Consider the following 123,542-nt stretch of genomic DNA (forward strand, 5'->3'; position numbering starts at 1 on the left):
CAATACACAAACTTTTGTTCATGCATAAAGGTATTCAAAACATTGTATAAAGTTGCCTGAATGCTCTGTGTATAAGATGTATATGAAACACAAATGAATTTCATGTTTAGACTTGAGTGTTATCTCCAAGATACCTATTATGTATGTATATGCTAATGCAAGCATTCCAAAATCTAAAAAATCTGAAATCCAAAACCCCTTCTGTTCCCAAGTTTTTTGAATGAAGGATACTCAACCTGTAGCTATAAAGCCCATTCTTTAAATGCAGTACCAAGAAGTGGAATGAGTTCACTTCAATTTTGTTTGTAGAGACTAATTAAATTGCCAACATAGACTTGAAATCACCATAAAGATTTGTACAGGGTAAATGTTCTTTTCTCTTAGCCCCTACCCCCATTGTTTCTACAGGCTGCAAAACTAATTTCCCTCCCATCTTTGCTAGAGATACTCAGGAATCTTTTCTTGTTTCTCTATGATTCAGTCTCAATATAGCTCCAGTATTGTCCCTATGCAGGCCCCCATTCCAAACCTGAATCTCCAAAAAAACCTCTGCAATCTGTTTGAATATGTCTTCTACACTTCTTCCCAACCCCAAATTTCTGATCTTCCCCTTAGAAGGCAGCTCTGAATATATTTATACCTCTGATCAGAGAAAGTGCTAAAATTATTCAGGACTTGTGGTTTCAGGGTTGCTTGGATGTGCTTGTTATCTAGAATCAATGACACTTTAAAAATGTGTTTGGTAGCACAGTGCTTCCACCATATTGTTTATATTTAAGTATCTCCTGCTAAGATGCAGGATAATTGCCATTGACAAGCGCATGATGACAGGATAATATAATATGAGAGGCAACAGGCAAAATGAATTCTAGTGGTAGAGCTATAAGATAGATCTCAAAGGTAACAGAAGCAAAAGAGGGTGAACAATACTATCCTGGCAATAAATGGAACAGGAGGTACTCAATACAGAGTATGTAACATTTCGGACTATATTGACCACTGGATTGATTTCATATGCTCCTCAACCTGATTTCAAATATCTTCTTCAAGGCACCAGTTCCGATCTCTGCAAGAGTGATCCACCCATTCTCCTAGATCACACTAGAATAGGGAGTAAGTGGAGAGAGACAGGTCTATAGAAGCATTGGTGGTTTTGGTTCCTATGCCCTCAATGGCCTGAGCAATTGCTATCTCCCTCAGTCAGAAAAAAATAACTATATTTGGGCTGATGTCCAGAAACAAAGAGACATTTCACTTTGTACTGTGCCAAAAGCAGTAAGAAGCTGTCATAGATGGCATATTAGATTGCTCCATATCATCCAACTGTCTCTATTAGGCAGGGACAGTCCACTTCGTCAGCCCCTTTTTATATGCCCGTTTTTCTCTCCTTCACCCACACTGTTCCTTTGTTCTTAGCTTAGCTCAATGGCTGCAAACCGAATGCAAAAGTAATTTGCACTCAGTTAACTCTGCAGGAAGAGAAGATTGAAGAGTCAAAATTTTGCCTTCCCCAGTAGACTCAAGCAAAATCAAACTGGCACATCTTCTCCAAGCTTGTGTTCTTCCTCATTAACAGAGTTTGTTATCTTTACCGCATGCTGATGTTGCTTGGCCATGGTGGGTGTCCCAGTTTTCATCTGTGTAATGTTGGATAGGATGTCACTGTAATTGGCTAATATTAGGAGAAATCTTCATGACTGTTCCATGAAATAAACCATCTGTGTGATGTTTAAAATTATAACTGGGAAATTTGAAGGAATGCAGTACCCACTGCACCTCAAAACTGGAAAGAATATATATATATATGCAAGTTGTCATGCCAAATTTCAGAGAAAAACTCCAAGTAAGGAGATTGCTAAAGGTAATGAAAAAAGATGGGAGAAAGCCAGTCCTAATTCAACAAGATATTTCAGTTGACCACTTTCTATTGCCATCCCAGAGGCACTGCTCAGTTTCAAGTTAAAAAAATTACTAGATTCCAAGTGACTTTCTAGAAATAAAAGGAAGGTTTATCATCAAGACCTCATAGCTGGTACTTCAAAATATGAAAGAATTATTTTTGCCCAAGTGGCAGTAGTAAGTTTCAAGTCAAACTGCCAGTTGACAGGGTTCTTAGAAGCAAAAAGAGTGCTTTCCATAGCTAGAATTTAAAAGGTGGAGGCTTTCTGAGGCAATACTGCTGAACTTATTAAGGCAGGAAAACAAGAGAGGGCTGAGGAAAGGTATTGCTGCTGAAATGTTTGAGACAGGCCCCTACGTTGGCAGTCTTTAGAAAGAACTTGAAGACCTGGCTGTTCCGATGTGCCTTTCCAGAATAGGAATCCTCCAATAACAAGTCCCAGAAGCACTTTACTAGAAATTAAGATTGCTGGCACGCTGCACTTACCCCATAATCCTTACGTATCACCTGTCACATCAGCACTTTTAATCTGTACCCATTACTCAGGCCCGGCCCAGTTTTATTGTGTCCTGTCCTGTTGTATTGTTTATTGCTTGTTGTTTAATATTACTTTAACTGTTTTTAATTTGCTTTAGATTGTGTATAGTTATGTTGTGTTTTGAGGCCTTGGCCTTTGTAAGCCGCATCGAGTCCTTCGGGAGATGCTTGCGGGGTACAAATAAAGATAATAATAATAATAATAATAATAATAATAATAATAATAACCCTCTTAAGCTGGTGAGGGCAGCAAAAAGCACCAAAAAGAGCAGAAGAAAACAGGAAGGAGCTCTCCACAGCATTGCTGCTAAGGCTCCTGATGCCAAAAAAAGAGGGGGGGAAAACCCAAAGGGGTCTCTCCATAGTAGTGGCTGGTAGTGCTATCAGCTCAATAATGAAGAACCTCTGGCTCATTTCTCAATAACGAGAAAATCTTAAACCCCACAAACACAGAGAAAGCTAATCACTGTGTATTCTTCATTCTGTTATCAAGTACCTGGAGCAGATTATATGTTGCAGAGATACAGAAACCATCATTCTATTAAATGCTAGCATAGGGAATGTAACATTGTGTAGGAAAGTTTTTTTAAAAAGATCATTACAGTTTTATCTGCTCTATGTGCAGTTGAATACTGCATTTTTAGCGTAACTTTGAAATGATATTTGTAACATTTTTGTAAGCAACTATTACTTTACTTTTTTTGTGATATGTAAGGAAAATAATTCTGTTGTATTAACATTAACAGAACTACAAAACCAAGACCACCACAAGTGAGATTATCCACCAGACAGGATGAGAAAGTGCAGGCTGCATCATCTGATTATCACCCAGTTTCTATAAGAATCTGCTCAAATAAGAAGTGTGTTTTAGCAGTAATAAAACAGATCAAGGCAATAATGACATGAACACAAGGAAGGTAAAAATAGTAAAATTTAATACATGTGCTATATTTTTAAGTTAATAGAATAAAAATTACCACAAGATGTAGGAAATAAAGAATAATGCTACTTGGTGAGGAGAAGGATAATTGAAAACCTTTTCACTGCTCCTTCTGTTAGAACCTAATGTCTAAAATAGCTTCTATACAGTGAATGCCTCTTAACACAGAGGTTGAAAGCCCTGTATGGTGTATCTTAGTGTTTTCCCAACTAAGTCTGAATCATCTAGATTTTTAGTTGAGAATTCTAACAGGAACAGTTGACCTAGGCATTCACTAGATTGCTCCAGTTGGAATTTACTATTCAAAAAGCCCACAAACTCTGAACATTTTGAGGATGAGTTAATATTTGTACACAATGTTCACAGGCATCTAGTCCTTGACAAAATATGAAAATTAGCACATTAAGTCTCAGCTTTTCCAAAGAAAATCTAATATGTGCTCTGCCTAAGAAGTGGGGTTACCAAGAGGAGGGCAGGAAAATCTGATGCGGCATTAAGTTGAATAGCAGCATAAGTAAGTCACAGTAAAACTGACTTTTCTCATACTCAACTCTAAATATTTGCAGCAGCTTGAGTGCTTATCATGCTGTTATAAAATTGTGCCAAGTATTGTAAGATCTTTCATAGTTTTGTGAAACTGCTAGGCCCATTCCTTTGTATGTGTATACAGTTCCAACAATTCTTGGTTCAGATTCTTAGCTATCACATAGTGCATAACATAGTTTAGAATGATAATCATAAGTCTGGGAGACTGTAACATAAATACATTGAGTTAAAGGCAGATCCACATTGAGACATATTGTGGGCTTTTTATTTCAGGGGACTGTACTATAATTAGATCCTGACCTGAAAATACAATAGACATGTAACAGAGCCTGTTAAATATATAGGATTCTTCCCCTCCCATTCATTTTTAAGACAAAGACAATACAGCATGATTAAAAGTTAAATAAATAAATGCTAGTTTAAAAACACATGTATATTTTTCTCTGTGCAATTTCGTACCCATATGAAAAAATATTACTGATCTCTGAAGATCTGCATGGTTCACTCTTCCAAAAACCTGAAAAAAATAATACTGACAACAAAAATAAAAGAAAAAAGATTTGCTAACAAATTCAGTGCTTTGAGGCTATTAAAAACAATATTTAAACTTTTAGTTTTCTTGCAGTGCAGCAGTGACCCAAAATGGAAACGCCACTGATGACAATGAAACTATATAATAAATATTAGTTTCTAAATTGCTTAATGATCTTTAGCATAAATGGAATGTGTTAATGACACTTTGCAAGATACAGTTGGAAGGCAGGTTCGGAGAATGTCAAGAGCTCACTGCACCATTTTCTATGGTAAAGAAAATTTGCAGCTTTAAAATAAGCTGCACAATACTCATTATCTAACTCTTTCACATGAAAGTGTGTAGAAGCAAATCAGCAAATAAATTCTAAAAGTAATTTATAATTAACATTTCTTTTCTTTTTATACATTGGATGTACAGCTTCAATTCATATTTTTGCACTCTATTTGAAGCTATTTTACCCCCAGATGTTGTGTCGAATGACGTGAATGTTTGGATGCAATACATTATAAGAATTTTTGCATACTAATAATAGTATGTTTCTTGTTGCTTTTTTTAACACAGTGCTTGTAAATCAGATGCCAATTCCTTTAACAAGGGATGCCTCCAGTGTGATGTTGAATTCCTGCAAAGTCTGAAGCACACGGATCAAAGAATTCACTAGAGTATGATCCTTTATTAGTGCTGTGTCCTCATACATCTGAGCCGTGATGGGGCAGTCTGCAAGCAAGGCAATCCAATGATGCAAAAGGTGGTCTCTGCAAGAGAAATTTTAGAATTCCAAAACAATATATTAAATAGATTTCCTCCTTTGTAGATAAACACACAAAGTTTTAGCATTCTTAAAACCTAGTGGCCTCTTGCATATTAGCTACAGGCCCTGGTCTCAGAGACTTAGAGATAAGCAGCAAGCAGATGCTCACATACACCCCATTCACACACGTGTCCTTTCCATATTCTCCCTCATCTGCTTCTCTCTGGCCTTTGCCCCATGATGCCGATTTGAAAAAGGGCCTTCTGATTCCCAGATGATCAGTACCCAAGCAAGCCTTCTGATTAGGTCACTGTTTCTAAGAATGCTCCTCTAGATGGGGGCTTTTGCCAGCAGCCTTCTCCTTTAGGAATCAGAAAAGGTTCCAGAGAACAAAACCCCTTTCATAATAATTATACAACTTGGAAAGAAACAAAAGGACCAAAACTGACTGAGCTGCAGCCCCCCAAAACATTCCTTGAAACTGTGACCCTATCTAGAGCACTTTCCTGTCACTGTAATTGGTCATGTTATCACGAATTGCATAAAATACCTGGCTCCAAGGCACACCAACATCTGAAACTTGCCATCTTTCCCAATGTTTCTTGAAGTGTTATTGATGGCTGTGACAAAGCGGCAAAAAATCCTGGCTCTTTTCTGCCAGTTTTCTTCTGGGACCAGTTCACTCTGATCTAGAGCTTCATAATAGCCTTGTGCTTTTTCTGAAGAAAGACAAGTGACATTAGACATAATGATCAAGTCAGTATACATTTTACAATGTCCTCATATATGGGTATCTGGTTAGTTATGTTGGCATTATAAAGTTAATTTAAAACACTTTGCTTTGGTTCAAATAATCTTAAATTCATAGAGTTGGAAGAGATCACAAGAACCATATGGTCCAAAGTCTTTACATTCATATTTAATTAATGAAATAGTTAACAAAAAATGTAAAATGTTGATAAATTACTCATGAAGTGCTACCATTTCTGAAAGTGGTATTATAAAAACTGAAATCCAACATTGTGCTTTTAAAAAGAAAAGGCATTTACTCATCAAATAGTTTGAATATACATATGGATAGAACTGCATTACTCTTTGGTTATTTTTATTATCATTATTGTTAACATCCTGCTTTCTCTCTCTTAAAAGAGGTGCAAGGCAGCTTAAAGTTCTCTATACTCAAAGTTATCTATACTCACCTAGAAAGTCCCAAATAAAGACATTTTTGAAGAGCCGAGGAGATTTAAATCCATGTTGAAACACCTGTTCAAGAGCTGAAACAAGGCCACCTTCTCCACAAAGCAAAAGTGTCAGGCTGCCTCTCTGCCATTGGAATATAGAACACATTTTAAAGAAATTATTATGGCTAAAGTCTGTTCATTTTCCATAAAAACAGACAAAACTACATACAGTAAAAATGATATAAACTTTGCAGTATCTTGCACTGACACAGTTCATCAATTGCATACATCAGAAAGAAGCTCAAGAAGAAGACTCAATAGCAATGTGGCAATAGGTGTGCATCCTGCTCTTTTTTATTTTCATACTGGACTAGTTTCATCTTCTTTGCCTTTAAAGAATTCCAGAAACTCAAACTGCAACAACCAGACTTCCATCTGGTATTAAATTATTCCAGTGTATAACGAATTACTATTTTAACTTCACTAGGTATATGTGTTATGCACGCACTTCTGACATGCAGGAAAAGCACAATCAAAGCACCTCCTGAGCGGTGGGAGAGAAATAGGGTTTTGAAAGCAATGAGGGGGGGGGGGGGAGAGATGAGAGTTTGGGCTGCAAGGAAAAGAGCCTGGGCAGTTAGGGAGGCAGGAGAGAAAATGCTTGTGCCCTGCAAGGATGTTGCTGCTGCTGCTGTTGTTTTGACAGCTCCAAACTATAATTTTCCTGCATTTCTCAGGAGGAGAAAAGAGGAGGAGGCGGGAAGCAGCATGCTGCTGTGGCACTCCTCACTGTCACTTGTGGAGCCCCAGCGGCTCGGCAGAGTACCTGCCCAGGACTTAAAATCTGCTGTTGAGTCTCTTCTGTATCTAATACAATCTCTGCAAATGAACATAAAGTGTTTGAAGTGGTGGTACCACAGCTCCAGAATACTTAAAGCAGAAATTTATTGTTGTTGTGTATCTTCAAGTTGTTTCTGACTTACAGTGACTCTAACACAACTCTATTATGGGTATTTCTTGCCAGAAATCTTTCAGGGTTTTGCTGTTTCTCTGAGGTTGCGGAACCTGTCCAAAGTCACCCAGTGGGTTTCCATGGCCAATCAGGGATTGAAACCCTGGTCTTACAGTGTCCTAGTCGAACACTGAAATCAGTACACCGCACTGACTCTCTAGAAATTGATTAGCCTTCTCTTTATTGCTTTTAAGGCAGGAACTGGAAGCATGTTTATTATAGAATGTGTTCATGTATGGTCTTAGTGATGGCAATTTTGAATGTTTTTTTATAGTGAATGGTTTTGAGGATATACTTCTCTTGATTGTTTTCAGTGACAATATTTTCTAGTAGGCTTCCCAAATGCTCTATGAGCAAGAGCAAATTTACTAAAATCACAAATCATCACATCAACTATTACCACTTGGGGGCAGTGGAGAGAGAAAAAGAAGCTCCAAATTATCTGAGAGAACACCTGATGTTGATTCATGCAACTAGTATATTATTTTAACAAACTAAATTTGAAGACAAGGGTTAGAAAAATTTGAATGCACTGCAAAAGTTTCCACCATGCTCACATGCAAATTCCCTGAACTTATTCCTTTCTCTTGGGTATAATGTTGCCTGTGAACTTTATCACATTCAGTGTCAAATGTGAAATAAACCCACTTATGAGTTTCTGATTGATTAAAATTGGCACAAAAATAACATCAGCAGCAAGATTTTTCATTTGGCCAATTGCAATTAATCTCCAATCATCAAGTCAATTTGTCCTATCTGTGTCACCTATTGTTCTGAGCCACCAGTGTCACCAATTGTATCTATGGGTTTTCATAAGGTAGCCTGAATATAAGGAAAGTATTATCAAGCTCTATTAGTATTATTTAAATTATCAACAAAAACATATCATCAAGATTGGGAACCACACAACACTCCATTATCAATATCCATTATCACTAAGAGTGGCAATTCTCACCTCTTTCTCTGGCTTGTGGAAGTGTTTGACAATTCCATTTACTGCTTCACCAATCGATTCTTGTATCTGACCTGTGTTTAACTCTATGCAAAAAGAAAAACAATTTTATTATCCATTATTATACAAATAAATTAAGTTACACTTTTAAATCAAGACTGGAAAAAAGAGAGGTTGATACTGTGAATGACACCATGTTACAAAATGTAACAATTTTTCTGATCCTGGTTTGAAAGTGTTATTTCCTGTTTAATTGTACAGTACTTACTTTGAAAGTAGTAGTTATACTCCAGAAACCTCATTTTTATGGCTGCCACAGACTATATTGAATTGGTTGAGACTCTATGAGATATTCATTGAAAAACTATAGCAAAATGTGCTGCAGGATGTCACACAAAAACATTTTTTTGGAGTTTTTATGATAGAATCACTTAGGAAATGACATTTATAACCTGGGGACAAAAATATGTTTCATAATGTAATCATTCTAGGAAAGCTAAAGGCGGAATCTAGGATCATTGCATTAATCCCTTGTGTCAGCGAATCAAGGCTAGAGTCCTAAATTCTAAACTTGTATTAGTTGCTCCTTTCTCTCTCTCCTATGGTTTTGTTATACAGTCATACAAGGTTAAAGCTATTCAGATGCAGATTTTAAACATTAGAAATGGTCAGACCTTCTATTTCTTTTGCTGTGGTTTTGTTTAAATATAGCCACGGGTAAAGATGGACTGTTTCTTCAGCTTTTTTAGAATGATCATTCATGGTAATAATCAACCTCTCTTTCTCAGGAAGCCAGGTCCCTTAAGGGTGGGAGTAGTGACTCAAGTCTTGACCGATGTTTGTAAATCAGACTGTCCAAAGACTGTCTGGCTTGACTTAAATTTATCAATTTCATAATGCCTTTTGAACATTGATGGCTCTTTCCAGCCAGCTATTTTGCATACGTATCCAAAGAAAATGTTATCCTGTAGCTGTTGAAGTCACCTTTGATCTAGTCAAATGTGCCCACATATAAAAAGAAACAAATAATGTTCCTACACACCTAAATGCTTTTATTCTGTCAATATAGATTTTCACAGACCTTCTGACAGCTAATAGATGCCATCTTTTTCTAATGCATGTATCAAGTTTGGACAAAATGTGAGTAACTTTTCTGAAATCTGATACAGATTTTGAGTTGCAGAACAAATGACACCCTCTGTTCTAAATTGCCTGGCCTTTTTTTACTTCTTTTATTTGATACATCCCAACAATCAACAACATTTTGCCATACAGGACTTATTTCAATACACATTATTCCAAAAATAAATATTCCTTAAATGACATTCTATACATTTCTTAGTTATGTATCACCCAACAAACCCCCCTCCTCCCATTCCCCCCACCCCCCTGGAACAGCAATTCTAAATCATGTCATTGCATCAATTTAACCGTGTGGGAAGCCTGGTTCATAATGCTGTATCTGTCGTCTCCGTCTATTTTGTCAATTAACACAGACCATTTCCTAAACCAGTCTTGTTCTATTTGTCTATTTATATACTTGTTTTTCCTTTGATTGATAAAATCATTAATTATATATTCTGATAGGTCCACCAGGTTTCCAAATCCCATTTTGTATCATCTCTCCATCCCCGGGCTATCATGGCCTGTATTGCGGCTGTCATATATTTTAGGATTTCTGTCCAATTATTGTTATCTTCCTTTACCTTTATGGTGAGGGACATGAACCTGGCTTTGTCCCACATTAATTCTTTCCCTATTATGTCTTCCATGGCCGTCCTTATATTACCATAATAGTTCTGAATGTTGATACAATCCCACCACATGTGGGAGAATGAACCGATCCCCCCACAGTTGTGCCAACATTTGTTTGAGACATTTCCCATAATGTGTGCTAATTGGGTGGAGGTTCTATACCATTTGGAGATTATTTTACTTTGGGTTTCTTTGATCCTCAAATGTTTAATTTTATGAATATTTTCAATCCAAGACCCAATTAATTTCTCATTGAAGCTTTCCTCTTGTTTCCAAATTTCTATAAGGGTTGTTTTTGTTTTGTAAGTTAAGGTGTTAATTCCTCACATAGTAGCCCAATAATCCCTTTGTCTATTTCTACTTTCCTTTTAATTATGCTGTAAAGTGGGGTTTCTGCTACTTCTCTTCTTTTCACAGCCTGAGCTTTACTGGACAGGCCTAACTATGCTATCCAGTTTCCTTGACCGCATTTGTCTTTTATCTTATCACACTTTATTATTTCCCCATTGGGTTCCATGAGGTCCCCTATCCTTTTGATTCCATTTTCCTTAAGTGCCCTAATTAAATTCCTGAATGTATTGTCCTTATTTTCCAAGGTTTCTCATGGGAAAGGGTCGATTTTGTTTATTTGTAATTTATTTTGCCACTTTTTCCAAATTAACAACGTTGATAAACAGGGGCCGCCTTTTAAGTTTTTTAAGTCTTTTCTGTCTATTCTCTCTCCCATATACGTTCCCCAATACTATTTGCACCTTTGGATCTATTTGCACAAATTAATTCTTTTATTATTCTTTTAAATACTGAAAAATCCTGAACTTGACTAGTCACAAAAGATGGCACTGGCACTGGCACTGGCACTGATCCCCTTGCCTGAGCCTGAGCCTGAGGAAACCTTGTACTCAAAGATCCATAAACTTCTCCTGTGTTCTGGCCATGGGGCCTGGATTTCAAAAGCTTATTTTTTTTCTTCTGAAGAGTTCAGTGTTTCAGTAGTATCTGCCTGATTGCCTAGCAAAATACCTGTGTGCTTGAAACTGCAGCGCTTTCTGAATGGCTTGAAGTTCTCCTCACTCCAGTCCCTGCCTTTTGCATAGAATCCTCTAACCCAGTGGTTCTCAACCTGGCAAACTGCCTGGGATTTCTGGAAGTTGTAGGCCAAAACACCTGGGGACCCACAGGTTGAGAACCACTGCCCTAACCTGAAGTGAAGCCCTAGAGACCTAACCAAGCTTAATTTTGAGTTTCTTTTCTCCCTCTGAGATGATTCAGTAAGCCTTTTGCCTTACCTTTTTTTTTGCTTTTATTCTTTCTAACTGTCTTAGATAATAATGATTTAGATTTTTAAAACTACCACTTTTGAATCAGAGAGAACCTTCTTCCTCATATCGCTCTCACTAGATGCCATAAAAATCTTTAAAATTGATTCTGCAGCCTGTTCAGAGCTATGCATCTCAACACACAATGGAATCTCAGTAGCACTTTTACTTAACACTTTCATGATCTGAAGCCTATGTGCTTGCATGTATTTGAGCGCTTTGAATGGCAGTAGTGTTATTATTTACACTTCCATGCTCTGAAACTTGTGTGTTGTATTCCAGCAGTTTTACTGACATCTTCTTCATTCATCCTTTTGTTTTTCATACAGCATAGAGCTCTTTTTCATTCTCAACAACTTCAGTAATTTTATCTTTCTTTTTAACCAAGTCTCCTGATACTGCAATGATTATTAACTATCTATCTGTGCTCTAAAATGGTAGAATAAATTCTGTAATGAGACAAAAAGAGAGAGAGAAAATAATTTTCAATCAACTGGCAAGACAGGAGAGGAAAAGCGGAATGAGGGGAGAGAAAAAAAAGCTATCGATAAAACAGTTTGAAAAATTGATCTCCTGCTTTCATCAGCTGGAATGAAGGATTAACTCAATTGTTGTGGATTGTTCTTTTAAGCTCCTTGAAAATGTTTCACATTACTTTTTCTATGGCATTCTAGTTTAGTAAAAAATACATTGCTGCAGCTTGCTTACATCTATGTATGTATATTAGTGACCCAAAACGGCTCTCTCTCCAATCACCACCTGCATAAACTCACATAATGGGGGAAGGAAGGGATGAAAAATACGATATTAAAGCGTGCACATGTGGAAGAAATTGATCTTTATCAGTCTTATCCCAGTCTGTTTGCATCAATTTGTTCTTGCTCCATGAAGAATAGATGTAAGCCAAGCACACTGACCAGGCAGAGTTTTACTAGGAGGTTTCTGCTCTGGACAAGGCACCTCTTTTTCTGGCAGTTGAAAAGGAGGAAGTCCTCACTGGTGAACGTGAGACAGTGCCTTGTTTTCTCCCACTCATCGTTAACAGTATTTTAGCCCATCGTTTCCAGAGATATTAGGGCAATATACAATAGGCAAACTAAAGTATATCACAATATGATGCAATAAAAGTATATAACATCACAATAAAAACAATGAGCACAAAAACTGCCTTTTAAAAGGGAATGAGTGAGATCTACAAGAAAATATTAGTGTGGAGAATTCCTGCTTAGGGCCTAAATCCACTACCTGGTGGCAATGCACTGTGAGGAAAGTTATTTCAGACAAGGATGTTCAATTTATTTCAGGTTGCATAAATGAGCCCCAGAATTCCTACCATAGACTTTTCTGAACTAGTTTATTTCATCAGTAAAGACATTTACTAGTGAAAAGCAATTACAATTTGCCTAGCTTACTTGGTTTGTTGTTTGGTGATATTGTAACAAATCTTCTGATCATACTTGGGGACTGTTGCAAAGGAGGTGTTCTGCACTGCCTTTCATCCACTTCTGTATGTGATGTCAGCAGTTCTCCCACCAGGATCCTCTCTAAACTGCCATCATCCATCCCCTTCCCAAGCCACCTACCACATGGAAACCTGAGGATATAAAAAATCCAAAACACTGCACATTATTTATTTCCAGAATAATGCCTTAAAATAGATTACAATATGGTTGTTATTGTATGTGGCTTTAGTTATGTATTCAAAAATTTCAATTAAAATTGCTCAGGGCAGTTTATAACATGACTTTGGAGGTGTCTATGGACAACACCATCTTTTCAGCTTAGAAATGGAGATGAGCACCACCCCCAGAGTCAGACACGACTGGACTTAATGTCAGGGGAAAACCTTTACCTTTTTAGAACATATTAAAAGCTAGCATGGATATGTCTTCACACCCTTTTCTAAAAACAGCAGCAATGAGAACTGATTGCAGCTCTGTATAATAACTCCCTCCCTTTCTCTCCACACACACACACAAACATATATGGCAAGTTCCATTTAAACACATTTCTTAACCTTGCTCAAGTGGGCCAGAGTAAAAAAGAAATTATATTAATGGTTACAAAAGAAGTGATTCTGTAACTAACTCTGATCTCCAAGAAGCTACATAGACTTCCTACCAGAAATAGACAACAAGGTTACAAATCGCAGTGACCACGAGGGGAAACGGAGAAGTTCCAAGGAATTTACAGTAGTTTCAAACGTCAATTTTAAACCAATCATATTTTAACTTATTTTCAGTTTCCCATAATACATTCTTATTATGGTTGACATACATAAGAAGGTATAGTAAATCATGCTCTGAAAAAGTGTCTATTGCTTATAGGTAACATTTATGCCTAAATGTTTTGTATAATATTATTACCTCTTAATCTGGAGCAAATGGACAAGAAAAAGAGAAATTAAATCAATACTGATTTGAGCAGATTAGCCAAAAATGCTGAAAATAAACACTGATGTCCCTATATACAACTTTTAAAACATCTTTTATCATTCAGAACAACTGGATTGTTTAAAAAGAAGTAGGAAATTAATTCTGTCACTTCCTTTATAGTATTTAAAACAAGGCTTGCTATGGGATTCAAAAGTTTAGATAGGTAAATACAATCTGAAATTATGCTTACTTGTAAGTGTGACCTGTGACTTCATTTCTAACCATAACATATTCCACTAGCCATTTGGCATATAATCCAGAATTATCATGTCCTATTTGTACAGTGGTAAGCTTTCCCAGGTTCTGACACTGAAAATTAGAAAAGAAATCTACTAAATATAAACAGAAAAAATCAAAGAGGATAGAATATGACAAAATGTATAGCACACTTAAATATAAACTCAAAAGTCATAAAGCAGATGCAATTGCTACATTTTTTAAAAAAAATGTTTTTAAACATTTTCTTGGTAATAAAACTTTCAAAAAATATAGAGAGGGGTATCTTAGTTTAGTGATTATAACTGTCTATGCTGATTTATTCCCCCCCCCCAAAAAAACCCCCCAGAAATATGATATTTATATTACTGCATACTCATGCATATTCTAGAGTTTTCTGTTTATGATGTTCAAGCTCTTAAGGCATACCTCAAAAGTCATCTCCAATGTATTTCTTGGAACCTGCAGGACTCCTGTTTCACCAAGCTCTCCTGAAATGCATATCCAAGGATTGGCAGTGAACATTGAGCCACCGAGTTTTTTGCTAGGAGCGATCAATATATGATACGGGATTACTGTAAAAAATGAGAAATAACCTAGTTGATGTAAGTTTCAAAAATACATTAAAATACTCTTATAATGCTGGTTTGTCAAGGAAAGAGAAGGCTGTTTATCCTCAGTCAAACCATTGGTCCATCTAACCTAATGCTGTATTTCTGTGTGGCATCAGTTCTCTGGGGTTTCTGTCAGGATTCTTTTTTTTTTCTTGTAGCTGCACCTCTCATGTATTTTCTACAGATCTCCAGCCCAAATATTAATGACTTAATCCCACTTAGTTTTCAAACTCTCTCATGGTACCCTTAGGATAAGATACTCATGCAGGTAAGAATTGATAATTTTCTAGTTTCGCTCTGCATATCACCAAATTGTTGGGCAGTTGATGCCTGAATCCAGACTTATGTGCATGGCAATAATCAATAAAAGCTGTGGTCTACATTGCTCTAAAATATGTGTTGTGTCATTTTCAAGCAGAGTGGAGCTCACCTTTAGCACACACTGATATTTTAGATGAAACTAGAAATTACCAGGTTCAGCCACATAGATAAATGTCCCACAGTAAAAAGGTAAGGTACACATAAATCTATGAACAACCATGCCCTTGCAGAATGTTGGAAATGTGTTTCTGATTTGGCCCCTTCTCTTTCCATAACATAGCTGATTATCAAACAGCAAGTGTGCTATATCTAAAGCATGATTGCTTTCTTGTGATATAATGCTAGAAGAACTTAGATTCTACAATATCTGACTTTACTGCTAATTTTTCTTCTCTCAATATACACATGTCTCCAAATATCTGCCAACTAAGGATAGTATTTTGTGGGAAATTGAATTCAGTCCAGAAAAACCTGAAGCAAAAAACCCTCCCTTTTATTATTTTTGAGTAGTGAAAAGTTATACTTACAGATTGTTGTAAAAACATTAGTAAAACAAAAGTAATCAACTGCATTGAAGGAGAGCAGATGATAAAGAAACTGTTCTTTCTCATCATCACACCGAAGGAAAGCATAGCGCTTGTAGAGTTTTCTGACAAAAAGAACAAAAACAAATGCTATGAGCCTATAAAATTATTCAAACAAAGGGTTTCTGGCATATACACTGACACAATCAATATATTTAAGATCATTTGAGGGGGTGCTGTGGTTTTTAACTTTGAATATGTTTTAATGGTTTTTAACTGGGAATTTTTAATACTGTTTATATTTAATCCTGTTTTCATGTTTGCCTAATGGTATATTTTAAATTATATGCTATTGCTATTATATTAAGCTGCTTTGAGTCTCCTTTAGAGAAATAAAGCGGGGAATAATAATAATAATAATAATAATAATAAATTACTGTTCTGAAATCTAATTTCCATACTCCTTCACTTTTTCATGTAAGCTTGCATCCTTTAAAATGTCCACTCTAGTAATGAGTACCGTATATTCTGGTGCATAAGACTACTTTTTAACACAAGAAAATCTTCTCAAAAGACAGGGGTCATCTTATACACAGGGTAGTCTTGTTAGATTGTGTTGTCTAGGGACCCAGTTTTAAAAGCTGCTGTAATGGGATGTTGAAACCCATCAGCTTAAAAATTGTCATATTTTCTTTTAGTATACATAATTTGCTCCACTGATTTGCCACCAATACAGCTTAGCTTCTGGCAGTAATGTGTATCAGTTTTAGCATCAAATAAAATTTTGTGGAGACCCAAAATACAGCCAGTTTCAGCAAAAAAAAAAAAAACCCATCAGATAACGCACATACACATTCTGAGGAATGATGTCTAGTTAGCACATGCAGCTCAGTAGTTGTGTGAGGTAGACATTACCAAGTTTAAATACATAAGGCTTGGGAGGGTTGAAATTATCCTTTAGTTTGCAATCTAATTTGTGCTAGCCATAATATATGAATATAGCTGGACTTCCAAATGTACACGTTTCTGAATGTTATGAATAGGTTTAGTTGTTCATGTGCATTACAATGAAAATGAGGAATACAAATTTTATGGGAAGGGTCCAAAAACACAATAGGAGAACATGTATATTTGTAAACAAATGCATGCACTAATAAAAATGTGTACAAAATGTAGGAGTTTATTTATTTATTTAAAACTTTTATATCCCGGTCTTCTCTACCTCTGCAGAGGGACTCAGACCAGCTAACAGCAAAGATTCAATGCTAACACTGAAAATCTAAAACATAATACACAACATTAAGTTACCAATTACATAAATTACATAAAATTACATAAAAGCCGTTCACCAGGAGTTCTTACATACTTTAAAAAATAATTATATTTCTGCACAGGGGGCAAGAAATAAATTTAAGCGTAGAAATCCAACAACAAAATAATAATAAAATTGATAGGACCTCCAATACTCCATAGAGGGCATTTAGGAGCAAAAAACCCCTAGGGGCTCTGAGGTAATACTTTGTACACCCAGATCTATAGAATTTCTGAATATTACAATTCTGTTTTTAAAGGAACAAAAGAAGTTCCACTTGCATTCTACAATACTGAATTTCACTGAAAATTAACTTCACTCACTTTGTTAGTTCATGATCAGACAGAAGGTGTTTTAAGTGCCTAGAAAGTAATTTCTTCTCCATGGAGAGCCGAACCCAAGCTCTAGCCTTACCAACATCTGTTTTGATTTCACTAATATTCTGGATATGTCTGGAAAAAGGAATAAAAACAGATTATACTGTGACCATTCTACCTTTCCTTGGCTACCTGTACTATTGTTAAAGAAGATGATAAGGAGCAAAAGAAAGAAAAATATTCTTAAAATCAATCTAAGAGTATAACACATTCTACTATCTTGTTTGGACATACTTCTATTAAATAAGCTATTGTACAATACTAAGAATAAAAATCTATAAATAATAATGTTATGGTGCAGCTATGCATATTTTTGTTCATAAATCTAAACTGTACACAGTGTCATATAGGTTTATATGAAATTACATGTGGGTAAGAAGCATTAAACCCCAAGCATCATATGTTGGCCTAGTTCATCCTTTGAACTGGATTTATCCTTGTTTCTGCAAAATGAGATGGCTGCAATGGCACATTTTTAATAATGTTTCAAAAATCTCATCACATAGGTAGTTTTTTGTTTTGTTTTTAATCAGTACTAAATTTATTTACTAGGAATTAAATCTCATGAACACGCGGGTTGTGCTTTTGAAAGAATATGTTCAGGATTTTATTACAAACATCAACTCAGGAGAAAGATATTAAAAGCTTTTCAAAGCTTATAGGAATTATTTTAAAATCTAGGAATCCTAAAATGTAGTGAAGTATTCATAGAAATCTTAAGGGTTTTATCAAATATAACCTCATGTCCTGGATGAGAGATACTCTTAAGGGGGACATTGCTGGGCTGGTATCTGATTTCCTTCGTTCTGTATCTAGAAGAATTCCTACAATAAAGACAACACAAAATTGTATTACTTCTTACCAATGTAAATGCTTTAATTTTTAGCAACATTTTAACAACATGTTCAGTCACCCAACTAAAATTGAGGTATAACTTCTAATACATTAGTATCTCCTATCTTACTTTTTCTGATGTATGCAAACTTTATTCTAGCATTATTTCAAATGATATCCAGATCAACTTTAAGTATAACCCCCCCCCCCCCCCCCAAATGACTGGACTTCACACTTTTAGGTAAAGTCAAATATCACTATCAGGAACAACAAGCTAATCAAGATAAACTCTGTGCATGCTTTTAACAAGAAGATTCCATTAACAGATAGTACAGAACAAAAGAGATTAGTAATCAGAAGTACTGAAGCTGAAACAAAGTACACATAAGAGTAACTGAAATATATAATTTCAGAATCCTGATTCATTTTGAGAAATAGAGTTCTCCTTTAGAAAAATAATACCCTGTTGTTGCTGTGTCTCTTCATTTTTTTTTCAAATTATAGTGACTTGGAGATTAACCTATTATTAGATTTTCTTGGTAAGATTAGTCCAGAGGTAGATTTACTTTTACTTTTCTCTGAGGCTGAAGAAGTGTAACTTGCTCAGGGTTAAGCAGTTAGGTTTCCAAGGCCAAGTGGGGTTTCCAACCCTGATCTCTAGAGTTGTAGCCCAACGTTCAAACTACTACACCACAATGACATTATTATATTACTAATAGTTATAAATATTTTATTTACTATCAGTGTTTCAAGTAAAAAATTGTTTACTTTGACCGAGGTACCGATTATTAAATGTTTAAAGTAAATATTTAAGCTTTTTTCCCCCAAGTTCTTTAATTGGCAGAATTTTATTGCGTCCTTATTACAATATTTTAGAAAAAAACGTATCATAGAATCATAGAATCAAAGAGTTGAAAGAGACCTCATGGGCCATCCAGTCCAACCCCCTGCCAAGAAGCAGGAATATTGCATTCAAATCACCCCTGACAGATGGCCATCCAGCCTCTGTTTAAAAGCTTCCAAAGAAGGAGCCTCCACCACACTCCGGGGGAGAGAGTTCCACTGCTGAATGTCTCTCACAGTCAGGAAGTTCTTCCTTATGTTCAGATGGAATCTCCTCTCTTGTAGTTTGAAGCCATTGTTCCGCGTCCTAGTCTGCAAGGAAGCAGAAAACAAGCTTGCTCCCTCCTCCCTGTGGCTTCCTCTCACATATTTATACATGGCTATCATATCTCCTCTCAGCCTTCTCTTATTCAGGCTAAACATGCCCAGCTCCTTAAGCCGCTCCTCATAGAGCTTGTTTTCCAGACCCTTGATCATTTTAGTCGCCCTCCTCTGGACACATTCCAGCTTATCAATATCTCTCTTGAATTGTGGTGCCCAGAATTGGATACAATATTCCAGGTGTGGTCTAACCAAAGCAGAATAGAGGGGTAGCATTACTTCCCTAGATCTAGACACTATGCTCCTATTGATGCAGGCCAAAATATAGGCAGACAAAGGGCTATATTTTTTTTAAATGTTTGGAGAAACTGAACCAACACAAGCAAAGAATTCATTAAATTTCAGACTGCATTTTTACGAGCAACATCTTATCTGGAATCTGCTACAATAATAGCCAATATATGTGGGTGCAAAGCAATGAACGTGTGTTACAGAGACTGTTAGGTAGGCAAATATATTTATCTTTCTTCTTCTCAAATGACAAAGCTACTTATAAACTTTATAGAAGCCATGTATACCTGAGGTGCTGAAGCTTCCGGATGTAGGCTTCCGCTGTCTGTTTTCTTGGTAATGTAACAAATGTGACCACAAAGCAGATTTCCCCTAAGATGAAAAGGAAAGATTACCTGTCAAATGCAATACACATTTCTATTTGCAGCATTATATCTTTTTTAGTTTCATTTCTAAATCATATTAAAAATAATAATTAGATATATCTCAGTCAACATAAAACAATTTAGTCATAAAATATTAAAAGAAAAGTAGCTATTTTGAATAAAATCCAACTAATAAAATATATTTGGAAACATAGCTAAATTCTCATGCATATATTCAAAGAAATTACAATGCACTCTCATCTGACTTCCAATGTTCTGGAATTATGTTACCAGCATTCCAAAACAACCAAGTACAGCCTCATGGCTTCCAGCTTGAAGGAATTAACTTTCTGTCAACATGTTTAGGAATAAATATGCTAAGAGTTTCAGAGAGGGCACTAGGTTGAGAAAAGCTGATTTTAAGCTACTTTATGTAATAGAATCAGTTCTTAATATTTTCCACTAGCTACAGAGATGTCTGATACAATTTTGCCACTGTCTAACTCCACTAAAGAGTTTCTAAATCCCTAGTCAGCATATATGTTTGGACCTTTTGAAAACTATCCATTGATGGTTAAGAACTTTTAAAATGTTGGGGGGGGGGGTATCATATACTACTGCAGGGCACCACAGCAAGAATCAATGTTACCTCTGATCAGGTGATATAAGTGTAACATCAACTTCTTGCTCATAAAATAGTTTGCTACTCAAACAAAATACGAATCACAGAGATCACGAAAAAATAGGGCGGGCTCCTTATTCCTAAAAACAAATTGCTTAGATGTAACTGTGAACTCATTCATATAGGTCTTGTGCCTATGCACAAGAAATCTGGGACTAAATATTTTTTGTGGGAACTCTGTCCCTATACCTCCTCAGTACATGCTCTTGTGTGCCAAACCTATTCTTTCCCAGCTTCTATTTCCTCCATAACAAGGGAAGAAGAAAAAAGGTGAAAGTGTGTTTAATGTGAATTCATAGAAGGCTACTCTATGAATCACATTTTATAGGTAAGCAATCTGTTATTCCTCAAGATGTAACTCATACATATGGTGATTAGCTAGTTGTCTTCCTAGAAAAGGGTGACATCAGCTCTAGATCAAAGAAAAGGACGTCTTTCAAGTAAAGCATCAGTTCTGACTCAAGTTTCCATTTTAGTGAGTTGTGGAGAGAACGCGTAGTTGTCCTGCACTGATTTGATAATGATGAATCATGTAACTGTTAACTGGAGCAAGTTGTTAACTGGAACGAGTTACAGGGAGCAGATGACACCTCTTCTGAAGCAGCTCCACTGGCTGTCGGTAAGTTTCCGGGCCCAATTTAAAGTGCAGGTTACTAAACGGTTCAGGTCCTGCTTATCTTTGTGACACATCTCTCTTTATGAACCGATGTGAGCACTAAAATCTGCCGGGGAGGCCTTTCCCTCGCTTCCACCTCCATCAAAAACGCAGTTGTTGGGGACAAGAGAGAGGGCCTTCTCGGTGGTGGTCCCTCAGCTCTGGAACTCTCTCCCCAGGGGGATTAGAATAGCCCCCACCCTGTCCATCTTCCGGAAAGACTTGAAGACTTGGTTGTTCCAATGTGCCTTTGAATAATGGTTTAGCTATTGATTAAGTCTGCCTAGCCCTAATCTTTTTGGTTGGATTCCAGTACTTTATTCCAAGCCCCGGCCCTACAGTTTGTGTTTGCAGAAACCCTTATCCTGTCCTATTAGTTTCAAATCTGAACATGCCCACTTCTCTCGGCTAGTGGTTGTTTGATGTTTCGTTTATGTTTTATGATGTCTTACATTTTATTGGTTTTTCTGTTCTAATAAATTTTACTGTATAAGTTTTTAATTGTGTTCTTTGCAACATTGTTTATATTGGGCTTGGTCCTTATGTGAGCCACCCTGAGTCCCTTTGGTGAGATGGAGGCGGGATACAAGAATAAAGTTGTTGTTATTATTATTACTGTTATATCGGTAGACTGATAGAATAAGGTAGTACAGTTTATATAGAAAGCCAGGGCTCTTTGAACATCCAAAGTATAGTAACACAAATTCTCAATAACAAACAGCAATCTTGAACAAAGTTAAGGAGAACTATATCTTGTAATAGGTGAAACTATGGCCCCTTCTACAATGCCCTATATCCCAGGATCTGACCCCAGATTATCTGTTTTAAACTGGATTATATGAGTTTCCACTGCTAGATAATATGGTGTAAGAAGATAATTTAGGATCAGATCTTGGGATATATGAGCAGTGTAGAACAAAGAATGGACAATTCACTTAGGTCTGTTCTAATGCTTACCACAGACGACAATGCCATAAGAAAAATCCTGCAAAGATCCAGCCAGCATATTGTGCCTTCACCTTGTGTATGCGGGCGTGGTGAGCTTATAGAAGATTTCCCAAGATTTGTGAAACATGCTCGCCAGGCTATTGTTTTTGTTTGTTTATTTATTTTATGCCCCACCTTGCTTACAGAATAAACTCCATGTCACAGTACACACAACATAATATTCAAGGTCTTGCAAAGAATTATTGCAGTACAGTATGAACTATACTGCAATGAAGATCAAAAGGTGTCAGATCATGTGAGCTATGGAAAAGGTGGGCACTGAAACCCGACAAGCTGTCTATGAACCATGAAGCTAATAAAAACGAATACCATCAAGACTGATACCAGTACAATACTCCAGCAGAAGAACAGTGGTTTTTTTCCTATGTATACTATCTTGTATCAGGTTTGGAGAAGAGTATGACTCCTTGCACTGAGGATTTCTGGATGAAGTTTCTGCTGAGTCTTAGAGAAGGATTACAATGCCATACCATTACTTTCTAGCCATGTGATCAGCAATTTGCAGGATACTCTCCCAAGAATGGAAACAAAACTGTCAGCTTTTGTTTCATAGACCCTACTTCATACAATTCCTGAAAATTATACAATTATATTAAAGGAAAATCAGCATTCAGAATGGACGTTGGTGTGTGTGATCTTTTCCATCCAGGTATACTTGTTGAAAAGGGCAGGGATCTGACAAAACAGTAGGGGAAAAAGATATTATGAAAGGACAATCAATGAAGCAGAAACCAAGAGGAAAAAGAACAAGCGCTATTCAGCACGTGGCTTTATATCATATTGTCAGCAGAGAAATTTTTATGTTCTTGTGACAACTAAAAGGAATCGAGAAGACCAGCTATAGTGGGCGTGAGCCAGACACTGGGATGATGAGGAGTTTCCATCAAAAATCTACTTGGCTCTACAAGATTCTGCATTAGATTCAGAACAGGTTAAGATAGCATCACTCTTGCAAAAACTTTGTCCTTCCTCTAGAATGTTCTGATCAACGTTTTGCAGGGTTTTTTTAATCATGTCAGGAGCAACTTGAGAAACTGTAAGTCGCTTCTGGTGTGAGAGAACTGGCCAACTCCAAGGACATTGCCCAGGTGATGGCCGAATGTTTTACCATCCTCTGGGAGGCTTCTCTCATGTCCCCACATGAGAAGCTGGAGCTGACAACAACAGCTCACCCCATTCCCCAGATTCAAACTGCCAACCTTTCAGTCAGCAGTCCTGCTGACACAAAGGTTTAACCCACTGCGCCACCAAAGACTGCTGTTTTGCACAGGTGAATAAAAAGGCAGAAAACAAATGGTCACCAATAGGATTAAAGTTACATATAGGAAATTTGTCCTTCCCTGAACAATAGTAGTAATAATTTAAAAGCTGACCTGGTATAGTTCACAAACTAAGTGCTCTTCTAACAAAAACTTATCTGGGGTTCATTTGTAATGTCCAGTGGACAAAAAAGAACTGAGGGGGAAAAGTGACAGCAATGTCTGTTGAAGGAGAGGCTGCAATGAAACTTTGAATGGCTCTAGAACATTCTGAATAAGACTTCTCATAGGTACAAAATTCAAGTATGGGAGTCATAGTGATCAAAAAGAAAAACATATCAAAAACTAAGTAAATCTATTTGCTATTTAAAAGGACCCCTGCTCTATTAAGATAATAGTAAACAAAATATCAATACTAGAGGCCTCTTTTATCAAGTGTTCCAGGGGAAACAGCTGTTTAAATCATAATGGGGCAATTGTAAGAAATTTGGTGAAAGCATTCTGTTTTATGCAGACAAATCTAATCTAAATGATGTGAGAAAACCATGAGTAATTTGAATACAAGTCTGTTGTAGAAAGACTAAGGATAGGTATAATCTAGAACATAACTGATTTTCTATATGGATGCCACCAATGATTAGAAAAATTACAGCATGACCTCTATCTGTGGGCGATATATTCCTGGACTTTGCATGGATACATGAAACTGTGGGAAATAGAAAACCACAGAATGGGTGAGAGGGGTTCTTTCTCCTCTTGCTTACCTGCCTGCCTACTCTCCTTTGTGGTGGAGATTGGCAAGTGCTCTGTGTTTCATTCTACATCCTCACCAGTTGCAGGACAAGAAGAAAGGAGTCTGCCACTTGCTACCATCGGCACCCCCCTCGCCCTCACTTTGCACAGCATTGACCCAGCCAGCTATGTCTGCCTCAGCCATGCCTAACTTACCGCTACCTCCACTTTAGGCTTTTTAGCCAAAGAAAGAGACAAAAATGTATTCATCAGCTGAGAGAGATGCAAGGGGCCTAGCTGCACAAAGTCAGTCAGCCAGCTAGACAATTGGTGGTCCCAATGTAAAGAGTGCAGCAACCAAGCAGCCAGCTAGCGAGCCTTTCTTCCCTATATCCTAACCTGGGAGTAGCGATTGAGAGGCTCCCTGTGAGTCCCAATCCATTCTTGGCAATTGTGGGACAAAGAGGAAGCCAGCCAGCAAGTGGAAACAAAGGAAGCAGCAAATGAGTGGGTATAGGGGATACATTTTATAATTTTCTGTCTTTTAATCATCATCATCATCATCATTATCATCTCTATTTATACCCTGCCCCCTCTTCCCAAAGGGACTCAGGGTAGCTTACAACGATCAACAGATACAAAAATAATAAGTAATAACAATAGAAAAGGAACAATAACAAAGTATTACTACATAGAAGTAAAACATATTAATAAAAACATTAATAATTAATTTGTAAGCCTTCATAGATCCCAGTCTGGAGAAAGGGCATGATAGAAATGAAGTGATGTATTTATATACACTGGAGTATATAAATTAACATAACAGCTTAAGGATTCAAACCAACTGAATTATAAAGGAGAAAGTTTGATATTTACTTGTCCATAAGCCTCAAAAAAACCCTCACTCACCAGTACTTAAGAACATAAAGTTCTTTTAGTATTAAGTGCAATGGAAACAATTGAAGAAGATGATCCACCAGCAGAGTCGAAGATAGATAGTTTACTATCAACTATACATTACACATCTCACAGCATAATAGACAGCTTACAGCGTATTACTATCTTATACAGTGCTCTTACCTAGTAGTGATGGTTGTCAATCTGGATGGCTTTTAAAGAGGACTAGATGATTACATGAAGGATGGAACCAGCAATTGCTACTAGGCAGCCATCTTCATGCCTCTACGTATCAGCTGCTTGGAGCGTGATGAAAATTTTGAAAATTTCTAAGCAGCAGTTGGATGGGCATAATTCAGAATGCCTTTGTTGTGGATTACTGCACAAGATGACCTTTTCAATCTCTTGATAATCCCAAGAGTCAGATTTCTTAATCATTCTAAGACTCAGATTTAAACCACTAATATCCCAAAGTCTTAAAGCATTGTAGGAAACCAGCTTTATACAGAGTGAAAAAATGACAAAATACTTCATGAATGCTAAAGAATGACTCTGAGTAGGCCTTTCTGCTTTAATTTTTTTTTCTCTAGGAAAAAAGTTAAACTAGCTGCTTCAAGTTCCTCTCCTCACTTCTTTTATTTCATGAGATAAGTCATCCACCCAGCTAAATGAAATAACTACATTTCAGTCACTGAGAGAAAGAACCTAACCCTAATCATAACACCTGTTGTGCTTTGGATTTTGTGAGGCTAAATATAGGGTTCATCTAGTAGTTTTATAAGGCTTTTAGTCATCTCTACCCAAACTACAAGTCCCATAATTCCACAGCATTAAGCAGTTAATGCAGTTAAAAAGTAGTGTCAAACTGCATTAATTCTACAGTGTTGACGCACTTGTAGATATCACAGCATATATATTTTATAATAACATCTGTATACTGGATAATATATACACTGGCTCCAGTGCTGGGACAGATCATGTTAGAACACAAACATCTAAGTGTGTGGACAAATTAAAATCACATTATGTGGATTTTTTTCTAAACAATTGACATATTAAGTAATTATTCATATCTTTAAACTACAGACTGATATATGAACAAAGCCAAGGGAGAAGACTAATAACATGCCAACAAAGAGATAATAATAAATAAAAATTCCCTCGGAACTGACAGATAAAAACTATCATACTTATCCATGATTTCAATGAATGATCACTGATAAATATGAAGGTGAAATCACAAATGCAAAAAAGTAGTTTCAGCTTAAGGGTCTACGAAAGTCTAGCAGAGGAGGAAGAGTGGAAAGCTGGATGGTGCTGGAAAGCTGTCTTCATACTGATTTATGAAGAAGCATAATCTTCTACTGAAGATTACTTTAAAAGGATTACTCTACCTTAGGCTTCTGTGACTGAACCTAAGGGTGATTTTAGACAGGGAAAGAAAGAACTTTTTATATCTTTATTTAAAAAGACATCACTTCCTCCTTCTGATTCCTAAATACTCTACCACAACAGACCGTGCAGCACTGTTTGCCAACATCTTCAATCAATCCAAAGAATTAACCTTATGTAGGGTTGGCCGCTTGCTGGTCTGAAAGGCCCAAATCTGAGTTGTAGCAGAGTATATGGATGCTCTATCTTCTAGGATGAAAGTAGTACAGCTTCTATCCTATGTAGCATATAAGAGGGAAGGTAAGAATCAGAAAACATATACCTTCACATACAGAAACTTGATACATTCTAAAGCACTTCTACTTAAGTGATCAGCAAAAAAAATCAGGAAATAATTTCACAAGATATTTATGTCACAGTAACGATTTTCAGATACCAAAATTCATTTTTGTTGGGTTTTTTTGAATTCATACATGAGGTTAATGGAGGGAATATGTATTTTTCTCTAAAAGATATTACAGCATTCATATATATTAAATAAACCCAAAGCTGTTTTCTAATTAAAGTTCACAGTAAACATAAAAGTGTAATAAAAACAGTTAGAATTTCCTGGGTTTGGTGTCCAAGTAGAATTCTAGTCCTTGACTCTCTACTATTTTTTGTTCTCATAAACATCTCCCTTCAGTTCCCTAATGACCCTCTAGTGTAGAACAAAACCGAGATTGTACATAGAAATTAATGGGGAATCTGAAAAGTCACTTTCACACATGGTAAACTTCATTGAGTAGCTCTATATAAAATAAACTCATTTATATTCTCATTTGTATTTAACATCCCAAATCCCATTCAACAGATGTGAGCTCAAATCTTACAATTTACAATAATGATACCGAAAAGTATGGATTTTGAAAGATCAATTTATATTTGTAGCATTATAAAGCAACAATATACAGTAATTTCTTACCTGCTTCACCTGCAGACCATGACTCCATATCCTTTCTAAGAGATCACAAAGGCTTGCTATCAATGTATTTTCTTCTACACCGGTAATATTCACTTCCCCATGACCAAGTTCCACTGCTTCACGGCCCATTTTTTCCACTAACATCCTCTTTGTCTTCCGAGAAAGAAAGATGACAAAATGTCTGTTACTTTTGGACAGGTGACTCCACAAAGATACTTGATGGTTATTATATTATAATATTAATTACTTTGAAAACATCATTCCTACAGTGTAGTTTGGTGGTGGCAGTTTTATCTTGCATGGAAAACTTTCCTCAACAGGGACTGAGGAACTAGTTAGGAATGAGGGAAAGATGGATGGAGCGAAAAAGAGGGTAATTCTAGAGGAAAATCCATTTCAGATTGCAGGAAAACTGTGGCTTGAGTGGAGACCAGCTTCCCAGCAGGAGAATGTCCTAAACACACAGCCAAAGTAACACTGGGATGGCCTAAAACTAAGAACCTAAACATCTTAGAACAGTGGTTCTCAAGCTGTGGGTCACCAGGTGTTTTGGCCTACAACTTCCAGAAATCCCAGCCAGTTTACCAGCTGTTAGGATTTTGGGAGTTAAAGGCCAAAACATCTGTGGACCCACAGCTTGAGTACCACCGTCTTAGAATGACCCAGACCTCAATCCAATTAAGAATCTATGGCAAGACCTAAAAGTTCCTGTTCAGCCATGGTCCTCATCAAATTTGCAGCTAGAGTAATTTTGTCAAGAATGGGCAAAGATCAAATTAGCCAGATGTGTAAAGTGATAGAAACTTACCAAAAAAGACTGAAAGTTTAATTACAATTTAAGATTGTTTCTAACAAGTACTGATCCACATGAGTGAATACTATCCGACCAATCTTATAAAAGCATTAAAGGCATAAAACACCAGTAACTTCTTATTAGCTCATTTTCCAAAGAAATTGTCAAGCCGTTCCATGTTCATTCTTTCCTGGGTTCCATATTCATTTATTAATGTGTTTTCAAAGGCTTGTTCAAAAAGCCAGGTTTTTAAATTTTTTCAGAATGTTAGTAGGGAGGGGTCCGATCTAATATCCCTAGAGAGGGAGTTCCATAGCCGAGAAGAAGGCCCTGTCTCTCGCCGGAATTGTTTAGGGCTTTATAGGTTAAAGCCAGCACTTTGAATTGTGCCCAGTAGCAAACTGGCAGCCAGTGGACCTGGCGCAATAGAGGAGTTGTGCACTCCCTGAGCACTGCTCCCATTAGCAACCTGGCTGCCACCCGCTGGACCATTTGAAGCTTCCGAGCAGTCTTCAAAGGCAACCCCACGTAGAGCATGTTGTAGCAGTCTATACAGGATGTAACCAGAGCATGGACTACCATGGCCAAGTCAAACTTCCCAAGGTACAGGCGTAACTGGCGCACAAGCTTAAACTGTGCAAATGCTCCCCTGGTAACCACCGAGACCTGGGGTCATCCTATACAAGAGACATTGCTCCCTCCATTCTTATATAAGAAAGTATCACAGCTCCACAGACAACTAAGATAAAGCATCTGTCTTATTCAACTTCTTTAAATAATATTATCCACTGAACCTGGGCCAAATGGGGAAACAATGGCAAGATACCTTATTTCGACATTCCTTCAGCAAACCTTCAACAAACTTCCAGTTGGTCTGAGCGATTACTGAAGGTGAGAGATTTGACAATTTGGGCTGACGGATACTGCTGCCCAGATTCCGAGCTTCTTGAATATACTTCTATAGAGAGATGGGAAAACGCAAATGTATGCAAAGACACAACTTTCAGCATGCATGCACTATTTGTACATTTTGGGTTCCTAAAGAGAAATTTCAATTTATACAATAATAGTGTATAAAATTTGGTTTTCTTTTCTTTTACATGAATTCAAAGTAAGCTTTAAATAACAAAACTGTATTATACAACAAAAATATAGAATTTTATTGTGTGAATATTAAAACAATCTTTCTATAACATAATCACTGCACTAATTACGTAATCCAATATATTTGGAGCTGCACATTAATTAGATGTTTTGGAATTTATATTAAATAAAATACTGGACTGAATATAAAGTTCTGTCAGATCCTACCAGAAAGAAATCCTCCTTAGATGCCAAAATATGTATACTAAATCATATATGATTTTCAGCCCTTAGCTATAGACCATCCTTTCAAGTATCCGTAAATAGAAAGACAATGTTTTTCTCAGTGTGTGTCTTTCTGTCTGTCTAAGCTATAACTCTAACACCATGGACCCTAAATTCCTAAAACTCAGTATTCCCACTAAGTTATATGAACCTAGAATTTAAATGCATTTGTTACTTTTAATATGTCTGTATCATTCCCACTTACAAGATGGCAGACCTCCACAACTGGGGGCAAAGATCTCTAGTCAACATATTTTAAAGAGAGGGCAATCCCTCCACTTGTTGTGGTACATGGTGTAGGTACACCACAACTTTAGGGAACTGCAAAAAAAGTAAAATTGCAAAACACAAGAGGCAACCCTAAGAGATGCAGTAATCATGCTTTATTCAGATGGGATGACAGTATCAAACTCAGACAGCTATATAATTTTGCTTGAAGTCTTTGGTTATTAAACAATAGACTATTTCAACCTATGCAAAACCAGGTATTTCTATTAGTGTTCTATGTAAATAAACTACACACACACATATACATATAAGGTATATATGCATCTATGTGCATATACAAACACAACATACCAGATAACGCTCTGAAACAGATTTAACAGAGTGCCTGAAAGGCCATTCATGCTGGTCCAAGACTAAACATAATTGTAACTGAAGCTCTGTCAAAGGGAAATCCCATTGCTGGCAATACAGGAGACATAGCAAAACAAAAGAAAAAATAAACCAAAAAACAAACAGCTCACATTAGTTGAAAGCATGGTAGGCAAGCATGAAATCATAAAACACACATGCAATAACAGGTCAAATGTCATTAAGACGATTTTTGACTTTCAAGGGACAAAAAGAATAGAGAAAGACTAAAAATTAGAACAACATAAATTTAATTAGAGAAAGGAATACAATTCATGCATCAACAAAAAAGCTTTTTAAGGGACTTCAAGCTAGGAAAGTAAAGATTTGTGTGTAATTTGCATATCTGAGGCTCCTTGGAATTTGTCAAAATCACTAGGATTATTTTCTCAATAATTGATAAACAGACAGTGACAGCAAAAAGTAACTGAGAGCTAATTTACAGAACAGGTTTGCACATCTGTATTCTGATATTTCCACCACTCAACTTATAAGGGAAATATCCTCCCAAAATTTAGAAGCTTCCCATGTATAGCAAATAAGAAACGCACACCTCTTCAAGAAAAGTTTCCACAAAACCAGGACCATGAGTGAAGTATACACTAGAGAAATTTCACTATACTCGACAGAGCTCTTCATTTCAGTAAGAACTGGAACTTCATTTTTGTTTGTTTTAGTGGGTGATTAACAATTAGATTAGTGTGGCCTAAATCAAATTGTTAAATTCAACTAAAGCAGATCTATTGAATAAACAGAACTTAAATACTTGTCAGCTTATCAATTTCCCCTTGATTTAATTTGTTTACCGTTTGTGAATTGTATTTAGGCCACAGAAATTAAAAATCAACATCCTTACAGAATAGTTGTTACCTCTCTCTGATCATTGTCAAGACGAAGATGCTCTGTGTGCTGTTTCTGTCTATCTTTCCGCCTCCATTGTGCAGGTGCATTTCGTTTGGTCCATCTAGAAAATAAAATGTCCTTAAATAAATACTAGATCAAAAACTGGCAGGAAAGTATACATTTTTATCCCAGATAGTAAATGGAACAAATGTAGAATGTAAAAAATGGAGCAACATACAGTTTTAAAAAACCATATACTAGGTCATAATATGTTCAGCATTATTTTTGCCAGAATATCTGAAAACTATGGTGATAGATGATTCTTTGTGGAAATAGACATGAGAGTAGTTATAAGGTAAAAGTAGTACTTAAATGTCTCATTTCTTCTTTAAAAACATGTGTAGTTTGAAGTTTCAATATTTAGCTCTGGTACTGATAACAGATTGCCTATAATGTTTGACACAGCTGGCAAAACTGATGCTATGTGATATTTAAAGCAGGTAAGAGTTAATACTGTGCTCTAAACTTTTCTTCAGACAAAGCAACAATCTCTCATAGCTACAGCTAACAAAATATCAAATCTAAATGGTTTTAAAATTTTCTGGTTTTGTGAGTCTTGGGATCTTCCAAAAACAGTATAAAGGCAATCCCTGTATTACAGACATTCAACTTACAAATGACTCATAGTTAAGAATGGGGTGACAAAAGGAAGTGAAAGAAATATATTGCTAGAAAGAAAAAATCACTCCTAAAAGAGTTATTATGGGGAAAATGTGTCTCTACTGAAGCTTTATCACCAATACTTGTTTCCACAAGTCCAATTATCACAGGGACAGAAAGTGAGGGGAAATCTACTGAACAGGGGCACAGAAAGCAAAACAAACACCTTACTTAGGCGATCCCTCATTGGATGAGTAAGACAGTCTTCCATGATCAGTATTCTTGTGGATCCGTAGGTGGCTGTGGAGCCCTATTCTTGACCTGCATCTTCTCCTGCAATGAGGGCATTGATTTCCAGGTGGAAGGCGGTCTTGGTCGAGGTTGGCTTGACGCACCTTCCTCCTGGCACGTTTCTCTCTTTCACCCTCCATTCATGCCTCTTCAAATTCTGCAGCACTGCTGGTCACAGCTGACCTCCAGCTGGAGCGCTCAAGGGCCAGGGCTTCCCAGTTCTCAGTGTCTATGCCAGAGATTTTAAGGTTGGCTTTGAGCCCATCTTTAAATCTCTTTTCCTGTCCACCAACATTCCGTTTTCCATTCTTGAGTTCATTCTTGGTTTGATATCCAATAGTTTCTTCACAGGCTTGGATGATGGAGGTCTTCAGTTTGTTCCAATGTTCCTCAACATTTTCGGGGTATTCTGTGGGTAGATGGTCCTTGAGTGCTGTTTGGAGAAGGGCTCATCTGGAGGGCTCCTGAAGGGCTTGGGTGTTCATTTTGCGCCTTGTCTTTCTTCCTTGGAGTCTGTGCTTGGGGCGATCTTGATCCATCGTGGATCAGATTAGCCTGTAGTCTGTCCAGCAGTCGTCAGCACCTGTCATTGCTCTTGTGAGGTGCACGTCACAGCAGTCTCTGGCACGTGTGATTACGTAGTCTAAGAGGTGCCAATGCTTTGACCGGGTGTGCTTCCATGATGTCTTGAGCTTGTTTTTCTGGCGGAAGAGCGTGTTGGTGATGACAAGGTTGTGTTCCGCACATTTGATGAGAAGCAGGATGCCATTCGAGTTGCTGTTTCCAACCCCGTCTTTTCCTTTGGTCCCTGGCCACAGGTCGAAGTCTCACCCGACTCTTCCGTTAAAGTCCCCCAGGAGGATGATTTTGTCCTCCTTAGGTATCTCCGATAGAACGGTGTCAAGCTGACAATAAAATGTTTCCTTGATGTCTTCATCAGCATCTAGTGTTGGTACATAGGCACTTATGATGGTTGCTTGTTGGTTTTTGGCAAGATCAATTCGGAGGGTTGAGAGTCGTTCGTTGATGCCAGTGGGTGCTTCGGTCAGATGTTTCACCAGATCATTTCTGATAGCAAAGCCAACTCTGTGCATTCTTTGGTCTTCTTCGGGCAGTCCCTTCCAGAAGAAGGTGTAGCCTCCCTTTTCTTCCTTCAGCTGTCACTTTCCAGCTTTCCGGGTCTCCTGAAGTGCTGAAATGTCGATGTTAAAGCGTCCCGGCTCCCTTGCAATGATGGTAGTTCTGCGTTCGGGGCGTTCACTGTCAGTGTTGTCCATCAGTGTCCGTACGTTCCATGTACCGAAGTTCATTTTTCTTTTTTGGCCCCAGGGTGGTGACCCCACTGGACACGGCAGTCCAGTCAGGGGCACAGAAAGCAAAACAAACAGCACAGGGGTGTTAATTCTTCTGACCAAAGATAGATAGTTAGATAGATATTTGGCTGGATTCACACTTCAAAATGTACCTTTACGACTTACATACAAATTCAACTTAAGAAACCTACAGAACCTATCTTGTTTGCAGCTTGGGGACTGCCTGTATGTACTTAGAGCTGGAAGAGACCAAAAGGACCATCCAGTGCAACTCCCTGCCATACTTACTTATTGCTTGTTGGCCCTGTAGAAAGTACATCAGACTGAAGCTTGGGGAAAAATCCAGGTTCATATTTTCCTTGTCCAATCTTCATATCTAGCAAGTGAGGATGGATCGCAGTATGATCTATTTTTGCCAGCCTTAACTCAATGGCTTTCTCTGAAGAAAAGCAAAACCATTACATACATATATATCTTTAAAACATTTTTTCCTGAAAATATAGCCGCTTTTCAAGTTTAAAATTAAACAGAACCAATAGTAAATCTGAGCCAATGACCAGAGATTATGATTACAAATATGTATCCTACTTGCATTTCCAGCGGATTAGGAGGAAGGAAGAATCCCTTGAAATATTTCACAGTATTAGTATGCTGGCATGCATTAATCCAGCACCATACTTCTCAATGATAGCAAATTATTTGTCTTACATAGTGATGTTAATTATTACCTGTTTCAAAACATTGTATTTCTCAAAATTCTATTTTGTGTTTTTGTAACTGAGCACTCACACACTATTAATGGTAGACAAATCATAGCCCCTTTAAAGATAATTTTGACAGCCCTTACCAGCTTCGTCAATGGTAGTGCATTTTTGATACATGGATGTGCGCAGAGTTGGTGTTCGAACATTTAACAATCTAATTTTATCCACTCTGGAATCAAACACTCTCAGAACAGGGTCTTTATCATCATCATCATGACACATAATCTTGTTGTCAATAAAAGAAGCAAACATCTGTGTCTCCAAAAATCTTGAGAGGAAAGGCAAATAAGGTTCAGGCTGATCAGACAAGAATGACGCCTAATAAATGGAAAGAAAATGTATTTATATCTTCCAATGCCGAATATTTTCTAAAACAGATAGTTTTCAATTTTGATGCAAAATTTCAACTAGGGTGTTCTATACAGTTGCATGTTTTAAATGTACTTATTTTATTGTTTAATTTTAATATCTACTGCATATTGAAAGAGAGGCATACTGTCCTAGTGAAAAATATTTTTTACCAGATAATTATAAGTTGCTTACCTGTAACTGTAGTTTCCTGAGTAGTCACCTGTGAATTCGTACATTTGGTATCCCTGCGCTTGCGCAATACAACTTTACGGAACCTTCTAGAAAGTCAGAACACTTTAAGCCCTCAGCTAGGCCCGCCCCCCCCCCTCCCGAGTATATATAGCCTGAGGGCGGGACTAGCCGGCAGTTCTCTTAGCCGCAAAAAGCAGCTACCGGCGTGGCATGATACTCGAGGGGAGGAAGGGCGGGTATGTACGAATTCACAGGTGACTACTCAGGAAACTACAGTTACAGGTAAGCAACTTATAATTTCCTGTCGTAGTCACTGTGAATCGTACATTTGGTAGATTAGCGAGTAGAATCTCGGCTGGCGGGATCATGCCACCACCGAAGACAATACTGCTCTACCAAATTCCAAGTCATTCTGAGAGGCTGCGTCCACCTTATAGTGCGACACAAACGTCAAAGGGGACGACCAAACAGCAGCCTTACAAATGGCATCTAAGGACACTCCCTTAAGGAAGGCAGTGGATGTTGCAACCGCCCTAGTGGAGTGCCCCCTGATTTGTGACGGCAAATCCTTGTCTGCCAGGCGATAACACAAGCGAATGACCGAAACTATCCAAGATGAAAACCTCTGAGAGGACAACGGAAGACCCAAAGTATCCTGACGATACTTTATGAATAACCTGGGAGTTTTCCTTAAAGGAGCCGTTCTTTCAACATAAAATGCGAGAGCTCTCCGAACATCAAGTAGATGTAGAGAGCGTTCCACGGGTGTAACTGGATTCTGAAAGAAACTTGGGAGTACCAGTTCCTGAGATATGTGAAATCGAGTAGACACTTTAGGGAGAAAAGCCACATCGGTACGCAACACCACCCTGTCCCTATGAAACTTAAGGTAGGGGGGGTCTACTCGTAAAGCACATCGCTCGCTAGAAAGTCTAGCCGATGTAATGGCCACCAGAAAGGCCGTCTTCCACGATAGAAAAGAAAGGTCGACCCTGGCTAACGGCTCGAAGGGGGGTTTCGAAAGGCAAGACAACACCAGCTCTAAACTCCATGACGGAGTAACAGGGGCCACCGAGGGCCTGATATTAGCAAAACCCCTTAAAAAGTCTTGACCAACGGGTCCATAAAACATGACGGCAACCCCGATTTCCTTCTGAACCAGGAAATAGCCGCCAAATAACATTTCAACGAGGAATGGGACATCCCCGAGTCGGCCAGAGATGCCAAAAAATCCAAAATAACAGGAACTGGAACAGTAACAGGATCAAGTCCTCTAGCGCGAGCAAATGCAGTAAATCTTGTCCATTTATAAACATAGGAGCGCTTCGTCGAAGCCCTATGTGCAGCGTCCAGAATTGCCCGCACGGGGGAAGATAAGGTCCCAAACGAAACTAAAGGGTTGGGAGAATCCTCCACGCTGTGAGCTTCAGTTTGGATACGTCGGGATACAGAACTAGAGCGTTCTGCGACGTTAGGAGGTCCGACCTGTCTGGAAATCGAAAAAACACTCCCCTCGCCATTTGGTACACCGGGGAGAACCATGGTTGGCGGGGCCACCACGGGGATATCAAAATGCACCGTGCGCCCTCCCTCTGGATTTTGGCCACCACTCGTAGAAGGAGGGGAAATGGAGGGAAGGCGTAGACTGGTCGAGTCGACCAGTCCAGAAGGAACGCATCTCCTAGGCATCCCGTCTCGACCGAGGCCTGCATCCGAGCGCAGTACAGGGCGCACTTCGAGTTGGCCGGGGACGCGAAGAGATCCACCTCCGGAGTGCCCCACGCCTGAAAAAGCCTCCGGGTTTCCCACGGGTGAAGAGCCCATTCGTGGTGGGTTAATGGACTTCTGCTGAGCGAGTCGGCCAATAGGTTCTGCTCCCCTGGCAGATGTGTCGCCAGAAGATGAATACCCCGGTCCAGACACCAGTTCCAAATTTGAATGGTCAGTTTCAAAAGGGGGAGGGAGTGGGTGCCCCCCTGTTTGTTGAGATAGTACATCACCGTGGTGTTGTCGGTGAGGATTTGTACTATCTGCCCCCTTATGACTCTCTCGAACGAGAGCAACGCTCTTTCTACTGCGAGTAGCTCCAAGATGTTTATGTGAAGATCGCTTTCTCTTCCCACCCAAACGGCTTGAGCGATGAGACCTTGGGAGTGTGCGCCCCATCCCGTGAGGGAAGAGTCTGTAGTAATCACTCGGGTCGGACGAGGCGGATGGAAAGGCAGACCCGCACACACCCACAGAGCATCCTGCCAACAACACAGGGATTGACGAACTGTGGCAGGTAGCGTGAGCTGTACAGATGGTTTGTCCGTAAGTGGGTTGAATGTTGAGACAAACCATGATTGCAGGGGGTGCATGCGGAGTCTGGCATACGGGGTCACGGCTGTGGTGGAGGCCATGTGACCCAACAGGATCTGGATCTGCCTGGCCGACACGGAGTGAGCCGTCATGGCTTGCAACACTAACTCCCTCAGTTTGGCAAACCGGTCTGGTGGGAGGAAGGCTCTCTGGGCGACCGAGTCCAGCATAGCCCCGATGAAATTGATCCGCTGGGAGGGGAGCAGCGATGACTTGTCGAGGTTGACCACGAGGCCGAGAGACTGTAAAAGGGACAGAACAAAGGAAATTTGAGTTTCGAGCTGGTCTCGTGACCTCGAGACAATAAGCCAATCGTCAATATACGGGTACACTGTCACGCCCCTTGTGCGTAGATACGCGGCCACCACCGACATACATTTTGTAAACACTCTGGGGGCTGTGGACAGTCCAAAAGGGAGGACATTGAAACAAAAGGCCCTGTTCCCTACCATGAAGGCTAGGAACCTGCGGTGATGATGCGCGATTGACAAATGAAAATACGCATCTTTTAAGTCGATGGTGGCGAACCATACACCCTCCGACAGTAAAGGTAAGATAGAAGCAAGAGTGACCATTCTAAACTTTTTCGGACGAATATGTTTATTTAGGTGTCTGAGGTCAAGGATGGGTCGCAGCCCACCTCCGCGTTTGGCAACCAGGAAGTAACGGGAAAAGAAACAATATGGGAACACTGAAGGATCCAGGGGAGAAACAGCCCCTTTGTCCAATAACAGTTGAATCTCATCCAATAATGGAGCCGATGGCAGTGTACGCCTGACTAGGCCCACCCTGGGTAAGTCACAGAACTCAATTTCATAACCCTGAGAAACAATAGACAATACCCAGACATCAGTGGTAATGCTAGACCAAGCTTGACGGAATGGGAATAACCTGTCTTCAAACAAGGGAGTGCCTGTAGGTGAAAGGATCGGAACAACAGGGGCCGAAACAACAGAACTAGGCGAAGGCACCTCGGGCGTCCCTTGAGCAATTTCGGGTACAGGTGCGTCAAAGGCGCTTCTTGGGCCCTTGCTGAGTCTTGGATTTGTTACCAAAGGACTGGTTACGGGACCTCTGGAAGTAGGGGCCCCGACGCCCGCCCTGGAACCTGGAGGAGTTAGTATTTCTAGCCCTGAAGGAGCTCCCATAGGAGTTACCATAGTTTCTACGGAACCCCGAGGATGGTGAATTCCACTTTTGTCGGTGTTGGGGGTAGGGTTGCCAGACATATCCGAATTTGCCTGCTGCCTGCCTAACGTCTTGCTTCTGTTTCATTCTATCATCCGTTTGAGGATTGAAAAGGCCATCCTCGTGGAAGGGAAGGTCCTCCGCGAGGGCCTTCCCTTCCTCCGACAGGTTAGAAGCACGCAGCCACGCATGTCTCCTCAGTGAAGTTGCGATGGAGTACAGATTGCCTGCGGCCTCGGCCATGTGTTTAGCCGAGTCTTTCTGCATTTTAGACAATATCAGTGCCTCCGTCTGCAACGCTTTCGGAAAGCGTTGTCGGTCGGCAGGCAGTAATTCAATGTATTCCAACATCTTTCCCCACTTGCATAAGTAATATAGTGGGCCATTCGGGTAAACAGCCCTGCTGAGAGATGGGCTTTTCGTCCCAGAGCATCGATCTTTTTGCCCTCCCTGTCAGGGGGGGCGGTAAGTGAATTTTTAGGTCTTTTGGTCTTCGCTACCTCGGCCACCACGGTGTTTGGCTTAGGAGGGGCTGTCACCCATTTGGCCGATGACACATCGATTTTATATAATAGGTCCAAACGCCGGGGGATGGCGGGGACCAAGGAGGGGGACATATCAAACACTCTAGCTAACTTCAGAAGGTAGGGGAGGACCGGGAGAGGTGACGCGGGGGCTACAACCTGTTCCTCTGACGGGAACATCGGGTCCTCCACATGCTCGGGGGGTTTGGGAGCGGGGATGTTCAAAGCCTTTATCATTCTATCAATGAGTGCCGCAAACTTATTGAAATCAGCAGGGTGAATAAATGAGGCATTTTCCCCCTCCCCAACATGAGCATCATCCAATTGTTCATAGTCAGAGTCAGAGCTAGCCAATTCAGCGGCCCTTTGTTCAGAGCCTTCAGGCAGGGGTGTCCTAGATAGTCCCATGGGGGTGGAATCACCTTGAAAGTTGGCTTGTGAAACAGCCAAAGCGGTGACATTGTCCCCTGGTAGTCTGTCCTGGGTGTAGGTAGGCAACGCCGACACCGGTAAAGATGAGGTTGGCACAGATGACACAGCACACACGTTAGAGTCATTCGAGGTTGATGCAAAGGATGCTCCGCAGGGAGGGGCTCTCCCCGGAGCCTGTTGAATGGAGGTGGAAGGTTGGGCAGCTGCGACCGACAGGCAAGCAGCTGGAGGTGGTAAGGCCCCCGTTGTCGCTGGAACTGTGAATGAAGGCATCGGCAGGGGAGGCGCGGGGGGTGCTGGGGCCTGCACAAACACCATTTGGCCCGAGGGACCCATCTGCCAGAACCCGGGGCAGGGAGGAGGGACCATAGAAGGGCGATGCCACCGCGAGGATCTGGAGGCCCGGGATCGCCTGCTCCTCCTCGAATAGGCTGAGGAGCAGGAAGAAGACGATGAGGAGGAGGTCGACGAGGAGCGCGAGCGCCTCGAAGCCGACCGATGCCGACGGCGACGCAACCTCCCACTCCTCCTAGATGGAGACCTAGACCTCCTCGGTCTGGCGCTACGGCGGTGTTCCTGGCGGCGCGGCCAACTTTGATCGGGAGGCGCCGGTACCGGCTCAGCAGAGGCTTCGTCTCCTGCGGGCTCGCCCCCTCCAGGAGCATCTATGGCACTTGGTTGAGCACGATCGGGACCAACCTCGGCTGCTTCGCCCGGTGTCGGAGGAGGCGGAGTTGTAAATATCCCCTCCAACAGGGAAGCCGGCAGAAGAGGCAGCGGCCCTGAGGCCATAGCGACAGCCCCCGCCGGATCAGGCGGCATCGGGGACGCTCGAGCCCGGCTAAGGGGCGGGGGCGAGACGACCGGCATCGCTGCGGTGGGAGGAGTCTGGCCCGCCTGCGCCATAGTGGGCGCATGCGTGGGTAGAGGCGTCGACGTCGATGGGGCCGCAAAAGTACACTCGGCCGCCTGTAGAGGGAGCACGGCCCCAGGAGGGCCTTCCGGCGTCGGCGCCAACGTAGTTGGCCGGCGAGCATCCAGCACTCTTCCCGCTCTTTCTAAAGGAGGTCTTTCCTGAGCGGGGGCATGGCGGCCATCTTGAGCCTCCTTAGGCTTGGGCCTCTTGGCCTTCTTCTTGGCCGGGCCGGCCGAGGAAGCCAGGAAAGGTAGGTCCGAACGCTCGGTCGGTTGGGCGGGGGCGGCGGGAGGCATGAGAGCCCTTTCATAGAGAGCCGCCCGAAGCCTGGACACCCTGTTCTTCCTCGTTTGAGGAGTAAAAGAGAGGCATATGGCGCAAGATTGCGTCAGATGGGCCTCTCCCAGGCAAGTAAGGCAAAGGGTGTGCCCATCGGTGTCCGGCAGGATGTTAGGGCATTTGGTACACTTCTTGAAGGAAGTGGTCGCCATAGCTCAATGTCGATTCCGGTCCGCGTCAGTAACGTTAGAGATCAGTCCAATTCAGATCTAACTAGAGGGTTTGGCAAAAGGATCGTCGAAAAGCAGTCCAGTGTCAAATTAGAGGGCTTGTCAGAAGAGTCGTCGAAGAACAGTCCAAGTCAAAAGGATCAATCTAGCAGTGACAGAAGGTTCTCAAAGCTGCTTCACATGCGAGCGGATTAAGAGAACTGCCGGCTAGTCCCGCCCTCAGGCTATATATACTCGGGAGGGGGGGGCGGGCCTAGCTGAGGGCTTAAAGTGTTCTGACTTTCTAGAAGGTTCCGTAAAGTTGTATTGCGCAAGCGCAGGGATACCAAATGTACGATTCACAGTGACTACGACAGGAAAATCTTCATATCAATTAAACAAAGAAAAGTAAAGGAAATTGCTATAGTAGGCTAATTTACTACATTATATTTAGGATAAGCTTAGACATGAAATCTTTGTAAACATATTTGCAAGGAAAGGACAAGCAGCATGCAACACATCAAGCTGCGTAGTACAGTCTTTATGCCAAGAAATTATTTAAATATAGCAATGTAACCAATTCCAAGATTCCTATAATTGGGTCGTTGTAGGTTTTTCGGCCTGTATGGCCATGTACTAGAAGCATTCTCTTCTGAAGTTTTGCTTGCATCTATGGCAGGCATCCTCAGAGATTATTAGGACCTCACAACCTCCAAGGGTGCCTGCCATTGATGCAGGTGAAAGGTCAGGAGAGAATGCTTCTAGAACATGGCCACACAGCCCAAAAAACCTACAAGAACCCAGTGATTTCGGCTATGAAAGCCTTCGACAATACATTCCTATAATTTTTGGGATGCTGATGATGTGGAAAGAAAACAATCCACAAAGACGGAGGACATGTAAACATTTACAATAACATGGTTATATGAGGGTATGAAGGCCCATGGGAGAAAAAAATCCAAAATATCTTAAGTACACCAAGTAGGGAAAGACAGAGCTTGATAGTGCTCTTCAGGGTATCTATTTTTATCCAAACACCAACAATATCTCTAACATAAAATACAGTGCTAGTATTAGACCTATGACCTGTAATCAAGGCTAGACTTTGCATGCAGTTTTTATAACGTAGATAGTTACTAATATTCCTGAAAATGCTTTGCATGTTTCCATTATTTGATCACAATTAATGAATAAACCACCAGGACTCTACCGTTGTTTTTATTTATTCTAGAATATAAAAGAATGTTGAATTGCAACACACTTTTCAACTAGCAGATATTGGTACTACCCATGTTCTAAAGTCAAATCAGGACAACAGAAGAGTGATGATGGGTGAGAGGAAATAATTTATACACCCATCACTTGGACCACAGACCTGATGGAAATTTCCCTTTCCTAAAGCCATTTACTGCACTGGGGAAACTGCTTTGGGGGTAAACAGCACCTATTCCACCAGAATAAAAAGCAGATTCATGATTATTTACATTGTGGCCATGGTTCCAATCCTAATTAGGGATTGTTATGCAACAGACTACACAGAGATATATAAAATATATAAACTACCACCATACATTTTATGTGCTTTCTGGTTTGGTCCTTTGAAGGCATCAGAACCAGGAAGCACCATACAAGAAATTATTCCTACATATAACAAGGAACCTCTAGGAGGATATAGGTAATACTTTTAATATTTAGTACACTAAGTTTTGTTTCGGCCCATTGGTTTTACAATTGCTGATTCACATCATTTGTGAAATATTCCAAGGTTTACACTATACTGTATTTTTCTGAAAACCTACCACATTGTTCATAATAACCTTTAACAGTTTAGGGCTATGCTGCAAATCAACAGTCTTTCTATGCTTAGTAGAACCTTTATGTTCCTAATTCTACAAATCATGATCTGGAAGACCTGAAATATACACGACCTTTCACACAAGCTCTTCTCCTTCCCTTCATGCATAAAGATTGAATTTCAATGTTTATGGTTAACACTTTGACACTCACTTTATCAAAGTTCTGCATCTGCTCTCTATTGGTAAACCACGACTCTTTGTCTTGGCTGGGCTGAATAACAAATACTTCATAATCTGCAAACATCTGTGTGAAGCGATTAGCAAAAACTTCTCGTATTTGAATATTGAGCTGGTACACTTTGAACTCTTCTTCATCACATTGTACTTTGATATTCTTTTTGACACCTATCTCCTCTCGAACTTCAACCTATGAAAGAAAGATACTCACATAAAAATCTGTCATTTTATTTATGAGAGCTCAAGGCTATCAAAGATTTTGGCCAATTTAATGACAAACATTTGAAAAAGACCAGCATCTGGTATTTCTGAGGTATAGAGTAGACTCTTTAACTAGTATTTACAAACAAGCGAAGTATGTAATGCCCATTCTAAGAAAAGTTTAAAAACATTTGTGCTAAATCAAAGTTTTAGTTTGAAAAGACCCAATACATGAATGGAACTGGTTAATTCCAACACTTATCTACGTCCCACTGATCCAATAGGTCTGCTTCCCGATACTAATAATTGGATTCATTTTTTTCTATGCAAATTTGTTTTTAACACACTAAAAAGAACCTATTGCTTGTATTTATCAAAAGGATATCAGCTGCATAGTACTGGGGGCTGAAAACATCCTTGTCTTATTATTAAATAATCCATTTAATTGGTAAAACCAATAAAGTTTAGGAAGACCAGATATTTATAAACAAATAGTGTTTGTTCTGTATATTTTAGAATAACATAATTCATGGCGATGCAATATTGGACATATTGGGTTTTTTTGTTGTGGCTTCATTCGCAACTATTGAAAGAAAAAAGAAGAGATAAATGTGCTTGCAAGCATAAAAATAGGTTTACTTCTATTGTACCCAGTATCCAATCAGGTTTGGTTCTGTGGATACCAATTTTTAATATATTTTCAAGCCATGAATGGTTGAATCCATGGATGTTTAACCCACAGAAAAGAGGGTTGACTGTACTCTGTACTAAGTTTCAAAAATAAAACTTTAAAGAACTGATAAATTAATATATGGAACATTTGTATCAATCCAAAAACCAGAGAAAGCAAGACTAACTATCCACATAAAAGCATATTGATATTGTACTGGATGCATTAATGATACAAACTCTATATTATCTCTGTATCAAGCAAATTTTTACCTAAATTGCACAGATTTAGTAGCCAGCACCTATAGAAAATGAGATCATAACGTCATATAAGTGACAGGTTTAAGCCAGAATCCCCAAACAATTCCATCTCAGTTACACACTGTTCAGTTAAGCATTATGGTAACTTGCCTTTTCTAGACTCACTCCTGTCCTTTTCACAAGTGCTTGAAGTCTTGCAATGGTTTCATTTTCTTTCAATAATTCATAAGAATTTAAAGTTGTTCCTCCTATATTCCCATTCCTCTTATCAGAGACTATGTCACATGTCCTGAGGTTCTTCATTTTGGAGGCAATTTCACTGCAATGTAAGTTTCCCTCAGGTGAAATCCCAAAACCCATAAGGACCTCAGAGACCTCCTGGATGAATTCAAGTTTATTTGGAAACTGTGGCAAATCTTCTGGTAACTCAACATAGTGGTTGTCTATATCCACAAAGCACAAATTTGCCTGTAGAGAAACAAGCCAAGAAATAAATAAAAACAATAATGAACAAAAACAGGATTTCTGGACACACTACATGTTTAATATGATGGTAGTGTTTTATTTTTCACAGTTTTATTTTGAACAGACAATTTACGTGCAATAATAATTATATGGCAATTTATAATAAAATTGAAAAACATGGTTACTGGTAAGCAACCCTTCCTGCTTTTTTGTGGCCTCTGTGAAAATTACATTTGTAGTAGATTTAGTAAGCTAGTAACCTTGGATGGCAGGAGTCATGCCACCGAGGATATAAGGATCGCTCTGCAGAAGGCTGCATCACTTTTGGAAATAGTGTCCAGTTCATAATGTGTAGCAAACATAAGTGGGGAAGACCAAATGGCTGACCGAAACACATCTCTTCCAGGAGAATGCCCCTCAAGAAGGTAGTAGATGTGGCGACAGCTCTTGTGGAAGGGCCATAGACTGGCAAGGTAAGCCAGATGTATGGCCAACACAATCCACGAAAATAGCTTTTGGGAAGAGACTGGAAGGCCCTTAGCATCCTTTCAGTATTTCCTTATGCCCACTGTTGTCTGGATATGGAATGCTAGAGCTCTGCATATCAAGGTGTAATGATCTCTCCAGTGGGGTTGTTGGCTTCTGAGAGGGGGCTGGCAAGACTATGTCCTTCGACATGTGAAATACAGATGCCATCTTAGGAAGAAAAGCAATGTCTGTGTGCAGGACAACCTTACCATTGTGGAAACGGAGGTACAGATCATCCACTTGGAGAGTGCATAATTCACTAGCCATGTGGGCTGATGTGATTGCTATTAGGAAGGCTATTTTTCAGGATACATAACACATATCAGTGGTTGCAAAGGGCTCAAAAGGAGACCTAATCAGTCCTGAAAGAACCAGGATGAAACTAGTGGTGCAACCTGCAGTCTAAGATTCTTGTATCCCTGGAGAAAAAGCTTCACCAAAGGCTCAGCAAAACAAGAGGAGAATCCGTCTTTTTTCCTATAAAGGAGATAGCAGCAAAGTAGCATTTGAATGATGACAGCAAAAGGTTGGCCACTGAAAATGGAACAAGAAAATCAAAAAGAAGATGCAGTAAATGGGTCAGAGACTAAGATGCCTTGTGCTTCTCTCTCGCTTTGCAAGTTTTGGGGGGAGGGCAGAACTTCCCTCCCCCAAACACAGGAGGCACATATCCTGCCCTCCTCCCTCCTGCAACTTCCCCCCGCAAGAAGAACAAAATTTAACCAAGGGAGTAGCCAAGGGAAAACAGTCAAACAGTCTGCGTCAAGACAAGGAGGGAAGGGGGAAAGCCATAGCCAGTCCAATTCAACATGACAAAAGAAAACAAATTTAACTATGAGAACGAACCCCACAGAGCAATCTCACAGTTTGAAGTCACAAGATAAGTTGTCGAGATATCCCAAGCTGCTGCAATGTCACAGCGGATCACAAGAACTGAGGCCACAGCACCTCCCACTGGCTATATGCCTCCTGGGGAGGGTGGACAGGGCTGCAGCCAGAAGACTTTCAACTGTCTAAAAGTTTCCAAAACTCACTGTGCAGACACATGAAGTTCCACGAGTGGGATTTTTACAGATACCACAAAGAAGAAACTATTCACTTCTGGAAAAATTCTACAAAATGTTTTATCAATTCTATACAACACCTGTCAAAATAGCTAAAATGCAGCCAAAATTGAAAAATATTTGTTGGAAATGCAAACAAACAACAGGATCATTTTTCCATATGTGGTGGTCCTGCAAGAAGGCAAAAAACTTTTGGATTGAGATCCATAAAACTATTGAAAAAGTACTAAAGTTTAAATACCCATGAACCCAGAGGCATTCTTACTAGGAATAACAAACAGATCACTTTTGAAGGCACATGACAAACTGTTCACCCTGATGCCAACTGCTGAGAGAATCGTTTATGTGCAGGCTTGGAAACTGGAGGAAACACCAAAGTGGAGGAATGGATCGTAAAAGTGGCAGAGGTGGCTGAAATGGATATTCCATTTATTTATTGAATTCTTTACCTGCTCTTTATCAAAAATCCCAGGGTGGCCTACAAAAAGCATTATAACAAGTTACATAACATAAATATATTACACAATAGTAATACATTTAAAACAGATTTTAAAGATTTTAAAACAGGGGTCCTCAAACTAAGGCCCAGGGGCCAGATACGGCCCGCCAAGGTTGTTTATCTGGCCCTCGCTCAGGGTCAGCCTAAGTCTGAAACGGCTTGAAAGCACACAACAACAACAACAACAACAACAATCCTATCTCATCAGCCAAAAGAGGCCCACACTTTCTATTGAAATACTAATGTTTATATTTGTTAAAATTGTTCTTCATTTTAATTATTGTATTGTTTTTTGTGCTACAAATAAGATATAGGCAGTGTGCGTAGGAATTCATTCATGCTTTTTGCAAATTATAATCCGGCCCTCCAACAGTTTGAGGGACTGTGACTTGGCTCTCTGTTTAAAAAGTTTGAGGACCCCTGTTTTAAAACATATAAAACTATGTACACACCTTTGGAATGAGTGAATGAGACTAAAAGCCTTCAATGAACACTTATGTTTTAACTTATCTCCAGAAGGACATGAGAATTCGTGCCAACCATGCCTTCAGAGCGAGGGCCTTCTACAATTGGTACTGAGCCAAGAAGCCCCTCTCATGTCCCTACTGATCTCATTGGTGGGACTTGGTGTAGCCTCCCCACCCCAAGAGATATTAATCCTCAGACATGACCACAGTTTTATCTCAATTCTCAAGCAAAAAAACCTCTTATACAATTAAATCAGTAAGATTGTTACAGTTTGTTTCAAACGGGAATTCAAAAGACAGAAAGAACAAAGTTAAAATGAGAAAGGTGAATGAGCAAAGGAGTAAAGGAATACAGGGTGGTTGTATACAATATCCTTCTTCTTTGTTCCCAGAAACAGGAAGTAGAAAATATGAATATAGAAAATTATTCCCTTCCTGCTGGGTTACTTTTTAAATGAAGTACAAGCTACAAATTCTTGATTACTTTGATGATTATTCATGACCCACTTTTAACAAACAATAAAATAATAATTTAAAATTGTTAAGTCATCAGAGAGATATTTGCTCACTACTGTTTAATGTAAAAAATGACGACATCTTGTTCACATAGTGTGGCTACAAACTATTATATAAATTAGAATTTCCTGGGTATGCTCTGTTCCATTTTTGCAAATACACTTCAATGTTCCTACTGATATAATATTGTAGAATTTGGAAAGTTACTTTTTAAAAGTAACCCTGTTACAAAAACAAAGCCATGTTGGATCCAGGAAAATCCTTCCATGGACAGAAGACCTTCTTTCATTAGCATGTTTTCATTCCAAATGAAGCTCACAAGGGCTTTAACAGTGAGGAAAGTGGTGCTAGGAGCTGAAAAGGGAGACAGGATGGGAGAAAAATACCTTCCCTCATCTCAGCTCTGCTTGGGAGTTCCATTTTTTAATGCTCACTCTGTAGAATAAAATACTAGATCCAAGCAGAATCTTAACTGGTTGACATAAACTGCACTTGACATTTGGCAAAAAGAATTAGAGAATTTATAGAATGAGTTTCTAGCCCTTACAATTTAATAGACTAAGAATAGTACAAACAGCATTTTTGTAAATGATTTTACTCCTTTACCAAAAACTGTTGGACACAAGTGGGAAATAAGCGTAGAATTGGTAAGGTTAAGAAAACAGGAGATATCGAATCGAGAGAAAATATAAGTGTTTGTTCTATTCATTCTTGTGGGATTGTTATAGAGATATGTATCATTCTATTTGTGTTTACAATAATAACAATTTTAAAAATCCCAAATAACATACAGAATTTTAAAAATACTTCTTAATATAACAAGAATATTTTCTATAACAGAGAGTGCTTCATTCAGAAGTTTTTAATGCTACTAATCTAGAAGAATTGTCCAGCTATTACACTTTGCTATTACAGAGAACAGAAAGAAGCCATGGTGCAAAACCTCTGTGAATAAGACAGAGTATCCTAATTTAAACTTCTCTGTAAGTTTTTTTTACAATAGTGAAATACTATACTAACCTCTTGAGGGAGCTCTAACTTAGACCTGTCATCTAGTCCATTGGAGTGCAAACCCATCAAATAAGGGACAGGAGCATCTAGAAAATGCAGAAGAGAGGCTGGAAGGATGGGAACATACACATGCTGCCACTGGAATGGAAACATCAGTGCTGTGATTGTCTCAGCCACAGTCATCAATCTCTGGTAATCTGAAAGAAAAACAAGAAATCATTTCTCATAGAGTTAGAGAGCCTCCACAATAATGTAATCAATAGAAACAGTATTAATAAAAAATAGGAAACTAACCAAAACATAACACCAGGGGTGGGGAACCTTTGACCCTCCACATGTTGATAAACTACTATTCCCATCATGCCATATTATAGGCCACACTGTCTAATGTTACATTGTGCAATACAGACTCTAAAAAGAACAGCTGTCGAGAATGTATCTCTGGAGACTAAAAACAAAACATTTCTACAAAATGGCATGCATAGAACAAAGGGTTTTATTTTAAGACTACAACTGACTGAAGATTAAGGAGATGTGTGAAGTATACATCAATCTTTCATTCTCCCTAATGCCCCACAGTATTGCAAGTGAAGGGAAGAGGTGAAGCAAGCCTCTATTCAGTATTCAAAAAACTAAATTGTGCCAATTGATTTTATTAAACACCCCCATATTATACTGAACCATTCCGCTAGAGAACAGTCAATTTACTTAGTCTTTTTTCCTGTACTGTAGCAGTACTTTTAGAATCTACTTACAACACAGCAGTTAAAATCGCAAGTCTTTACTTCTCACAAAATATTAATATGGGTTAGCTGACTCAGAAAGACCATAAATTCCCAAGCCTTAAGATATTTATTCCTTATGAGGGAAGGAATTAGTACAAGAACAAGCTAGATCCCAACTTTGTTTTGATGAGATACTTTAAAACAATATATAGAAAGAGGCTAGTCTTTTCTGCTCAACTGACAATTGAAATAAATCTTTTAGGCATATAAACACACATTATTATTTTAATCTGAATATTTTGGGGAAAGAAAATTTAATATATAAAGTGAAAAACATGTACAAGGATGCTTTTCTATGAATGTGTGAACCATCAACTACATTTTCAACATGCCACATTGTTTTGGCAACCTGATACATAAAAACAATTTTATTTATTTATTTATTTATTTATTTGACTTGTATACCGCCACTCCCAATTTGGCTCGGAGCGGTTTACAGCAGTAGATTAAAACAATACAACCAACTTTAAAATACAACAAAAACGCGAAACAGACATAGTCCCGAGTTATTCACCCATCAAAAGCTTGTCGGAAAAGAAAGGTTTTACAGGCTTTCTGAAAAGCAAGTAGCTCTCGGATGGTTCGGGTTTCAACTGGCAAGGCATTCCATAAATAAGGGGCCACAATCGAGAAGGCTCTCTGCCTAGTAGAGGACAGATGATAAGTCCGGATGTTGGGGACTTCAAGCAAATTTTGGTCCTCGGACCAAAGTAATCTCTGGGGTTGGTAGGGGCATAAGCAGGTCCTCAGGTATGCCGGCCCCAGACCATATAAGGCCTTAAAGGTTAGTACCAGCACCTTGAAAGTAATCCGGTACTCAATCGGAAGCCAGTGCAGCTGTTGTAGAATTGGGATGATATGACACCTCGCCGGCACCCCGGCGAGAAGACAAGCCGCTGCATTTTGCACCAGCTTCAGTTTCCGGATCACTGACAAAGGAAGGCCAATGTAGAGGGTGTTACAGTAGTCAAGCCTCAAGATGACCGTCGCCTGGATCTCCGTAGCCAGGTCGTTCCTAGATAGGAAGGGAGCCAGTCGCCTAGCCTGACGTAGGTGGAAAAACGCAGATCTGCTCACAGCAGAGACCTGGGCCTCCATTGTGAGCAGAGGGTCCAATAAGACACCAAGGCTTTTTACAGAAGATGACCGACGTAGTGTCTTGCCATCCAGGGTAGGCAGCTGGACCTCCCTCCCACCTCGACGGCCCAGCCAAAGGATCTCCGTCTTCGCTGGATTCACCCTCAACCTTCTGGCGTGCAACCATCCAGTAACGGCCTCAAGGCACTGATGGAAATTTTCGGGTACAGAGATCGGCCGGTCCTCCATCCTCAGAATGAGCTGAGTGTCATCAGCGTACTGGTGGCACTCAAGCCCAAAGCTCCGCACCAGTCGGGCAAGCGGTCGCATATAGATGTTAAATAATAGAGGGGAGAGAATAGCTAAATATGGATTGTTGTGGAATGTTTCATGTATATGTAACCTCAATTCCAAATCCAAGCTAGTACTCATCTTAGAAAGAGCATTATTATTACTAATGCAATAAGAAATATGTATAGTAGAGTGGAAGTAGGACAGTTGCAATGCAGCAGACACAATGCAAGAGATAGGTAAAAGCCATACAATGTATAATAATGATATCCTCAAGTAAAAGGTAAGCTTATAACGTAGGTCAATACATATGGAACACATTCCTCCTGTTACAAATATGTGTCTGAAAGAATAAATGCACAAATCAGTATGGGGCAAATGAAAAGATATTCTGTTGCTCATGCAGCCTACCAACACTACTCCAAGTGTCTTGGGTTCTTGGCCTCAACAGGCTACACCTGGCATAGGACCTTCAGAGAGTTTATGGTTTAAGGACCTAAAGCCACAAGGCAAACAGGTGTGGGAGAACTAACGTCTTTGGTCAAGTAGGGGTCCAGGTTGAAAAACAAGGTAGGGCTGGGCCTTGATGAAGAGGTGGCCCTTGAGTAACAAGCCCTGTTAAGGTCAGTCCCAGGGGTGATACTGGGCTAGTGGAAATAAGTAATGAGTGACTGCTGTACTAATTCATTTTTCATTCCCTTGAATCTGGCTCCTTGGAAACAAGGCGGATTGTTTGTCCAAGTCCTGACCGACCTACCTGACTCTGCTCCCCTTGTCTCAGGTATAACTGCGGGGTCTTACCTTGGTCACAGAGAGAAGGAAATTGGATATGGAGAATATTTTGGAGAATGGAAATATGAGATTGATTTCCGGGTTATACAAATATATTCTAGAGTATAATCTAGAAGATAAGTGAATAAAAACTGTAATGATCACCTGGGCTAGAAATTTAGGGGAAAATATAGATCTGAATACTTGGGAATACTTATGGAAAAAGGGATTCAAAATTTTAAAGCAGGGTGCATTAAAGAAAACATGTTCAAAATGTTCTATAGTTACATAGTGCCTGAATTAATGGCTAAAATTGACAAAACCCAAAGAAGAGAATCCTGGAAATTTAAAGTGCAGAAAAGCACCTTTTTCCATGCCTGTTTGACATGCAAGTAAGTCAAAAATTTCTGGGTGATGAAAGAAACCAATAAAATTATTGCTAAAAAGATCAAGAAAAACCCAGAAAGATGCCTACTGGGTTTGTTTCAAGAGAAAATCAGTATAGAATTTTGCCAATATAGTTTCATGGCTGCGAGAATTACAATAGTAAAGTCATGGGAGGGATGAAATAAACTACTTATTAAAGATTAGAAAATAAAATTAGTCGAATATACCCAAGTGGCCAAGCTCGCCAAAGGTTTAAGGGGAAGGAACAATGATGAGCTTATTAAAAAAACGGAGTCTTGCCTTTGGGTATTTAAAAAAGAAGACAAAAATAGATTTTGAAATAGTCGCATGAGGAATTTATTAATGGAATGATAAGGATAAAGTTTTATTAGATACTAGTTCCAAAGGGTGTGGTGTCTGAAGTCATGGGTGGGGGTTCACGGGTTCTTTTTTTAGTATAAAGTTTTTAATGTGTTAAATGAAGAAAAACAAAAAGTGTATAGTTTTTCAAATTTCATCTATCAAAATACACACATTATGGATTGGGAAAACTTTTTGTTTTTCTTCATTTAACACAATAAATTTTTTATACCAAAAAAAGAACCAGAGAAGAGCCAATGGGTTCCTCTTAGCCATGGCCTGGCTGCTGGTTTCCCAACCGTCTCCATGGAGAGACATCCCTGCCAGCAGCTGGAATTGTCTTAGGACTTGTCTACACTGGCAGAAAAAAATGAACCCTTTTCATAGTCACTTGCAGTGGGCTTTTTTTATTTCTGAAGACTTAAATACAGCCCCACCGTTTCTCTGAAAATCCACTGGGGGGCACAGAGTCAGTTCTCCAAGGGGGTATTGCTATTGGGGGGGGGGGATTTAGCACTGGAAAGAACTGACTGGTGGGAGGTGCACAAGCCATTTTATCCTATGGGAAAGCAGGTGCATGGCTCCTTACACTTAAAGCAGAAACATATATATTTACATGCAGGACTGGGAGTGGGAGGTGATGTGACTATGGCCAAAAATAATGCAAAAGACTGGAGACTGGAGATCTAGACCACTCCCTTACACCCAAATTATGTCAATCTCTTGGCAATGTGTGGTGTTGACAGGATGACTGTGGGGCCACTAAGGAAAAAATTGATGTGAAACAAGTTTTTTGGTCAGTGTTGACATGTTCTAAGATGAACCAGCTACTTTTTCCTTTGCAGAGGCCCTGTCACACTCTCTCCGCTTCCCCCAAGCCTTCATTCACCTGTCCCTGAGGCTTTTAACTTCCCTTGGCTCCCTCCTGGGCAGCTGTGCTTGAAAGCTGAGGTGTTCCAGGCAACCAGCCACTCTCCAGCCCTGCTGCAGGCATCTCTCTCCTTTAATGAGGCCACAGCATCCATGGGGTCTGCTCTACTCCACTGTGCTTTCAAAATTGCCTGCTGATTTATGGTGACTTCATCAATTTCACAGGCAAGAAATCCTCAAAAGTTGCTTGCCATTGCCTTCCTCTGAATTACAATCTACAGCACCTAGTATTATTTGGCAGTTCCACATCCAAATACAAACCAGCCTCACCCAGGTTAGTTTCCAGGATCGGACAATTTCTGTTGCTATTGAGGACTCCATTGTATTTACATTGCATATTCATAAATAGGATTTTGATATTGATAGGTATAAAGAAATAACAGGTAACACACAGTCCATCCTTATCTTGATAACCAAAACACCTAGTTTTTTAAAAGCAGTTATATCTTGGTATTTTGTCTGGGAGTATCTGTTTCTGCCTATGAGGGAACCGGTTGTTTTCCTAGAAAGCAAGGACATGGTTATTTCAGAAGGCTAGGTGCTGTGGGTGTTAATCAAGGAAGGATAGATAAGTATTTCTAGCAACAGCGACTGAACTTTTGCCTCAGCATGCAGCAAGGTATGCACTGAATAAATCGGTAGCTCCAAGCCTTTGCATTTCTATCACACTGCACTGGAAATATGCATGAGTCTCTTCCCTCCCCATATGAGAGAAGGTTTCTAATATTCACTTTGTAACATATGCAACAGTTCTGAGTCAAGATGAAATCTCAGCTTCATAAGGTAGTGTTGGAAAGAGGCCTATAACCCATCCCGAGAAAAGTATAGAAGCAGGGTCTGGCCATAGAATCATAGAATTGGAAGATACCACAAAGGCCATCCAGTCCAACCCCCTGCCATGCAGGAAAATATCATCAAAGATTCCCAACAGATGGCCATCCAGTCTCTGCTTAAAAAACCTCCAGAAAATGAGACTACCATGCTCCGAGGCAACATATTCCATTGCCAAACAGTTCTTATCATCAGAGGATTCTTCCTAATGTTTAGGTGGAATCTCTTTTCTTACTATTTGAATCAATTGCTCCATGCCCAAGTATCCAGAGCAGCAGAAAACAAACCCACCCCTCCTCAATGTGACATTCTTTTAATTATTTAAACATGGTTATCATGTTCCTTATCACCATTATTTTCCCCAGGCTAAACATACGCACTCTCTAAGCCACTATTCATAGGGCTTGGCTTCCAAACCTTTATTCATTGGTTGCCCTTCTCTGGTCTTTAGCCCTCTCTAACTTAGCCAAGGCTAAACCAAATCACCCTCAGACATGCCTTTCAACATACCTAATTAGGTGCTTTTAGCTCACTTTTATTCCATTAGCTAGGACACCTTCAAGAGATATTTAAATATTTCTTTTTCTTATGGAATCATGCAAATGTACCAGTGACAACTTAATCTTTATTTTGACACTGACCATCATTCCTAAAAACCTGTATTATACTCACGCTGTGAATAAAGCAGTATCTGAAATTCCAGGAGGGCACAGGTAAAGAGTTGGATCATATTCTCTACTCCAAGTAGCTCAAAGACTTCTTTAACTGGAAAGTCAAATAATGGCAGTTCGTTGGTGCTTGGCCTCTGGCATATAATTGGCCCATAAACTCCTGAAAATTTTAGAGATCTCCCTGCTGGAGGAAGAGGAACTTCATAGAGTATGTTGTAAATAAAGCTTTCCAAAGGTAACGGTGGTGGTTGAGGTGATGTTACAGCTTGGTGGAGTTGCTCAAGAGCTTTCCTACATGCCTTCATAAAAGACATTGGAGTTATCAGACAAATGCACTTGGAAACATAGAGGGTGTCTCTACTAATGTCATACGAATTAAATCGCTGTAGTTTTGATACGGAGGATCCATTACAGTCTTCTATAGTGCTACAGTTGTCTTTATGATTTGTAGGAGGAGTATGAAGAATATCATATTCCGCGTTGTGCATGTGATACAATGTCTGCATTGCACTACAGATTTGTTTGCTGGTAACTTCCTCATAAAATGTCAACGAAAATCCAAAAGTCCGAGACCCATCTTCACGAGTAATGATGAACGAATGAAACTGAGGTTCTCTGGCATCTGCTTGTGTCTTGAAAGATAGACCCTTAGGCATACATAACTGAGAGTGGGGGAATAAAAGAAAAGGTATCACATTAATAATTTCTCACTCTTAGTTACTAGGACTTGGAACCTAACTTCTTTCCATTAGCAAAACCAAGTTGGCAGTCATAAAAAATTGTCATTCCTGTCTTCTTCATTTGATAGTATTATGTATCTCCCAAAATCTGTTACTGGCAGTTAGGGTGCATTTCAGAAAATGATAAGAGGAAATGAGATTGAGTTGTTAATCATTCACTCTTGTGAATGGCAAAACAATTTAGGATCTAAGACACTGTGCCTTGTTTTTATATATGCCATGAGAACAATTTTTAAAGTTTTAAACTGTTTACATTTTTGATAAACCAAAAGAATAAAAAACCACCCAAGTTAGTAAAATTACTTATAAAATGATCAAGAATATGAAAAGCAAATGTACAATTGTATATTATCTGTTTAAAAGAGTTGATTCTGTATATGATTTATAAATGGATTTTACTTAACATGATAAATTGAACTTGGCATTTTTGATAACCTATGTTGTTAACTAAAAGCACTGGGTTTGATATATTTTATAGCATCACTCTTTTGAAGGAATGTGTGCTTTCTAATGCCAAGATAAACTAATCTAATGTCAAATTTATACAGTATTTTATGTTGCACAAAATTAAGCAAAATTTCTTAACAGATGTACAGAAAGCTCCCAGAATATAAAACAATAAGAAGCAAAGAACATATGGCCAACACAAAAAATACGACACGCTGACATATCAATAGATGTGGGGTAATAGTATACTTAGTATCCCTGGTATGGTCTCCATTACTATTTTCCATACATCCTTTACATAATAAAGTTGGCAGTCTTTGGAAAATAATAATTGAGATGATGCTGTAACAAAATTAAAAGGCAACTTTGTAACAAAAATAACTACTACTAGTATTGCTATTGTGTGATTGCACTTGTCTGTATTTTCTATGTTGCACTATTGAGTTCTTTTGTGAGCCACCTCACAAAAGGTGGGGTGGGGTATAAATAATGGTGGGGTATAAATAATAATAATAATAATAATAATAATTATTATTATTATTATTATTACTACTACTACTACTACTATCCTCTTAGGTTCAAATTAATTATAAACTGAGATGCTGACAAATCATAAGGCTGAATTCTACATTACTGTTACCAATTATTAACCTATCCATCATGTAGTCTTTAATGCTAATTTTCCCAGTCAAATACATCCCAGGATTAGAATTCTGCTGAAGATAAAAAAACAAGTGGGAAAAAAGAACATAAGGAAAATATGAAGCGAACTAGAAATTGTGGTTTTCCACTACTTATCCACATGCCCCTTCTGTTTTTCAAACCGCCATCATCTATGTTTAAACTGATAAATTTGCTACCAAAACATGTAGACTAAATTGTACAAACTTCACATCAAAGCAATTCACTTCTAGGTCAATAGGTTGAGATATATTTCAACTTATAACAAACTGACAGATAGACACATTACCCTTATTACAAATACATACACTTGGAGGGAGACAGCTGGGCATGAAAGGTATAGAGGCTTTCTCCAATGTTAAGAGATTGGGAAATATTATACCAATGTGATAATATGAGTATCTTTAAGAAACCCACATCTTGTCTTTCTGGGATTTCTCTATATATGAACATGTGCCCTTCCCTCTCATCTATGGTTTAGCCTCAGTCAGCCATGTTCAAGACCGAGTTGTAGATTGAATAACACAGTGTTTTCTATTATGACTTTTTTGCCCAATTCCAGGAAACTGGGGGGGAGGGGGGACTCATGCAAGTTAGTTGACATAAATATGATTGCCTCCTGGAGCAGCATCTAAGCAATGGTGCAAGTGAATTAGTGAACATTAGAAACATAACGAACTACCAACCATTCCCACTGCATCTTGATCAAAAGGATTCCATTCAACATTTTCAGGATAATGAGCAAGAACTTTGGACTTGAATGTGCGTTTCAATGGAGTTTGTTCAAAATTTTCACCTGAAAATGAAAAACAAAAAGTTAATCTCAGTATTTGCATCCTAAGAGTATGGGCAGAGATACCAGAAGCACATGAAGAAGTAATATGATTAACGTCAATTATTTCCTTTGAGAGAAACAGGAAATATAAAATAGTGATTAGCAAAAGAGAATAAGTAGAATGAGTTAGAGCACAGGTAAAACCTCTGCATACAATTATCCATCTGTGACTTTCCATAAATAAGCACAATCAAGCTCAATTGTTTTAGAAACTTCATTTATTTAAACAATGGCTGTGACACATGCATGTTTACTTGTTCACCAAAGCAAACCTCATTTTAAAAGTAATCTAAGAAATGCCCAAACAGATAAAAGATGCAGAGGTTAAGCTAAAAGTTTAAATGCAACAAATAAAGTGAATGGCTTTCTTTAATAGGTAAGCCTGGAATCCATCATCAATAAAACTGCTGTGAAGGAAAATCTAGAAGGCACAGAATGGTTGAAGGACAGAAACACTAGAAAAGAAATGTTAATGTGAATAATTTTTTTTATTATTATTTTCCTCTTCCTTTCGTTTTACCTTCTGCTGTACTTGAAATGAAACGGCCACCACCATCTCGGGCTTTAGAGGCCTGTATATACTGGCATAATGCTATATAACAAATAAAAAGAACATGGCATTATAATTTAATACGGTAAATTCTTTTAATAGCAAACTCTGTTTCTAAACAATGTTTTCAAACATAAATTCTACAAAACCAGTGCCTGAATGGCTGCAGTGTTAATTAATGAACCTGAAGCATGCACAATGCTGTATTCCTATACAGTGCAATCATACACCCTTACTTTGAAGTATATACAGCATTTCTATCTCAGACAGCAGTCACTTTTTAACACAAAATAACTGTCTGCCTTAAATGAGTAGTCTAATTGAATAAAGACAATTTACATACATATTGATTTACCAAACAATTATTGTTTTATCATTGTTCTAGTTGGTATTCACAACTAGAGTTAGATTTCCACATTTAATTATTTGTTCTGAAATCATCTGAATACCATGTGCACAGAACAGTGAGGATACTGCTACATAAATTCTAGGTGTAACTTTTATGCAGTATTCAAGTAACTATCCACTGATGTTCCCGAACAGCAACTGCTCACTTGTGTTCTAAAACATAATTTAATATGGATCCTTGAATAAAAACAACTTCTTTTGACATTTGTCATTCTCAATCTCCCCTTTTTAACTCTTCTAATAGAAAACGTTACTGAATAACTCTTCCAGTCTTTGGAATGCCCATGAGAAAGAGTCCTCCCTCGCTGCACCCAACTCCTTATCCTCACCTACATTACCACTGCTCATGTATTTGTCTATCATTCTTCTCGGTGTTAGCTTGCTGTGTGAGAAGGCAGGTGAACAAGCAGTAAAAACAAGAAATAGAATCAGTAATGTCCTAAGAGTAATGTATACCTAAGTAGGTGCTTGACAATGCCTCTGGCCCTGCTTGCCTTGAATACTTAACAAATCAAAATATTCTGTTTAATTAAAATTCAAATACTAAACTTTTTGGAAGCTGGTTTGCTATGCTACACCACACATTTTTCATACAGCCAGTAGCTATGCCATTTGGCAAACCTTACCTACAATACACTATGGAGACAACCACTCTCTTTGCTTTCAGTATTGGGTAAATTAACAAAAGTATACAGGAATACCTACAATAACAAAGAACCTACTTTTTATTACCCTAAAAAACTTTCTCTTCTTGTTTTCTGTCTAGTTCGATGGTTTTTAGAAGCATTAGCATTAGGAAGATGGTAAAGGAGAGCTTCAGAGACACAGACTTTGATGTCAGATTACAGCAATCGGTCAGCAAGTGCCCTTCTTTTGTATGGTTCAGGAATAACATTCCTTTCGTGTTATTTCTGCTGGTGGTATTAAATTTTCTGTTAAAGAAGTAACACCCAGAAACACACCTACTTCACGAACTGAGGTATTCCTGTGCTGACATTGAAAACGATGGGTTTCATGTTGGAAGATCTGGAAATATACCCATGGAGTATTTAATATAGTTGAATGCCCAAGAATGATGTCTCAACAGGATTTTATAGCAGTAGCCTTCCCACTTTGCTTAGTAAGTATATAAATGCTTTCTAAATAAATAATTTCTCCTACAAAATTAAACTTTGTCACCTTCATCAGATAAATGGGAAAATAAGTAGGCAGTGGATGACAGCTGCTACAACAATAAAGCAAAATTACATAAAGCAACATACTTCAAACAAACACAAAGCTTTATCAACACCTGCAAAATACGTTAATGGGGGAAGTTGTTTCAATACTTCATTTATTCTGCCAATACATCATAATTATGCAACAGAAGATGCTGATTTGGGGATTGTTTCGGTGTTCTCTTCTATTTTAATTCAAACACGTTACAGATTACACTTCTATATTCATTCAAAATGCTCACAGAATCATCAGAGCATAAACTGATTTTGACAAAATATTCTGTCATACTAGCTTTCCTTTTAAGATTTTTATAATTTCTTCTTGACAAAGTTTCCAAGCTTCACTTTGAGTTAGGGTATACAAATATGATCTGGAACAAAATGTTAGCAGTATAGAATGTTATCACACAGTGCAGCTATCAGCTTTTCTCCAAGATACTCTCTATCCTCTCTTATTCCTCTTTAAATCACCTGGAATGCTACCAAATTGGATACTGATGATGCAAGCAGTCTGTCTTATTAATAAGAACGTGCAGTGTATCTATACTTTTTCTACTTATAAAACCATCTGTTTTCCTGCCATTTCACCTGACCTTTTCTCTCTCCCCAAAAGACGTATTCTCAGGAAATATATGACTGCTATCTATGAATGAAATAAATATTTGCAAATTTGTAAATGACTAAATAAAGAATGTCAAAAATATTGTCAATGGCCACCATTTCTTTTTGCATACTGGGATTTATTTTTTTTTACAAAAACATCATTTGTGTAAAAAAATAACAATTTTGCAAAACCTGTGGTATTTCTATAATTTAGAAAATTATAAAGATTAAGATTACAAGATGTCTATATTAGAGGTCTGAACATAATACTAATTCTGCTGGAGTGCCTATAATTAAAGGTGACAATTATCTTTTTCTATTAAAAAAAACATTCAAAACTTACTGGCAACATTTCACTTGGTTATCATTCCTGAACAAAAGAATACTAAAGGAGTGAACTGGAACTCATGCAATCTGAGACTTATTGATTACAGAGAAACACAGTCAACAGAAACCCCATAGGGAAGGTAAGAAACAATTGGCAGCCAGCAATTATTGTTTGGCAAACTGACTTTTTAAAGTGGGTACAAACAAACAAACAAAAGGATATACCTATGATAAGCCATCTTTGGAAGAAACAGACTTCTATGTTATTTATAGACAATTCTACTTCGCTTATTTTATTTTGAGAGTATCTGCTATTTGCCTTATTTTACCTTTTAAAATGAAATACATTACAACTGAACACATGGCAAATGGTCATTTGTACACTGCGGCTTTCCTACCATCTTCCCACTGTATCTCTCCATTAAAGAAATCTCCCAAAGTCTCTCCAGGTAACAACTTCCATTCATGAATGAAACACCATCCATCCAAAGCAGTTTCATGAGCTAACATCATGTATGTTAGCTCATGAAATCGTCAGACGTGACATTTTCTAGCCTTTCACCTTGTGTTTTTCAAAAGGCGAGCTGCTTGTTGAAGAGAACTTATTTTGGAACTGGCATGTGATAGTCTAAATTGCAAAAGAAGATCTGCTAATTAGAACCATTTCTAAAGGACACTTTGAAACGAAATAGATGAATTCCTGCATTTGTTCATTAATACAATAGCAGCAGATTTGCCAGAGGAATCAGTTACAAACAGAATAAAAATGAAGATGGAATAATAAAAAACCAATGTCTTTAATTAGCTGTTACCTTTATCCATGCACAGATTTTCAATAACCCTGATCCACTTAGCACGGGAGAAAAACGAAGTACCATTCTGTAACTGCTCTCTTATTCACTGTTTAGCAATATATACAAAATTGTGATCCATTTTTTAAACTATCTTAAATGCAGGCATATATTGATTTAACTAAATCTCAGTGTGTGCCCTTCTGGTCCCAACATTCAGCTAAAAAGCAAATCTTGGGTTTTAGAAACACAATGTGATTGGCATCTCAATAAGTCATATTTATATTATTTCACTTCAACTGAAACATTTTTCGCTTTCCAAGCTTTAAGAGTTGATCCTTTAAGTCAATGTGATGATACCAATTAACAAGGTATGCCTACGTATTAATGTCCTTGTCATTAGCAGCAAGTCACTGTTTCTGTTCTCAGAAATACCTCCAATTGCTGCTTCCCTTCCTCACTCCTGCACCTTGCTGTGTTGCAGGAATTGGAACAGATTATAGAACAGCAGCTGTAGGTTTCCTGAATAATAATGCCTTCTTAAACATCTCAGGAGTGCTACCTTAAATAGTGCCACCTCAATGATTCCTATCCCCCAGGCAGAGCAAGGCACAACAAAGACAGTACATAGAGACAAAACTGTTAGAAAATAATTGAGACTGATAGAAGGGAAATGCCCTGAGGCTGAAGAGAGGATAGTTATGGATGCAGTCTACCAAAAATATATTCCATTACAACAATCTAAGATTGCATTTAATAGCTCTAAATAGGTTATACTGATAAAAGCCTGAGAGAATTCTTTGGAAAGGAGAAGAACTTTATGCCATAAATCAGTTTTATGGGCTCAAAATATTCCCAAATCAGAGCCCATAATGACTGTATATGTACCAGTTAGCTTTATAAAGTATTTAAAACATGCTGAACTAAAAGCAAAACAGTATTTTTTGTTGATGGAAATGAAGATTTTTATTTATAACCTGTTCTTTTTCTAAAACTAGAACTCAAAACAGCACTCTAAAAGAGGACAGCAATCCTAACATATACAAATGATTAACTTTAAAATGGAATCTATAATAATAAAAACGATTTAAACACACATTTAAGTATAAAGACCAATTTAAAAACAATGCAATTAAAACAATAGAGTTCCCTCTTTAAAGCTGTTTAGAAATGTTTAGAAACATTTATTTATCAAAAATAAAAAGCATTTGCTTGCCAACTGAAGGATAGCAAGAAGGGGCAATTCTGGTCTCCTGAGAAAGAGAATTCTAGAGCAAGGGTTTCTCAAACTTTTTCAGCCACCGAGCCCTTTGTGAAAGTGGAGCCCCAAGAAAAGTGAAGCCCTGCAACTCCAAACCAGCTTCAACATAGACCAGCTGCTTTTACATCAGTCACTCCATTCTTCATTGCAATATCAGCTACCATAGCACGTCTGCCTCAGTTCCTAAAGAAACAAAAGAACTCTTTGGTATTCCAAAGCATGGCAAACACCACAGGCTTCTTCAGGCAGAGGAAGAAAACTGGGTGATCTAGGGCAGCATGTACAAAACATTTCACAACTACTATTATTAGTCCAACCACAAATGCTTACCAACCTCCTATAGAAATAAATGCCAATATAAAAGCCACTCTGCATTACACAAGGGCTTCCTTGTTGTCCTTAGTACTACAACGGGAGATTTAAAACATTTTCTCAGATCTGTTCCACCTACTAATGTAGATATATGCAACAGATAATCTTCCAAAAGTCCTTGGTCGACAATTTCCTCCTTAATTTATCTGTCATCATTGGCGACAACAGATTAAGGCTGATGGAAGTTGCAGTCCAACATAAAGTAAAAGAATACATGGACTCTCTTCCAAGCACATGTACTAAACTCAGTTGGACAAGCTTATTCATGTGCAAACTGTTGTGCACACTATTTACAAACCACATTTTGATTAAGGAAGTACATATATCAGAACTCAAGCCAGCTTGTTGGTAGATTAGTTGTATCATTAGGAACTATCATCAGGTAGTATATTTGGATGCAATCAAAAAGACTACATTAATTAATTTTATTATTGAGCTTTTACTGCCCTGGATGGGAATAAATGCTTTTGGGATTTCTGTTTCTGATGTCAAAAGAACTCAGCTGACTTTGAGTATCATGCACTTTGACTTGGATAAGGGGAGAGAAGAAAAAAATGCTGCTTTGCCTAAGGCAGCAAAATATCTTAGGATGACCTGCCTTTTCAACATAGCTACTTATCTTACTTGTTTGCTCACATTAAGTAAAATAAATGACAGGAGTAAACTTCAAGATTACTACCAGTGCATTATGCCTTCTCCCTCCACAAGTTATGCTGGACAATAGTCTCAACATGTCTTCAATAAAGAAGCTCAGGTGGTGTGGCTAAAAGAACTAAGCAGTTCTTAACAGAAGTCAACTCCTGGGTTAGCTGTGTTAACCAGAAGAAAAATCCCAAAGTCTATGTTGTAATACATGTATTCATCCAAGAAAAAAAGCAAATTTTGAATCCATAAGTTCTGTACTTCTTGAACTGTGACTGATGTTCAAAACTTGGCACAGTATTTCAAGTAAGATCTGAGGCCAAATAGCCTTAAACTCACTGGGAATAAAAAGATAGCAAAAGCAGGCCAATAAAACTTGTATCTCTACTGGAAAATACACACACACACACACACACACACACACACACAAAACCCATTGAAACCTCAGACCAAGCTCTATCCAGGGCATAGCTCAACTCCTTTTTAGGAAGAGAGCAGTGGCTTCCTCTACATCGCCAGGACTGGAGATGAATGTACACAATGGATCAGTCAATATAAACCAAAATTGGACAGATTTATCTTTCGCTTTAAGAAATAACTTCTCAAGTGCCAGTATAAAATGATTAAAAAATCCCCTTCCTTCACTGTAGGATTCCATTGCTGAGTAGATAAATTTAGTATTCTTCAAGTCATACATATTGCATAAACAAAAAGAAAAAAAATCCTGTATGTTTTCTGAAATACATCTATACAGCTACTCCCCTGAATATAGCTCACTAAAAAGGAACTGTCCCCTTTAGTTAATCTTACTATCATTAAATTATGTCCATTCATCACTCACTTTCATGGAATTTTATATTTATTTTCTTTGGATAATACTTTAATATCACAAACATTACTTGGCTATTTGGGATGGTAAAAATGTTTTCCATTCACCTTGACTTTGTGGTATATTCAGCTATCCACACATAGACAATACTTCTGATAAAACAAGATTGAGTATTTTAGACCACAAACTAAAATATGTATCCTTCTGATTTTTCTTTATGTATAGATATCTGAAAATATCATCTTTTAAGTTTTTAAATTGTGTGCTTATATAAAATACAATACCCAGAAAACAGAAATATCCATTTTCTTGAGCAAATTGATATCACTAACATTGTAACTGACATGCACACTAAACTTGTAACACGCTGATACTGATAATTTTTTATTTGATTAGCTCAATGTTGTTGTTATTTTGCATTATGTTTTCTTGCTTTAATGTTTTTGTATTTGTCGAGCATTGAATGTTTGCCTTTTTTTGTGTAAATCACCTTGAGTCCCCCTGGGGAGATAGGGCAGTCTATAAATAAAGTTGTAGTTGTTATTTTACTGACCCAAAAACACAGTATGACACAGCAAACAAGATATATATGCTGGATTTTGTATCAAAAAATCACAAGTCAAATACTTGCCAAGCGTTTAGGACTGTATGATATATTTTCGAATGGTGCATGCAAAAGGTAGCCTTTTGCAGTTGACAGATCGTGATTTTGTCAACGTTTATTGTTTCCAAATGCCGGCTGAGATCTTTTGGCATGGCACCCAGTGTGCCAATTACCACTGGGACCACCTGTACTGGTTTATGCCAGAGCCTTTGCAGTTCAGTTTTGAGGTCTTGATAACGGCTGAGTTTTTCCTGTTGTTTTTCGTCAATTCGACTGTCATCTGATATGACGACATCAATAATCCAAACTTCTTTCTTTTCCACAATTGTGATGCCTGGTGTATTGTGTTCCAAAACTTTGTCAGTTTGGATTTGAAAGTCCCACAGCATTTTTGCGTGTTCATTTTCCACAACCTTTGCAGGTTTATGATCCCACCAGTTCTTTACTACTGATAGGTGGTACTTGTGACATAAGTTCCAATGAATCATTTGGGCCACATAGTTGTGCCTCTGTTTGTATTCCATCTGTGTGATTTTCTTGCAGCTGCTGAGGATATGATCAATGGTTTCATCAGCTTCCTTGCACAGTCTGTATTTTGGGTCATCAGCTGATTTTTCAATCCTGGCCTTAATTGCATTTGTTGTTGTTGTTACACTATGTAACAAAAACATTATTATTATTATTATTATTATTATTATTATTATTACACTATATAACACAATTTGAAAATTATTTCCTGTTTAATTGTGTGGTACTTACTTTGAAAGTAGTTGTTGTACTCCAAAAACTTCATTTTTATGGCTATCATAAACTATATTGAATTGGTTGAGACCCGATCAAATATTATTTGAGAAACTATAGCAAAATGTGCTACATTTTACTACGTGTTTATTTTAACTGCATTTTTCTTTATTGTTTTTCTTTTATGTCTTGTGAGCATTTTACCCCATATGTAAGCCACCCCAAGTCCCTTTGTGGAGATGGTGGAGGGGTATAAGAATAAAGTTATTATTATGATTATTATTATACTTCAGAAACTTCATTTTTATGGCTGCCACAAACTATATTGAATTGGCTGAGACTCAGTGATTTATTAATTGAAAAACTATAGCAAAATATGCTACAGGATGTCCTGCATAAAACAACATTTTTGCAGTTTAATAAACCATTTCCATGTTTTTATGATAGAACCAAAAGTGTGTTACATAGTGTTATCTTCACAAACACAGATACAAAATAGTACATTGTCACATCTTTGCTTGAACAAATCTGTCTGAAACACTACTAAGAGCCTCAATGGCAACTTGAAGTTTGCCATCGTAAAATTATAGAGTTGGAAAAGATCACATGGGCCATCCAGTCCAACCCCTGCCATGAAGGAAAAGAAGCTATGCTGAAGGCAGACTGGGACCTGGAGAAAACAGCAAGATACACCAATCAGATTACTGTTAGTGTTTAAAAACAGCTTTGTTTTATTTTAGAATCTCATTTCCCCTCCCCCCTCACATTGCTTTACTTCAACAATTGCCACTTATTAGACAATTGTTTCAGTAATACAAAGAGGTCTCTATAACTAAAAATACATTCAGTAGAGGAAAAGCTACACAATGCTCTTTTCAATCTAGAAAATAAATACCTCAGGAAACACCAGATTTTTTATAAGTACCCATTATATACAAACCATTGACTTCAGAAGTATTTGGAGGTAAATCTATGCAACTTTTAAATTTACGAACAAAAATAGAAGAATAGCTAAACTACTTTAATACACATCACAATTACATTTCAACATAATTTTGCCATTTTTGTGCAAAGTGTGCAACAATGAGACCAATTCTTGCCCTCTTTGTACTTTTATGTTCAAACATTTCTAGTTTTATGAAATGTAACAGATTTTGTTGTGCTAATGCCTCAGCTTAAGTGATTCGTGGTGTAGCTAAAAACAGTTATAAAGCTCAACTACCCCACTCCCTTTTATACATTTTATACAGCTGTATACTATAACATGAAAACATGTTCTTTTTTACCACTTCTATAGCATTCTAGAGCAAAGTAAGTCAGAAGTAGTATCAATCCACATTAATTACACAGTATAGATCAGACATCCTCAAACTGCAGTCCTCCAGCTGTTTGGACCTCTACCTCCCAGAATTCCTGACCACTGAATAAGCTGACTAGGGTTTCTGGAAATTGGCGGCCCAACCACCTAGAGGGCCAGTTTGAGGATGCCTGGTATAGATATACCCTGCACCTCCATACACATAATATTCCTAACAGAGGAAAATTGAGAAGGAATTTGATTTCCTTTATATGTTGCTTCTGAGTCAAAGACAACAGCTCTCGATTCCTCTTGTGGGAGCCTGCCTTAGATCTTAGTCCTTCATATAAATGGAATAAACTCTCATGTAATGGAAACTCAATTAGTGATTCCCATCTACAGGTTCTAAGAACATGATTAACTTCTCTATGCAGCAGCACATTCTTATTTTCATTTAATCCCAATTCCAAACATTATGTAGTTAGGAAAATAAAGTATTACTAATATACATTCTTTTCCATGTCTTTTCAAAAACCAGCCAAGGTATTCAACACAATAGCTAATCAGTGCCTGGATAGGAGAGAAATTTAAATTCGATCTGTACCACCTTATTTATTTATTTATTTATTTATTATTTGAACTTATATGCCGCCACTCCCCTGGGGCTCGGAGCGGCTTACAAGAATGGCTAAAACCTAACAAAATTTAAAAGCAATTTAAAACAATTTAAAAACAGCAATATCAAACATTAAAAGTCTGTCGAAACAGGTATGTCTTACATGCCCTGCGGAAAGCTGGTAAGTCCCGCAAGGCACGGACTTCAGGTGGCAGAGCATTCCAGAGTGATGGTGCCACTGCTGTGAAGTCTCTGTGTCTGGTTGCTGTTAGACGCAAGGTCTTGACACTGGGAATTTCCAATAGATCTTGGTCCTCAGAACAGAGGGGTCTCTGGGGTTGGTAGGGGGTGAGGCAGTCTCTCAGGTACATCGGCCCCAGACCATGCAAGGTCTTAAAGGTGAGTGCCATCACTTTGAAAGTGATCCGGTGCTCAATTGGTAACCAACGCAGCTGTCGTAAGATTGGTGTTATGTGGCATCTCATCGGAATTCCCGCAAGAAGCCGAGCAGCTGTATTTTGTACCAACTTGAGCTTCTGGATCACCAACAGAGGAATGCCAATGTAGAGGGCATTACAGTAGTCCAGTCTTGAGATGACTGTGGCCTGGATCACCGTAGCTAGGCCATCCTTGGACAGGTAGGGGCCAGCCGTCTAGCCTGCCGCAGATGAAAAAATGCGGTTCTGCTAACGGCGGAGACCTGGGCCTCCATCGTCAGCAGAGGGTCCAAAAGGACTCCCAGACTCTTTACCAATGATGACAGGCATAGCGCCTCGCCATCCAGGGTAGGCAGCTGGATATCCCCACTGCCCGGTCGACCCAGCCATAGGATCTCCGTCTTTGCTGGATTCACCCTCAACCTGCTGGCATGCAGCCATCCAGTAACGGCCTCGAGGCGCTGATGGAAACAATCGGGTACAGAGTCCAGTCGGCCTTCCATCTTCAGCACCACCTGAGTGTCATCGGCGTACTGATAACACTCATGAAACACCTTGTGTTTCATGATGGAAAAAGTATGATAGGATACACTAATACTATGAAAATAAAATGTATCGTGTTCCACCTAAAATAAGACATACCCATAAAATAATCCGTAGCAGGATTTCTAAGCATTTGCGCAATATAAGCCATACCCCAAAAATAAGACATGGTGATAGGCATGGCTTGCAGCTCAATCTGTTTTGGCTAAACAAGCTTATTCAATTTCCTAACTCTGGAGAATATACCTTTGTCACTTCAAGGGGCTCTAGTGTAATGGACTATTTTTTGATCTAACCCTCCATAGCAAGCGGCATTGATTCATTTGCTGTAGATAACTACTTGCTTAGTGATCATCTCCCCCTCCTCCTTAATCTGGACTTGGAGAAAAGTAATACTTCCCCACTCGAATAAACGGGCCCACAATATACTAGGCTAAAGTGGAATGAAAGGATGAAGGGGGTGTGTCTACATATCTTAAGCTCTTATGAAGTTATGTACATGGAAGCTATGATAACCGAAAGCTTAGATTGCAAGGAGGCGATCATCGGGTTTGAATCCCTTGCTAAATCTTTTTAAAATTATACGATTAGCAAAGAATGCTGAGGTAATTTAGTGCCAGACTAAAAACTGGTTCGATAAAGAGTGCATAATGATAAATAAACAGATTCACTCACTTTATAATGATTATCGCCCCACATCAAACAACCACCTCATAACAATTAGAGAGCCTAAGCAACAGCTCCAGCTGCTTATGGGCCAGAAACATAAATCCCGCATCATAGCTGACTGGAAGCAGCTGCTGGAGGCATCACAATCAAAGGATACGAAGAAATTTTATAGTCGATAGTAAACAGAACAAATTACCCCCAGGGTCCATCCAGAGAAGATATCTCCCTAGAGAGATGGGGTGAATGCTTCTTGAAAGTGTTTGCCAAAAAAAAAACCCTTCCCAAGAAAATTGTGATAAGTGAAGTTTCAGTGTGACCAAACTGGGAGCGTTATATGCCAAGAATTCATCGACTTGATACACAGCCTAAACCAAATAAGGCCCCAGGCAGTGATGCCATTATCCCTGAAATACTGAAGGCAAACCCACTATAGTGGGCAAACCTGCTGGCAAACCTTTCTACAAGGATCAATGAAACGGGGACAATGCCAAAGGCATGGACCTCCTTTATAATGGTCCCAATATTCAAAAAAGGAGACCAAAATGAACCAACAAACTACTGACCTATTAGCCTGCTCTCTATAATATGAAAGATTTATGCCAAGCCCCTCCTGACTAGGTTAGAGTGATGGGTCACCAAAACAACATAACTGGCCCCGAGCAAGCGGGATTTTTCAAGGGGAAATCAACATTAGATCAGGCCCACATCTTAGCCCACTTAGCCAAAAATTATCTAAAAATAGCGTAATAAACTAAGTGTGGCCTTCTTGGATCTCAATGGGGCATTTGATTCTGTGAACAGAGAAAAGCTTTGGGGGAAACTAGCAGCCCTTAATATTGACCCGATTTCTTTTCTTGATAAAGAAACTGCATAACCAAAACCTATGCCAGGTAAAAGACCACAGGGGATTTCTGTCGAACCCGATCCAGGTCAAAAAGGGAGTCAAACAAGTGTACTAGTCCCACTTCTATATAACATATTCTTATATGATCTCCCTATAGCCCTGGCCCAAGTAGACAGGCATAGCCTCAAGATTGCTCCAAAGCATGTTCCCTTCTCCTATTTGCAGATGATGCAGCCCTTCTATCCCTTTCCCTTGTGAGTTTTAAAAGACTCCTGCATAGATTTGTTGACTTCTCTGAGATGAATGATCTGCAGGTGAATTATGATAAAACCAATATCTTGGTTTTTGGGAAAGCAATAAAAAGCAAGCCTGGAAGATAGAGGGCCACTATACTGAGCAAGGGAAAAAATTAGGACTTTGGTTCACTAACAACCTGTCATGGTCCACTCATTTAAAATATATACTGGCCTGAGCCCAATCAAGTGACAGTGCCATAAGGAGGTTTTTGCACTCCAGGGACAACCAATATACCCCCAGTTCTGCAAATTTTTCAAGCAAAGGTGATAGCACAACTACTCTATGGAGCTCCCATTTGGTTAACCCCTAATAATGATGCAATCAGATCTTTCCACTCAAGATTCCTCCACAAATTATTTGGCGCCCCAACAGCATCCCGTACGCAGTTCTATGTCTAGACTCTGTCCAATACTCTACAGAGGCCACTATCCAGCTAAACATCATAAAATTTTGGCTATTTATTCACTATCAAAGCCCCAGTAACTCTTTGACCCAATTCCACCACTCAGAATAGTGCACAACAGTCCTAGCAATGATTGGGGAATTGCGCAATGACAGCGATGTCTTGAACATGCTAACTTTCACTGAGATCTCTACCCTCATTTAAAAAAGAGGTTGCTAGAAAGGGATTATAAATAATTGCTGAGCTTGGCCAATAAATCCTGTTTGGCTATGAACATGGCAATGACATTCATACAGGGAAACCTAGCCTTTTATATTGCAGTGCTCACTAACCCCTCATACAGGAGAGACTACATGCTGGCTAGATTTAATATTATACCATCTCCGCTCCATAGAAGAAGACTCAATGGTCTACCGAGCAATAAGAGGCTTTGTCTCTGTAGCACAGGACAGCTGGATTCCATCCCGAATATTATTCTGCACTGCCCACTTTACCAGGAACACTGATCTAGCTTACTACCACAAGTTATAGATTCTTTGATAAACCATACTGACCCAAACAAAGTAATTATGCTTTTAAACTGCCAAGATTTTAACCACTGCCTTTCAGTGGCAAGGTTCCTGAATGAAATCTGTAAACTGAACATGTACCAAATGTGAAGTTTCCTTTTTATAACTTATACTGTATTTTATACCGTCTTGTTATATATGCCAATAAAGGTCTATTGGATTGGTATGGTTGGATAGGTGTGGCTATGCAGCATACAAGGCCGGCTCCCCTTGTCAGGTCCCGGTCATTCCATGCGGACTGCAAGTTGAGGCATAGAGGGAGACATAGAAAGTGAAAGTAGAAGTCTCCTCAGTGAAGTAAGGAGCAGGATGCTCTACTTTAGGTATTATGTGTCCTCAGGAGAACAAAGTAAAGCTGTAGCTGCCATTTTACTCAGCACTGTGGGTCTCTCTCTTCCAGCACCAACCATCAACAGTCTGTGGGTCTCTCTCACCCCCCACAAACACCAGTAAAGCTGCTCCTCCCTAGCACTGACAAGCAACAGTCTGTGGGTCTCTCTCATCCCACACAAACACCAGAGGATAGGAGAAAAGCTTTAGCAAACAGTTTGCTACTGAGCCCAGAGAGATAAACCCAAGAATGCTGGTTGTTGTACCATACTTCATAAAAAGAAGCCATCCCCTGAGAATAAACCATAGTGTGTCTTCTTGAGGAAAAATAAATATAAAACAGTTTCTTATTTTCGGGAAACCTGGTATGTGTTCAGTCTTGCAGCCAAATAATTAAGCTTTTATTCTCACAGGGTTGATGCTGTTTTGTATGAAAAATCAAACACAGGACCAGTTGATATAATAATAATAATAATAATAATAATAACAACAACAACAACAACAACAACAACGATATATGTTTTTCTTACTCGTCTCTCTTCACGGCTTGAGGTGGATTACAACATTGTTAAAACACATAATCAAAACACATAATAATTTAAGAACACTCATAGATTACAGACATTTCCATAAAAGACATATTAAAATACACACATAAACCCAAGATCACCAAATGATCTAGCATATCTAGTATATCCCATTTGTATGAACTCGTGTGTTTATGTGAAAAGGCCACAATTAGAGGAATCGAGGCAATTACTATATAATGCCCTACTTTTTCCACCCAACAACAATGTTACTGGCCCTGCTTCATGCATACAAGCTTAGCTACTAATTTCCAATGTTCCAAGGGGAGGGGAAAATAACTGGGTCATCATCTTTGAGACAGAACTTGAACATACCTATGCAAAACAGGTTGCAACAAGTTTTGAACCATAACACCATAGTGAAATCTTTCTTTCATTGACTTTCAGTATGTCTCCAGAGCTAAGTAATGTGCTGGTTTTAACCTAGAAAACTCCTTATTACTTGGTTCTTTCATATTTGGATTGTCATCACCTATTATTTGAACTTTTGCCTGGTAGCAAAGAGAATAAAGTTAATGTCAGATTCCTTTGTTTTAGCCTGCTGGTGACTTAGATTTCCATTTCTCCTAAGAACAAACTTCATGATCTCAGCATGATTAAGACATTTCTATTTATTTACTTATTAATGTATTTCTACCCAACCTCATATTGTTGGATCTCAGGGTGGTGTGCAAGTGAAATATTATACACAACTGCAAACAATTCCAGTTTTAAAACAGTAAAATAATTCAAATGGAATCACATATAGACCATATCAGCTCAAGACTTCTAAACATGGTTTTCTGTGAGTGAGCAGATGGCAACTACTGGATGGTACATGTTCTGTTATCAGAAACTAGAGCTGATGTGGTCTAGCCAATTCAATTTTTGGAATCAGCACCTCAAATAACCAAAACAAACCTAAAGTTGACCAAAAACTGATTCATAACTCTTTTGGTACTAGTGTTGGAGAGTGGTCCCTGGTCCAAGTGGTCCCTGGTCAAAAAAAGATTGGAAACCACTGTCTTAGATAGTGCCATTTTGCCAGGTTGTCTTTTGAACTGCCCACTTCTGAGTCTGTTCAGGGACTTCCACGTAGCCTATTCTTGGTTTGCCCCTGGAGGCAGACGCTCGTTTGGGGGGGGGGGGCATCCAATTAGTATTTCCTGGTTTAGCTGCCCAGAGGGATACTCTTGTTGTTGTTTAGGGAACGTTAAGGGGAGTGGTGGTTCTCATGAAGCTTTTCCTTGATTTGAGTCTACTGGGAGGAGGCTGATAGTCATGCAGTGAATGGCTTTCACAGTGTTCAATCTTATTTATCTCACAGTTAGCAGCAACTTCCCATCACACATTGCAGGGGGGGGGGGATGCTAGCTAGCTTGAAGAGTCTATCAAGAGGTGTGGGTTTGAGACATCCTGTGATTATTCTGCATATTTTGTTCAATGCTATGTTCACCTGCTTCGCGTGGGCAGACTTGTGCCTAACAGGGCAGGCATACTCAGCAGTAGGACAAGGCCAGGGCTGATGTTCTTATTCATTTTTTGTCTGCTCCCCATGCGCTGCCAGTAAGTTTCCACGTGCGGCTACTTTGTGCTTGGTGTTCATACAGTTTTTCCTAAATATTAGTGTTCAATCTAAGGTGACACCAAGATGTTTAGGATGCAAGCAGTGTTCAAGCTCTTGGCTTTCCCAGGTAACTTTCAATTTCCTGTTGGTTTCACGGTTATATAGGTGGAAAGCACACACTTGTGTCTTGGTAGGGTTAAGGCTTAGGATGATTATCTTTGTAGTAGCTGGAGAGATCTTTCAAGGCATTAGTAAGTTGGTTTTCAACTGTTTCAAAGTCTTTTGCTTGTGTGGTTAGAACAAGGTCATCAGCATATATAAAACTCTTTGTGAGTGATGGCTGTGGCTGATCGTTAGTAAAGGTATTTAAAAAACATCAGTGCAAGAATGCTGCCCTGGGGTAAACCATTCTTTTGCCTCCTCAATCTACTTTTCGTGCCTTGAAACTCCACACAGAAGCTGTAGTTTTTTAGGAGGGTCTGGACTGTTTTTGTAAAATCATAGTCTCGGGTAATATGGTAGACTTTATGCAGCATTTTTCTATGTTGACCATGTCATAGGCTGCCTTAAGGACCACAAAAACCTTTCTCATATACTTTCTCAATATACTCAGTCAGATTAAGATTTCAGGCTGTACAGTTTTTCCCTGGACTGAAACCTTCTTGTTGTGCAATAAACTGGGGTTTAATAACAGGTCCTGATCAATTTTATAGCATCCCCTCATATACTTTATATAGATAAAATAAGAGAGAGAGATTGGAGGTAGTTCCTAGCATTGGTGGCGTCTTTACCAGGTTTTAAAATGGCAATGATCTTAGTTTTCCTCCATAATCTGGGAATCTGTGTGCCAAGCACTGATTATTGAATTTCAAAAGCCAGTTTTCAGCTTTGGGGACTAAGTGTTTTATTTGCTCTATTATTAAGGAATCTAGGCCAGGTGTTTTACTACTTTTATATCATTTAATAGCTTCTCTGAGTTCTCTCAGGTTTAGGGCAGATGACAGCTAGTGGTTTTCTAAGTTCTGGCACCCTGTCAATTTTCATCATTGCTCTGTTGTAGTTGGTTTTCCCATTCTGAATTAGCTAGTGCGCTATCTAGTCTGGTGTTACACTTGCAGGTCCACAGTTGAACATAGGGTCACTATGCAGGCTGGGAGATTCTGATTTTCCCAAGGTCACCCAGTGGGTTTCCGTGGTCAAGTGGGAATTCAAAGCCTAGTCCAACAATACACCACATTGGCTCTGGTGGTAAGCAGATTTACAACCTAGATTAAAGCAAAATATTGTAAAACACAGCCATTGTGGTGTAGAGGTTTGAGCAAAAGATTATAACTCTGGAGACTAGAATCTGAATCCTCCCTCAGTCAAGGAAACATACGGGTAACCTTGGGCTAGTAACACACTCTCAGCACCAGGAAAACCTATGGTAGTTTTATCTTAGGGCTGCCGTAAGTTGGAAAACATAAGGCACAACAAACTGTGAAAACACAGTGATTATAATAAAAAGAGTAAGTCAGAAATGATTTGAGGGCACACAACAACATATTGTGAAAACACACTGATTACAAAAGGACAAAGTGTTGGTTATAACCTTTATAGCCCTACATGGTTTGGTCCAAGTTATCTACAAGGTCACTTTCTCCCATACAATCCATCCTTAGGACACTGAGGTCCTCTGGGTGCACTTACTCCAGTCAGCCATAACCTGACTGGCTACCATCACCCAGAGGACCTTTTCATGGGCCACCCCACAGCTGTGGAATGACCTGCTGGAAGCTTCAACAGCTAAATGAGTTGCCAGAATTTAGCTTCAACAGCTAAATGAATTACCAGAATTTAACACACAACTGAAGACCCATTTCGTCTGGCAAGCCTACCCAGTCAACTCTGAGCCATAAGTTTTGGATTTGCATTCTACTTCTGCTGTATTTTGATCTTTGTACCATGTGTTTTGATATTGTTGTGTGATTTGATATACGCTTTTCTGTTGTATGTATTTATGTTGATACGTTTTGACTGTGTTGTACCCTGCCTTGAGCCATTAGAAGAGGCAGATTACAAATCTATTATTATTATTATTATTATTACAAAGAAGTATTTTAAATTTCAGTAAACTTTCTTATTAAAAACAGCATGAATTTAAGCTATGACTATAAGAATAGAAAGTCAGGCACACACATTATTAAAAGAGCCTCCTGCAACAACCAATTCATTACCAAAAGCCAGTCTCAATAAAAAGTCTTTGCCTGCTAGTAGGAAGAAAAGAGGAAAAAACAGAGAAGGAACCAGCCTGATAGCCAGTCTGAGGAAGACTCTCTCAGTCACTTTTGTCCTCACAAGACATGCTTGTGATAGTAATGAGACAAGAGAAAGCCCTCATGCAAAAATCTTAAAATTTGAGCAGGCCATTCTAGGGAGACAGATATAGAAATAAAGAAATGAGATACTGAATCAGTAAAGAAAACATGTCCTACATATCACATTTCTCAAGATGTTAGCTGTCAATATAAAACATTAAGTGGTTTTAGTCTAAGTGTATGAAGTTTTCAAAACAGAATAAATCAAAATATTATCACTGAGTGAACATGACAAAACACAGTGATCAAACTTTCATTTTACTAAGAAACAAATCTAAAATATTCACATCAGTTTTACCTAGCATACTAGATTATGTATTATATACCAATAAAATAATAGCAGACTTCCATTATGTTTTTTCCAGATAATTCAGACAGAAACACATCTCTGTTTATTAAAAACAGTGTACTATATTGTCAAGAATAAAAAACGAATAAAGTGCTGAGAGGATTAGCATGTATCATAATGGAACCTAAATACAGTCCATGTAGTAGTTTAAATATACCCATCTGTTACCAAAACAAACAAAAAAGAAGTCTACAAAAAGTTAACATTAATTTCAAAGGAAAGCTAGATAATTTTAAAAGATTGTGTGGTGTCATATACTATAATGCACTTTAATCAGAGGTATGACAAATGAACATCCTGCCACAATTATTTCTCTGTGTGGTTTGTAGGTAAGTTATCCTATCATTTTGCAGGAAAACTAACTACAACAGCAACCTAGATCAGGAAAAGCTGGAATGGAAGAATCCATTTTCAGAAGATTTCACCTCACTTTCTGAAAAAAATGAATTGTTGTGGAAACAAGGAGTGTTGAGAAAGCTTAAGTGGAGACCCCTTTTCCCCATGACAATTCTTTCAGGAGTGAATTTCCCTTCCTAGGGGTAGATTCCTCGCATTTCCTGTTGTCAGCCCCATTCTTAACTATAAGTTGCTTGTAAATCAGGTGTTTGTAATCTGGGGACTGCCTGTACAGATACACACATACATATACAGGGTAGGACAAAAGTATATACTGTATATATAATACTATGGTATTCTATTTATAAGTTTATTGAGTCTACTTATTATATGTTTTGCCATGAGTGTTGTTTATTTGTTTGTGGCGTTTAATGTTTGCCATTTCTGTTTTTCTTGTGAACCGCCCTGAGACCCTTCGGGGAGAGAAGGTGGTCTATATTATTATTATTATTATTATTATTATAAAAATATAAAGGAGTTAGTAAATATTGAAACCCTTTGGTGTCTTTTGATCCACCACACACACACACACACAGAGTACAAATATATATGTGTGTGTGATGTGACATACACATTTTTAAGTTATATTATACTGATATACACAGGCGAAACATAAAATATAATATACATATATACCAGGAATGGGCAAACTTCAGCCCTCCGGGTGTTTTGGACTTCAACTCCCACAATCCCTAACAGCCTACACTACAACACTTTAGGAAAGAGTTAAAAACTTGGTTTTTCCAGCAGGCATTTGAGAATGCTTAGACCAGTGGTTCCCAATCTGTGGTCCATGGACCACCAGTTGTCCACAAGAACTAAAATATGGTCCGTGGCCTCACCCTTATTACACCGATGCAACAAGAGCGATTGGTCTTGCAAAACCTTCTTATAGTGCCAAAGCTTATTACATATGGATTTCTGTGGGCAAGCAGATGGCAACTACTGGATGGCATATGTTTTGTATCAGAAACCAGAGCTGATGTGGTTTATCCAATGCAATTTTTTGAATCGACACCCCAAATAACCAAACCGAATCTAAAGTTAACTGATTTATAACCCTTCTGGTACTAATGTTGGAGAATCGTCAAAGTGGTCCCTGGTCAAACAAAGAGTGCGAATCACTGGCTTTGACAGTAACCAGAACTGATTGCCAAACACTTAGCCCTTTATATCCCCATTCTGTGTGTTCAGTTGGGCTGCTATAGTATTACATGGATCTTTTAACTGAATCTGTTTTTTAACAGAGGTTTATATACCTGGTTTATGTAATGTTGTTATTGTTGTCATGCTGATGTGTTTTATTTGATGTATTATGTATTTTATGTATGGCATGCTATTTTGTGAGTCCCTACGGGAGATGGTGGCGGGTATAAAGAAAGTATTATTATTAATATTTGTATTATATACACACACCGAGCGTACATTAATCGCACACACACATTTAAATGTTATATTATACTGATATACACAAACCATAAAATATAATATACATATATACCAGGCATGGGCAAACTTGGGACCTCCAGGTGTTTTGGACTTCAACTCCCACAATTCCTAATAGCCTCAGACCCTTTCCTTTCCCCCCTCAGCCGCATAAGTGGCTGAGGGAGAAAAGGAAGGGCCCTGAGGGTGTTAGGAATTCTGGGAGTTGAAGTCTAAAACACCCGAAGGGCTTAAGCTGCTGAGGGGGGGAAGGAAGGGGCCTGAGGCTGTTAGGAATGGTGGGAGTTGACGTCCAAAACACCTGAAGGGCTTAAGCGGATGAGGGGGGAAAGGAAGGGGCCTGAGACTGTTAGGAATGGTGGGAGTTGAGGTCCAAAACACCTGAAGGGCTAAAGCAGATTGGGGGGGGGGGGGGGAGAAGGAAGGGGCCTGAGGATGTTAGGCATGGTGGGAGTTGAAGTCCAAAACGTCTGAAGGGCTTAAGCGGATGAGGGGGGAAAGGAAGGGGCCTGAGGCCGTTAGGAATGGTGGGAGTTGAAGTACAAAACACCCGAAGGGCTTAAGCAGATGGGGGGGGGGGGAGGAAGGGGCCTGAGGGTCACTGCACACCGCACTTATATTATAATCCTACATCCCTCCTGCTACATCAGCACTTTTAATCCTGTACCCCTACTCCGGCCGGCCCAGTTTTAATAGTGTCTTGTTGCATTGTTGCTGTTTATTGTTTTCCTGCTTAACTGTTTTATTTTGCTTTAGGTATTGTATTGTTGTATGTGTTTTGGGGCTTCGGCCTGTGTAAGCCGCATCGAATCCCTTGGGAGATGCTAGCGGGGTACAAATAAAGTTATAATAATAATAATAATAATAATAATAAGGGTGTTAGGAATGGTGGGAGTTGAAGTCCAAAACACCCAAAGGGCTTAAGCTGATGAGGAAGAAAAGGAAGGGCCCTGAGAGTGTTAGGAATTGTGGGAGGTGAAGTCCAAAACACCTGGAGGGCCCAAAATTGCCCATGCCTGATATATACACACCCAGAACGTACAGTAATAGCCCTGCGGTGGCAACGGATTTCACCTGGTCCTTCAGCGCCTGCCTTGGGTCCCCCCATGAGAAGCAACAGTATATCATCATTATCATTATTGCTATTATTCCATTGCCCAAATATCTCCGGGGGAGGAGAGGGAAGTCGGAGGGAGAGCGAATGAGGGTCCCGTTGTCACCACACAAAGCGGGCGCCGTCCCCTCTCTCTCCCTCTCTCTCTGTCTTCAGGGCGTCCCTCCGTGGCTGCGCCTCAGGGTGGCAGGGGCCACTCACTTTTGAGGCAAAGGCCCGGCCCGCTAGAAAGGGGCGCTTCTGTGGAGGAGAGGGCTCCTCCGCGCGCTGGGTGGGCACGAGCGGAGAGGCCCTCGCGCTGCCCAAAGCTCTCCCATCCTTTCCCCTCAGAGAGGCCCAGGAGTCCGAAAGAGGCGCCGCGGACCGGCTCCTTCCTCCGCCTCCGCCTCCCTTCAGCGCCGCCGAGAGGGACTCACCGGAGAGCTCGTCCGGCTCCAGCCCGGTCCCGGTGTCCAACCCGCAGATCACGAAGTAGTCGGCGAAGCGGCCGGGGGCAGACGGCGAGGACGACGACGACGACGAAGAAGAAGAGCCGGAGCCTCCTCCTCCTCCTCCCCCGTCTCCGCTCATGCTGAAGGGGCGCCCGTGGGGCGAGGCGGCTCAGGCTGAGCTGCCCGGGTCCGGCGGGGCTGCCTCAGCGGGCGCCGCGGCTGCCTCCGCCATGACGGAACGGCCAGCGCCGCGCGGGCTTCTGGGTAGTAACGGCTTCAGAGGCAGCCGGCCCAGCCAAAGGGAGCCCTCGCGCACATCGCTCCCCTCCCCTGCCCTTCCCTTCCCTTCCTTCCTTCCTTCCTTCCCCAGATGTTTTGGGAGTCGCGAGCCTGAGAGTGATGGAAGCGAGGACCGCAATGCTGCGCATGCGCGGTGGGCAGCGCGAGAAGCGATGACGTGATGCTCTCTGCGGTTCGCTTTCTGAGGGAAGGAAGGAAGCCTCTCTCTCTCTCTCTCTCTCTCTCTCTCTCTCTCTCTCTCTCTCTCTCTCTTCCCCCCTCGCTTTGCCCCCTTTTCTTCTCCTCCTCTTCCTCCTCCTTCCTCCCACAGCCACAGGCCTTTCTGCCTAGCTACGTCCCTCGCCTTGAATGGCTTTCTTTCTTTACCCCTCTCCCCCCGCGCTTCCTATTCCAACTCTCTCCTATAGTATCTAAAGAGCACTGCAAGCTAAGCAGGGTCAGCCCTGGTTAATACAAAAGGATTCCCCCAGGCGGGAAGCAGCCAGGCTTCGAAGCTGCAAGGCCATTCAACGCTAATCAAGGTGGCCAATTGCAACATTCACACTTGCCTCCAGCAGACAAGGAGTTCTTTCTCCCACCCCGGACATTATTCCACAGATATTTGCCATCTATTCTAAAGTCATAAAATATTTTTTGTATCCCCTGCTTCATCCCATGGAAAGGATAGCTAGCCTTGTGTACTACGATAACTATACACAGGGATCTCATGACGTTATGAATGAACCTTGAAGCTCCCAGGCTATTCAATGCTAATCAAGGTGGCCAATTGCAACATTCACACTCGCTTCCAACAGACATTCTAGACATAAACCCCACTTGCTGAGTTTCCCACCGACCTCACAACCTCTGAGGACGCCTGTCATAGATGTGGGCAAAACGTCAGGAGAGAACATGGCCATACAGCCCGGAAAACTCACAGCAATCCCATACTTGAATTAACCAAGTTCTATAAGCTATGTTTCAGGGAGGGAATCGGCAGAATTGCTTAAGGAAACCACAAATTCACAGGCTACTTGAAAGCACACCACCCCCCCCCCCCCCCCGGTTTCTTATTTTTATATCTCTCCCCATTTTTTATACCTCTACCCATCTTTCACTTTATTTCACTTGCAGCCCTCCAACACCCTTCCAGTTCTTTACGGGGCCCTGGTTCTCCTCTCTTCCCTTCTTTTACCTTGTCATGACTTGGGGCAACAGTATTTATTATAGGAGCAGCAATCATGGTAAGGTTGTTTGTTATGTTTGTGTGAAGTGTGCGCTTACTCAGTCTAGACTAAGCATGGTCAAACTGCAGTCCTCCGGGTGTTTTGGACTTAGGGCTTGTGGGAGTTGAAGTTCAAAACACCTGGAGGGCTAAAGTTTGACCATGCCTCGTCTGTTTAGATCTGTGATGGTGAGAGTATCCCTGGGCAGGATTGTTGTGCAGCAGCGGATTTTACCCAGCGCCCAGTCCAAATGTAGTAGACTCACAGACAAGAGGAACAATGAACAGAAAAATCTTTACTCTTTACTCAGCAGAGATGAAACATAAACTTGTAATGTTGCATACAAAAATCAAACAATGCAAGAAGCTTACATAGTCCTTGTAAGTAACATCTTACATCAGATGAGAAAGCAAAAATAAACCTTGAGTAAATAGCTATTCCACCATAGCCTCCTTCAGAGTAGCTTCTCCATGCTGCTCCCCAGAGCAAAGCCTTTGAGCATAGATCTCCTCAGATAAAAAGCTCTCCAGAAGCTCTCCACCACGCACACTGTATTCTTTTTTATTAAAAAAACCCATACAGATATACCCCATTGGGAGTGGTCCAAGCTTGCTGGTTGACCTACATTACCAGCTGTACATAATAATTAACACCATAAGGTTTTTCTTCAACACACATACACACACTTGGTCCTGCTAAGACTTATCGCAACAAGGATGACCCTCTGTGAACCTGCCTTGTTGCCCACTATGTCCGGTCCTATTGCCCCAAAAAAGGGGACAATTGAATGGGTAGCAACAGCAGAAGGACCTCCAAGAAAGCCAGGGATCAGCTCTGGGCCTCCTGATCTCATGTGGACCCCAGAAAGTACCCAGGAAACCCATCCTATGAAACTAGGGTGCAGCACCTCCATCATGTTCACCCAACATGTTCAGTGGAAGAGATGATCAAAGCCAAAGACTACAGAAGAAGAGGAAGACTACACTTCAGAGGAAGGAAACCAGGATTGTTGATAACTGCTGCATTTAAGAGTGACTGCCACAAGTTGAAGCTAACCAGATGGCAAATTACAACAGTGTCCTGAACCAAGGATACAGAAGTATACCTTTTAGATTACACTGGCTGGCCCTGGAGCCCATCCTAGTGGTATTCCCTTTTACTCCTTCTCTACTACAACTAGTCCCAAAGGGCTCTTGCAAATACTACAAGTTATTTTTCCACTGTTCTTTAGACACAATACTGACATTACTCTTCTGAGATTTTTCATTACACTCCCCCAATTCTGACTTCCTCAAATCAAAGACTTAAATCCATCCATGCATTTCTCATCTTTTAAAGATGATTGTATTAATTCTGACAGTCTCTCTGCTGCCAGAAAAATCTAGTGTGCATTCAACAGACATTTAACATTCTCACTTCAGTCTTTACTATCATTGGTCTCCATATCCATAACCCAATTTTACTTGGCCATGACAACTATTTAAAGATTAATTACAAGGCTTAAAGAAACAGAATATTTTTTTATTTGTGTTGTATAGTTTCTTTCTGCTTTATGGTTGACAGTAATGGTTAGAGTGCCACCAGCTATTTAATTTTAAACTGCTCATCAGCAACCAGGAATGAGAACAGGATGTATTCATCTTATTGAAGGCAAATTCAACTGCGAGCAACAAGGCCAGAGGAACAAATTTCCCCTTTTCTCCATAATAAATACTATTGAATGAGGTGAATGATGATGCAGGAAGAGAGGATTTTGGAAAATCTGTGGGGCATTTTCTTGGATCAGCGTTCTACTGATCAGATTCTCAGTTTGTTCAATGGTATTTCAAAATGTAGAATTTGATCATCCACTCTGACTTTTATTTTTTCCTTGGTCTACAGTAACTTTCAGAAGACTGTAAGGTTAGAAATAAGAGCTTTTATGTTATCATAAAGATTAATTCGCTTTATTTGGTTTAAGCTTTCATATAGCAGACTCAGACAGAAAGAAAGTTACAATAATTATTCCCAGTACTGGTATTCTTCTGCTTGAATTTTCTATTCACATGACACATGCAAACACATAGACTGGTAATCTAGTGCCACCAACAGCATGTTTCCTTTGCAAGGTAAAAGCAAAAATTGTGGCAATAGTTGTCTCTTTGTGACCCATTTTTTTAATTATCTGGGGATTCTTCACTCCTTTTTGTTGGTGACATTCTGCACAGTATAACATTTTTAAAATGTTGGGGAGTTCTTGAAAAAAATAAGTGTGCAAAAGTTAAATACGGGAAATAATATTTATTTATTTATTTGACCAGTCATATGAGCATTTCAAAATAGAACATGAGTAAAAAAACAAGGCAAAAAGGAGAATAGCAGCTGACCTTCTATTTACAGTCAGAGTCTTATTTTCCGTGTTCTTCTTTCAGGAAATCTGTTCTTTTCTTGATAGCTTTCAGAATAAAAAGGCTTACTCTGATTATGATGGATCTTTCCTGTCCTAAATAAGGGAAATACATTTTTTTTTCTAAATTGGAAGGATTACATAAAGTCTGCACAGCTTGGATATATTTGGGGGGGGGGGGGCAGGTAGATAATAGTAGTGGTTTCCAGATGGGATTATTCACACACTTAATCACTTCTGTTTTGGGACGTGACACAGCACAGCACAAACATGACTTTTCCATGAAGTAATGCACATTTGCAAATTCTTACAACAGTATATAATAAAACAGTGCAGTATAAATTTATTCATGAACTCCAATCTGCATTATCATAATTGAACATTTAAGGATTTTACATTCAAATTAATGCCATTAAAAGTACTGTCCCATGTAGTAGTAGTAGTAGTAGTAGTAGTAGTAGTAATGTTTTTATTACCCACCTCTCCTTGTGGCACAAAGTTAAAACACTTAAACATTATAAACATTCCACAAATATACATAATAAAATATATTTCTATAAAATATACATATTAAAACGTATTTATTTAAAATACATATTAAAATACACAGAACAGAGATTAAACACAAGGCACGAGTTTAAAATTCACGCGTAAAACTGGATGGGTAACTTCTATCGTGTAGAGTAGGATGTACTTTGCATTCTAAGGACTCTAAAACTTGAAAGACTCAGCATGATGGGACAGCATGTCATCAGATTGTTATTAAATGAAGAATATGTTGCAGGGCTGTATAGAGATTATTATTATGAACTTCAGTATATCTATCTGTATCTGTATCTTGGTCCACAATTCTTTTATATAATTCTACATAACTTGTGGCAACTAAAGAAGGAAACTGCACTGGATCAGCCAACATTTTAGGCATAAGTGTATATTAACGATGGACTCTAAAATGGGGCCAATTGTAGCCTCATAATTTGTTCAGTTACTAAAAAGCAAACTCTACAACACAATTTTCAGACTAGTTTTATGTATGTGGTGCTGCACACATGAAGTAAATGGTATGTCCCTTAAGGTGTCCTCCTTCCATATAGACTTGCTTGCAGACTGATGTTTGTTGAAGGGACCATCAGTGAGATCTAATTATTTTGTTCAAATTTGTATTAGTACATGGTTGTAGACTGTTTGTATTATTCTAGTAATTTCATATATGGTTCAACATTACTTTATGTTGTCCAGAGATTTTATGATCAGAAACAAGAGATAGGTGGTGTAAGAAATATAGATAAAGAAAAAAACATTATTTTGTTTATGTTAATGACTGACATCTTTTATTCAGATACAGGAATAATTTAACAACTTGACAACTTCAGCTTTTATTTATTTATTTATTTATTTACAGTTCTTATATTCCGCCCTTCTCACCCTGCAGGGGACTCAGGGCGGATTACAGTAAACACATATATGGCAAACATTCAATGCCAGTTTGACAAACAACATTTAACAGACAAAGGCTATTTAACTTTTTTTTCCTGGCCGCCAGGGGAGCTGCTGCTTTTCATCGTCCATCAACGACACCGATGGCCGCATTCCACATTCCCCGGAGTCTTCTTTCTTTATGGCCTCATAAATTAGTTAAATTTAGCCTCCCACACAAGGTGGTCCCTTATTTTCCTACTTGACAGATGCAACTGTCTTTTGGGTTGCAAAGGTCGACAACGGGCTACACAATGGCTGGACACCCACTCCAGCCCGGGCTGGCTTCGAACTCATGACCTTTTGGTCAGAGTGATCTTAATGCAGCTGACACTCAGCCAGCTGCGCCACAATCCCCAGCTTGAGTGAAATTCGTCATGAAAATAGTAAGGTTAATTACTTTTTAATCCAAAATGGGGGGGGGGGGGGAGTAGTTTTTTGGCAGTAGTTTGACAATCAAAAAACTTCAACCAGAATTGAACTTCCTGTATAAAAGTTACAGCAACATAAGTGGACTTATGTATGTGGGAATCAACATTGAGCATTTTGTGACATCCATATCCAATACAAGGCTTCTGTTACAATACTTCATGGCAGAGCCAACAATGTGACTTGCCCAATCAGACCAATGCACATCAGCCTCATTGGGCATTAGACTCTTAATGCTTCCCCAATATGCATCTTCTCAATTCACTAAAGTTAATTTCTTAGTACAAAACAATAAAAAAATGCCTTTGAAAAGTAAAATCTACCTGGAACTAATCTGAATACAACTTTGATACGGATAATTTCATATATAACACTGCTTTATAATCCACATGTATATCGACACTATACTTTGCTGTGATCTTGCTCCTTAAGGGACATAACAGGTATCCTTCAGGAGCAAGATCACATGCTGCAAGATTCATACTTTTTCAATAACAGCTGTTTGATAAAAGTACCGTATATTCTGGTGTATAAGACTACTTTTTAACCCAAGAAAATCTTCTCAAAAGTCAGGGGTCATCTTATATGCAGGAGTAGTCTTATACACAGGAGTAGTGTTATACGCGGGAGTCGTCTTATAGGGCGGGTGCTGAAACTTTCAATCAGATTGGAGAATCTGTGGTTGCCGCATATGGTGGGGGGAGCTCAAAAATGGCAATGGCCGCATCCCTGCCGCATGCAGTGACTGTATGAAAGCATTAAGGGCGACGCTGTACAAGAATGGTAGAAGAAAATCCATTCATCAGGATTCATGGACTTAATGCGGAGCAAGCTGCAGGCTTCCAGGGCACCCGGGGTATGGAAAAAGGAGATAGAGTGGCTCTGGGCCCAGAAAAAAAACAACTCTTTTACCTGTCTGGCCCGCCCTTGTATCCTATTACCATACCTCCTCCTCTGCCTCTCAGATCCCGTTCCTGAAGACTGCAGTGAAGCGGTGCACATGCGCAGGTGCGAGATCTGAGAGGCAGAGAAGGAGGTACAGTAATAGGAAAATTACCATATTGAAATCAAATCTGATGCTTTTAATTTTTTTATTTGGTGTGCGTTGGAAGAGGGGTAGTCTTAGTATATCCAAAACTCTATATTTTAACTGGAAAAGTTGGGGATTGTCTTATACGCCCAGTCGTCTTATATGCCGGAATATACAGTAGTTGAATTGCTGCAGGAACATTTTGCATTTGTTCCAAATATCCCAGAGGGCCAGTATTAGCAAGATGGTTACATAAGGCAGGTGGAGAGAGTTACCATGGTAATTGCCACAGGAGTACAATCAAGTGCAGCTAAATAAGGGTTAATAGTTGCTGGATGCTAGCTCACATTCAGACCCAGGCCCTGCATCTTGAACCAATTGTTTGGGAGTGTTTCTTACTAATGTAGGCATGATAAAAAAAGATTTTGAGAAAAGTGAGAAAGGGGTCCACTGTTGCCCATTCTCTCACTGTTTCCTCTTGGCTCCCAAAATAATAGTGCATGGAAGCTGGAATTCTGAATTAATGAAGTAAAGCTGGGTGTGTGGTGGGAAAATAAACAGACAAGATTCAGTAGTTCTATAGATGATGAAATGTGCAAATACCATGTCATTTTGTGCATCTGGGCATCCAGATGAGAACGCCTTTCACCGGCAGGTTACGTAGAAGAGGAATTTCAGAAGATGTTACTATCGGGCAAGTAGAACACAAGCAACACTAACTGAAGTCCCCTCTTTCACCCAACTATTAAAGGTACAGGAACCCTCTCTAATTTTCACTATGGCAATCCTAACGTGTCAATACACTTGCAAAACCAGAAGAGGATATGGGTTGGACAGAAGCTTCAATAGTTAAATATTGCCTACTGCTGGGACAATAAAGAATTAAAAGTCTATTGGTGTAGCCATTACATTTATAAACTACACTTGGAGATAATTGTGATGTATATAGTGTTAATCTGTGTCAAACACAGCAAATGCTTCTAATACTCTGATATCAACACTTGCCACAGAAAAGTAGCTTATTAAAAGACTTCATTCTGTATGTCACTGGCCATAATGTGTTCTTTATACTGACCTGTACTTTTCTAATACTGGTAACCACAAATAAGCAGAGACGCTTATTCATGGGAAGCAGAATTCACTGGGGTCAGTCCTTTCCTCATTGCCAGGCAATGTTATTGCTTCATGCTCTCTGCAGATCACTGCATTGATTTGCATTCTGAAGGTTATCTGAGATTATCATAAAAACCTTTTAAATAAAAATTACATGATATACAGTAGCAAAAAGACTTGTAATATTTGCATTGTGATGGGAAGAGTATTATTTTAAAACCATTTTCAACATTTGTTTAAAACGCTTTTTAAAATTCCATGCAAAAGCCCACAAGGAAACAACACATATACAGATTAGAAGGGCAATCCTGATTTAATTTATTTGGTCTCAATCCAAAGAACCACACAACTAATTACACAGCCAGGACCAAAACCATTTAGAAAGTAGTGGAAGTTCCAAAAGTAGTTTGATGTATAATATGGACTGTGTTATCCAAAGGAAAAAGGTCAGATTCTCACTGCACGTGCTCAAACTTTTAAATACATGAAAGGCAGCCATTTGATTCCATCTCAGTGAATGCTTTGTCTGTTTACTGCAGCTACTATTGGATAAAGAGTTTAAGTTGAAAAGGGAGATAAGCACTCAACCCATGCAAAAATACAAACATCTGTAAATGCATATCTGTGCTAGTCATCATTCATCAGGACATCAGAGAATATGCCAAAATTTGACATGATTTTGGTTGTAATCACATTTGCTGTGCTCGGTTTCAAGTCCTATTATGAACTCACTTGGAAGAGGGAAGTCATAACTCATCAGGAAATGTTTGTACATGCAACAAAAGTCTCAAAATCTGTCAATGTTTTCCGCTATTGCTCAAAATCCAAAATTAGAGGGGAGGAATTTCTAAAGGCAAAAAGAAAGAAAGGAAGCCTGTCGTAACTAATTAGGAATTTTTTTAAAGGGATAGTAAATAAGAGAGAGTTCCCTGAGGCTTGGTTACCGAGAGTCTACTGTTAGGAGGGTGAAAGCAGGAAAACATGAAAGGATTGTGAAAGTTCCCTAGATTTAGAAAGGTTGGTAAAACAAGATGGATCCTATCGCTATTGTGGAAATTCCTAACAAATTTAAGCCAAAATTTCTGAAATTTAAAAAAAGAAAGAAAATGAGTTATAGCTCTCAATTATGACAGGTAAAATCCCTTGGTGATTAGGAAAATAGGAGCACTATGGACTATTTCTGGAGAATTAAATATGAACCATGGCAGCAATCAAACAAAATTAAATTTGAACTGTTATACCAAGGCTTCTGAGGCTGCCAGGAATTCTATATTCATAATTTTATCCCTAAACAGGATGAAATAATAGGCTGGACAGTGAAGGTAACAGGCAGGAAGACAGTAAGTCTGAAACGTGATGGTGATTTGGCAGCTAACCATTTTGTTATGTTTTTGTTGCAAATTTCTGTGGTTTCCTTTGAGCAACAACCTGTGTTAACTTTTTTAATAAAAATCTCTGTAATATTCTGTTAAGTTTTTAAAAATATAGCTTCTTTACAGCACATTTGAAACACAATGCATTTCCCAGATTTTAAGTGATTATAGTGCTTTGCATTCAGAGAATTAGGTCACACACTTGGTAAGCAGATACATTTCATCTTTTGGGAATGCTGTTTCCAGCATGGATATAACACTCTCAAGCATATTCATTATATGATTTGCCATATGTATCTGCATTTAATCAGTTTCTATGGAAAGACATGATGAATACTACACGTTACTGCTTGTGCAACAATGAATGATGGATAGTTTCCGATGTTGCTCTGCAAAAGTATACAAGTGAGATTGCAGATATACTGCATTTTATCTATTCTAAGATGCCACCCCCATAAATGTCTCTAAAAATGGAGTAAATCTTAGAATCTTATGTATTTTTTGTTGGTGGTGGTAATGAAATTAGTAAGCTAAAGGTTCCCTCTTGACATCAAGTCTAGTCGTATTCGACTCTGGGGAGTGGTGCTCATCTCCATTTCTAAGCCAAAGAGCCAGCATTGTCTGTAGAAGTCCCCAAGGTTATGTGGCCAGCATGACTGCATGGAGCACTGTTATCTTCCTGCAGGAGTGGTACCTATTGATCTACTCACATTTGCAGGTTTTTGAACTGCTAGGTTGGCATTCTTATCTTAAGAAGAAACAAACAAACCAGTCAAGATAACACACACACAGCTGGACAGCACAAACTATGGAACAAACCTCAGTAGGTTTGTTTATCCACTCCCACTACAAGTGCAAGAAATTGGGCAGTGCACATAACTTGCTGCTTCCAAACAAATGTTTATTTTAGAACAGCTTTTAAAAAAATCATTGCATCTCCTGTTTTCCAAAACATGGATTTCTAATTTCATCAAATCCACTGACATAACAGCAACTTGGCAATTCAACATTTAATGCTAATTTCATTGATTCTGCTCTAAATGGGAGTAGCAATTAGATTGAGGTCCAGACCAGTCACCTTTTCTGAGCAAAAACTCCTGCTTATCTGGAAATGCAATGTTCATATCTTTTCTATCACAAATATTTCAAATTTAAAAGTGTATCTTTTAATTCACCAATTTTAATCAAGACATCATTAATATGAATGCAAATTACTAAGCTATGAGCCAATTATGTCCCCACAGAAAATAGAAAATAAATAAACTCCTCTTTAAAAATACTTTGATTTTGAGTTAACTGTACAAGGAAGCCAGCTGAACAATTTGTAGCTATTTAAATGGGACTCAAACCATACAGCTGTGTAAAAAAAATCTATGGCTCCAATGCTATAAAAAGACATGTTTAAACAAGCTCAAGACATGCTGCATTTCCAAACAGCCGAAATGGAATGGAAAATTGAATCTATGATGGTTGAAATCAGTAAGAAGACTTCAAAATGGGGGGGGGGGGGGGGGGAGAACTATAATATTCACTGTGTAGACAATTTTCCCCAGCTTGACTATTTACTGTTATGTAAGTAACACTAATTTTTGGAGATACACTTTGACAAATTTCTGAACCAAGCAGGAAAAAGATTCCAGTGATGGAAAAATTGGTTAGATAACATTTTGTGCCATTGTACTGCTTTATAATGAGGTAATTTGCAGTTAAAAATAGTCAAGAGGCGTGCATAATGGGAAACAGGTGACAAAGCATATTGATTTATTTCCTTTGCATGAACACATAATACTGCAATAAAATGAATCAATCCACATTTTGTTACAAAATAACAACATTGCAAAAGTACTTTTCAATAATCCAAACTTTATATTTCAAAAACTCTGTAGCCAAGGTGATGTTAAAGAGAGTAATTTTAGAAGGCTGCAGAAGCTTATTAGAAATCTTGTTTCCTAAGAAGTAACTGCAACTAAATTACCCAGAATTAAGTGCTTTGTGACTTCCTCCACGGAATCCACAGTAACTTTGAGCCTGTGAAGTATTCTGTTTTTACCAATCACAGTTACAGCAAACATTGGGCACAGTCCAATTACAACCAAACCCCCATTCCATTTTTTTCAATGTTGCAATTACTGTTTTGTGTATTGTGCTTAATTGTTATATTAAATGAGCAAACCATATCTGTATTCAAAGGGCAATGCAGGTTTCTACTTGTCAAATATCTTGAAAGACAGTAGAAACACTCAGAATCCTTCACTGTTAGATCCACTATCCACCCAAGCCCCGCTCTGTGCACCGTTATCCATTGCAATTGAATCAGCAAGCAGAAACCTGTAATAATCTACGCCCTGCAATTAAACACTTATCAGGTGTGAAGAATATGCAACTCTTCAGAGATTCACCACAGAGGGCCCTTAATTCCAAATAGGGGAACCCTGTGCACTTTAGAGGACTTAAAACCGAAGAGGAAAGGAGTGTAAACCTAAATATGGGAATGGAACAGATACTTTACAGTTTTGTAGGTGAGCTTGTAGGTTGAGCGCAACTGTCTACATGCTAGGATTTGCATTCAGGCCCTAATTCAAATACAGACACTAGCAAAAAAAAAAAAAAAAGGGGTCTTAAGAACCATAAAACTGTTTGAGTGACAATTCATTATATATTTCCATCTAATCAAAATAACTGCACAAAGTAATCAGACCAGGACAGGCACATGCTGGAAAGGCAAACAGAAGAAAAATACCTAGGCAATCATCTTTTTTTCCAAGAATAGGTAAATGCCCTAATTGAGCGCTTATATTTTGAAAATTGGTGTTAGCTTCATAGTAAAATCATTAGCTAGTCTTCCAACAGAAAAAGGATACATCTTCCTTAAACTAAGGACTATTTACAAGATGTACAATTTGTACACAATACATCTAGCCCAGTGGATATGGGTATGCATATTTCCCTTGCTTTTTGCACATGAAACTTCCTCATGTTTAGGCACTTCTCATTCAATCGTAGAGGCATGAATATGAATGAGGGAGCCTATGCTTGAAGGGGCACTCTGGCACTTGGAACAATCATAAAGCTCTGGATCAAAACCAGGGCATTATGTTCCTCATGGCAACATTTTACAAGTTAAAACCTAATAATTACTTCCTACCCAGTAAATGACTATCATTAAAAAACAATTACCAACTGTCAAGTGGTGGTGTGATTCCTACATTTATACATTTCAATATGAACTCATAAATGTAGTTTGATGTCAGCTGCCATTTTTATAGTAATTAATTTCTAAAATTGCTAGTATTTTCTTAAACTGCAATTATTTTACTGTCAAAGACAGCAACAGTTATTTGTTTGAAATACTGGCAAAAATAAATTAACATTAGCATTTCATCAGATAAAACCTGATCAGCATCCCTTCAACCAAATAGATTCATACGTGAGAGCTATAAAAGGAAAGTCAGTCTCTTGCACAACATGAAACATACATTTTCGGAGTCATTGGTCAAACTACTTCTCTGTTGTCAAAAAAAGAATGAATTAATAAAGAAAACAGGCAGTCCATTACTCCACTGGGCTGTAGAATCTGCTGGGCAATCCATTATTATTTACTAATCATAAATGACTTTCACTGTCATTCAAGATTAAGAGGATTGATAAACAGGAATTATTCACATGAAGCCAACATAAACAGATAAGGCATACATCAAACGTTGTACAGATTTGTTAAAATTAACAATTCTCATCAGGTTTTCAATGTAAAAAAAGGTACAGATCACCCCAATCAGCTGTGATTATTTTGCCTTCATGGCCCGTAAATAAAACTGAACAAGAAGTTCAGAAACATATTTTTCGTTTACAAGTCTCCTCTGTTAAATGTTGAAAGATCAACTAGAAAAGTGATCATAAAATCCGATGATCCTGAGATGAAATATGAGAAGTGAAGATCCAGGCTGACCTCTATTCAAACTTTTGTTTAAGTTTTTTCTGGAAAACAGCTGGCAGGATGGAGAGAATAGCTAGAACCATAAGAATAAAAACAGAGTTCCAGGAAACTGCTTCTCCTGCTGTTGTAAGTTGGTAAAGTGTTGTTCCAGCTTTGATTGCTACAAAAGATGGTGGTGCAACACCTGAAAAAAACAACAAGGCAGTGAAGACAATGGCTTACAAACAATAAAACATTTAAATATAACAATAGCATTTGTAATACTTGATCATTTCATCGCTCATTTCCTCTCTGATATAAGCAAATCATAAAGGGGAAGATCTTTTTCTAGTATCGTGGCTGTTCTTTTTATTTCACGACCAGATTTCTATGTCTCTTACCTAATTACATATACTAGCCCCATACCTTCTGATTAGTGAATTACGGCAGGGATCCTGCTCCTGACTGTCACAGCCTCACCGACAGGTGGGAGGGTTTTATCATCCACTTATGCAGCTGCAAAATAGACCTTCTTTTCTTAGTGTGACTGAAATCTGGTAAAGTAGGTTTGAGAGGGCAATTTTAATCACAGTTGTGACTAGAGATTGTGAATATAGAACAATTATAGATGAGTAAGGTGTTCTATGGAGACTTGGGAGTGGTGAAATTCTTGAGGAATTGTGGTGTCAGATGTTTGTGGCTTTAAAACTCGAAGTCAGCACTTTCAATTGAGCAGGGATATTATACAACAGCCTTATGTTTATATTGGTTTGCAGAAAAAACAGCAGCCCTGAAATTCTGGATAAAAACAATCAACTGGGATTTATACCAATGAGCAAAATCCAGATTGCCTTGTAAATATTTACAGGAGCAACATGAATTCTACCAAGGTGTGCATTATCTTTTCTGGGTGTCATAGGACTAGACGTCCATCTATTCAGTGTCAAAGCAGGTTGGTGGAGCCAATTCAACTACAAGTATGCAACCAGGCCCTGAACTAGAAGATCTGGCAACATCAAGCAGCCGTAATACTTATTTCTGAGAACAGGATTTCCATGGCTGCAATGGTAATGTCCAGACAACATCTTCATCTTCTTCGTGACTTAAGTAGACTCTTGTCTTTTCTTGACTTAGAACAGAAACATCATAGCCAAATCTCTGCCCAGGGCCACACTCAAATGAGCCGCCTGGTAGGAATTCAGCAGCTTTTCCTGAAGTGCATCAGGAAGATATGTGTCCAGAGGCACTGTAGTGGTGAAATCGAATTCCATTTGGCCTTGTGCAGAGATGAGGCCTAGAAGAACACTATCTGCGCAATGATATAAACAAACACATTGAAGTAACAAATGAGCCACCAAGATTTTTGTGAATATATTGGGACCTGAGAGAAAATGGAATGGGGGAGCCATGACTGAAAATGATTGATGTTGTCAGAAAAGTTCAAGAAAGGTATGCTCCTTGCAACTAAAGGTAAGTCTCTGTCAAGATCTGAGCAGGACTGTTAATAGAAGGATCTTCTCTTCATTGCGTTGAAGTTGACTTCACAGTACATCCACTGACAATCAAAACCATTTCAGTTCAACCACAGATGGAAATTAGATTGTAGAATATTCAAATAAATCTGGACCCATGTCATAACCACACATTCCACCACAGTATTCAGGGAATAGAAATTTGATGCTAAGTGATTTTAATATTAACTCATGTAGTTTAAGCATTGGATTTTTCATAACTGGTTTTGCTGCTTCAGAACTATGGGTTGTTGTATGTTTTTCGGGTTGTATGGCCATGTTCTGTAAGTATTCTCTCCTGACGTTTCGCCTGCATCTGTGGCATGCAAACTCAGAGGTTGTGAGGTTTGTTGGAAGCTGGTCACCTCTCAACAAGGAAATTTCCCAGGCAGTAACAAGCCACACCTAAAAAACGTCAGGCCATCAAATGCTAATCAAGGTGGACAATTGAAACATTCACACCTAGCTCCAACAGACAAGAGTTCTTTCTCCTACCTACTTTCAACAGATATATAAACCCAATTTTCCCCTTTTCAACAAACCTCACAACCTCTGAAAATGCTTGCCACAGATGCAGGCAAAACATCAATCAGGAGATAATGCTTCTAGAACATGGCCATACAACTCGAGAAACCTACAACAACCCAGTGATTCCGGCCATGAAAGTCTTCAACAATACATTGTTAGAACTATCTTGCCCTGATATGAGGGACTCTTATTTCTGTGGCTTTCTTTACTAGAGCTTTCTATCAGGAAGGACTAGGATCTTTGTTTTCCAGATTATACAAGGAGTGAGCAGTCTTGACTCTGTGACTAATTTTGAAATCATAATGGCATATACAAATACATTTATCTTATAGAATGCTCTACTCGACAAGCAGGTATCCATCCTTAGCATATCTGTAAGCCACAGTCAAGTAGATGATGCTGGGGTTGAATGGTTTCTTTGTCACTACTGCTGCCACAGAAAGGGTTCTAAAATGGGATCTGACTGTGATGGCTCTTCTACATTTTAGCTCTTTCATTCACCAGTAAACCATATTTGATTACATCCCCTAACAAAAACCCCTCAAAGCTAGAATAAGAACATGAAAGAGCAACAAAAGCAAAATTTCCTCAATTATCCAATAGGTGGGGCTATATACTCATACATCATACACTACATTTTTACAATATTAACTATTAAAATAATTCTTACCTAGAAAAGTACCAATGAAAAACACTTTCAGTGGTACATTTATTACAGGAGAGGTTATATTGATAAACCAGTTAGGAAGGAAAGGCGTTATTCTCAAAAATATTATGTAGTTAATGAGGTGTTCTCTGTGCCGTTCAACCTGTGGAATATAAAAACTCCAATTAAAAACATCTAGGCCTAGATACATAATTCTCTTTACTGCATCACTACTTCCTCTCCACCCATGACTAACAGATTTTATCCTAGCTAAGCCTGCACCATCTACAAATGAGAGGGGTGTATTAGCAAGCAGTAATATGAATAATATTTAAGGAGAAGTTAATTTCGGGCTGGGAGGACAGGTCAATAAAGCCTGAAACTTGCAATAATATGGATAATATGGAAGGGGTGAATGAATTTAAGTCTGGAGGGAAAACATAAAGGCTACAGCAACCATGGGATGCTATCTAACTACTGAAGTACGCATGCATGAATAACTTAACTTAAAGAGGAAAAAGATTTAAAGTACTCAGAAAGATCCTGTGAGCTTCTAGAGATGAGGACATCTAACTGTTTAGAGAACTTCTAGTTCACTTATTATCAATTGCTGTATTGTATTCACATGTCATAAATATTGCCAAAGACAGAATGATGATAAGAGAAGTTGGGGTCTAACGTTATGTATATCAGCACAATACATTATACCAGAAAAAAAAAGTTCCTTCATCCATATATTTAATAATTTAGGACAGATATTCCACTTTGGTCTTACCTGTTTTGACCATTTCACTGCTTTCTCTGTTAAATATCTATATACAACTGGTCTTCCAACCAAATAAGACAACATATAGCAGAAAGATGCCCCAAGTCCAGAGCACTGCAAAATAATTGAAAACTGTTACCTTACATATCCATCCTCATTATAATGTATATGCAATAATGACATTTCAAATTATTTCTTTGGTCAAGAATTTAATTAAATAAGTATCATTTTCCCTAGGACTATAATACCAGATTACCTGCAGGGGTAGGACATTTCCCCAATCTCAATGTGAAAAAATAACCTTGCATGTAGAAGAACTACATTTAGGAAGTAACGTTTTTTCTCTCTCTCTCTATGTATAAATATTATATAATCTTTGAAGCCAATATAATTTTAAACCAACCTTATTTACAGTGTCCTAATTTTGGAATTAAAACATTCCAAATGGTTTAAGTTGCCCAATTTTATAACCATCTCAGAAAGGATGTTTCTAAAAGAAATACAGGCTTTTGAAATTAAAAAAAAATCATGGACCAAAAAATTGCAATAAATCAGTTACTTAGGCATTATTGTGCCTGCTAAAGCTCTTCACTGGGACAACATCAGCAGTAGACTTTGCATAATTTAGCATTCATTTAGAAAGTAGCCATTTTTTAACGTTGTCCCTTAACGTATTACTACTTCTACATATTTCAAAAGAAAACTTCAACTGCCGATTCATTATGGATAAAAAACTGGATAGTAAATGCAGATTACTTCTTCAGTATATGGTAACAGCAGTAAGAACACTGCTCAAACCTGGAAACAAGTAAACATTGGCCAAAGAATTGGATTAAGGTTGCTGGATTACCACAAATTACCAAATTGGTATGGGTTTTAAAGAATATAATAACTGAAGAGTGTTTTTTGAAAGGCTGAAAACTTTTTGTGGACTGTCTGAGTAATAAGAGATGCAATAATCTGTGGTTATAATAATTTTTTCTTTATTTCATTAGTTTGGATTCAAGGATTGGAACTCATATGCTTCAGTTAATGTTTAGCATTATGTTCTGGTTTTGTTTTGTTATGTTTTTCTTTGTTTTCTTCATTTCTTGTCTTCTATTTTCTCTTTTTCTAAATGTATATTAAATTGATTGTGAATTAGATATTTAAATATTTTTTTAAAAAAGGAAACCAGATGTCCTAGTGGTGAAAAATTAGCAAATGCTGGATTGCTATAACTTATTCCTTATCTTAGTAAATTAGAATTTTATGGAAAGCAAGCCAAGTCTGCTGTGAGTGTATTAATAATTAGGACTAGACACTGATTTGCTATAGGCTGCTGTGACATCTTTAGTACTTTTTAATTAATTCACTAATTTGAAAACTGGGTAATATCTAACATTGTTGGCTTCAGAGGTTATATATTCACATAGTGCTTAGCTGTAGGGCTAGGTATGCATCTAATAACATCAATGAACTGTGGATTAAATCCATTTGAAACAGGGTGCAAAAGTTCAGTTCAAAAGTCTGAATCCCAAATTCCTGAGCAGATTTTACTGCACTAAACCATGCTTTTGTAACTTCCTGTCTCAATTATCACAATGCACTATTGTATTGCCTCAAAACATGGCTTGGATGTTTCAGCTGGGGCAGAATATAATCCTCCTAATGGCTGTTAGGATGTGGGCATATATGTAGCCTGTTTTGCACCAGCTTCACCCACTGTCAATTTGTTTCACAGAACAATTCAAAGTGCTGGTTTTAATCTTTATGCATGAAGGACCATCTCCCCTATCTGAGGTCATATGCTTAATAAGATCTTAATAGCATTTAAGCTCAGGCTATCATTTGGTCATTGGGGCAAAACACCCAAGTATTTTTTTACAATCCTTCTGTATTTGCAAACCTTTCTTGCTGAAGAGTTGACTTCTCTGACACTTTTAAAGAGATATTACTGCACACTTCTTTCCATTAGGCCTTTTGATTGCTTTCAACTGTGTGTTTTGAGGCTGTTGTATTATACTGTTAGCTACAAATTTTATTTTGCTACTCTATATCAGGCATGGGCAAACTTCAGGTCTCCAGGTGTTTTGGACTTCAACTCCCACAATTCCCAATAGCCGGTAAACTGGCTGGGATTTCAGAAAGTTATGAAGTCCAAAACACCCGGAGGGCTGAGTTTGCCCATGCTTTCTCTAAATATTCACAGGATGTGGTCTAAAATATTTCAACAAATACTAAGTCCTCAGTATTTACACATTACATATTAGACATATTACTCTTATACTTATATTATCAGCTTGTATAGAAGAGGTTAAATAAATAACAGTGAATAAGTGCATTTTCAACTTGTAAGTAATACTTACCAAACAAACAAGAAAAAGAGCTAGTGGAAAGGGATAGAGAAATCCAGAAAGTATACTCAGAAATATAGATCCTGGAATAGCAAATGTTTGCAGGCTGGGTGGTTAAGTTAAGGACAAAATTGCTTAGAAGTTGAAAACATGCAAATCAATAATACACTTACTTATTCAAAAGTAAATTCCACAGGATCTTACTCATAAACCAGTGTATTTATGAATGCCACCTTAGAAATGTAAACATCAACAGCACATTTTATAGGAACAATATTCCCGCCTGTGTAAGTAAGAGTTACCTGCACTATTTGAATGGGACACATGCTTTTTCAAGCAAAGGACACACAACTCCTGTTCAGACATTTGTTTTTGGATAAATAATAAAGGGGGCCGGGAACGAACACATCATTCCTGCTTCTATCGCAGTAAATTGCCAGAGAAGGCTTAACAAATTGCCATAACAGCTTTGGCTGAGGTGGTGCTTCCAACTGCATGTACCTCCATCCAGCTGAACGTAGATACAGTTCCTTTTTATACTTTCCCCCCCTCAACTTGGGGAGGTTGGGAGAAGGAGACAACAGAGCGCTAGAGTGCTTGTCCCTGGATTTATATAAAACAAACACATTAATAGGGTTTAAGAAATCCTACACAGAGTCTCTTCATTATATGTATACATATACATATGTGTAGGTATCTACACTCAGTTGTTAGTCTCAACTGAGGCATACTCATTAGTAAATTCATGTGCACAAGTTCAATTGATTCTGCAAATGTACTGTAGCTGGGACTAGAAACCATACTTAGGCCAACACAGACAGTCCCCGAATTACAAACATCCAACTTACAAATGACTCATAGTTAAAAATGGGGCTGAGACAACAGAAAATGAAGAAAATCTACCCCTTGGAAAGGAAATTCACTCCTCATTAAATCTGAAATATGTATAGTAAATTCCTGTTTACTAAATGTTTATATTTATTAACTGTTAATCAATCTTAACTTTTTTTCTTTGTAAGCTCCTTCACCTATGTAATCTAGTTTAAGCATCATTTATAATTTAAAAAATTGTTATCTTGTAAAAGGTTGCTCCAAGCAATTCAAGCAAGACTATGCTCTTTTAAATAACTAAGAGTCTAACAATAACTAACAGCGTCAAAAACAATCAAATTAGCATATGCTACCCCCATAGGGAAAAACATTCGCAAAAATATAGCTGGTTTTAGTGAAACTAAAACTATGTGCTAAGAATTTTCTTTCATAAATGGCTTCACAAAGCCAAACCTTTTGTTTACGTGAATAACTAAAAGCTTCCTGAACACTCTTGTTCCCCATCATGTTTTCTGAACAACATTTTTACTGCTTTAGAAATAGGAATAATTGCGTTGGTATTAATGTTTTCCTTCCTAAAATGCCAAGTATTTCAAGTTACTACAATTATTACCTTTTGCTGTCAATAATTGTTAAAGAAGAGTGCACACACTTTAAAACCAGTCCGGTATGAAAAGATAGCACTGTGCACTGAAGTTAACCAGGCCCTCAATTTAAAGTACCTGCTCAGACTTTATGAGTATAATGTCTTTACAAAAGATTAGAATCACCAAAGTCACAGGATTTTTGAAAGTATGAAATCAAGCTCCGTTGTCTTCAACTGGGCATCAATAGGCATGTTTAGGGTTCAAGCCTAAATGGCGTGATTTTAATAACTGTTTTTAAATCGTGTTGTTTATTGGTGGGTTTTAATATAAAGGTTATTATATTATCGATGTTTAATTTTTTATGCTCTATGTCGGAATGTTCTTCTATGTTTATGTTTTAATTTGGTTAGATTAATTTACAGTTATTGTCTTGCTATTATCTTTTGGTTTTCACATGTATGTAGAGCATTGAATTTTGCTTTTATAATATACTCTATTATTTCTATACATTCTAATTCTTCCCCTTTGGAGCCAATTCTTATGGTAAATAGACCAAATTCAGACCAAAATATAAGGGAATAAGAAGAAGGAAGAGCCTTCAGAGCTGATTCTGTTTTTTCATGGAAAAGATCATTGTGTGTTTATATTAATCAACTAGCTGTGCCCTGCCACGCGTTGCTGTGGCCTATAGTAAAACTTATCAAAGTTGAGGTAGATATCTGGACTATTATGAAAGAGAGGTACCTACCTATTCCTTCCCCCTTTTCCTCCCCCTTTCTCTCCTTTCTTCCTTCTCTACCTCTTTCTTTCCTTCTTTCACTACTTGGTTTCATCCTTCTCTCTTTCCTTCATTCCCTCCCCCTTTCTTCCTTCCCTGTTTGCTTCCTTCTTTCTCTTTTTATTTCATTTTATTTCACCACCATCATAACAATAACAATAATGCAATGCATTGCCTCTGGGACCTGACACCTCTCCCATTCCCCCAGGGTCTAATAGGAATAATAGCATAATAATAATAGAAATAACAACCTTTACCCGCCACGCGTTGCTGTGGCCAACCTTCCCTCTTTCTCTCCTTCTTTCCCTCCTTCCTTCCTTCCTTCCCTCCCTCCCATCTTTCCTTCTCCTCTTCCTTCTCTATCTCTTTCCTTCCTTCCTCCTTTTTCTTTCTCTTCTGGTCTCTTTTCTTCCTTCTCTCTTCCCTTCTTTCTTTCCTTCCCTCCCTCTTTCTCTACATCTTCCCCCTTCCTTCACTCCCTCTTTCCTTCCTTCATTCCCTTTTTTCTTTCCTTCTCTCCTTCCTTCCTTCCCCCTTTTTCTTTCACTTCTGGTCTCTTTTCTTCCTTCTCTCTTTCCTTCTTTCCTTCCCTCCCTCTTTCTCTACATCTTCCCCCTTCCTTCACTCCCTCTTTCCTTCCTTCATTTCCTTTTTTCTTTCCTTCTCTCCTTCCTTCCTTCCTTCCCTCTTTTTCTTTCCCTCCCCCCGTCTCTCATTTCTTCCTTCTCTACCTCTTTCCTTCCTTCCCCCTTTTTCTTTCTCTTCTGCTGTTTCTCTTTTCTTTCCTTCCATCTTTCCCTTTCTTTCCCTTTCTTCTTCATTCTTTCTCTAACTTTCCTTCCTTCCCCCTTTTTCTTTACCTCCCTTTCTCTTTCTTCCTTCTTTCCTTCCCTCCCTTCTTTCCTGGATTTTTACAGGGCGGGAAGGGGCGGGGTGGCGTTTGGAGGTGGCGTGAAGTAAAAGGAGGTAAGATTGGGGCGGGGGAGTGATGGAGCGTGGGATTGCGTGTGTGTGTGCGGCGGCGGGGGGAGTGATGGAGCGTGGGGTTGCATGTGTGTGTGTGCGGCGGCGGGGGGAGTGATGGAGCGTGGGGTTGTGTGTGTGCGTGCGGCAGGGTGTGTGTGTGTGCGGGAAGCGGCGCGGCGGGGCTTGGAGTGGGCATGGCTTCCGCAGAGGGAACGTTGGCCGGAAGGCTGTGTGTGCGCGCCAGGGAACTTGCGGCTGGGCGCCAATGCGCATGCTCAGTTGTTTTGCCGTTTTGTGAGTGTGTTGTTGTGTTGTTTTTCATTTTGAGTAGATATGTTTGTACCTTGTGGGTTGTGTTATGGGCATGGGAATTTTGGTTAAGTTTCGTTGGGGTTTTTTTTTTTAGTTTTGTTGTTTTGCCGTTTTGTGAGTGTGTTGTGTTGTTTTTCATTTTGAATAGATATGTTTGTACCTTGTGGGTTGTGTTATGGGCATGGGAATTTTGGTTAAGTTTCCATTGGTTTTTTTTAGTTTTGTTGTTTTGTGAGTGTGTTGTTGTGTTGTTTTTCATTTTGAGTAGATATGTTTGTACCTTGTGGGTTGTGTTATGGGCATGGGAATTTTGGTTAAGTTTCGTTGGGGTTTTTTTGAGTTTTGTTGTTTTGCTGTTTTGTGAGTGTTGTTGTGTTGTTTTTCATTTTGAGTAGATATGTTTGTACCTTGTGGGTTGTGTTATGGGCATGGGAATTTTGGCTAAGTTTCGTTGGGTTTTTTTAGAGTTTTGCTGTCCCGTTGAACCAACCTAACAGATTTATATATATAGATAATTGTCTGGACTGTTGTTCTGTAATCAATCAATTAATTAAAGAGACTGTTTAGCTACATGTACTGAATTAGATTCTTCTCAAATGGAACTGAGAAGTAGTGAGTGAAGGTACAGCTATACTAGGGACAGAACAAACTCCCCCAAACAGAAAAATCATAATATTTAAGTCACTTTGTTTAGGAAAAAAAGATGAATAGAAGGAGCAGTACAAAAGGGCATGAAAAAAGTAGATAGTTTTTTCTACTTCTCTCATACCAAGAGAAGTGATCTATTCTGAAGCAGAATGGTAATTCAGGGGTTACATCTACACTGCAGAAATCATGCAGTTTGACACCAATTTAACTGCTATGGAATCCTGGGAGTTGTACTTTGACAAGGTCTTTAGCTTTCTCTGCCAAAGAATGCCAGTGCCTCACCAAACTACAACTCGAAAGATTCCTTTATATTGAGCTGTGGCAGTCAAATGGCATGAATTCTACATGCAGCCATGGTGTCAAAAAGAAATACCTCTTCATACTGTGCATAGATAAATTATCATCTTTAACTTCACGGGGGGAAAATAGAAGTTATACCACATCATAGTGTGCAGTTTTCAATCAAGGATACAAAACATAGGTAGCAAAATAGGCCACTAATACTTGTACATAGAAAGCATCCTTGTATCTAGAAAGGACTTTTCCTAAGGCTTTAGCATCATCCATGTCTCTGGGAACCTTTATACATTCTCTCTCTTCTCTGCAGGAGAAAATAAAATAAACATCAGATAACTTGTCTCCCAAATAAAATATGTACACATATACCACTATGCGCTGATGAATAAGTTAGTCCAAAATATAACAAAAAAGGTATTGCACTTTGTAATAATAATAAATAATAAATTAATTTTATTTATACCATGCTACCATCTCCCGAGAGGGACTTGGGGCGGTTTACAAGGCACTCCAAGTGCAGCATAACAAAAACAGTATATGAGAATAAAACAATATCATGTAAAATTATAAAAACATCCACTGTCACGAAGGAATTGTATTTATTTACAATATTTATATACCGCTTTTCTCAAGATTCAGGCACTGGACATTTTTACATTTGCCATGTTTGGAAGTTCTGTGAAATCTAGTCCCCCCTCCAACAGGACTTTTAGAGATAATAAGATGAACTTGAAAAGAGTCTCTAGAAAGAAAACAAATTCTCTGACATACTTACTCACTAAGCTGCGGGAAGTTTTGATAGACCATAAACATAACAGAAGCCGCCGTTAAGAAAATGGAAACTAATATAAGAAGTGACATTCGGGCAGAGCCACCTTCTTTATGGGCTTTTCCTGAAATAGAACAAATTGATAATTAATGTAAGCATTTTGATATGTAATAACTACAGACACTGGGATGAGGACACTGAGGTTTTATATGTAGTTATATACATGTATTTCTATTCCTTTTCTTCAAAACGTGAAACATATCAAGAAACAATCTGTAACATTGCCGTTCATTAGCTGTGGTATAATGTCTACCCATACTGAATTATTTTAAATGTTTCTCAGCACTAAAATGGGGAAAACAAATCTAAAATGGTAAAATTATTCAAGAACTGTTAACTAAGCCCATTATACTCAGAAAAGACCATTATACTCAGAAAAGTTTGAAGCAGCTGAGAAAGCAATGTTTAACAGGCACTATTATAATTTTTGTTTATATGCTTTTATTTAGTTTTTAATTTAGTTTTATTCTAATATTGTAATTTATGTTTTATTATCTTTTAAAAAAGATCTTGCTTTATACTCTCAGCCCCATTTTATTTACTTACTTATTTATTTAATTATTTATTTATGGCATTTCTACCCCACCTTTCTCCAACTTGGAGGGACTCAAGGCAGCTTACACACAGGCAACTAATCGATGGAGGCGAGGTACAAAAATAAAGTTATTATTATTATTATTATTATTATTATTATTATAAACAAGATCCAGTGTTGTCCAAATGGCTACACTTGGTCTAACCATACCAATGCCTAGCATTTATAATAGTCCAAAAGCATACAGATTCCAAAGCTGCAGAACAATCTTAAGAAACACCCACTGTTTCAGATGCATTTGCAGCCTACAATGACTTGGAACACACATTGGCCTCTGTTAATTAACTCTGTCAATAGGCCAGAGAAAGTACATCCACATCAGGGATTCTTAACTTTTTATGGTTCGCAAACCCCTTTGCCAGTCAGGTGAAAACCACAGACTCCTTCTCAAAATGTTGTTGCAGACAGTTTTATGATGCTCAACATTTGCATGTCATGCACTATACAACAGTTATAATTCAATATTAAATAAATACAACTGTAACTTACTGCATACATTCATAAGTGAAGGAAATGCTAGATTTCAGTCAGAGAAAATAAATGTAATAAGTTTTTTTTTCCATTCAAGGTAATGGACCCCTTGAAATCTTTTCATGGACCCCTGGTTAAAAACTCCTGATCTACACAGACCAAAAGAAAACTCTGCTCCAATTGTCAACTTGGCTAGGGGTACAGAAATTTTTTGCCTTTATATTTTTAAAGGCAGAGATACCAATGTAGCCCACGCAAAGTTAACAATGTCTAAGCTTGCTTGCTCATTTATTTAAATCAGTACAAACACACTTAAGTCTGCATTGATCGCGGTTACTGTAATATGGCAGCACAGATTAACCACAGAAAGTCTGTTTAAGTGCCGTAAGTGCTTACAGTACAATAAATATGAATTAATATATTCAGGAATGAAAGCATAAGTTTGACAAAGATTTAAGTTTGCTCATGACTAGTTCTCTGGGTTCAAGGGAGTTCTCTTATCTCATTAGATATAGGATAATATTGCATTAAGTTTATCAATTATTAAGCCAGCACCCCTTGCTAAATATAGGAAACCTGTATGATTCATGGCAACTGTTCCACTCATTCATCGTTAGGCAACTGGTTAGTACACTCAGTGCTACTTATCTGCTTAAGAGCAATAATAATCCCAGAGTGTTTATTGCAAATAGTGGAGCCAGGATTGCGCAATGTGTGCACCATATTCCCTCTTGTAACATGACATGGTGATGAGCTGGCAGAAAGGGAACAGAGGTGATGAAACATACATATAAAGAGGAAAATATGATGACGATGATGATTCATAACAAATGTATCAGGTTTAGCAATTTGCCTTTGTCTAGCATACTTTTTTATGTGTGCCTTAACATAAGACAGACCATATGTACAGCTGTTCTAAAGTTATATTACCTTTTTAAAAAAAATCTGTGCTTTCTGGCCCAGTATATCTGTCCGAATGGCTCTCCCTCTACATCCCACCCCGGAGTCTAAGATCTTCTGGGGAGGCCCTGCTCTCGACCCCGCCTCTATCACAAGTGAGGTTGGCGGGGACGAGGAGCAGGGCCTTCTCGGTGGTGGCCCCCCACCTGTGGAATTCGCTCCCGGGGAGATTAGATCGGCGACATCACTCCTTTCCTTTAGGAAAAAACTGAAGACATGGATTTGGGACCAGGCATTCGGTTAACCGGGCAGATAAAGAAAGGGCTTGACAGTGGTCAGGAAATGACTAATGGAATGGAATTATGGAACTCTGAAAGACAAACGCTGAGCATGTGAATAGTTTTTATATGATGTGTTATATACTGATTGTTTTGATTGTTTTAACTGTGATAATTGTTTTAACTATGGTTTTGTACATTATGTGTAATTTGTATAGGCATCGAATTGTGCCTTTTTTGTAAGCCGCCCTGATTCCCCCCTCAGGGGTTGAGAAGGGCGGGGTAAAAGTACCCGAAATAAATAGATAAAATAAATTTCTGGCTGGTACTATGAGACAAATGAAGAAACTATATAAAGTTTGATCCCAATATCTGTGGGACCAGTATCCAGAGTTCTGTTTACCCACAACCAACAAATATGTCTATATAGGCATCTTCTATAGATCTTTCAGTATGGAAAATAAACAACTCTATGGTAATTTTTAGCCAGGCGTCCTTCATTTCATTAGGGTTTGCTATTATAGGTCTCGTGTATATATGTGAGGTTCAGAAATGTATTCTTCGAATATACAGAGGTCATACTGTATTACCATTACTATCGACATCTGGAAACCTTTACCAAAAGGAAATTATTTATATTCCACAAAGTTTTAGAAGTGAGAGAAGTAAAACAAGTGTTGTGAATCAATCAGTTTTAAAGTCTACAGTATCCCTCTTAATTGCAGTATGGGAAATAAAATTATACATCCATTTGTTCAATATTTTTAGAGAAAATAAGAATTTACCACGATCATTTACTTATTAGAGACCCCTATGAATTCCAGGCGGTGCTTATTGGTAAGTGGGATTGCGGGAGAGTGTCTGGCTGACATTATTTATCATTTATTTACAGGATTTATATTCCGCCTTTCTCACCCCACAGGGGACTCAGGGCGGATTACAATGTACACATACATGGCAAACATTCAATGCCATAGACACACAACACATATAGACAGACAGCCAGAGGCTATTTAACATTCTAACTTCTGACCACCAGGGGAGCTGTCGCTTCACCATCCATCTGCGACACTGATGAAGTACTTCCGCATTCCCCACATGCTTTTTGCTGGAGATTTTTTATGGCCACGTAAATTCTGTTTAATTAGCCTCCCCACACATAGGTGGTACCTAAATTTCCTACTTGACAGATGCAACTGTATTTCGGGTTGCAAAGGTCGACAAAGAGCTACACAATTGGCCGGAAGCTCACTCCGACCCAGGCTGGCTTCGAACTCATGACCTTTTAGTCAGTAGTGATCCTCTGTATAGCATTGTACTTACCATACTCTTTAGTATGGAGTGTCATAAGGAGTATGGCAAATATCTCTAATTTCAGCAAGTTTTATATCAATATATGTGTGTGTGTGTGTGTGCATGGTTATAATTACCACTTTTTACACATTAATACTAATATGATTCCAAAACTTTGTTGTATCAAATTTAACCCAGAATTTCCTATGGTAGCAAATGCTGTCTAATCATATTGCTATGCCAAACTGTTAGCACCAGAAACCATTGCAACAGGGCTGAAAGCAGATAAGTCACCATGTATTCTCAGGACCAAATATAACGATTATAAAAAAAAAGCAATTGTATGAATATGTGCTCATGTATGTCTGAATTATGCACTCAACAGCAAGAATTGGTATAGCAAATACTGATGAAACTCAAAAATCTCCAAGTCAATCACAGCTTTGTTTGCGCTCTTCACCCTTGCCTTCAAGTGTTTTTAAATGTCCATGTCAGTTTCTAGGAATTGCTGTCATATTGGTAGCTCCACAAGAGATACCAGGTTAATAGGGCAACAAACTTCTATCTTACTGTGAATTCTATTTGCATTAGGAGGACATTAGGATCTAATTTGGAACAAATTTTAGTGCGAACAAGTTCTAAAGATCATTAGAACCACACAGCTACAGCCTGTGCAAAGAACATTTATTTGTACTCACCTCAACTACAGAAGCCTTTATAGCTAATTTAAGATCAAGTTACAAGTAGAATTTGGCAAAGATCACTCAGTTACATATTCATTATGGGAAAGGAGGGTGGGTTTTTTGCTATTTCAATCCACAGATGTGATGTCAAGACTGAAACATATATATTAATTTAAAATTGTAACAGAATTAACACTGCACATTTCTTCTGCATATACCTATTCACAAGTTCATTGCTTTATCAAACAATACTGTAAGAATTCAAACATATCAGCGCTGAATAACCACATCAGCTATGCATATGTGAATTATTTTCAAAGATTTTAATAAAACTGTACTTGGGTGCCACACCACTTTGGACAAATTATGTATCTTGAAACCTTGCCATTATGGGTTGAAGATGTCAAAACATAGACTTATAGAACAAAATCATAAGAGTTGGAAGAGACCACCTGGGCCACCCAGCCTCTGTCTAAAACCTTCCAAGGAAGGAGACTCCACCACACTCCAAGGCAGAGAGTTCCATTGCTGAACAGCTCTTACAGTCAGGAAGTTCTTCCTAACGTTCAGGTAGAATCTCCTTTCCTGTAATTTGAACCCATTGCTCTGAGTCCTAGTCTCCAGGGCAGCAGAAAACAAGTCTGCCCCCTCTTCCTTATGAGAGCCTTTCAACTATTTAAACATGGTGATAATGTCTCCTCTCAACCTTCCCTTCTGCAGGCTAAACAGACCCAGATCTTTAAGATACCCCACTTAGGGCATGGTCTCTAGATCTTTGATATTTTCAGTCACCCTCCTCTGGTCACATTTCAATTTGTCAATATCCCTCGTGAATTGTGGTGCCCAGAACTGGACACGGTATTCCAGGTGAGGTCTGACCAAAGCAGAATAGAAAGGCACCATTACTTCCCTTGATCTAGACCCGTGATGGTGAACCTATGGCATGCGTGTCAGCACTGACACGCATGGCTATTTTTGATGACACGCAGACACATGCAGCCACATACAGAGAAGTACACCTTATAAGAGCCAATCTAATTCCATCCTTAAATTTGTAAAAGGCTCTACAAATTTAACATCAGCACATTTGAGCATTGCTCACTCCATAACTCAACATGGATTATATATTTTTTCTTATTTAAACTATAAATATTGCAATATTATGGTGTGTTTTTTTCTCTCGAAGTGACACCCCACCTAAGTTATGCTCAGGTTTTTGGGGAATTTTGACACACCAAACTCAAAAGGTTTCCCATCACTGATCTAGACACTATATTCCTTTTGAAGCAATCCAAATCCCATTGGCTTTTTAGCTGCTGCATCACATTGTTGACTCATGTTTAATTTGTGGCCTATTAAGACTCCAACATCTTTTCCACATGTTGTCGAGTCAAATGTCACTCATCTTGTATCTATGCATTTCATATTTTTTTCTGCCTAAGTGTAGTATCCCACATTTCCCCTCGATGAAATTATTTTGGCCCAGCCATCCTTCCTTCTACCGAGTTACAAAGGCTCTACATCCAACAGGCGAAATTTGCTAGCTTTATCAATGTCAGGCTATGAATCAAAGCAGATTAATTTGTGCCAAAAGGTTTAGGGACAATACCTTAAAATATGCCTTAAATGACAACTTCAGACGAATAAATTATTCTCTGAAGTGAAGTTTTTTTGTAAGCACTCACTCTGTTCTGATATTATCTATAACCGTTCCAGGAAGCCCAGTCTTCAAACAAATGATTACAGCAGAGATAGAAATCATTCAGGCTTTCAGATGCTGAACTGCATCTGAAACTGCATCTCAGCAGTCATAGCCAACACAAAGTGCATCTATACAGGAGAATTAATGTAGTTTGGCACCAAATCTCTACTAAAAAAAATTATGCTGTAAAGGCTGTATTGGTGATGGAGTATGCTTCGCTTTTGAAGCAAACTGTGTTACACAAACAGATTAATTGGTGCCTAATTTGTAAACCACACCACTTACTTTGTATCATACTCTGCCCTTAATACCTGATCTGAAATTATTCTTACATAAATGTACATTGTTGTTCTAGATAATTGATTTGTTGGTCTGAATTAACAATAAGACACTTATTAACAAACTACCCAACTTCACCCTCAAACTTTGTTTTTTTTAAAAAAAAACATGCTAAAATTGCCTCACACAGCATCTTATGTTTATTCGCACCCAGAGTCCAGAAAGTAGAGTTCCAGTAAGCCTGCAACCAAAAAACTGTTTTCAGCAGCAGGGCTTACCAAGAAAAATATGAAATAAATATAAATATGTTGAACCTATGTAACAATCAATCAAATCATTTATTTCGGTCATTGACCAGCACAGGAAATAGAGTCACATTTCCATACAAACCTGGCAGGTTTGGTACATTAAAAATATAAATATAACTACTAAAAGCACAATATGGGTGAGGGAGCAGAAGGGGAAACAGGGTAAAAACATACAATGCCCAGATCCATCACCAAATTGTAGATTCAGGGAAGATTACTGGACACACAGTTGACTTTTGGAACTAGTCATTCCCTGGCGGATTTTGTATGCTGCTGCACAGAACTTTGCGACATTGTATGTTGTAGCTGAATTAGTATCTGCCAGTAGCAGGGAGGGAACCTATGTAACCCCCAAGAAAAGTGGGTTAGCTCAGGACAGACCTCAGAGTCAGTGTCCAAACACCTCTGTCACAATGGCTCAAACAAATGTGGGAGGAAAACAGGCCCATGCCTGTACATATAAGCTAACTTGGGGTGCCACCAGATCAGTGCTGCTTATCTCATTTTTTCCTCTTCTTACTAAAAATAGCAACAATTAATAAACACAGCCACTGATTTGCCAAGATTAAGGCCAGTGTTGCTCATTTTATTACATTTACTTTTCTACAACAACCTAATGTTTTTTTCCCAAGTAAATGTGTTCAGCTATCAGAACAGACGAAAACTCCCCTTTATTCCTATTGTCTGATGATGTGTTTTCAAGTGAGTTTCAAATGCAAAACTGTATCTGTTAGAGGATGATTTTTTTCCAATCAGATTTGATTTGCCCCTTTACCATACTAGGAATGCCAAAGGAATTGGGAAGTATGGAGGACGGAGAATTGTAGGATTTTATTATTATTGGAGAAGTTGATAAAAGAGCATTATAATTAATGCAGTTTGACACCACTTGGCTCAATGCTGTGAATTCATGAGAGTTGTAGTTTTACAAAGCCTCCAGCCAGCCTTCTCTGCCAAAAAGTTCTGGTGCCACACCAATCTACAATCCCATGATTCCACAGCACTGAGCCATGGCAATGAAAGTGATGACAAAATGCATTAATTTTACAGTATCAATGCACACCAAGATACTTACTTAAAAGAAGTAGATATATTTGATAACTACAGTATAGCATTCACTTGCTAAGTTGCAAGTCATTTGTCTATCCCGTGTTTGTACTTTGTTTTCTTTCTTATTCTAGTGGTTTGTTTTTCAGTCTCTGCATTTTTGTATGTTGTATAGCAGGCATGGGCAAACTACGGCCCACAATTGTGGGAGTTGAAGTCCAAAACACCTGGAGGACTGAAGTTTGCCCATGCCTGTACTATAGTCTTAAGTTTTTATAGTTTGGTAGGTGTTTTTTTTTCTTATATGTAACTTACGGATATATATATATATATATATAGGGGGGCTGGTGGCACAGCAGGTTAAACTGCTGAGCTACTGAACTTGCTGACTGAAAGGTTGGCAGTTCAAAACCGGGGACTGGGGTGAGCTTCCACTGTTAGCCCCAAGCTTCTGCCAACCTAGCAGTTCGAAAACATGCAAATGTGAGTAGATCAATAGGTACTGTGGTGGAAGTATGATAGCAGGGACCCAGTGCTGTTAGTGCTACGCTGGTTGTGTAACATGGCTCAGAATTAAAGAAGGGAACACGTGTGCCAGACACAGCACTATGTGCGCGAGAGACCGCATGTAGTGAGAGACGCAGTTATGACAGAGTCGACAAGGTAGTTTGGTAGAAGGGGGGGGGGGGGACACAGCCAAACATATTGATGTAGGCTATCCAGAGATCCAATGCAAGGTAGTTCGGCAGAAAGGACTAGGGGAAATAGCCAAGTATACTGATGTAAGTTATCTGGAAATATTCAAAAACATTGTTGCATTGGAAGGAAGGATAAAAAGGAGGGGAGAAATACAAGGAGTAGTGAAAATTACATTACTTCCCTGTTATCCTGTCCCACCAGCGTTACATTACTTCACTGGTATCCTGCTGCAGCTGCATCTCTTACTCGGTGCGCTTTCTCATGTGCCCTTCTCTAATTCAGAGCCGCCTTGTGAAACCAGCGTAGCGCTACCAGCACTGGGTCCCAGCTATCATACTTTTACTGGTGCCACTCCATGCAGTCATGCCAGCCACATTAACTAGGAAGTGTCTACAACGAGAACACCACACCCCAGAGTAGGACACGATTAGACTTAATGTCAAGGGGAAACCTTTGTTGTTGTTGTTGATTTGTTCAGTCACTTCCAACTCTTCGTGACCTCATGGACCAGCCCACGCCACCTTCAAAGTCAATACCATCCATCCATCTTGTCCTTGGTCAGCTGCTCTTCCTTCCCCAGCATCATTGCCTTCTCCAAGCTTTCATACATATAGTTTGGGTTAATGGGGGCTTTTTAAAGGAAAGGGGCAGGAAGAAAATTCCTGCTTCACAACAAAAAAGGGACCAGACAGTGCAATTTAAAACTTAAAGGCTGACAAGACCATAATTCAGCCCAGAAATTTAAAATGACCAATAGAGACTATTTGAGAGTGGAGATGCTAGTCAGAAAGCTGCATCTCGCCATTAGGCGCCTTTCCCAGAGGGCATCTGCATGGTAGAATTAATGTAGCTTGACATCCCTTTAACTGCCATGGCTCAATACCTGAGTTTCACAGGCTCCTGAGTCTTCCCTGCCAAAGAGTGATGGTGCCTCACCAAATTATGAATCCCAGATTCGATAGCCGTGCGCCATGGCAGCTGAAGTGGTGTCAAACTGCCTTAATTCCTCGGTGGAGACGCAGCAGCGCCAGTCCCCCTGACTCACCCTTCCTTCCCTGACCTTCCGCCCTCGCCTCACCCGGCTTCCTCCTTTCCCTCCTTCCTTCCGCCTCCTTTGCCCTCCCCTTCTCACATCCACCGCCTCATCTCCCACCTGCAATCAGCTTCTGCCGCTCCAAGGCCGCCTCGGCCTCCTTCAGCGCTTCTACCTCCGTCTCCGACGGCCTCCCCGAGCCTCGGTGCGCCATCGTCCCTTCAGCCCCCGCCGGCGCCGCCACACCATCAACACTGCTCGCCGGCCGGCGACGCGCAGGCCCCGCTCAGCCTCGGCCGGCGACAAGTATCGCGAGAGGAGGAGGAGCAGCACGAGGGGGCTGGATCGGACGCAGTCCGCCTTCTCGCGCCACCGCATGGCACTGCGCAGGCGCAGACCCAGTTCCGGACATAGACCCTCTCTTGTCGACAACTTCCGTGTCCTCTCTCTCTCTCTCCCCCTCCCCCGCTCACTGCACGAATGGTACGTTCTCTTCCCAAGTGAATACTGTACTGGGATTCTCCCAACGCAATCTAAAGGGGAGCGCAGTGGGCCCTCAATTGGTTCTCCCCATCCATGATTTGAAAATATTTGAAACCTTGATTTTGCCATTTTATAGAGCGGACACCATTTTGCTACGGCTTCTGGGGCTTGAGTACACACGAATTTTGGTGACCACGGTGCTACGTTTACAGGCTAATGGCTAAAAGGCCGAACAATACTATCACAGCACCAAATTGTGGGAATGTTCAGCCAAAAATAGGACTGGAACCATTGCAAGGCAATGTCTGGCAAGTCCCCATACTCATCCATTAAACACAATAGCAGTTTAAGCAGTTCCACCTTGTTTCCTTTGCTATGCTAATAATATAATGTATTTTTATTTTTTTTCGAACATTTTTACCCCGCCCTTCTCAACCCCTGGGGGGACTCAGGGCAGCTTACAATTGGCAATAATTCAGTACTGCATCATAAAATACAGAATAACAAATATAACAATTAAACATGAACATTAATAAATAAAGATTAAAACAGTATACTTACACTCTGATTAGCTATACATAAATATTATAATGTAATACAATATAATATATAATTATATTTTTTATATAACATGTAATATTACTAATAATATTGCAATATAATGGTGTAGTACAATGTAGTAATATATAATACTTATATTGTATTATGCTAATAATATAATATATTGTATTTATATATATATCTTGTAAGCTGCCCTGAGTCCCCTTCGGGATGAGAAGGGCAGCATATAAATGTTGTAAATAAATAGCACATACTTGATATACCTAGCAAACACATGTACACACATCCTTCTCTATTCTTCCTCCTCTCGTCCCACCACTGTTGCCCTTTAACCATCCCATTGGCTCCCTCCTTTGGCCCCAATACCATTGTTTCTCTCTTCTCTGGAAAACTTCTTTCATAGATTGTAGTGGTAACAGAGTTCCTTCTGGGTTGCTGTGTGTTTTCTGGGCTGCATGGCCATGTTCCAGAAGCATTCTCTTCTGACATTTCGCCTGCATCTATGGTAGGCATCCATAGATCCATAGAGAATGCATGCCATGGATGCAGGCGAAACGTCAGGAGAGAATGCATCTGGAACATGGCCATACAGCTCGGAAAACACACAACAACCCACTGATTCTGGCCATTAAAGCCTTAAACAATACAGGGTCCCTTCTTCTCTCTTTATTCTTCCTTCTGGGAGCAGCCATTGAGAATAGATCATATACTGTGTTCCCTCGCTACTTTGCGGTTCTCTTTTCACGGACTCACTGTTTCGCGGGTTTTTGCCTCCTGGCAACGATGGAGTGTGGAAGGGGATTTCACCCTCCCCCTCGAGAGAGAGGCAGCCAATCATTAAAAAAAGAGAGAGGATATACAAAGCAGTATGTAAATCACAGCTCTATAGCTCCTTCCTTTAAATCTCTCCTCGCTTCTGCCTCATCCTCGGAATGCGATATATATATACACACATACACATACATATAGAGTCCCTACCACTAGACCAGCAGCTAACCCCATTTCCATGAAGCTCATTTCCTTTCTGCCCACACATTTTGGCTTTTCCGTTTAAACTGGTCTGAATCAGCGTATATTCTCAGGGAACAAGGTTCCCCCAGGTATGACAGGTTCGAGTGGGGGTCACATGGGGCTGAGCCCACCCAAGAGCCTCTCCCGCGGACCCACAGCTATCCCAGATAGTTGCTCTGTTCCTGGTGCTGCATCAGTAATATGGGGTCCCCAGTACTCCTTGGCTGGTGACATGTATGCATCAGCAGTTGTGGGAAAGACCCTGGCCCCAGAGGAGGTCTCTCTAGGGACATACAACTTCCAATATAAGAAATTTAAACATAATTCCAAAAAGCTACCATGAATCCAAAAGCCTGGGCTTCACCAACACTTTCTTCTTGAATTATGTATCCTTTTTTCCTTTCTCTCCTTCAAATGTTTGCATGTGTATAGGGAAGCAGACAAGGACAACAAAGGGGGAAATAATTTTTCCAATTCTTTGTGCAGCCAAGACCCCTGCTTCTCCCTTATTTTGAAGATTATGAACTTATGCGGAAACCCCACTTGATTCATATTTTAATTTTTTTTTTTTATCTCTATGAAATATAATCAGTAGGAGAAAAACTTGGGCGGGAGGCACAACTTTGGACAATCATCCCTGGGACAATGTCCTTCTTGACATCCTGCAGAGGGACACCTGATTGCCATCTGAAACTTCCCTTCTGGGGAATTTGTGTTGCCAGCTGGACCTTAACAAGGATTGTGATAGCTCTTATGGTTCCACTATTTCCAATAGCCATTTCCTGAACTTAATCATTGTCTTCACAGCATGGAAATAAACCTGGGGACTTGTCACCCATTGCTCCCCTACACCCTGGACTTAATATCCCCATAATCTCATCATCTACCCATCCAGACACTCATTGTCTCCCACACTCCATTGACCAACACCCAGAGATGGGTGCAAAATCCTGGGAACCAGCCCACCCCAGGAAATGCCTCCATCTGCTGATTGGACACCCCAGGGCTTCCCCACCCGTCAGGGAGGGGGATCCTTATGTAATCACCACCCGGGCCAATCAGTGCTGCCAAAGCCTGCCCTCGGCCAATCAGATGCTGGGAAAACACTGGTGAGCTTGCAGCGTGAACCAATCAGGGAAACAACAGGGAATTTCAAGCCATAGCAATATTAATGCATGGAATTTCTTCTGTATAAATGTGACTGCACCTCCCGTATCCTTTTTGCTTGTTCATTTTGGCATCCGTTGTGGTACCCAGCATCCCTTCTGCAGATTGGGTAAATCTTCTGTCGTTTACCTTCAAACTGGTGAGGTCCTGATTTCTGATCTGGAACATTTGTGGTTAGTATGCTTGCCAGGCAGTTTGCCAGGCAGCCCTCGGTAACCAGCGATCTTTGATAACTTACATCTTTGGCTTCACAGCCCTATCATGGATTTTTCTTGACATTTTTTGTACAAAGGGTTTGCATTTGGCTCCCTCTGAAGCTGAGAGTGTGAGACTTGGAGAGTGGATCTCCATAACTATATTTTATGGTTCGTGGAGTTAAATCCTGCCTGATCCCCAGATCCCCTCCCTGATATTTTACATTGTCCTATCTCCCAGTGTTTTAAAATTTTATCTTTGAATTTGGCCCTGCCCAGTGTGATCATTTGTGTTTTAATGTTTGAGTTTATATTGCTGTGTCGCTTATTTATATTGGTTTTGCATCTTATGTTATTTTATTTTCTGATTTTCTGTTGTGTTTTTGTGTTATATTGTGTTTACTGTATTGATAGGCGTGGCCTCATGTAAGTCACCCCGAGTCCCCTTGGGGAGATGGAGGCGGGGTATAAATAAAGTTTTGTTGTTGTTGTTATTATTATTATTATTATTATTATTATTACCAAGTGAGGATTTGAACTCTAGTTTCCAGAGCCCTAGTCCAATGTGCAAACCACTTTGCCATTCTAGCTTCCATGTTCAGTGACAGCTTTCCAATAAGATACTAGAAATAAATCATAAACCACTGAAATACTGTGTCAGTCAATTGTGGTGTGATAGTTCTTGCATCATAGACTGCTCAGGAAGAACTCAGAAACTCGTGATAATGAAATCTTAATTAACAATTTGTCTTACCCAATTAATCGTTCTCTCCTTGTAATTACATTTCCTTTTGCAATTGCCGTTAAGTTTCCCTTTGTAATGTATTCCCTCTGTAATTAATTGTATCCCCTGCTTAAATTTCTGCCACTTTAATGTAAATAAACAAGTAGAACCAATTATTGTTTTTCAATTAATTTCATTTTTAGCAATTGGGTACTGCCAAGCATCTCTGTCACTACCAATCTTTCATGTTAGTGGGTCTTCCACTGAGTTTGGGGAAAAACCTTTGCTTGCAGATGGAACTTAAATTATGTGCTTGTAATATTGCTATTATAATGTCAAATTGCTACATTGACTGGCTGCTAAAATACATGGCAAAATACACAGGGAAGAAAATGGACCATCAACAATGTTTTTTTATATTTGTAGTGTTTGCAATTTATTGGTGTAATTGTGTTTTAATATACTTATTTTTAAAACATTGCTTGCCTCATTGTGCATAATTTGTAGCAGAAAGGCAGAATATAACTTCAATAAATAAATAAAGGCATTACAGTATTAGAAAAATTTCTTTCAAATTCAGTTATCTTCCCATCAGCATGTTCTTCCTCGTTATAACAGGATGAGCAAAATAGTTATCCAGTGAAACTAATTGCTGTCCAAGGCTTCATAGAATTTACATGCCCTTTCATAATACTGTGGACAAGTAAAGAGAAAGCCTAGTGATAAGGAAACCAGTTTATAAACTGCCTGGACGGAAATCCTAATTACATATCACCATGACTTTGCCTTCAGATTCAATTTGATATATTGCTCAAGTACATTCCAGCTAGCACTGCACTGAGAAAACCACATCAGAATGCACATGACTTGATTACAGAGGCAATATTTGTGGGTATTGCAGAGCACAACACTAAGGACTTCATCAGACAAGCAAGAGAAAAGCTCTCACCTCATTCCCTACTGTCTTTCCCCATCTTCAGGGATGGCCAGCCATCCCACATTCTTTCTGCACCTTTCCTCATTTTCTCCCCACTTTCTCCCACATTATGCTGCTTGGAGTTGGGTAACACCCAACTCCTGAAGACAGTATTCAGGTTCCATTTCTATGCACTTAGCAAATGGAGTCCCACAGTCACACCGGAAGTGCCCTCATGTCATGTGACAGCCCCATGGGACTTCTGTAGGGATCTGTTTCATAAGTGCATGGAAATGAAGCCCGAAAACCATGGGATTAATTCCTAATAGGCCTAAGTATTTAAGGTATTAAAAATGGCTGTTCCTAGACACATTGGAGCATTTCAGCTATATTAACTTCCTATAGATAATGTCAGGAATTTGGCACTTTGAAAGGGGAAAATCTGCTGACATGGTGTATTTGTCAGAGGGAAGTGAATTAGAAATGATCCTATTCTTCAGTGCAAGGCTCTCCATAAAGTCAAAACACCTAGAAAAAGTCTTTCTGTTGGTTGATTGAAACATATGGTTGCTACATTCTTCTACACCTGTGCAAATACCACCCTGTGCAAGAAAGCTATAATTTTGTTAAATAATATATGTACTATGTGTACACTACAGAGGTAGACTTTGTTTATGATTCTCATACACTGATATAGCTTATATGGAATTGTTGCTAGGTGGTTGTATCTCACATAATAATTACTGATTCTTCTCAAGAGTGTCTTACTCTGACCAATATTCTTACTTGTTTGATTCCCTAAGACAGTCCACAAAACATTATCCTTGGTCAAATCTGTTTGCAGTTAGGGGAAATGATTTGACAACACTCCAGAAAGTGTTTGAATATTTAAATATTGCTCTGCATTGTACATTTTTGTATAAATATAACAAGGGGAATGCTCAACAATACTGCATTAATAACTATTTTCCAGAACTGTATTCTTTTAAATATTATGCTTTGGTAACTCCTTTTGCCCTCTACTGTAAAGTCATAAAATTAATTGTTGTATGCCCTGCTTCATCCCATGTAAAGGATGTCTAACCTTGTGTACTACCATAACTATACACAGGGATCTCATGACATTATAAATGAACTGTTTGTTATGTGGGGTGCATCTACACTGATTCCATAGTATTGAGCCAAGGCAGTTAAAATTGTGTAAAATTGCATTTATTCTAGAATGCAGACACACCCTAAGAGTGCCCTGTATTTTCCCTCCTTGCTGATAATTTTAGGAAAGCTTGGGAACCATGTGGTCCTGCCTACTGTATGTGGTTGGACCACAAGTCTCAGGAGCCTCACCCAGAATAATCAGTGATCAGGAATGCTAGCAACTGCAGTTCAGCAAGATCTGAAGGCTACCATGGTTCCCAGCCCTGTTTTAAGCCATGCTGTAATGCTGCTGTTTTTACTATGTACTGTTTTATTGCGATGTTATATCATTATTGCCATCTCAGTTGCACAGTCTACCAGGTGTTACTGGCTGTTATCTTGGACTGTCAGTGATTTGGATTCTAGCCAAGACTCTAGCAATCAGTAAAAAAAAAGCGCCTATCTGATAATGGAGCATGTTTCAAGTAGTGTCACTTCTTGTTGGTGTTAACTTTATTTATATATCACCTTTTCCCTGAGATTGGGACTTAAGGTGGCTTACAGTTTTATACCTGGGGATAGGACAAGATCGGAATTTGAAATAACCTTGGCAGATTGGAAAGTTGAGACAAAACTAGCAGTTAATTTCAGCAGAGATTAATGTAAGAGACTGTATTTAGGTAAGTAGTATACAATAAGTGACATTTGTTTTGTACATGGGGAAAAGATAGTAGGGGTCTTGGTAGACTATAAGCTATGAATAATTGGTGTGATGTGACAGCCCAAAAAGCCAATGCAATTCTAGGCTACATAAACAGGGATATAGCATCCAAATCAAAGGTACTGTATATACTTGTGCATAAGTGCATGGCAGATTACTGGGGCCAAAATTATGGCTTGTGACTCATGGATAAATTGAGGATCATTCAATGGAGAGGAGGAAACACCAACGTTACTCCAAGGGATCAGCCACCTATGGGCACCCCCACAATTTCTCCATCCAGGCATTCAAAAGGCCCAGAAATGGTGCCACATCAGAGAGACTAGAGGGAGTCAATGCTTATTTTAAATTATTCCAGGGTGGATGAAGTTTTTGGCTTTTGCCACTTTACTCAGAAAAGGGGATTTGGTGGGCTGATGTTTTGATCAAAGTTTCTAGACAAAAATGAGTATATATCTAGCATAATAGTAGTTCTACTGTATTCCCCTTTGGTCAGACTTCAGCCGGAATCATGTGTCTGGTTCTAGACACCACAATTCAAGAAGGATATTAAGAAGTTGCAGCATGCCCAGAACAAGTGACCATGATCATGAAGGCTCTTCAAAAGAAGATTTATGAGGATTGACAAAGGGAATTGATAAAAATTAGCTCAAAGAAAGGAAGGCCGAGAGGTGATATTGTAGCCATTATTAAATCTCTGAAGGGAAGATGGAGCAAGCTTGTTTCGTGCTGCTCCAAAGATTAGAGCAAGAACCAATGGATTTAAACTACAAAAAAGACTGCTAAATATTGGGAAGGACTCTTAAGGGTTGTTTGAAATTGAAATAAATTTTCTTGGAGGGTGGTAGACCCTCCTTATTTGGAAGCTTTTACAGAGTTTGGATAGACACCTTTCAGGAGTGCTTTACCTGTGAATTCTGCATGGGCGGTCACGAGGCTAGATGACCCTCATGGCCCTTTCCAACTTTAAGGTTCTATAATTTCTCAAATCCTACTGTCTTAAGTAGAATTAACAGCTGCCACTTTTTAATTGACTATGCTCCTATGTCTTTATCAGTCACCTGATCATGAGAAGATCAGATGACTGATCCTGTAGTAGGTCATGACAGGGGGGCTTTCCCAACATAATAGCTGGTTTCTGGGAAATGGCATTTGAGACCATTCTGAGAGATGTTGAAACAAACCAGTGAAACAAACATGCATCGGGCATATAATTATGATTGATACCTGTTACTACAAAAAAATCAGCATTTGTCTGGTTGAAAGTTCAGGAATTTAATTAAATTATACTCACTAAAATTGGCACCAGTAAATTAAATGTTTGTGAAATAATTAAAAGTTACAATATTTGTACTGACAAGATTAAATGGGCAAGAAATTAAAAATTAAATCTGTTACTTTGGGAGACAGAAAACATGATGTAGGTGGCCATCTTTGTTAATGTGTAGATGCCACTTCTATATAAGAATTTTGTCAATGATTTATAATGAAACAAGTTTAAAGTATCAGACAAGTTGCTGTGTGCTTACAATAGATTAATTTATCCTGTTTCACTTTTATTACAGTAATAATTCTCTCTGTGTGCTATAATTGCAATGACTGAGAAATAAATTAGATTGGCATGTTTTAAAGCAATGGTTCTGAAGAAAATGAGTCTGATTTCTAGGTCAGGATATTTAGAAGCTAGTCTTTCAGGTTTCAGCTGGGCTTCCTTCCAAGACATGATTATAGCATACCTCCCATGTTTCAGTCAATCTGATGCACTTGTGATTGGAAATATAAAATGCAATAAGATTGATTGCTTTTCACCTCTTGATCGTTCAAGTGAATATGCATAAATGCTCCTGCCAGATCACTAATTGAGACGACATCCATTCTTGGATATCAGATGATTAATAAAATAATTTGATGTAATCTAATTGATTTTGGGATTAAATAAAAAATGCAAGTGATAATTCAGTCCTAACTAATAGTGCTTCCTCCACAAAGTAAAGGGACTTTTGACTGCAAAAAGAACGATGCAAAAGAAACAAAACTGATACAATCATGTATTTAGCCTTGTGCTGTAAGTATGTCTTATTTTATGTTACATGTCTTAAATCCTTATTTGGATTACAGTATATGAATATTTAGTGAGAAGAGATGGACTTCATAGTCTTTTGGGACCCACCCACAGGAAACCATGTCTCCCAGAATTTGACATTAAAAAGTTAATTTTTTGAACCAGAAGTAGACTTCCAAATTTTATTTGCCATTGTGAACAGTTCATGCAATACTCAAAGGGACCAAAGGGCAGAAAACTTAATAGTTGGACCTACTGGAATTGTTAACCCACCATAAACTGTTAACTGAAAAACAATAGCTTGACCAATAATTTCTGAAATATTAAGAAGACAATACACAAAACCATTTACTATTTCCTTTATTGCTATTTACAACAATGTTAAGATCAACGATCAATTGCCATATCTGAAGATCTATTAGTAAATTAGGGCATTTGAAGAAAGCATAGTATCACTTACAGCACTAACAGAAGTTAATCCAATGAGGATCATGGATTTAGCAGCTAAACAGGATTAGTGATTTATTTGGATGGTTGGTGGGGAGATTACAAATAGAGTTGCACTCATTTAACTCCATAACCAATGGTCTGTAAGGGATTATCATCGATCTTGTACACTAGGATTCCAGATGTTTATTTTTATCTTGAGATTTTAACTTTAGTTCTTTTTCATGGCATCTGAAAAGTTATAAAGACTTCTTGTGGGAGAAGCAGGAGGAATGCCTTTATTAATTGGATTTTTAAGTAGTCTGAGAACTGCATAATGACCTGTGAGGGCTGCTTATGTTTGTTGGTGTGTGCATGTGCGCTTTTACATCACCTGTTGACTTATGGTGACCCTAGGAATTTTGCAGGGGTTTCTTAAGCAATTAATATCAGAGGTGTTTTTGCAGGTTCCTTTCTCTCAAATACAACTCACAGCACTTGATTTTATTAGAATTCTCGCATCCAAGTACTAACCAGGTCTGACCCTGCTTAGCTTCCAAAATCAGACACAGGATGTGGTGCCTTTGAGCTATTTGGGTCCAATTCCTTCCTTCCCTCATGAGAAACAGGGTGATCTAGCACTCATGTTCTGTCCTATTTGCAATGAGATGGCTGCTGTGCGAACACAATACTGACATAGGTAAGCCTTTTCTCTGGTTCTGCAAAGCTCTTCTGATGTTTGTATGAGGGTGACTCGGAAAGATGAGAGAGAGAAAAAGTTTTAGTGAAAGCGGATCAAAACATAAATCTCAAAGGCAGGGTTTGGTTTGGCATGGCATCAGTATAAGAGCTTTTCCATCCCTCATTTTGGACTGAATTGAGTAGTTAAGTGAGGAGATTATCATGTAGCCA

At 39.0% G+C, this 123,542-nt stretch overlaps 2 protein-coding genes across 10 annotated transcripts; both read right to left on the reverse strand.

Moving 5' to 3' along the window:
• Positions 1–3,355: 3,355 nt before the first annotated feature.
• Positions 3,356–80,137, reverse strand: DENND5A (DENN domain containing 5A). Of its 7 annotated transcripts, XM_060767108.2 has the most exons (25): positions 79,669–80,137; positions 57,628–57,699; positions 56,959–57,068; positions 54,406–55,066; positions 48,311–48,498; positions 43,902–44,219; positions 42,595–42,810; positions 34,219–34,453; positions 33,660–33,810; positions 31,135–31,228; positions 30,208–30,315; positions 29,087–29,218; positions 27,468–27,620; positions 26,676–26,780; positions 19,801–19,885; positions 17,964–18,048; positions 17,171–17,299; positions 15,539–15,660; positions 14,506–14,651; positions 14,051–14,169; positions 12,838–13,019; positions 8,358–8,440; positions 6,409–6,532; positions 5,760–5,928; positions 3,356–5,213 (listed from the first exon to the last, which is right to left on the reverse strand). In XM_060767108.2, exons 1-25 carry the CDS (start codon positions 79,820–79,822, stop codon positions 5,030–5,032), a joined length of 4,125 nt encoding a protein of 1,374 aa, XP_060623091.2. In that variant the 5' UTR covers positions 79,823–80,137; the 3' UTR covers positions 3,356–5,029. The 7 variants fall into 7 exon arrangements, with proteins under 7 accessions (XP_060623091.2, XP_060623097.2, XP_060623104.2 ...); XM_060767114.2 differs by lacking the exon at positions 57,628–57,699; XM_060767121.2 differs by lacking the exon at positions 26,676–26,780.
• A 10,588-nt stretch (positions 80,138–90,725) lies between these two features.
• Positions 90,726–113,570, reverse strand: TMEM41B (transmembrane protein 41B). Of its 3 annotated transcripts, none has more exons than XM_060767101.2 (7): positions 113,352–113,570; positions 103,890–104,007; positions 103,290–103,418; positions 98,708–98,801; positions 96,369–96,473; positions 95,618–95,756; positions 90,726–93,113 (listed from the first exon to the last, which is right to left on the reverse strand). In XM_060767101.2, the coding sequence occupies exons 1-7, from the start codon at positions 113,443–113,445 to the stop codon at positions 92,944–92,946; spliced, it is 849 nt and encodes a 282-aa protein (XP_060623084.2). In that variant the 5' UTR covers positions 113,446–113,570; the 3' UTR covers positions 90,726–92,943. The 3 variants fall into 3 exon arrangements, with proteins under 3 accessions (XP_060623084.2, XP_067318747.1, XP_067318746.1); XM_067462646.1 differs by lacking the exon at positions 113,352–113,570 and adding an exon at positions 113,082–113,225; XM_067462645.1 differs by lacking the exon at positions 113,352–113,570 and adding an exon at positions 112,650–113,040.
• Positions 113,571–123,542: the final 9,972 nt, after the last annotated feature.

The sequence above is a fragment of the Anolis sagrei genome, chromosome 1, assembly GCF_037176765.1.
Source record: "Anolis sagrei isolate rAnoSag1 chromosome 1, rAnoSag1.mat, whole genome shotgun sequence".
NCBI classification, from domain to species: domain Eukaryota; kingdom Metazoa; phylum Chordata; class Lepidosauria; order Squamata; family Dactyloidae; genus Anolis; species Anolis sagrei.

What these genes read in the sequence shown, in the direction of transcription:
- DENND5A (XM_060767108.2), bottom strand. Translation starts at nt 79,822, where the DNA reads ATGAGCGGAGACGGGGGAGGAGGAGGAGGAGGCTCCGGCTCTTCTTCT. An exon ending in AGATGCAGAACTTTGATAAA is followed by an intron (nt 34,454 to 42,594) that starts GTGAGTGTCAAA and finishes TCCATTTATTAG; the next exon opens with GCGTCATTCTTGTCTGATCA. An exon ending in TCCACAAGCCAGAGAAAGAG is followed by an intron (nt 6,533 to 8,357) that starts GTGAGAATTGCC and finishes TTCCAATGGCAG; the next exon opens with AGAGGCAGCCTGACACTTTT.
- TMEM41B (XM_060767101.2), bottom strand. Translation starts at nt 113,445, where the DNA reads ATGGCGCACCGAGGCTCGGGGAGGCCGTCGGAGACGGAGGTAGAAGCG. An exon ending in TATTTTGCTACCTATGTTTT is followed by an intron (nt 98,802 to 103,289) that starts GTATCCTTGATT and finishes TTAACCACCCAG; the next exon opens with CCTGCAAACATTTGCTATTC. An exon ending in TTTCATTGGTACTTTTCTAG is followed by an intron (nt 93,114 to 95,617) that starts GTAAGAATTATT and finishes TGTTTTTTTCAG; the next exon opens with GTGTTGCACCACCATCTTTT.